Here is a 144,179-nt window from a genome sequence, read left to right on the forward strand (position 1 = left end):
TAAATTACTTATGTAAATGATGGATGGTGATTAAAAATAAAAATTCAGGTAGACTATGTTTGATATATGTATTAGGATATAAATGCAATTTGAAAGCACTTAAAGAGACGAAAAAATCTGTGGCTGTCAGTCAATCACATTGTCAGCACTTTTTTTATCTCCTCTTTATTTCCTTAACTAGTTTCTTGACCTGGTTTTTGCTTAGCAAACTTGGGAGCTTACTAGGTGAGATCTGAAATTGTCCCTTCTCTGAGGGCAAGAAAAGAGGAGGATCACCCCAGATCGTTCAGGGTTTTAAGAAGCCAGGGAACTTACATACAAGACTTGTCTCAGGCAGCATCGAGACTGGACCTCAGCTTCCACTGGCCAGAATCTAAAAAGCTTATACAGAGGCCTTAACTAGGTTCAATAATGGATCCGGTCCAGATGGTGTATAACTCCCCCAAAGCTGTGCGCTTGAAGTGGCTCATAGTATAGGAGTGAATGGTGGGCTGAATGTACAGTCAAAGGACAAGTGAGGGGGTGAGGAGCTTCCAATTGCCCAGATCCACTCCTGGGTTACATTCTCTTGATGACCTCTTTCAACATCTAGAATACAATTTTTCAAATTGATGTTATTAAAGGGATGCAGAACATACTCTAAATGACCAAAAAACCCACAGTTATTTCGTAAATACTCCACAAAACTTTATCAGTCTGTTTGAGCCATGTAAATAATTTCAAAACTACTTCTTGAGAGCGGAAAAAAGAAATGATGAACTTAAACAGAAAGTACCCCAGAAGTCCAAAAACAGAAATGCAAAAAGGTAAAATGGTTGTCAGAGGAGACCCCACAAATAGCTGAGAAAAGAAGAGAAATGAAAGACAAAGAAGAAAAGGAAAGATATACCAATCTGAATGCAGAGTTTCAAAGAACAGCAGGGAGAGATAAGAAAGCCTTCCTCGGTGATCAGTGCAAAGAAATAGAGGAAAACAATACAATGGGAAAAACTAATTAATGGGAAAAACTTTCTTCAAGAAAATTAGAGAAACCAAAGGAAAATTTCATACAAAGGTGGGCACAATAAAGGACAGGGAATGTATGGACCTAACAGAAGCAGGAGGTATTAAGAAGAGGTGGCAAGAAAAACATCTGCTTCTGCTTCACTGACTACACTAAAGCCTTTGACTGTGTGGATCACAAAAAACTGTGGAAAATTCTTCAACAGATGGGAACACCAGACCACCTTACCTGCCTCCTCAGAAATTTTTATGCAGGTCAAGAAGCAACAGTTAGAACCATACATGGAACAATGGACTGGTTCCAAATTGCGAAAGGAGTACATCAAGGCTGTATATCATCACCATGCTTATTTAACTTACATGCAGCGTACATCATGTGAAATGCCAGGCTGGATGAAGCACAAGCTGGAATCAAGATTGCCAGGAGAAATATCAATAACATCAGATATGCAGATGACACCACCCTGATGGTAGAAAGTGAAGAGGAACTAAAGAGCCTCTTGTTGAAAGTGAAAGAGGAGAGTGAAAAGCTGTATTAAAACTCATCATTCAAAAAACAAAGATCATGGCATCTGGTCCCACCACTTCATGGAAAATAGATGGGAAAACAATGGAAACAGTAACATACTTTATTTTCTTGGGCTCCAAAATCACTGCAGATGGTGACTGTAGCTATGAAATTAAAAGACACTTGTTCTTTGGAAGAAAAGCTATGACAAACCTAGACAGCATATTAAAAAGAAGAGACATTACTTTATTGACAAAGGTCCATCTAGTCAAAGCTATGGTTTTTCCAGTAATCATGTATGGAGTGAAAAGTTGGACTATAAAGAAAACTGAGCACTGAAGAACTATTGTGTTGGAGAAGACTCTTGAGAGTCCCTTGGACTGCAAGGAGATCGAACCAGTCAATCCTAAAGGAAATCAGTCTTGAATATCCTGAATATTCTTTGGAAGGACTGATGCTGAAGCTAAAGTTCCAATGCTTTGGCTACCTGATGTGAAGAACTGACTCATTGGAAAAGACCCTGATGCTGGGAAGGATTGAAGACGGGAGGAGAAGGTTATGACAGAGGATGAGATGGTTGGATGGCATCACCGACTCAATGGACATGAATTTGAGCAAGCTCTGGGAGTGGGTGATGGACAGGGAGGCCTGGCGTGCTGCAGTACATGGGGTCACAAAAAGTAGGACACAACTGAGCAACTGAACTGAACTGCGTCTCATCTTAGGGCAGCATGCTCGACATTGACTAAGCCCACAGCGTGACCTGGGTTGAGAGCTCTGTTCAATAGGATTAATCTGAGCTGGTTGTTGACTAATTGAGCTCAGCACATCTCTCTTGGAGAGGTGGAAGATGAGACGGTTAAAGGGAAATCCAAGCAAAATGATGAAGAGAAATACCATGAGAGACAGAAGATTGTTTAGGGAGGTTGTTGGTCAGATTTCCGTTTGTAAAATACAAGGCTTCCTGACAAGCACCAAAATTCCACCACTTGCATATTATTTCTTGTCACCTAGCTTGGGGAACTAATAAGGTTGTTTCAAAGATTACCCATTTTCATTAAGTAAACTTCCTAAAAATTACACATTTCAACACACAAAACTTACTTTCACACAATGCTTTCAAAGTTCACAAAGTATACCTCCTTACCAGCTTAGCCTTGTTGTCAGGAAAGAGAACAAATAACCATTTAATCAGCTCTCAATAATATATTATTAAAGCTGAATGTTACCAGTTATCATGTTTCCATATTACTAGTAACCATGGGATAAGAGTATTTCCTCTGTTTGAGGAAGTAACCAACTAGCTTGTGCCCACAGGGCCTGGATATACATTTTGAGCAAACTCCTTTGTCTCCATCCCCAAAGGTGGCGCTAGTGGTAAAGAACCCGCCTGCCAATGCAGGAGACATAAGAGATGCGGGTTTGATCCCTGGGTCGGGAAGATCCCCTGGAGAAGAGCGTGGCAAGGCACCCCAGGGTTCTTGCCTGGAGAATCCCATGGACAGAGGAGCCTGGTGGGCTACAGTCCACAGGGTTGGAAAGAGTCGGACATTACTGAAGCTATTTAACACGCACACCAAAAGCCAGTGAGATGGAGATTCAGTCCCAGTAAGTTTTCATTCCAATCCTATTATTAAGAAGCAGAAAACTGGTATTCACGATGTCTGTGTATCACATGGCACTGTTTGGGTAGTAAAGAATAGAGGAAACAGAAGACTACTCATTCAACCTCTCTCAATAACTTAGTGTCTTAAAAATCCCATCAAGGTAGGCATAAGCCATTCCTAATATTTACAAGGACCTTAACCTGGAGTATTAAGGAGTCCTGAGAGTGTAGCAAGAGCAGTTCAAACAATGACTGTGGACAGCTGACAACTGGCAGTACTTGGAGACATTCTTGGAGATGATCACACTCGAACTGTTTTTGAATGACCAGAACAGACAACTGGAGCCAAGTTGCACCCTAAATAATTTCTTAGTTTGTGTTCCCTCAGAGCAGACACTGAAACAAGGAATTGAGTAAAAACAGTTTATTTGAGAGGTGATCCCACGACACACACTTAACAGAAGTGAGAATTTAAGCTAGGGGAGGAAGGAAGCCAGGACATTATTGATCAGGTTACCTCTGCAGGAAAATCACTGGGGAAAAAATGAAACAAATTACATAAGAAATCTCAAAACTAATTAGATTTCCACAGTAGTGGTTTGGGATGTACAGTCCGACTCCCTGAGATAGTAACTAGAACTCCCAACAAGCTTTTACACTGACATTATATCCTGAATGCCAGACTCAATATGCTGTTTTTCATTCATTCATCCATTCATTCATTCATCCATTTATTAAACAACCACATTTCCACCACAGCCACACTTGTAGATGTAATTAAGGTTGCACAATGACTCAAGTGGACAATTTTTATTTATAAATCCTGGTTTATAAGTCCTGTAGCATGGCAACCCAATTTACTAGTATTCTTTTCTCTCTTTTGGATGTTTTTTAATAGTAACTAACCTTTAGGAGTTCTCAAAGGAGGAGAAAAAAAAATAATGTAAGATGTTCTGTGACAAGAGTACGTAGAACTGAAATTTAAAAGACTTCTCCTGGGAACTTCCCTGGCAGTCCAGTGGTTAGGACTTCACCTTCCAGTGCAGGGGTTACTAGTTCAATCCCTTCTCTGGGAGCTAAGATCTCACATTCTTTGCAAGGAAAATAACAAAACATAAAACAGAAGCATTGTAATAAATTCAGTAAAGACTTTAAAAATGGTCCATACAAAAAAGTCTTTTAAAAAATAAAAGACCTCTGTTTTATTTCCAATACTTCTTAATAATTAGTAAACTTGGACCAGTCAGTTAAGCTTCTTTAGGATTCAGTTTCCTCAAATGTACAATTACCTGCTCAGAGTATGACAGTTAAGTTAGCCTGTAATCCTATATGCATTAATAAAGGTGATACAGAGAGTTTTAAGATTATTTGAAGAGATATTCTTTGACATGTTTCAGCAGACAAGGGATAGATCATAGGAATGCATTGTAAAGATTAATCCAGGGTATCATTTGGACAGAGAGAAAATCAGAGGTTATTGGAATAATCTAAGGTGAAAAGAAGGCCTGACATGAAAAAGGTCAGTAGAAATTAAAAGATAGAGGGAAATGATGTATTTATTAAAGGAAAGATGTTTGTGATGACAAATGAGACCAAAGGAGCAGAAGTCACAATGTCATTGAGTTCAGGTGTCTGGGAGATGTTAATGCCACCGCTGAATGCCCAGACACTCACAGCACCAGCATCCCAATGCCCAGCCACCTATCCTTCTCGACCTGTCAGTATCCTCTAAGTCTTCACCATGTTAAAACAGAGGAGATGCAAGATGGATAGGCTTCAAATAGAGAATTAAATGTACTTGTCATATTAAAAGACATCATTTTGCTTCAACTTAATTACAATATTAAATGTACACTTAGAATGATGTCCATCTCCTAGTAGGCACTCAGTATTGCTGAGTGAACTCAGCCCATTTGTCTTCTCTGAAAAAGAAACAGGAATAACATGAGAAGCCCTGTAGAATATTCATGTAGAATAGAATAGTAACCTGCAATATACTCTCTCTATAAAATCTGCAAAATCTTCTTTGGCAACCTGCTTTTCTGAAATGTCATTGTCTTTTGTACCATCACAGCTTAAGAGAAAGAAAAAATATATATATATATATATTCCTATTACCTGAGTTTTAAAACTTTCTGACATGTACTAAAAGTGTAGATGAGTTATTCATAGCAAAACTGTAAAGACTAAACTTCTGCTTGAGAAAATGAAAACAGCAGAGTCTTTTAAGAATAAAAAATATTTCCTTTCAGAAAGAGTTGTAGCAGACTTGAACTATTTGGGACAAGTTTTCCTCTTTTTATCGGTGGAAGAAGAAAGTTTTTAATAAGAAAAAATAATAACTATGCAAAGTTATATTTTTATATCCCCCTTCCCAAAAAACAAAACAGTGGAAGAAAACATCCCTTTCCATAACCTGTGTCTTCAAAACCCAAGCTCCCGATTTTATCTTTGAGTACACATTTATGCTTTCTTTTCTTGCCTGGCTGTCTACTCAGACTGTAGTAGTGATTACAGCCAACTATCTACTGTACTTATTCCTAAAAGAAACACTGGGGGAAACAGAAGTGTTATTTTACTTTTTTTTTCCAAAAAAAAAATTCTATTTGCTTCTAAGTTATATTTTAAGGTGATCATTAAATATTTGGACAAAATATATAAATTTGTTCTCCCCTCTTTAATTATCCTTACTAGCACACATTTGTCATAGTTAAACAGAGTATATGAAGTTGGTAGCACATTACATCCAACGATAGATAAAAATCTGAACATTCTTCTAAATATTTGCATACTGAAAAAATCTAGTGACTTAAGAAAAGCACTTTTGTTGAACATTCATAATAAATGTTCAGAAGTCTTCTTGATGAAACTTCTTAGATTATATCATTCCTAAGAACATTAGAAAGGTCCTTGTTGATCCTACAGTTGGTCAAAGAACTTTTGCTTCCTGAAAGCTATGAGACCGAAGTATATGTTTTTTTCAAAATTTTTCACTTGCTTAAAAAACAGAAGCTGTCAAGATTTGATGGTATTTATAATGATGATACTAAAAAGCTAAGTGGAAGCATGTGGAAAATCTCAAAAATTTTAGGCTTCTCTTTAAACGCAGGTTTATTTTTTAATAAGCGTTTGTTTTCTCTTGTCTCCCTCATTGGCTGGTATTTGAGTGCTTTGTTTTTTTTTTCAATTATAGCCCAATTGATGATGTACACATTTATTTAAAAAATAAATAAAACCTTACCTGGGGGAGAAAGAGAGCATAAATTACCTTTGTGAAAAAGTGGACTCCTGATTAAATAAAAATAATTTTGTAAAAGAAGGTATAGAAGGCTGGAATTTTGAGAAGGAATCAGTGGAACTACTAAGAGGAATTTAAATATGGGACACAGATGAAGAAGCAAATAAGTTGCAGTGATAATTTGTCAAGATCTTTACCAGATGAATTTTCTCCAGTTACTCGTGGGAATATTTGGACCACCAGGTGAATTCCCTGAGTTAAATCACTTTTCTTTTTAACCACTTTTCTTTTTAACAATTCTAACAATGAACAGTCCAAGTTTTGACCATATGGGAATGCAAACGTGGAAGTGATTTCAAAATAATGTAGATCATGTCTGCATGTCTGGCTGGACTTATTTGCCCCATGTGCATTCCTTCAAGTCTAACTGACTGTGACTCCAATGGTGTTCTTTTGAAAGGTAAGCCAGACAACTATTTCAATATATTGTGAACTTCTATTAGATTGTACACCATTAAGAGTAAATTTGAACTCTTTAAGTTATAGGTTATTTTTCATATTCTTCTCATTTTATGCTTTATTATATAACTGAATTATACATAGCATTTTTTAAATAAAATGTGATTTTGTATAATTTATGAGTAAGGATCCAATGAATTATGCTCACTGGGCATATAGTAATTATTCTTCAACTCCTAGATTTGAACTTTCAGAGGGAAAAAATGCATCTCTTTGCTTTATTTTTAGTTTGTTTTAAAATGAAATATCTGTTAAGCACAAATTCAAAGTGAGGGAGACTAGAAGAAAATCAAACATATAGTCCAATGCCTACATTTTTAGCTATACAGTTTAAAACACATAAATAAATGGCCATTGGACCTAAGCTGAATGGAATTGTACTCACAAAGAGTACCATGAACAGAGTTTGGACTCAACTGTCTATTACGGAAAAAATATGAGAAGGTAATGCTTCAGAAAAACAAAAATCAGAAAATCAATGTACCAAATAGTGTGATGATATTTTTTTCTCTTTCACTCATCACAAAATTCTATGCAGAGGGTATGTCTAAAACCCAATATTATCTTAAAGTGAACATATCTGAAACGCAATATTGTTTTAAAGTGGGTTTGTTTATCTCAAAAACATCAGTAATTGAAGTGTATTTTGGGGACATTTTATCTATTTTAATGAAACTTTTCCAAGAGTAACCAGACCAGGCTAATTTTTAGTCATTTACCTGGAACCAATATGCCAACAGAGTAACATAAAATAAAATATGATTTAACCATCCCTATCATTATAAAAATTGGAACAATTTACACAGGGGAAATTGTAAGACTTAAATAGTAAATGTTTCCCAACTTAATGTATTATAATACCTCTAGCAAAGCATTTTTCACTGGAACAATAACTCCCCGTGACTCTTTCCCTCATTTTCTTCAAAACAAATGCACTTACTTAAAACTACACAGTGTAATAATAGACGTGTGCATGGATTTTAAATTCATGAAATTACCATTAAAACTCAACAAATTATCCCACTATTCTCTGATCAGTTTTCAACTGTTCTGAACTCTGTCTTAGGATTTTTCTTGAACCAATACTGATCCAAAATATATTCACTGACACAACTCTGATGTGGAAAATATAGACTATCTAAAATCTCTAGTTAAGTTCTATGGATGATGCCACCATATCTTTTGTATAAACTGAAAAACCTTCAAGGAAGTATTTCACCAATATAACTTCTGCTACGTGGTTCATTTATTTGCTATATCTTGTTTTAAGAGAACAAATAGTGGGCTCAGTTTAAGGAGTTTCTGGGTTCTCTTAGGGACTGTGGAATGCCTTAGGTTAATTTAGACAGTGTATGCAATCAACAAATGCCAATATTTTCTCACATAAGTATTTCTGAAACATTAATTACAATGCATGCACCTAATCAAAATTGGAACTTATTCCTGCAGATTTGAACTCAAAGTTGTTTTATGAAAATCAGTGCAAATATCAGGGTACGGAGGGCTTCCCAGGTGGCATGGTGGTGAAGAATCTGCCTGTCCATGCAGGAGACACAAGAGAGCAGGTTCGATCCTCGTCAGGAAGATCCCCTGGAGGAAGAAATGGGCAACCCAACCCAGTAATTCCTTTGCCTGGAAAATTCCATGGACAGAGGAGCCAGGGTGGGTACAGTCATGGGGTTGCAAAAAGCTGGACTCAACTGAGCGACTAAGTACACACACACAGATACCAGGCTATCAGCTTGGTGAGGACCTCTATTTCAAGTACATTATTCTCTGTCTGGCTTATTAGTGAAAGCGGAAGTCACTCAGTAATGTCTGACTCTTTGTGATCCCATGGACTATGTAGTCCATGGAATTCTCCAGGCCAGAATACTAGAGTGGGCAGCCTTTGCCTTCTCCAGGGGATCTTCCCAACCCAGGGATCCAACCCAGGTCTCCCGCATTGCAGGCGGATTGTTTACCAGCTGAGCGACAAGGGAAGCCCAAGAAGACCGGAGTGAGTGGGTTCCCTATCCCTTCTCCAGTGGATCCTCTGGACCCAGGAGTCAAACCAGGGTCTCTTGCATTGCAGGCAGATTCTTTACCAACTGAGCTATCAGGGAAGCTGGCTCATAATTAAGTAGACAGTAAATACCTACTGGAAATTAAATGAAAAAATATTTCATTGGTAAAAATACATTACTTTCCATAACAGATGACATATTTGAATTGTCAGCACTTTGAAAAGTCATTCAAAAAGGCTGCAAGGAGGCCTCAGCCCACCTCCAGATCAGCACACTTCTCCAGTCTATGATGCCTGACAATGATTGTTTAACTTGATATTTTAGACAACTATCTCATACTTTTCCATTTTTTTTCTTGAGTTTTTTCCCAATTTTATTCAACATATATTCTTTGAAAACCTACCATATATACAGTATTTGCTATAGAAATTTCTTGAATATTTTGATTTTTCAATCCCCATATACCAACACAAAGTATTCATGTTTAATGATTCCCCTGAGCCCCAGTTTAGGGGGAAAGGGCTCTTGGTCACACACTGATGGATTCACAGTTGCATCTGTAACTTTAAGTCAAAAATTGCTAGTCAATGGCCACTTTTGAAGTGTCAGACTGAATGCACTAAGCTTGCTTAAGTGCTTCACAGGGCTGCCAGATTGCATAAGGATGGCAGAGTGGACGGGGTGGGGGGTAGGGGACATTATAATTCTGCCACCAGTTTCCTGGTAGTGAAGTTTTAAGTACTGGAAAGAGTTACCATGAATGTGTATAAAACCATTTTAGGAAATATCTCTCACTAGAAAGATAACCCTTGGTGAGATGGTCTAGAGGGTAATCTTATCATTTGAGCCTAAAACACCACTAGTTCTGATTCTAAGATAAGAATGGAAAGACTTCTAAACAACAATGACGATTTTATCATTTTGAGCACTGAGTGTCTGTGTGGAATCTACGTGTCAGTGGAGCTATGACTGAATGCTTCTGTGTGTTCACCCCTCGGTGCTTCTGAGCACGCTGTTGCTGTTTACTCGCTCAGGCACGTCCAACTCTTTGTGACCCCATGGGCTGCAGCAAGCCAGGCTTCCCAGTCCTTCACCATCTCCAGGAGTTTGCCCAAACTCATGTCCATTGCGCTGCTGATGCCATCCAACCATCTCATTCTCTGCTGCCCCCTTCTCCTCCTGCCTTTGATCTTTCCCAGCATCAGGATCTTTTCCAATGGGTCAGCTCTTCACATCAGGTGGCCAGAGTTTTAGAGCTTTAGCTTCAGCATCAGTCCTTCCAATGAATATCCAGGGTTGATTTCCTTTAGAATTGACTGTTTCCATCTCCTTGCAGTCCAAGGGATTCTCAAGAGTCTTCTCCAACACCGCAGAGGTGTAAAACGAGCACTAGAGGTGGCAGTGAAGTATGTGAGGAGGCCTGTGCTTGTTCCCATCTGGGCAGAGGCCTGTGCTGAGGGAGCTCCATCTTTCCTGGAGGGAATGTGGATCCTGTCGGCTCCCTGCAAGCAAGGGCCAGTCAAGCTATTCATGGTGCCTCAGAAAGATGAGATATAACTTACGTAAAGGCGCTTATGATCTAGAGGGATGTCTGTTCCTTTGTTCTCTCCTGAATCCAATGCGGTCTCCAGATAAGTGTAACACAGATCTTTTTAGATCTGTGGGTTATAACCAGCTTACAGAAGTCTCTAAAGAAGGCTATTTTAAATTGCCTTTTAAATATCCATTACCAGTATGGAATGAAATTTGGAGCCTTTATTTTATTTCATTTTTATTTTACAGGCCATGTACAGAGGAGAATTTTTCTTTCTTTATAAATGTTTACTGGAGTATAGATGATTTACAATGCTTTGTTAGTTTCAGGCGTACAGCAAAGTGAATCAGTTATATGTGTACATATATCCACTCTTTTTTTCAGATTCTTTTCTCATATAGGTCATTATAGAATATTGAGTACAGTTCTCGGTGCTACACAGTAGGTTCTTATTAGTTCTCTATCTTACATATTGCAATGTGGATATGTCAATCACAGTCTCCCAACTTATTCCTCCCTCCCTTGTCCCCTCGTAATTATAAGCTTGTTTTCTGCATCTTTTTTAGCACTTACTATATGCTAGGCACAGTTCCAACATGTCTCATAAACACGGCTCCTTTAATGACCGTAATGACCCCAGGAGTTAGGTAATATTATTGTTTTTCCTACTTTACAAATAAAGAAACTGAGGCAAGGAGAGTGCATGTACAACTTGCCCAAGTCACGCTGCAAGGAAATGGCAAAATCCAGCTGATCCGCCCTCAGAGTAATGCTTTGCTCATTTACTTTATGAGCCCCAGGCTCATAAATGCTTTGCTACACCTATCCTAGCTGATTGCTTTTAAGATTAATGGCACTTGCATCTGAATTTGAATCCATACTCCACCACTGGTCAACTATTTGACAAATTATTTGCTTCCTCTCTCTGTAAAATGGGAATAACATGGCCTACTCAAATGAAAAGGACCGAAGTAAAGCTAAATTCAACCTACTCCCTGGCACCTAGAAGGCATAACCACAACTGAGTGTTGCTAGTTTTATCACATCATTGCCAAAGGTGTTGGCAGGATATTTTCACACAAATAGAAATAGTATCAACTACTATGTTTAGGACATCTAATATAGTTTCAACAATTCATTATTTCATTTAATCTTTGCAAAAAAATGTTACAAGGAAAAGATGCTTCCTGTTTCACCTAATTAAAAACATATGTCGCCAAAATTGAGTAATAAACTTGAGAAGTCATATCTATATACTGGAAGAATTTGTATGATTTTTTGAAAAGGAGAAGAAAATGAATTGGAGGCCAGTGAAGTGACTGCTTCTGTATGTGTGAGCAAATGGATTTTAAAATAAACAAAAAAATGAATTTATAAGTTGTAAAGACTTAATTGTCCTCATTTGACCTGATCTTTTCCATTTAATTCAGATGATCTTATGTTTGATTACCTAAAAGCCACTGGTATATATTTCAGGTACATCAACAAACATAATATAACACCATTCTATTTTAATCTTCCCAAGAGTATTTCTGCTGTAACTGATTTTTTTCAAAATCCTTGAGGAAGATTTACTGTAGTAGAAGTAGAGTCTGCTAATACATATTGATTTAGACCTTTGACACCACTCAAACAGTTGAAGCTAAAACCTTCTTCTTTTAAAAGCCTATTTACATATCATTCTTGATTACAAGAGTATACTGTCTGTTCCAGTATCCATTAAACATGCTAAGTAATTAAAAATATAGTCAACCGTCTCCTTAAGCTAGCAAAACTATAAGGAAACAGAAGAAAATTTACTAACCTGTCTTTTCTCAGGACAATAATTCTTTGCTTAGGTTCAGCTATCAAAATTTTTTATTTATTAATTATTTTTCGAAGAAATAGGGAGACAGATTAAATATTTCTTTTAGCCAGTAAACTGTGTACTCTTCCATAAGACAAAGTTAAAGAAAATTTTCCTGTATTTTGAGTTATATACAGAATAACTGCCATCCATCCCTTCAATATACTATTGAGTGAACATGTGTGATTAAATGAAACAACATATGTAAAGTGCCTAACAGTCTTCTCATCATTTAGAAATCAATCAATATCGGCTTTCATTTTTAATACTGTGCTTTAGATGGCTAATATATTATTTTTCTGAAGTCTTTATGATGTACCAGTGTAAACAGTACAAAAAGTCTTTAATTTAGCTGAAAGAGATCTTTAATTTAGCTGAAAGAGATCTTTACTAAGAGGTTTGTCATTGCATGTTATCTGCAATTTGAAAAAACTTGGTATGCCAACATTAAGGCAGAAAAGAGAAATGCATCAGAAGCTAGATAAAGCTGATGAAGGTAAACACCCAGGGCTTTTGATTTTAACAGCACTCTGTCCCCTACCAAAGAGAGTGCATTGTACTGAAAGCAGCCTCCCCAAATTCACATGTTGAAAGCTTAACTCCCACTGTGATGGTATTAGGAGGTCATTAGGGCATGAGGGTGTTTCCCTCATGAATGAGATCGGTGCCCTTATAAAAGAGACTCCAGAGAGTTTAGTCTCCAGCCCTTTTTCTGCTATGTGAGAATACAATATGGAGATGGCTGGCTGTATTTTGGAAAAGGGCCTTACCAGAGTCTAACTATATGAATACCCTGATCTTGGACTTCCAGCTTCCAGAACAGTGAGAAATGAATTTATGCTGTTTATGTCAGCCACCAAGTCTATGGTACATTGTTAATAGCAGTTCAAAATAAGACTGAGTGTACATTGTGTCTTTGATCCCCAGAGTGTACATTGTGTCTTTGATCCCCAGAGTGTTGGAGTCAGGCCAAGAAGGAGGTTGCTTTCCTTGGGGGGTAAAGTATACATGATAAATTCTTGGAGAACCTAGTTTAAGACCATTTGCAGATCAGAACTTCATGTATTTCACATGTCTCAGAACAGCTATCTTACTATTCAAAGCCAGCATGTGAGGAAAAGGCTTAAAAACTAAAAGTAAAAATTTTTAAAATTAAGAAAGAAATAAGTATAAAATTTATAACAAAGTTAAAAAGAAAATGGGCTTCCAAGGTGGCGCTGGTAGTAAAGAACACTTCTGCCAATGCAGGAGACATAAGAGACTCAGGTTTGACCCGTGGGCCAGAAGAACCCCTGGAGGAGGGCATAGCAACCCTCTCCGGTATTCTTACCTAGAGAATCCCATGGTCAGAGGAGTTTGGCTGGCTATAGTCCATAGGGTCACAAAGAGTCAGGCACGACTGAAGAGGCTGAGCACTAAGAAAAAACTGACAGAAATTAGAACTAAGTTCTTCTTGACATCTTTAAGTCTGGGATTTCATCTGGGATTTCTATCTTTGCTTTAGCAGTAGCATGAAAAAATAATCTTTAAGGAAGAATAAAGAGCTAAGGTCAATATTAACTTTAAATCATTTAATTAATATAACTTGACAAGTCTAAAAAACAATTAGGCAGAATCATAAATTGATGTACTATTATGTTGTTATTTAGTCACTAACTTGTGTCTGAATCTTTGCAACCCCATGGACTGCAGCACACCAGGCTCCTCTGTCCTCCACCATCTTCTGGAGTTTGCTCAGATTCATGCCCATTGAGTCAGTGATGCTATCTAACCATCTCATCCTCTGAGGCCACCTTCTCCTTTTGTTTTCAATCTTTCTCAGCATCAGGATCTTCTCCAATGAGTCAGTGCTTCACATCAGGTGGTCAAAGTGTTGGAGCTTCAGCTTTAGCAACATTCCTTCCAATGAATATTCACAGTTGCCTTCCTTTAGGATTGATTGGTTTGATCTCCTTGCTGTCCAAGAGACTCTCAAGAGTCTTCTCCAGCACCACAATTCTAAAGCATTAATTGTTTGGTGTTCAGCCTTCTTTGTGGGCCATCTCTTACATCTGTACATGACTACTGTAAAACCATAGCTTTGACTATATGGACCTTTGTTGGCAAAGTGGTATCTTACTATTTAATATTCTGTCTAGGTTTGTCATAGCTTTCTTCCAAGGAGCAAGCATCTTTTAATTTCTTGGCTGCAATCACTATTTGCAGTGATTTTGGAGTACAAGAAAAGAAAATCTGTCACTGCTTCCACTTTTTCCCCTTCTATTTGCCATGAAGTGATGGGAACAGATGCCATGGTCCTTGTTTTCTAACGTGTTATTATACTTATGGCAAATAGACTATATTCAGATATTTTCTGTAAAAGTGACCTATTTTTAAATTATTAAATTTGCTTTTACTTTGCTTTTGCAAATAAATAACAATAGACTGAACCACTTTGTTGTATACTAGAAACTAACAGAACATTGTAAATCAACTGTACTTCAATAAAAATTAAAATCTTAATGAGAGGATTGTGGAAAATAATCAATGGGAAGATGAGGCCAATTTCATGGCATAAATTTTCTCCCTTCTCTACCTAGGCTTTTCTAACAACTCATGAAGAACCAACATATCACAGTGTAATATATCCTCCACAGTTCCCAACAGGGGTACTAAATGTATTTGCTGGCAGTAGAAACATGTGTCTGTTCAAAAGCCCCCAAATAATCCTTAGCGTGATGGATCCGAATAAGCCATTATAGCTTTAACTGGTAAATGAGGCATGTCATTACACAGTACTTATAACAAAAAGAAAGACATCCTTATGGACCATTTGCCTAGAGCCTCACGGACTCTTTAAATACACCCCCAGGGAAGTTCGTCTTGTAGGCAGCAAGGCCAATAAAACTGAATCCTGGCACACTATCAGACTGGATCAAAATTCCCTGAAGTGGATGGCCCTTGTTCTCATATATTCTGCCTCCATTGACTGAAAATGCCCTCTTGGTTTCAACTTATAGTCAAATCATTTGACTGTTTACTTATACTCTGCCCTACCTTGCCTGCATTTGTTCCATGGTTGGTGGTAACAGGACTTGTACTTCAACCCCCTTTCCACGCTAGATGGTCGCCCATGCCCAGGGCTTCCAAATAGCCTCTTGCTTCCTGCCTGGGTTCTGACTCTAATTAATAATCAACTGAATTATTAATGTTTCAGTGCGTTTGGGTATTTCCTCTTTAAAAACCAAAGCAAAGAGACAGAGTATGCTAAACTAATCTTTAGGATCAGGTTGCAGTCTATTTTTCAGGAAGTTCAAACTTGAAAGCTGAAACCTACCTCAGGAAAGAAAAAGAAAAAGCTACTCTGAGAGCAAGGTTTGGATTTTGAACTTTCACCCTTGTTATTTTTGATAATTAATATGAGTATGTGTCACTGTGCAGTCAGCAGAACCACATTTCCCTTTCTTGCCCATGAGACCTCTTTCATAATTCATTACTGGTGTGGGGAAGCTAAGGAAGCCCTTTCTCTATAGAATGAGGAGAAAGACTTTATAGAAAATCAAGTGAACCTTTTTCTTATTCCCCAAGGAAGCTTTTAACATTCACAAGAGAGAAAGAACTAATGTGTTTTTCATATTTGAATGTACCATGACAAAGATATAGATAAAAAGGGGGAATTCCTGGAACAAGACACACAAATGGGAGCAGCAATAAGTAGCTAATGAGAAATCTGGCTCAGTTAAGTAGTTACCAAAGTTCATGTAGGACATAGCAAAACCAAAAAAGACAAGCAGAAGAGCACTCTGCACCCCAAAATATCTTAAGACTAAAACTCTATCAGAGTTTTATTATAGTCACATACTTTTTACAGGCCAAGGGTCAAGGCTATGAGATTCTTCCATACATTCAGCAAATGTCTAGTACATTTCAACTTGTTGGTGTGTTTAGGAAGATCCTAAGACAGAGAATGTTAAAAATAAGACTCAGTATCAGCTATGACTAAGCATGCATGGGTGCTAAGTCGCTTCGGTCATGTCTGACTCTTTGTGACCCTATGGACTGTAGCCTGGCAGGCTCCTTTGTCCATGGGATTATCCAGGCAAGAGTACTGGAGTGGGCTGCCTTGCCACTGGAAGATCCCCCTCCAGGGGATCTGCTTGACCCAGGAATCAAACCCACATCTCTTACATCTCCTGTGTTGGCAGGAGGGTTCTTCACCACTAGCGCCACCTGGGAAGTCTATGACTAAGGTCCTAAGTCAAAAATATAAATTAATTTAATATTACAAATCAACTACAGTTTAATAAAATACACACATACATATATAATTACCATAATATTCCAAATGGAGTTGCTAGTCCACCAAAATATAACAATATTTGAAAAGGACACAGTCAAAACTCAGTTTTTGCAACTTTTATTTTAGCACCCACTTTGTGTTTTAAGAACTTGAAACTAGGTATTTGAAACACATAATTTCTTTTGGAAAAAAGCTATTGGAGTGCTATGACTGCTTCTTTCTCCGCTGCTATGAAGAAGAGGCTGTGTTTCTCTCCTCCACCTGAGCATGATGAAAAAAATTCCAAAGGTCCATCTGGAGAAGCTAATAATACATGTCCCAGGTAGAAATCAACCATCCATGTCCAGAGACTTCAGAGGAGAGAACCCTGGCTGAGGAAAGGTCTACAAAATTTCTACAACCCGTCATTTTCCATCTGCCCAGCACAAAGAATGCTGATGGCAAGACAAACCAAGTAAAGCCTTCCCTGCTGCCTTCCTCTGCAAGATCCTGGTGGAGGCAGAAACACACACAGCAAAAAAAAGAAGGAGAGAGAGAGAGACTGTTGTGGGAGAAGGCGAGGAGGCTGGTCATGCTCTACCTCCTCATGCAGGTTCTGAGCTCAGCAGGTCTGGAGAAGGGAAGAAGCTTTGACTTAAAACACAACTATTTTATTACTACACACATCCAGACTTACCAATGACAGAAATGAAGTTATTTGGAAGATGAAAATGACCTGAGATTTTCTCCAGGGGGAGCAGAACAACTAGTCCCAGAGGGTGTACTTGCATTTTCTATGCAGGAAAGAAAGGACTACCAAAAATCTACATAACAGAATTGGTAGGAAAATATCTGCAGCTTTAAAGACAGAAAACTTACAATGATTCTCACTATGCCTCTTCCCAAGCATTACTAAGAGTGGACATACAGAGACAAAAACAGAGACGGAGAGACAAAGAGAGGCAGAGAAAGAGAAGAAAGGAGAAGAGGAGAGGGAAGAAATGGAATATTTCTTTTTATTTTATATATTTTATTTTTATATTAAATAAATGTTAATATTTTCAGCTTCAACATCAGTCCTCCCAGGGAGTACTCAGGGCTGATTTCCTTTAAGATTGACCAGTTTGTCCCATGCAATTGCACTCATCTGACACACTAGCAAAGTAATGCTCAAAATTCTCCAAGCAAGGTTTCAATAGTACCTGAATCGAGAACTTCCAGATGTTCAGGTTGGATTTAGAAAAGGCGGAGGAACCAGAGAATAAATTGCCAACATCCACTGGATCACAAAAACTTAAGAGAGGTCCAGAAAAATATCTACTTCTGCTTTATTGACTATACCAAAGCCTTTGATTGTGTGGATCACAACAAACTGCAGAAAATTCTTCAAGAGATGGGAATACTAGACCACCTTACCTGCCTCCTGAGAAACCTGTATGTAGGTCAAGAAGCAAGAGTTAGAACTCGACATGGAACAACAGACTTGTTCCAAATTGGGAAAGGAGTACATCAAGGCTGTATATTGTCACTCTGCTTATTTAACTTATATGCAGAATAAATCAGGTGAAATGCCAGGCTGGATGAAGCACAAGCTGGAATCAAGATTGCCGGGAGAAATATCAAAAACTTCAGAGATGCAGATGACACCACCCTTACGGCAGAAAGTGAAGAAAAGCCTCTTGATGAAAGTGGAAGACGAGAGTAAAAAAGCTGGCATAAAAGTCAACACTCAAAAAATGAAGATCATGGCATCTGGTCCCATCACTTCATGGCTTCATTCATGGCAAATATATGGAGAAACAATGGAAACAGTGACAGACTTTCTTTTCTTGGGCTCCAAAAACACTGCAGATGGTGACTGCAGCCATGAAATTAAAATATGCTTCCTCCTTGGAAGAAGTTATGACCAACCCAGACAGCATATTATAAAGCAGAGTCATAACTGTGCCAACAAAGGTCCATCTGGTCAAAGCCATGGTTTTTCCAGTAGTCATGTATGGATGTGAGAGTTGGATGATAAAGAAAGCTGAAGGCCAAAGGATTGATGCTTTTGGACTGTGGTGTTGGAGAAGACTCTTGAGAGTCCCTTGAACTGCAAGGAGGTCCAACCAGTCCATCCTAAAGGAAATCAGTCCTGAATATTCATTGGAAGGACTGATGCTGAGGCTGGAGCTCCAATACTTTGGCCACCTGATATGAAGAACTGACTCATTGGAAAAGACGCTGATGCTGGAAAAGACTGAAGGCAGGAGGAGAAGGGGATGACAGAGGATGAGATGGTTGGATGGCATCACTGACTCGATAGACATGAGTTTGAGCAAGCTCCAGGAGTTGGTGATGAACAGGGAAGCCTGTGCTGCAGTCCATGGGGTCACAAAGAGTCAGAAACAACTGAGCAACTGAACTGAACTGATACAACAGAATCATGTGCAGGGCTTCTTAAAATAGATGGCTACTGTCCATCCCCTGCTACTGCTGCTGCTGCTAGAACATCTAATTACCTTAAGGTAGGACCCAGGAATTTGCATTCCTGATAAGTTCCCAGAAAATGCCAATTTGCTGATCTAGGAGCACACTTTGAGTATCACTGCCCTAAAAGCCCTGTCACATGTACAGAAAAAAGCATGTAAAAGAATGTTTCAGCACTGCTTGTAGTTAAGAATCATAAAGACCTTAAAGGTACTTCATGGAAGAATGACTAAATACATTGTTTTCTTCCTACAATGGAATTCTCTATAGCTATTAAAAGGAACTAGCCATAAACATATCAAATGGATAAACCTCACAAAACATAATGTTGAGGACCCAAAATAACGGGGCCCATCCTTTGATCTTAGTGGTAGAGTAAATATAGAAATGCCACATACAACACAGACAGATGAGAAAGAAAAGACATAGTGCCCTCAGGAAAAACAATGCATTTCAGAAGAAATTTTACTATATGACATATTAAATATTAAAATATGAATAGATAATAATTTTTTAAAAGATTGACTGGTTTGATCTTCTTGTCATCCAAGGGACTCACAAGAGTCTTTGCCAACACCACAGTTCAAAGGTATCCATTTTTCTGATGCTGAAGATGAAGCACCAGTATTTTGGTCACCTGATGAGAACAGCAGACTCATTGGAAAAGATGCTGATGCTGGGAAAGATTGAATACAAAAGGAGAAGAGGACATCGGAGGATTAGATGGCTGGAGGGCATCATCGATGTAATGCACATGAACTTAGGCGAAATCCAGCAGATGGTGAGGGACAGGGAAGCCTGGCGGGCTTCAGTTCAAGGGGTTGCAAAGAGCTGGACACAACTGGCTGACTGAAGAACAGCAGCAACATACAGCATTTTATATTTTTATATGTGGGTTTCCCTGGTGGCTCAGGTGGTGAAGAATCTGCCTGCAATGCAGGAGACCCAGGTTCAATCCCTGGGTTGGGAAGATCCCCTGGAGAAGGGGAGGGCTACCCACTCCAGAATTGTTGCCTGGAGAATTCCATAGATAGAGGAGTCCATGGGGTTGCAAAGAGTCAGACATGACTGAGTGACTAACACTTTCATTTTCAAATTGTATTTCTGTGTTTATTAAAATACATTGTATACACACATATATAGTGGTTTGGCTACAGTTAAAATTAAAATCAACTATGGGTAACAATGGCATTTCATGAAGAGTTTTAGGAGGCCTGAAACTTCCCAAAGTCTTATGTACTGATTGTTATTCTCCCCGGCAAGGACCATAAGGCAGCTACAAAGACTCTATAGGAGACAAAGATCTTATTAAATTTTAATCTGCACTCTTTCTCCTGTTATGTTTACCAAGAAGAATCAAGAGGTTTCCAGAAATGTTTATATGTTTACCTGCTGCCCCCCCCCCCCGCCACATACACACACACGTTCTTCAATTCTTTCATGAATGGAGTCTTAATCAGTTTGCTTAAGTTCACTTATTTGTTTTTGCAAAATGGAATGAATTTACTACAGGTTGTAAATAACCTCAAAAGCCTTGAATTAATTGACACATCATGGGTCCCTGTTAGCTAATAAGAGTTTGGCTCTCAATGCAGGGTGGTACTAAATAAAATGAACTCAAGGAGATTCAAATCCAAACACATAGCACTGCTTGTTTTGTGTTTTGTTACATTAAATTATGACATAAAAATTATTCTATAGTCAAATGTTATTTTGAAATTCTAATATAAATCTTATAAGTATTAACTATCTGGTTATGTGTTCCTCAGAGTTTTAGAGCATTTGAAATAAACATAATCTGTGTATACATATGTGGGGGTAGGAAGAAACTCCTTGAGTGCTCCTAGTCTATTAGATAAAACCATAGCATTTTAGAGTTGGGAGAAACTTAATGTCCTCTTTATCAATACTTCATTTGACAGATGAGGCCCAAACAGAAATGAGTGATTTCATCAAATTCCCACCAAAGGGACCTAGGAGAGCCAGGAAAGATTTTCAGGTTAGTGATTTTCCTATAAGAGCATGCTATGTCTAATCTTTGCTTCTATTTTACTCTTGGATATAAAACCAATGAGCTTTAGTTTCCAAGTTCTTTAAAATAGCCAAACAAAAATAATATTTGTAACATAGAAAGTCAAAGACTGATAATCTCATCCATAATGTTTTATTTTCAGATTCTTCCTTTTCTTAATTTCAGTAAGGTTCAGCAAATGTTACTCTTCTTCTGTATATTTACATGTAGGTTCTCCAATGCGTATTTGGTGTTGAACCTTTACATAGCATGGGTTAAAACTTTCCATAGGAAACAACAGCCAGCATGCCAACCAGCTATCTCCAGGTAGATGGCACAGGCTTAGCAGAACTGTAAGTCTGAGAAGTCGGTGGGATTTGAATGTCACGTTGTATCAACAAACTTAGCAAGATCCATGACTTCCTGCATGTGAGTTATTCCTAAAACACCAAATGTTCCACTTTTCTCATGACTTCACACACCAAGAGAATTCAGGTAAGGCAAAACTTAATGCTTTTTGCAACTGCTAGAAATTTTCATCCTCTGCATTGCGCCAATAATACTGTTTTATAATTATATTTTACATAATGCTTTTTTAGGGATTTGGAGGCAGATAAATGACTTCCTTTGAGGCCAGATGCCTTGTATTCACATCAAAGGGTTTGCCCCAATACATTCCTCCCTCTGCAAGTTATGTCTTTCTCAGAGTCAAGAAGCAGGGGACGAGTTATAAGTATAATGTCAGATGGCTTATGATTTGTTTTAATAACTAGCAGTGGGATGCTTGTTGTTCACATGAAATACATAATAGACAAAGCAGGTGGTGCAGTTTGTGTTCCTAATAGATCATGAGACTAAAAAACAATGGTGTTGTATTCTATAGTATGTTCCCTTCAAGCTCTCTCTCCAGAATCAAAGAAAATTTGTGTTACTGTGATTTAAAATACTGCATGGGTAGCTCTTTGCGTTTTTATTAAGTCAGTGTTAGAAGAAAACCGATTATGAATACATATTACTTTTTAAATGTTCTCCCTTGGCAAGGGTCTGGATGGATGCTCTGGTTACCTAGGAGATGAAGACAAAATGAAAATTGATTGATTTATCAAATTGATTGTGAGCTGAGCTTCCTGTGGCAGCTGTGTGCACTGCACACGAAATGTGGCTGCTTGGAAGTGATTTTTTCTTTTAATTTGGCACATGGGTAATAACGCCACATAGATTACTAGGTAGAATAAAGTGGCTATATTTTATTAGAAAATGCACTATTGAATGATTATCCTAATGATTACAGTTGGAAAAGGTATTTTTTCAAAGTAATTATAGCCTGGATGTTTGTTTTAATGTGTCACTAAAAATGACTGCATTGGTGACAGTAGAATTCTGTATGTGGCGGGAGCCCTGCTGCTGGCTTCCTTTTCAATAGTAATAAACATGCCTTCTGTTGGCTGAGATTAGGCTAGTGGGAAAGAAATTTAATGGATCTTACTGTAAAAGCAGCTATAACCTCCACCCCTTCTATTCCTCTATTCCTCTTGCAATTTTTCTACACAATTAGGCAGAACAAGCTACAGATATAAAGAAGTTTCATTTTCGGACCTCCCCTAACTTCTCATAGAGATCTGCTCTCTCTCTTTAAAAGAGCACTTCTCTCCTCCAACTTGGCCATTCTGTGATGTCCTCTTATTACCTATGTCCTCTACCAACCACCCCACTATTAAAATTGCTGTGTCCAGTGTCTAAGAATGGTCAGAGTCTTGCTCTTATGCAATAATCCAGATGGGAATAACATGCAAATTAAAACATTACTAGGCTATAATAGTTTAAAGAGTTGTTCCTCTAAGAGTTATTTTCCTTGTGTGGGAGACAGAGCCTTAAACCAAAAGAAATGACCTCAGAGTGAAAGGTGTCCTCTCTTCGAAGATAAATGATCATAGGAACCTTCCTTTTGCTCCTCAATTCACACCCTACAGTCCCCATAAAATTGCAATATGTGAGCCAGAACAATTTATCTCAGGAACTAATTGACTACTGGACCAAAAAGAAGGACAAACAACTGGAATTTTCCCTCTCTCACTGTAGAAATGCCATTCTCCCATGACCGTGTGATTCTGTGAGAACTTCCAGTAAATACAGACCATTGCCAGGTTTGCTACTAATTGGTGAAAATGAACAGGTAAACAGCAAATCCCAGATGATATGAGTGGTGGAGTTGAGGAGCAGATAACTCAACGTTGGAAAAGGCAACTGTCCATAAAGTAATGCTCCTAGTATAATGAAGAAAGAGTGTCCTAAAAGGGCAATAAAATAAAACACTGGGTTTAAGGAAAGATAAATAAAAATTACTGATGGAAATAAAAGAAGAGTCAAAAATGTAGTACTACCCACCTTTCCAGATAGGAAGCATTTATATTGTAAATATATCAGCTTTCTCCAAATTAATCAATAAATACATAGATTATTTATATATAATTTAATGCAATCCTGATCGAAATCTAAATGAGGGTTTATCTTTGGAACTAAATTATAGGACTCAATTTCATCTCAAAATTTGTGAAAACAAGGAATAATAATAAACTTTCTCTACTAGATATTATATTATAAAGTTATAATAAATAGTACAATATTGCTGCCAAACTTGACAACTTGGTAATAGAAACCACAGACTCCATATATGTACAGATCTAATTAAGGATGTAGTAAATGATAGTTGAAGTATTTCATTTTAGTGAAGAATCAACATGAAAGCAGATCAATTAGATATCTTGAGCAGAAATATTTATATTCATACTTCCACCATGATATCAAAGTAAATTAGAATCAAGTACAAATGGAAAAATAAAAGCTATAAACTAGAAGAAAATCTAAGGGTATATTGATATAAACTTAGGGTGAGGAAACCTTTCTATAAATGCTACCAAAAAGCAAAACCCATGAAGAAAAAGAATAGTATCAACAAAACTATGTAAAAAATTCAATTTTTAAAATTAAAAACAAATCACACATGACAAAACCAAAAATAAAAAGTGTCACTACATCAAAGCCTAACAGAGTTTTGCCAAAAGAATGCACTGGTCATAGCAAACACCTTCTTCCAACAACGAAAGAGACGACTCTACAGATGAACATCACTGGATGATCAATACCGAAATCAAATTGATTATATTCTTTTGCAGCCAAAGATGGAGAAGTTCTATACAGTCAGCAAAAACAAGACTAGACTGACTGTGGCTCAGATTATGAACACCTTATTGCCAAATTCAGACTTAAATTGAAGAAAGTAAGGAAAACTACTAGACCATCCAGGTATGACCTAAATTAAATCCCTTACAGTTATACAGTAGAAGTGATAAATAAATTCAAGGGTTTAGATCCAATAGACAGAACCTCTGAAGAACTATAGATGGAGGTTCATGACATTGTACAGGAAGGAGTGATCAAGATCATCACCAAGAAAAAAGAAATGCAAAAAGGCAAAGTGGTTGTCTGAGGAAACCCTACAAATAGCTGAGAAAAGAAGAGACACTAAAGGCAAAGGAGAAAAGGAAAGATATAAGCATCTGAATGCAGAGTTCCAAAGAAGAGCAAGGAAAGAAAAGAAAGCCTTCCTCGGTGATCAGTGCAATGAAATAGAAGAAAACAATAGAATGGGAAAATCTATAGATCTCTTCAAGAAAATTAGAGATACCAAGGGAACATTTCATGCAAAGATGGGCACAATAAAGGACAGAAATGGTATGAACCTACAGAGGCAGAAGATATTAAGAAGACATGGCAAGGATACACAGAAGAACTGTACAAAAAAGATCTTCACGACCCAGATGATCAGGATGGAGTGATCACTCACCTAGAACCAGACATCCTGGAATGCGAAGTCAATTGGGCCTTAGGAAGCATCACTACAAACAAAGCTAGTGGATGTGATGGAATTCCAGTTGAGCTATTTCAAATCCTAAAAGATGGTGTTGTGAAAGTGCTGCACTCAATATGTCAGCAAATTTGGAAAACTCAGCAGTGGCCACAGAACTGGAAAAGGTCAGTTTTCATTCCAATCCCAAAGAAAGGCAATGTCAAAGAATGCTCAAACTACCGCACGATTGCACTCATCTCACACTCTAGCAAAGTAATGTTCAAAATTCTCCAAGTCAGGCTTCAACAGTACATGAACTGTGAACTTCCAGCTGTTCAAGCTGGATTTAGAAAAGGCAGAGGAACCAGTGATCAAATTGCCAACATCCATTGGATCAATGAGAAAGCAAGAGAGTCCCAGAAAGGCATCTACTTCTGCTTCACTGATTACACCAAAGCCTTTGACTGTATGGATCACAACAAACTGTGGAAAATTCTCCAAGAGTTGGGAACACCAGACCACCTTACCTGCCTCCTGAGAAATCTGTATGCAGGTCAAGAAGCAACAGTTAGAAATGGACATGGAACAAGAGACTTGTTTCAAATTGGGAAAGGAACACATCAAGGCTGTGTATTGTCACCCTACTTATTTAACTTATATGCAGAGCACATCATGTGAAATGCCACACTGAATGAAGCACAAGCTGGACTCAAGATTGCCGGGAGAAATATCAATAACCTCAGATATACAGATGACACCACCCTTGTGGCAGAAAGTGAAGAACTAAAGAGCTTCTTGTTGAACGTGAAAGAGGAGAGTGAAAAAGTTGGCTTAAAACTCAACATTCAGAAAACTAAGATCATGGTATCTGGTCCCATTACTTCATGGCAAATAGATGGGGAAACAATGGAAACAGTGAGAGATTTTATTTTGGGGGGCTCCAAAATCACTGCAGATGGTGACTGCAGCCATGAAATTAAAAGATGCCTGCTCCTTGAAAGAAAAGCTATGACCAACCTAGACAACATATTAAAAAGCAGAGACATTACTTTGCCTACAAAGGTCCATCTAGTCAAAGCTTCGGCTTTTCCAGTGGTCATGTATGGATGTGAGAGTTGGACCATAAAGAAAGCTGAGTGCCTAAGAATTGATGCTTTTGGACTGTGGTGTTGGAGAAGACTCCTGAGAGTCCCTTGGACTGCAAGGAACCAGTTCATCCTAAAGGAAATCAGTCCTGACTATTCGTTGGAAGGACTGATGCTGAAGCTGAACCTCCAATACTTTGACCACCTGATGTGAAGAATTGACTTCCTTGGAAAAGACCCCGATGCTGGGAAAGATTGAAGGCAGGAGGAGAAGGGGATGACAGAGGATGAGATGGTTGGATGGCATCACCGACTGGATAGACATGAGTTTGAGCAGGCTCCAGGAGTTGATGACGGACAGAGAAGACTGGCTTCTGCAGTCCATGAGGTCACAGTGAGTCAGACATGATTGAGCAACTAAACTGAACTGATATCAAACGAAAAACTTTCTGCATAGTCTAGGAAACCAAATAAAAATGCAACAATAGAATGGGAAAAAATTATATATCCTGAGCAGAAATATTTATATTCATCCTTCTACCATGATATTAAAATAAATCAGAATCAAGTACAAATGATATTGATATTTGCAAATCACGTAACCACTTTTTCAAAATATATATGGAACCCATGCAACTTAATACAAAAAATAATAATAACCTGATTAAAAAGTGGGCTGAGGAACTCCATAGTCATTTCTCCAAGGAAGACATATGAATAGTCAATAGGTATCTAATAACATCACTAATCACCAGGGAAATACAAACCAAAACTATCACCTCACAGTAGTTAGGACATCTACTATCAAAAAAAAAAAAAAAAAAGATCACAAATATTCACGAAGATATGGAGGAGAGAGAACCCTTGTGCACAGGTGATAGAAATGCAAACTGGTACAGCCACTATGGAAACGGTATGGAAGGTCCTCAAAAAATTAATATGAAAACTACCTTATGATCCAACAATCCCACTTCTGGGACTATATCTCAAGGAGACAAAATCATTTCTCAAAGAAGTATCTGTATTCCCATGTTCATTGCAGCATTATTTACAATGAATCAGGATACGGAAACAGCCTCAGTGTGCCTCACTGCATGAACGGATAAAGAATATGTGATGTGTAGATAGATGCAGATATAAACACAGACATGAGGGTATTTAGCAACTGTCCATAAAGCAATACTCTGACACAATGAGAAGAGATCGCTAAAGAGGCAATAAAACAAAATGCTGGGTTTAAAGAAAGAAAAATATAAGATTCTTGTAAATACACATACATACATATAATTCAGCTGTAAAAAAGAAAAAAGTATTGCCATTTGTGACATCATGGATAAAACTCAACAGCATCATTCTAAGTACAATAAGTCAGACAGAGAAAGACTGTTGTATGATATCATTTACATGTGAAAACAAAATAAAGGCAGGAAAGTTAGACAAAGGGTCCAAATATTCAATTATATAAGATGAATAAGTTCTGAAAATCTAATTGACATCATGGTGACCACATACTATACACTCTGAATTTGCTAAGAGAGTAGATCTTAAGCATTTGGCCAAGAAAAGGTAATCATGAGTTGATGTCTTAATCAAATTGCTTTGGTTGTGGGAATCACTTCACAAAGTATATACATGTGTATAAAACTATGACACTGTACATGTTGACCACATTACAATTTTATTCATCAATTATACATTGATAAAGCTAGAAAAGAAAGAGAAAACACACACAAAATGAGCAAAGACAACTAACCAAAAATATTCATATGCAAAAGGCAAACAATAAACTGGAAGTATTTTATATTTTTGAAAAAGGGGTAATATCATTTGTATATAGAGATCTTATATTTTTTAAAATTCCAATAAAAAGTGAGCAAATAAACCAGGATTTCATAAAATATGAAATACAAATTAGCGTTTAATATGTGAAATGTCAATCAGTAGTAAGGAAATGCAAATTAAGCAACAATTAAGATATTATGTTTTGTCTACTCAATTAACTGAGATGAAAAACCAATGACAAAATGCAGTCTGGGTGAAGATAGGGAAATGAGTTATCTCAGGCACTGCAAAAGTGGTACAAACAAGTACAATAAATCTGGAGGAAACTTTATAATATTAACCTAAAACTTCAAACATGTTTACCCCCTTAAATGGGCTTCCCATGTGACTCAGATGGTAAAGAATCCACCAGCAGTGTGGCAGATCTGGATTCAATCCCTGGGTCAAGAAGATCCCCTGGAGAAGGAAATGGCAGCCAACTCCAGTGTTCTTGCCTGAAGAATTCCAGGGACAGAGGAATCTGGAGGGTTTCATGGGGTTTCAAAGACTTGGACATGACCGTGCAACTAACACACACACACACACACACACACACACCTTAAATAGAAAACATCATTTTTAGAAATTCATCTCAATAACCAGACAAATTTATAAGATGTATGTATGATTTCCTAAAGTAATCATAAACAACGTAGAAGAAAAATTATGTATGTCATAAAGATGAAGATTTTATTAAATAATGCATAGTACATGGGCTTCCCAGGTGGCACTAGTGGCAAATAACCACTAGCAGTCTCATAATGAAGAAGACATAAAAAACAAGGGTTCGATCCCTGGGTGGGGAAGATCCCCTGGAAAAGCACATGGCAACCTACTCCAGCATTCTTGCCTGGAGAATCCCACAGACAGAGGAGTCTGGCGGGCTATAGTCTGTGGGATCGCAAAGAGTCAAACACCACTGAAACCATTTAGCATGCACACATAGTACGTCCAATAATGCAGTATTATAAAGTCACTATAAAAGTTAATACTGATTTTATGGTTATAACCACAGAAAAATATTTATTAACATATTTGAGTTTAAAAAATAAAGCAAGTGGCACTTTTTTACAGACATAGAAAAAACAATTCAAAAATTCATAAGGAGCCATGAAGGATAGCAAATAGTCAAATCAATCTTAAGAATAAAGAACAAAGAAAGACATGTGTTGATTTCAAAATATATTATAAAGCTATGGTAATCAGAAAAGTATGATACAGGCATAATGGCAGACATATAGTCAATGAAACAGAATAGAGAACCCCAAAATAAACCTGTGCATATAAGATCAACTGTCAGTAAAGATGCAAAAAAATACACAATGGGGAAAGGATAGTGCCTTCAACAAATGGGGTTGGAAAGGGTGGGAAGAACTGAGAGAGTAGCATTGACGTATATACATTACCAAGTGTAAAACAAATAGAAGGAGCTTGTGTAGGTGCACTGGGGTGATGTACAGGGTTAGGATGCAGAGCAGAGAAAGACTCAAGAGGGAGGAGACATATGTATACATATAACTGAATCACGACACTGTACAAGAGAAACTAACACATATTATAAAGCAATTATACTCCAATTAAAAACAAATTTTAAAAAAAGAATATCCATAAGCAAAAGAATGAAATTAGATCCTTCTTTTGCACCACACAAAAATAACCTCAAAATAGATTAAAGGTTTAAACATAAAACCTGAAACTGTAAAATTCCTAGAATAAAAACACGGGTGAAAAGCTTCATGATGTTGGTCTTGGCAATGACTTCTTAGGTGTGATATCAAAAAGCACAGGAAAACAGAAGCAAAAACAGACAAACAGGATTACATCAAACTAAAAAGTTTCTGTTTGGCAAAGAAAACAGTCAACACAATGAAAGACAATCTATGAAAAGGGAGAAATACCTGCAAACCCTATATCTGATAAGAGGTTACTATCGAAATACATAGATGGAACTCCTACATTTCAATAGTAAAAACACAAGTAACCCAATTTAAAAATGGACAAAGGCATTCAATAGACATTTTCCCAAATAAGACATACATATGGCAAGTAAGTATTTGAAAAAATGCCCAACATCACTAACCATCAGGGAAATGCAAACCAAAACCACCATGAAATATTACTTCACACTTATTAGAATGGTTATTGTCAAAAAAAAAAAAAAAGGCAGAAAATGTTAATAAGGATGTGGAGAAACTGGAACCTTGTTAATGGGAGTGCAAAATGGTATAGCCACTATGGAAAACAGTATGGAAGTTTCTCCAAAAATTGAAAATGGAACTACCACATAATCCAGCATTCTCACTTCTGGGTATTTATATAAAAGAACTGAAGTCATGATCTCAAGAGCTATTAACACTCCCATGTTCACTGCAGTGTTGCAATAGCCATAGATCTGGAAATAATCTAAATGTCTATCAGTGGATGAACAGATAAAGAAACTGTGGTATATACCTACAATGGAATACTTGTTGCTGTTTAGTTACTAAGTCATGTCCAAATCTTTTGTGTCCACCAGATTCCTCTGCCCGTGGGATTTCCCAGGCAAGAACACTGGCATGGGTTGCCAATTCCTTCTCCAGGAGATCTTCCCGATCCAGGGATTGAACACCTCTTGCATGGAGGCAGATTCTTTACTGCTGAGCCACCAGGGAAGCCCAATGGAATATTCAGTTCAGTTCAGTCACTCAGTCGTGTCCGACTCTTTGCGACCCCATGAATTGCAGCACGCCAGGCCTCCCTGTCCATCACCAACTCCCAGAGTCCACTCAAACTCATGCCCATCGAGTCGGTGATGCCATCCAGCCATCTCATCCTCTGTCGTTCCCTTCTCCTCCTGCCCCCAATCCCTCCCAGCATCAGGGTCTTTTCCAATGAGTCAACTTTTCACATGAGGTGGCCACAGTATTGGAGTTTCAGCTTCAGCATCTGTCCTTCCAATGAACACCCAGGGCTGATCTCCTTCAGGATGGACTGGTTGGATCTCCTTGCAGTCCAAAGGACTCTCAAGAGTCTTCTCCAAAACCACAGTTCAAAAGCATCAATTTTTCGGCACTCAGCTTTCTTCACAGTCCAACTCTCACATCCATACATGACCATTGGAAAAACTACAGCTTTTGACTAGACGGACCTTTGTTGGCAAAGTAATGTCTCTGCTTTTTAATATGCTGTCTAGGTTGGTCATAACTTTCCTTCCAAGGAGTAAGCGTCTTTTAATTTCATGGCTGCAGTCACCATCTGCAGTGATTTTGGAGCCCCAAAAAATAAAGTCTGACACTGTTTCCGCTGTCTCCCCATCTATTTCCCATGAGGTGATGGGACCAGATGCCATGATCTTAGTTTTCTGAATGTTAAGCTTTAAGCCACCTTTTTCACTCTCCTCTTTCACTTTCATCAAGAGGCTTTTTAGTTCCTCTTCACTTTCTGCCATAAGGGTGGTGTCATCTGCATATCTGAGGTTATTGATATTTCTCCCGGCAATCTTGATTCCACCTTGTGCTTCTTCCAGACCAGCGTTTCTCATGATGTCCTCTGCATACAAGTTAAATAAGCAGGGTGACAATATACAGCCTTGACGTACTCCTTTTGCTATTTGGAACCAGTCTGTTGTTCCATGTCCAGTTCTAACTGTTGCTTCCTGACCTGCATATAGGTTTCTCAAGAGGCAGGTCAGGTGGTCTGGTATTCCCATCTCTTTCATAATTTTCCACAGTTTATTGTGATCCACACAGTCAAAGGCTTCGGCGTAGTCAATAAAGCAGAAATAGATGTTTTTCTGGAACTCTCTTGCTTTTTCGATGATCCAGCAGATATTGGCAATTTGATCTCTGGTTCCTCTGCCTTTTCTAAAACCAACTTGAACATCTATTCACCCTTAAAAAGGAAGGAAATCCTGCAATACACAACAGTGATGAAGCTTGTAGACATAATGCTAAGGGAGATAAGCCAGTACATAAGAACAAATACCACATGATTCTACTTCAATGACACATCTAAAGTATTCAGACTCATAGAATCAGAGAGTGATATGGTGGGTTCCAGGTGCAGAGGGTAGAAGGAAATGGGAAATGCCAATCAATGGGCATAAACCTCCAGAGATCTGCTGTAAACACTGCTTAAAGTTAACACACTGTATTGTACACTTAAATGTTTGTTAAGAGAATTGATCTCATGTTAAGTGTCCTTATAATTTTTTAAATGATAAAATTAATTTTAAAAATTTAAATAAAAAGAAAATACTTGTTGAAAAATACATGTTATAAATTTATACAAGTATATATATACTTAAAGGTACATGGGTGAAAGGATATTATTATTACATGTAAGTCAAAATTGGTATAAAAATATATGCAGTGGTGTATGCTTTACATGTAAACGCTAAGTGGTTAGATCATGGATGGCTTTCATCTTGTTTTTAATCCTTTAGCTTTGTTTTAAAATATTTTTAAAACCATGTATATTTTTTATAATCAGAAAAGTAGTTAATAAAATTTTCCTATAAATAATATCATTCCTTAATGGGGATAAAAAATGGGGTTATATTTTAGACTAAATATTACATTCCATTTGCTGTGTATCTATCTAGGCTTAAAAGTTCAGAAACTTTATATTGCTCATGCCACAAACTTAGTCCTTCTCAACCAAATCTTTTGCTTTCTTCAAAAAAAATCTTCATTTATGGAAAACCCTTTTAATACTTTTAAAGAAAAATTTATAAATACCTGTATGTCTCAAATAAGATTTTCATTAGAGGATCAGGGCAGCCTAGACTGTTTGATTCCTTCTGTCACAAAGCAATTCAGAGATAACAGCTCTTCTTGTGGGGAGTAAAACAGTGCCAGCAAACACCCACATACTTACAAAAAACTTGTGTTGAAAAAAAGAAACTGTCTGTTTAGAGTATGTTAGATACTCTAGAAGTGAATTCTCATTTGATTCTCCCTCCAATGTGATGTGGTACTACTACCAAGTCTTTCTAAAGACGGTAAAAAGTTCCTTCATATCACCCAGCCTGGGAAGTATGCCCTTGTCAAATATGCAGAGTTAGAAACATCTCCACAAAGACTAATAATAAAAAGACCCTTAAGAAATACTTGAGCTTTTGTCACATGTTTTTATAATTTGACTTTTACATTTTCCTTTAATTTTCTTTCTTCATAGTTATTTCTTATGCTAGTAAATAATAGAACCATTATAGGTCCTATTTTATTAATCTGCCATTCTTTTAGCCTTCCCTAATATTCCTCTACCTGGTATTTAAATATACATTGTAAATAGGTAAGTTGCTTAGCCATTCATAAAAAAGGTGTTTAGTATGAGGTAAAGCCACACGTAAAACCTGTAGCTCTGAATTACATCCATGAGTCTCTCTCTACTTACGCATCACATCTGCTTTTCTCAGACTCACGGCACTGTGCAGATACAATTTGCACATGTTTGATTTATTGTTTTTCCTTCCTTTTCCCCAAAGCTCAGTTGACTGTTATTTCTGTTGGCTCCTCAAGGTGCCTTGGGACAATTGATATTTGCCAGACTTAACCTGAACCCCACAAGTTACAAGAGCTGAGACCTCAGCTGTCACTTCTGTTTCCATGGAAACTCAAATCAGATTGCCAAAAATGAGGTTAGTCACTTAAAAATCATATTATTTTTAAAGAAACAAATACTGCCCACCACCACCATATAGTTTGAAACAGTGTTTTGTTTAAAGCCATTTTCTTGTTTTTAAGGATTAAATACCTGTTGCCATGGTAGCAGATTAATAAACTACAAAGATAGAGCTGAGCTCTAAAAGCTCCTACTGACAACACCTACACCCTCTGAGCCCATTGTGCTCAGGAAGCCACCTGCAGTGTGGGGCTCTAAACATGGCTTCTTAAATAATAATGAAGAACGACTTTGTTTCTATACATATATGTTTCCCACAAATGAAATACATTGATTAAATAGTGATAGGAGGATTTTTGCAATAATGGCAATAATAATAAGTACTTTTTAATTAACTCTCTACAATGGGACCAAAAATGTTCAGGGTGGTTGTTGTTGTTTGGTCTCATAGTCGTGTCCGATTCTTTGTGACTGTAGGCCCCCAGGCTCCTCTGTCCATGGAATTTCCCAGGCAAGAATGCTGGAGTGGGTTGCCATTTCCTTCTCCAAGGGATCTTCCCAACCAAATGATCCCTGGTCCTCACTATCATTAACTCCATTTTCTCATGGAAGGTTTCACAGGTATAGACAAGGGAGCCATGATTTTAACTCAGTTCTGTCCTGCTTTGGGGCCAGGGTTTGCCTCTTACTCTTTTCAAAGTGCAGCATGGAACAGGAACAGATTATTTCATTTCTGCCTTCACTGCCAACACAGGTGTATGCCCACAGAGTCATACCACATAATGCATGTGGGTGATTCAATCCAGGTAGAGTGAATGAGGTAAGAGGAAATTGGACTTCATCTTTTAATGCTTAATATTTTTAGTGCTTAACAGTGTTTAAGCACTGTGAGCTCCTTCTCCAATCAGGTCATAAAAAGAATTTCTAGGTGCCCCTGAAGCCCAAACATGGATCCTAATCTCACAAGCCTACAACCTTTAGTTGGAGTTAAATGCAATATTGCTTCACGCTTTACACCTCACCTTCTCACTACCAACTATAACCTAGCATATAAACTAAACAATGTCTAGAGTATAGGCTTTATATATAACATAGGTGTGCTGATTTAAACAAACTAATAACTTCTTTGAAATTCTTAGTCAAATAATGAAAGTATTGGTCAATTGTTGATTGTAGCAAGAACTGAACAGACACATTATTTTACCCTGAAATAATATTTTTCTGGTTTACTTGAGAGTGTATACTTCTACTGTGTCATCAAAGGCATAGGTGACCACACACTGTTCAGAAAATTAGATAGGGACAGCCATGCTCATTATGTCTTACCTGAAATTAATTCTGTCAGAGTTAAAAATAAACCTCCAAAAGCTCTGCAGACATACTTAGTAGAAATTGGATCCATCTCAACATAAAACAGCTGTCTTCCACATTTTTTCTCAGGCAAAATGTAGATGGAAACCTGATATAGCAGATTTTGTCTCCAGGCAAAATGAAATGGACGATTTTAATGTCAGTACAGGAAAAAAAGATGGGGCAGTTCCCAAAAGAGCAACTCGGTGCTCACTTTTAATTTATGTCAATATTTTTCTATTGAAGTAGGAAAGGAAATCATGGAAGAGGACATTTTTTGGAGGAGCAGAGTTGAGGCATTGCTGACATCACAATCACACACTATTTAACCTTGAACTATTTGGATTCTTTGCAGTACTGTTAAGGTTATTTCTAAATTAAAGAGCTTAGAAAGCATGGCATCAAAGGTCTAAGTGACATTTAATTTCAAGATACAATTACAGTGTTTCCTGAAATCATAGGGACCTCTCCAAGGACCAAACACTCAGAAAACCAATTCAAAACCTTATTCCTCAAGGAAAAAGTGATTTTTGCCATTTGTAAAAGTTGCCATTTGTAACTTATTACTGCCAAACAAGCTGCTCCATCAATTTTCAGATCTTTAGAAGCAATACTTAGAAATTTCCAAGCCTCTGTGCTCATCCATGATGTTAATCACCACAGTAATCCAAATGAAACTACAATAAACCAAAAATCTGTAGCAATCAAGGAAAATGTATTCCAAATGGGTAAGCAAAAATCCAAACTTTAATTACACTTGCCAAGGTATAAATTAGAACTAAGAAAGTAAGACCAGCCTACACCAGAAATGGAAGATAAACCCTAAACAACAGTTCTGTATATTTCTTTACCCACAAATTCCAGTTAAGCAGGAAAACAATCATTAAACAGAGTTCCCTGTATTTACAATAAATATTATCTTAAAAAATGTCAAGAATTCCCTCAAATACACTTCCAAAATGAGAAGTTTTCTTCCTCTTCTACTCCTCTTCTGTCTACAGTAGGTAATAGTCACCCAAAATGTCCATGACCTAACCCTTGGAACCTATGGATATGTTACGTTACATGGCAAAAGGTATTCAGCAGATGTAATTTTAATCTTTAAATTAAAAAGATTACCCTGAATTTTCTCAGCCATCTCAATCTAATCTCACAAGCTCTACAAAGTAGAGAAGTCCTCCAGCTGGAAGGAGATGAAGAAGGCAAATGAGAATCCAAGCATGAGGATTCAATAGACTGTTGGTGTTTCTGAGATCCATCTCTTGCTATTTCTGGCAGATGAAAGATAGCAGAGGGTAAAGAATAAAGGGGAAGAAAAGGTGAGCCAAGTTCTTTAACCTCCTCAAGCTTTAGTTTCCTCAGCTATAAATTGGAGAGAAAGTCAGTTTCCTGACAGGTTGAGGAATGAATAAAGGGTTTAATAAATGTAAAAACATGTAGAAAATGCTTAATCCATCTCAATCTGCTCTTCCACAGTCTCTTTTAACTCTTTCTGGAGGTTGCAATCCCAAGTTCAAGAAACACTATTTCAACCACTCCATCCCTAGATAGCTGCACAAAGCAATGAAAGTTTATAGGACAAACTTGATCAAAGTGATTTAAATCTTCTTGGAAAGCATTTCCAAGGACTATCCCATGGAAGTCAGGCCTGAGGTCACATAAGAACTGATAATGATTCCCAGAAACTCAGATAAAAGAAGAGGATATTCTTATAATTTCAAGTTTATATTGATCTTCTTACAGTCTGAATAACAAAAATAATTTTTGAAATAATTTTAATAAATTATAAAAACAGAATTTCTCAAAAAAAAGAGCATAAAAAGCAAAAGGAGTAACTAAGGACAAGAGTAGTAGGAACTGAACAAACATAGATAATTTACCTAATTCTAGTGCAGAAAATTGCAGTGTAGAATGTATGCTGACAATATTATAGCTGAAGAGATGGTAGGAAACAATTACCAATAACTTTTGTAAGTTAAAAAAACTTAAAACTTAAACACTTAAAAACTTAAACTTAAAAAAACAACACTAAGTTGAACTGGTTGAACTGGGTGAATTGATTATTAGATGAATTGATTAATGGGGGAACTGATTCTCAGAGATCAGCCAGATTCTCAGATTCTCAGTCAGCATCTCACTGGTACATGAAAGATGCTCAATACATATTTGTTGAATAAATGGTGAATACTGGTATCATATATGGCCTTAAATTTATCTTTAAAATTTCTGTAATCATATGTTATTATGCTAAAAATAAAAAGAATCAATTATCTACCCACCTCTTTTCCAAACTTCTAACCAAAAGTATTTGTTGCAGTTGTTGTTTAGCTGCTAAGTTGTGTCCAACTCTTTTTCGTGACCCCATGAACTATACCCTGCAAGTCTCCTCTGACCATGAGATTTCCCAGGCCAGAATACTAGAGTGGGTAGCCATTTCTTCTCCAGGGAATCTTCCTGACCCAGGAATTGAACTTGCCTTTCCTATATTGGTGGGCAGATTCCTTACCACTTAACCACCAGAAAATAGAAACTTAAAAAAAACACAGTAAAGTAAAATTTTACTTTGAATCTATCAATTTTACAGTTTTGGCAAGTTAACAAAGTCCATCTATCATAGAAACTGATAAAATATAACATAGTATCTCTGAAAATATAACTCATTACATTAAGTTTGAGAATCATTCATGACTTAAAATTATTTTAAAATTTGTACTGTGCGTGTGTGTGTGCAATTGCTCAGTCATGTCAGACTCTTTGTGACGCCACAGACTGTAGCCCACCAAGCTCCTCTTTTCATGGGATTTTTTTAGCCAAGAATACTGGAGTGTGTTGCCATTTTCTCCTCCAGAAAATGTGTACTAGACTTTCATGTGACAGTCGTTCAGTCGTGTCTGACTCTTTGCAGCCCCATGGACTATACGGTCCATGGAATTCTGCAGGCCAGAATACTGGAGTGAGTAGCCTTTCCCTTCTCCAGGGGATCTTCCCAACCCAGGGATCCAACCCAGGCCTCCCGCATTGCAGGCAGATTCTTTACCAGCTGAGCCACAAGGGAAACCCAAGAAGACTGGAGGGGGTAGCCTATCCCTTCTCCAGGGGATGTTCTCGACCCAAGAATCGAACCGGAGTCTCCTTCATTGCAGGCAAATTGTTTACCAACTGAGCTATCAGGGAAGCACAGATCAAATAGCCAAAATACTTGTTGACTTGATCACTTAGGGTTCTAATAAATAGTGTAAATATTGAGGACCCTTTGCATCCCTTGAATTTATTAGTGACTGACTATGCCTACATGCTAAGTCATTTTTGTCGTGCCCTACTCTTTGTGACCTCATAGACTGTAGCCCACCAGGCCCCTCTGTCCATGGACTTCTCCAGGCAAGAATATTGGAGTGGGTTTCCAAGCTCTCCTCCAGGGGATCTTCCCAACCCAGGGATTGAACGCATGTCTCCTATGCTTCCGGTATTAGCAGGTGGGTTCTTTACCACTAGTGCCACCTGGGAAGACCATACTTCAACATAAGAATCACAGATATTTAGCTGTTCTAGCAAGGGAGTCCTGTGAGTGTGGGAAGAGATGACCTTACTGAGGAAATGACACTTAAGATGACACTAGTCCTCAAAAGTTGGGAGTTTCCCAGTAAACAATGAAGGAGGAGCACTCTTCGCAGAATATTTCGTAAGGATCATTGGATTCAAGTCCTCGAGGTCAGGAAAACTAGAGTGGGTTTGAGGAACTGAAAAGTGTTCAGTATGCCAAGAATGTGATGTACAAAAGGGAAAAAAAATTACAGTGTAGGAATGAAAATCTGTAGGAGTCAGCCACTGCAAGCCTTTGTCAGAGATTTAAAAACAATTAGATATCCTTTCTTGAAGTATAGAAGAAAAACCTACATTTGAATATGCGTATTTCGTCTAAATTTTTCTTTTAGTTTATATTTATATTTTAATGACCTTATTGTTTCTTTATTTTTAAGAATGGGTTTACATTTTTAAGAATAATAACATATCTACCACCTATCAACATACATTCCATGTTAAGTAATGTGAAGAGAATGTCTCTGGCCTTTCTAAATGCAAGTTCAAATGACCATCTTGAACAATAGAATAGATCTCTCTATATTAAAAGGATAGTTTAGCTGCCTCAGCAGTAATGTATCTTCTCTATAAAATCGTTTGATATTTGGCAATACCTATTCTCCTGATGTAATTATTCCTCTACATTTATTGACTCATTAATGAGCCTTTCAATAGTGATTAAAGATGTTTTGTTTTGCAAGGAATTATCTCTTTTGATGTATCTTTTACCAAAATAATCTTCAAACATCTAACATACAATATAAGATAACCCCAATTTCAAGACTTTATAACCAATGCTCATAAAGACAATTTTATCAAAAAGCACTTTTTAGAATATTTTCTTCTCCAGTGAATGGCCCAAGTGGAAGAATTTGGTACTACTTCAATAAATTGTATTTATACTAAAAAGTCTATAGACCAAAGAGGCATTCAACCTGCTTGAATCTCTACTAATCAGATTATTAATTACAAATTTCATTTTGGTTCATCATATCTGTTTGTTGTTATTGTTGTTGTTTTATAACATTATTTTTCAAAACATTAGGAAAATACAAAATAGTATGAGATGGGTAGGAAAGTATAAGCAGTCATAATAAGAAATAAAAATGAGAACTAGGTACAAACATTGCTGGGAGGAGCTCACTGTGGGACGGAGGAACAGACAGGCCATTGCTATTTCTCAATACATTTATTAAAAGTGGATTTTATATGAACCTACCGTATGTATATTTTCCCAATCCATCCCTTAACTTATATCTCCAGGACTAGATATTGTTGTGGAGAAGGTAATGGCAACCCACTCCAGTACTGTTGCCTGGAAAATCCCATGGACAGAGGAACCTGGTAGGCTGCAGTCCATGAGGTCGCTAGGAGTCGGACATGACTGAGCAACTTCATTTTCACTTTTCACTTTCATGCATTGGAGAAGGAAATGGCAACCCACTCCAGTGTTCTTGCCTGGAGAATCCCAGGGATGGGGAGCCTGGTGGGCTGCCGTCTATGGGGTCGCACAGAGCCGGACATGACTGAAGCGACTTAGCAGCAGTAGCAGCAGATATTGTTGAGAAGAAAAGAGGAAGGAGGAGAAGAGGCTGGGAATAAAAAGAAGAGTTTCACTAATTCCTTTGTCCAGGATATATTTTAGTAACTTAGTAAGAAGTTTGTGTATTTCCTGGCACAGAATCCTTAGAAGATGCCTAATAATGAGATCTGGGGCTTGTGGATAAGTACCAATAATGCCACTGGGCAGGCATGTCTTGGTCTGAATTAACATTCCAGAAAAAGCCTTATTCTCTTTAAGTAAGACATTATTCACTACATCACTTATGAAATGGATGGTAGCATCCACACACCTACTGTATTATTACAGGAAATGTGAAGGTTTGGCAGAATTCCTATCTTCTGCTGCTTTTAGGAAAAAACTGAGGAATAAGACAGAGAAGAAAGATAGATAGATAGATGGAAATTAAAATTTGGCTTTATTTTTATAAGCTTTTTGGAAAATATGGATTTAGTTCTATAATCAAAAGACTTACTATCTTCCCTCCCCCCACACTACCACCTGCCATAAGACACATAGATACTTTATACTTGAGGAAGTCCAGCAGAGAAAATTTTGAACCTGAAGAACAGATGCACTTATCCAAAACTGGTCACTCACCCTGGTCTAGAGCAATGTGAGAAGGAAAATCAAATTAAGCCCAGGGTACAATAAAGATAACAGACCCAGATGCCACCTATCAATTAAGAAACTAACTTTATCTCATGTACTGAAATGAACAGCGGATGGGGCAAGAGGACAAAGTGTTTTTGGTCTTCCTTTTTTCTTTTTGCCTGCATGCTCAGTGGTGTCTGACTCTTTGCGACCCCATGGACTATAGCCCGCTAGGCTCCCCTGTCCATGGGATTTTCCAGGCAAAGAATACAGGAGCGGGTTGCCATTTCATCCTCCAGGGAATCTTCACAAGAATTGAACCTGTGTCTACTGCATCTCCTCCATTGGTAGGCAGTATTCTAGCAAAAATCTCTCCACATAAAAACATGCAGCAAATGGAAAGAAGGTTAAACTCATCTGAGGCCTAAACAGTATATCCCAAGAATTCTCCAGATGTTAAAAATTAAGGAACCATAAGATTGTGTCCACTTTCAGTTCAGGTCAGTTGCTCAGTCATGTCTGACTCTTTGCGACCCCACGGACTGCAGCACTCCAGGCTTCCCTGCCCATCACCAACTCCCAGACCTTGCTCAAACTCATGTCCACTGAACCAGTGATGCCACCCAACCATCTCATCCTCTGTCATCCCCTTCTCCTCCTGCCTTCAATCTTTCCCAGCATCAGGGTCTTTTCCAAGGAATCAGTTCTTGGCATCAGGTGGCCAAAGTATTGGAGTTTCAGCTTCAGCATCAATCCCTTCAGTGAATAATCAGGACTGATATCCTTTAGGATGGACTGGTTTGATCTCCTTGTGTCCACTGTAGGACATCAAAATTCATAATCAAGATTTGATTTATATTAATTCCCCAAAGAACTCTCCTACGTATTGTATACCATTATTTAAAACACTGTACTGTATCTCCAGGATTCAGGAAAAGGAAGGAAAAGCCTCTTCTGCACTTTTTCTAACTTGCTCACAAAACAATGATGTATTTAAATAGTTAATATTAATTTTCTCATCATAAAATTTATATTCATTAAGAGGAAAAAAACTAGAATTTCATCAAAAAGTAAAATGTAACATAAGCCAAAATTTATTTCCTAATGAAAACATAACTCAGTATTAAGCTGATGAGTCACTAGTTCTGTAGCTGCTTGTGGATTTATTTCATATAACATTTTCATATAAATAGTTGGCATTTTGAATGGTATTCATAATGCAATCTTAGCATACTTTCTCCTCTTTACTTCACATTTTCCAGTATGAGTGAAAGTCACTCAGTTGTGTCTGACTCTTTGCAACCCTATGGACTATATAGTCCAGGGAATTCTCCAGGCCAGAATATTGGAGTGAGTAAGTTGTTCCCTTCTCCAGGGGATCTTCCCAACCCAGGGGTCAAACCCAGGTCTCCCGCATTGCAGGCGGATTCTTTACCATCTGAGCCACCAAGGATGCCCTTCCATCTATTCACTATTCTCTCCTTGAATGTGAAAAATATAAATTTGTAAAATTTAAGATGTCAAATAAGTGTTGACTATTTAATTTCAAGAGCTTCTGGTTCAATCCCTGGGTCAGGAAGATCCCCTGGAGGAAGGCATGGCAACCCACTCTAGTATTCTTGCCTGGGAAATCCCATGGACAGAGGAGCCTGGTGGGCTACAGTCCATAGTGTTGCAAAGAGTTGGACACAACTGAAGCAACTTGGCACACACACACATTTAATTTCTAAATTACCATAAAGTGTTCCACAACTATAATTTATGCAATGGAATTATCTATTTTTTTCTTTTGATAACTTAAGAAACAAATGAATGTTTAAGATATAATGAATATGAGGAGAAAATTATTCAAGATCTTGACTTTTAAAACAACTATTTACCCTTCAGGGCTCCCCCGGTGGTTCAGTGGTAAAGAATCCGCCTATCAATGGAGGAGATGCAAGAGACATGGATTCAATCTCTGGATCAGAAAGATTCCCTGAAATAGGAAATGGCGACCCACTCCAGATTTCTTGCTGATAAATGCCATGGACAGAGGAGCCTGGTAGGCTACAGTCTGTGGGGTCACAAACAGTCAGACACAAATGAGTAACTGAGTACATTTACCATTTTCAACCTATGAATTGGAAGGTTTCAGGGGAGCAACAGCTTAATTTAATCATGGTGGGCAAATGAATCAATTGACACTTTTAAAAGAGGCAGCTTAAACAGATGCCCTAGGTGTCCACATTCCTGGACTTTATCATTTTCTGGACAGTTACAAAAACACCGCTGATGGCTCTTGACAAGCTATGCACTCTGGAGCATAAAGAACCTTTATTTTTAAAGGTCTTTTGATTTCTAAAGTTGAAAGACATTCAGTAACAATCACTGAATTCTGAAATGACACAAGCAGCAGGTGCATGGGAATCATCAGTGAGAATAAGAAAAAGATTTCTTCTGCCACCTAAGACAAAAGCCCTAAGTGATGAGAAATTCTAAATGAACTCTGCTCTGATCTCATTAGCTACCATTTGGTAAATGTTTATTGGGTAACACAAGAGGAAGGAGTAAGGGAATTCAAAGCTGACAATGCATAGGTCTTCCTTCATTAAAAAAAAAAAAAATAGTGGCTCAGTCATGTCTGACTCTTTATGACCCCATGGACTGTAGCACTCCAGGCTCCTCTGTCTATGTAATTCTCCAGGTAAGAATACTGGAGTGGGTAGCCATTCCCATTAGGTTTACCCCAATTTTGTTGGAGGTAAATATGATAAACAACAGTATCATAGAAATGCTACTCCACAACAGACACCAATAATGTGTTTTGTGTTGTATCTGTGATTGTTTTTAAACAAGGCTTGTAAGGGTACTTAGAAAACTAGTTATCTAGAGAAAGGGCTGGCTCCTAAATGTGAGCCATCCTCTAGAATGAGAGGATGGTGAGGGGATTGGGGGTTGATCAGGCTTACCGTATTAGTTGGCTGACAACAGATTTCAACAAATAAGAACACAAGATTAATTATAATGGTTGAGATAGGCATGATACCATAAAACTCCTAGAAGAGAACATAGGCAAATCGTTATCTGATATAAATTGTATCAATGTTTTCTTAGGTCAGTGTACCACAGCAAGACAAACAAAAGCAAAAATAGGGTGTTCCCTGGTTGCCTAATGGTGAGGATTCCAGACTTTCACTGCCACAGCCCAGGTTCAGTCCAGGATGGGGAACTGAGATTATGCAAGCCACACAGTGTGGCCTAAATATATAAATAAAGTAAAAATAAACAAATGGGACCTTATCAAACTTACAAGCTTTTGTATAACAATGTTAGTCACTCAGTCATGTCCAACTCTTTGTGACCCAATGGACTGTAGCCCACCAGGCTCCTAAGTCCATGGAATTCTCTAGGTAAGAGTACTGGAGTGGGTTGCCATTTCCTTCTCCAGGGGATCTTCCCAACCCAGGAATTGAACCCGGGTCTCCTGCATTGCAGGCAGATTGTTTACTGTCTGAGCCCCCAGGGAAGCCCTTTGTACAGCAAAGGAAACCATAAACAAAACAAAAAGACAATCTGTAGACTGGGAGAAACTATTTGCAAATAATATGACCAACAAAGGCTTAATTTCTAAAGCATAAAACAGTTCAAACAACTCAATAGCAACAACAACAAAAAAAACACCCAATAAGAAAGAAATGGGCAGAATATTTAAATAGACATTTCTCCAAAGAAGACACACAGGTGGCTAATAGGCATATGGAAGGATGCTCAACATCACTAATTATATGAAAAATGCAAATCAAAACTACAGTGACGTACCACCTCACACCAGTCAGAATGGCCATCATTTAAAAGTCTACAAATAAAAAGTGCTAGAGAGGATGTGGAGAAAAGGAAACCCTCCTACAGTGTTGGGAATATAAGAGCAGCAACTATATAAAACAATAAGGAGGTTCCTTTAAAAACCAAAATTATTAGTATAGTCCCCATATGATCCTGAAATCCCACTTGTGAGCGTATACCCAGACAAAACTGTAATTTGAAAAGACAGATATATCCCAATATTCACAGAAGCACTGCTTACAATAGGCAAGACATAGAGAGAGCCTAAATTTCCATCAACAAATGAATGGATTAAAGATGATGTGTGTGTGTGTATATATATATATATGTATATATTACTCAGTCATAAAAAAGAATGAAATAATGCCATTTGCAGCAACATGGAGGGACCTAGAGATGATCATAGTAAGCAAAGTACACCAGGAAGAGAAAGAAATATACCATATTCTATCATCTGTGGAATCTAAAATATGACACTAAAAAACTTATCTGTGAAACAGAAACACTCATAGACACAGAGAACAGACCTGTAGCTGCCAAGGGTGAGCGGGGTGGGGAAGGGCTGGATTGGAAGTTTGGGATTAGCAGATGCAAACTATTCTATATATGTATAACTGAATAACTTTGCTATACACCAGAAACTAACACAACATGATAAATCAACTGTACTTCAGTATAATAAATTTAAAAAGAAAACAAATATAATCATTGAGGCAGAGAGCCAACACAAATGATCTAATCTTAGAAGCAGAAGCATATACAGGTAAATGTACAAGGAAAGCCAGACAGCAACAAGTAATACAGGAGAGGTGATGCTAAACAGTGCAAGGAGACAGGCAGACAGAATGTGGGGCACCGCACACCATGTGTGGGATTCAGAGCACCTGATCTTCCTTGAGAAACAGGCAATAGAAGACAGGTCTCAGACCTTGAACAACTGCCCTGTCGGTGCCCCTGAAGGCCGATTCCTGGAAATGGCACTGGAAGCTAGAACCAGATCTATCAATCCAAGTTTTCAATAGACTGAAGTACACCGTTCCTATTGGCAGGAAGGTTCTGGAACATAGGGCTTCTAAGTCTAAAAGAAGAAACAGTTAGGACAAGCTAATTTTTAGTAAAAGGAAACTATAGGTAAAATGATTATCTGCCTCTCAGTTTGGAGCCAGGACCAAATGCAAACAAAAGCACATCAATTCCAGCCACCTTTCACGCAAAGGAGGAAGAAATCAGGTACCAAATATGATGTATAACATTTGAGTTTTATACAAAGCTGTTCTACGTACACAGAGGAGATAGAGGATCATGGAAAAAGAAATTATTAACACCAAACTATTAACACCAAAAAAATATGAATGGCCAGGAACATAGATAAACCCCTGGCTTTAACTAGCAGAGGAGACTGAAAGGGAAAAGCTATGGGCAACTGTCGATGCTGGAAAGAAAACACAAGCTCCCAAGGGATCTGAACAAAAGACAGGATGGCCTCTAAAGCGTCTGGGACAAAGTCCAATGTGGGGGAAAGGGCTCCACGCAATTTCACACCAAGCGATTTTCCAGCACCAGTTGGGTGTCTGACATGCTAAGTTGCTTCAGTCATGTCTGACTCTGTGACTCTGTGGACTATAGCCCACCAGGCTCCTCTGTCCATAGGATTCTCCAGGCAAGAATACTGGAGTGGGTAGCCATTTTACTCTCCAGGGGATCTTCCAGACCGAGGGATCTAACCCAGGTCTCCTGCATTGCAGGCGGCTTCTTTACCATCTGAACCACCAAGGAAGCCCCAGTTCTGACACAACCCACCCAGAGAGAGAAAGCATCAGATTCCACAGCTATTGGCATCAGTCCCACAAGACCACTCACTGCCTACTTTCAGATGCCAGGCATCATTCCAGGTTACCGCCTGTGCTTTTGGCCAACTATAGCTTAGAGGTTCCCACCACACCTTGCTGAAGTGTGTACCAGATGACTAGTTCATTACAAAGTGTATACTAAAGGATATAAACACAAACAGCCAAAGAGGCACATAGGGCAAAGTATGTAGGAAGGGGCACATGACTTCTATACTCTCTGATTACACCGCACTCCCCTAATCACATATTCTCCAACCTGGAAGCCTTCCAAACCCCATCCTCTGGGGTTTCTATGAAATTCCAAATATTTCAGGAAGTGTGCCAGAAATTGGGCCAAGGACCAAATGTACATTTCTTATAATCACAAGGTCGCTCATACCTCATGACGGAGAAATTTAGCCATGAATGCTGCCTGATGTTGATATTAGAGCATAGGCAGATTTTTAGGAAAATTCCAGCAACTGTTCAAGATAAACATCATTTTCACATAGACATTGGTCCATTCATGGGTTCTGAGTGGACCTAGAGTGAACTATGGAGTTAAATGACCATCTAATTTGTGTCAAGCAACAAGGTAAGCATTGGTCCTTGCAGAGTCCTTGAGTATTTGAATATTGATTGATTAACTGACTGATTGACCCTGGACCACTAGAAATATGTTTAAGAAAGACTCCAGTTTCAGGAAGAATGAAGACTATCTTTGTACTTCTTTAATTCCAACCATACATCTCCTATTGAAAGAAGTATGTGCACAAGTAGTAATAATATTGTTCATGGGTAGAACACATTTTGAAGAACACAGTGGAGCCTACTAGGCTCATTCAGTTCAGCAAATTTTAGAGCTTGAAATTAATCCAAGAGTCTCTAGTTGTGTAAGAAATCCCAGGCTCCAAGGAAGAAACTGAAGAGAAATTTAGGTCAAAAATGTAAACATACCCTAAGGCTAGAATGAAGATACTCCACAAAAAAGAGGATATTATAGAGTGTGCCAAGAAGAAAAAGACCTTTTTTTTCTTTTTTAATACAGAAAAGTAAAAGGATAAGATTCACTTCTGGAACTTAGGTTTGTAGTCCTTAAAAATATACTCCCTTATATTGTTAACAAGTGCACTTATATTGTTAACAAGTCCTACTTCAACTCTTTGGCACAAGTACCTCAATAACTGGAGAAATGAAACTTCCATGATCAAAAGAAGCTATAATTATTTGCCAGCCACATGAAGAAACATCTTTTCACTGCTGAGGGCAAACAGACTTCTTTGGGACTTTTCTGCATCATCAGACACTAGAGCAAATGGAAATCATGGATATCAGCAGCAACAGAAACCCAGGCAGGAGTCACTCCAAGGAATTACTAAAATGAACGGACTGCCTAAGGACTCACCCTACCTCAGGCCCTTTTCTCCTCTCACTGAAGTGCATTACCCTGACTCTACCAAAGATGATGGGAAAAGTCTGTGAGAAAATCCCGCAGTTGTGGATAAAATAATGAACAAGCAAAGCAACCAATTCAGATGCTAACATCCAGCCCTGTACTTCTGGATTACAATCCACATCTTCAGTACTTTACCTGTAGTTGAGGTGACCTGAGAAATAAAAGCTCAACAAGTGAGGACTCAACCAACCTTCCATCAGAGTACATCAGTCAAAAAGCCTTTTTAAACTCTAAGAAATATTAAGAGGTAAATAATGTTTCTTTCTTCCTGCCTCTGTTAACCAGCTCTTGTGTACTCCTTCAAATTCCTCCTCTTAGTGATATCCACTGTGGCCCTAATTTGCAGCTGTATTTCTACAATCACTGCCAAGATGAAACAACACTTTCTTCAGGGGACCTAAAGAAAGTTTAATTCAGATGAGTCATGAGCCTAAGTATATTGTCTGAAACCAGGAGTGCTAACTCTCCATCATTTCTTATCAAATCAGAGCCTGATAGATAATGACAGACATGCAGATATGAATCCCATAAAACACACGAAATATTAAAATGTGTAAGAAATCATATTTTAATAATGATGTATATAAGAGCTAGGAATTTCAATATTTCCCAGTTCTATGTTGCCAAAATCAGCCATTTATGTGTGTGCCCAGTGTTTAACTGTCTGTTAATAAAATAATTAAGTATTTTTAAATTTGAGATGTCTTGGTCATATAATAATTCATTTTCCTTTTTGTAACAAGGTGACCCTGGGTCTTTCATGTATCCATGCTTTTTTCTTCCCCTTTACTAATTTTCAGTTTGTACCTTTTCAATGTGATGTTCCTTTCTCGACACAATGCTAGGCATTGAGATACAGTGGTGAATAAGATGTGGACCCCGTACTCAAGAAGCTCGAAATCTAGCAGAAGAAAGTGATGTGGAACCATCTACAAGTTAAGAATTAAAACAATTACATCATAAGGGTATAAACAATTTACAACAGAAGCCCAAAGGAAATAGCAGTTTGCTGTAATGGAGGAGAGAATGACAGAGGTGAATTTGAAGACTGAATAATCTGTCAATAAATATTAAAATAATCATAATGATGATGATAGAAGAAGAAAGAGTGGGGAAGAAGAGGAGGGGGGAAAGGAAGAGGGAGAAGAAGAAGAAGAAGAGAAGGAGGAAGAAGAGAGGAATCAAAGTAAAAGCACATACAGCAAAATAGAACGATGTGGCTGGACCACATCTTGTGTGAAGAGATGAGATTGAGGTGAGACCAGATGGACCCCAGCACATGGTGAATGCTGAATTTGAAACTAGTGAGTGTGAAGAAAGTGAAAGTGAAAGTCTCTCAGTTGTGTCCAGCTGTTTGCAACCCCATGTACTGTATAGTCCATGGAATTCTCCAGGCCAGAGTACTGGAGTGGGTAGCCCTTCCCTTCTCCAGGGAATCTTCCCAACCCAGGGATTGAACCCAGGTCTCCCACATTGCAGCCGGATTCTTTACCAGCTTAGCCATCAGGGAAGCCCAAGAATACTGGAGTGGGTAGCCTATCCCTTCTCCAGCAGATCTTCTGGGCCCACAAATCGAACCGGGGTCTCCTGCTTTACAGGCACATTCTCTACCAGCCGAGCTACCAGGGAAGCCCAAGTGAGCTTGATGTTTGTCAGCAAACTGTTGGAAGACTTTGGAGGTTTGTAAGGTAGAGAATTACAGGATGCCCCATCTTATGTTTTAGGAAGAAACTTTATGACTGGAGACTGGGTGTCCATGTTTTGAGGAGGAAAGGGGTCTACACAAAAGTATTGCTAAGTTAGGACAGTGTAAATGGGGAATTTATAGTTTTAGAGATGTCATGTAGATAAATTTTACTGATGAAATTAAAATGTAAATTTAATTATTCTATGAATATTCTTTTCTGAAGTATGAGTCTAAATGAAGCAGAAATTTTCAAACTGTTGTTTACTGATTGTTTCCAGATGTTCCTGGCTTTTATTTTATTTGCCTACATGTAACAAAGGAAAGTGCTAAGTAAGACCAGGGGAAAATCAGCAGTTGTGGACCTAACACATCTGTGGCACCATGTTTCATGTTTCAGCGTAGATCCAGGAAATCAGAAATAGATCACACAACACAAAAGTTCTTTAAGATATCCAGACAGACACTGATTATGTTAAACATATCACAAACGAAGCAGCAATGTTTATAGATGTTCAAAATTGGTTAAACCAGGAATTCTTTGTCTGGAAAATAATCCTTAACCTGGTAGAAACAAAGAATTCAAAACAAACCTTTTTAAACAAACACTGAAACAGACCAGAACTAATTCTTACATAAAAGAAAATATTACCCACAAATAAGTATACCCACTTACTCTGATAAAGAAAAATATTCCCCTCTAGAATATAGCTACCAAGTCACTTCCCTTGAACTCCCTAACAAATCAAACTATTAACTTTTATTTTTTTAAACTAAAATAAATTTTCTTTGGGCATTTTCATGTACACATTTTAAGTATGTATTTGCACATACTTGTGTCTGTATGCATATTCCTTTTACAGCTAGTCTTTCTGCACTTTTAATCTCCTTTTATTCTGCTTGGATAAATGCCATGGCTTTTTTCAGGTCATTCACATGTAAAATATGAAACACATGTACCTATCATTCTCTAAATATAATGGATTTGATACATAAAAGACAATCTTTTAATTTTATTCTAACTTCAAAGGTAGCTTTTCTCTCTTAAAGAAATTTCAAAACATGAATGTTATGTTAATTTGTACAATCTCTGATTTAACAAGTCTCTTGATTAAATACTTTCACAGGCAAAGATGAATAACAGGGTGTGATTATGCACTCTGAATGCATTTTCCCATAACTGTGTGTGTTTGTGATTTTTTAGCAAGTTGTTTCTATGGATGGGAGAATAAAAGCTATTAAAAGATTAAATATAAAGTGATTTCACTTTAACCAACTGCTCTTTATTTTTCTGGTGTTTTTCTCTAAGTATTAATGCAAAAGGTCAAGAAGGAGTGAAATGAAAGTAGTGACATAACAGAGATGGTGCAGCATGGGTGCGCATATTCAGCTGTATTTAAGAGAGAAAGCCATGCAAACATCAGGCTTCCCTGGTGGCTCAGATGGTAAAGAATCTGCCTGCAATGCAGGAGACCTGGGTTAGATCCCTGGCTTGGGAAGATCCCCTGGAGGAGGGCATGGTGACCCACTCTAGTATTCTAGCCTGGAGAATCCTATGGACAGCAAAGCCTGGCAGGCTACATACAGTCCATGGGGTCGCAAAGAGTCGGACACAATTGAGTAGCTTTCACTTTCATACAAGATGCAGAAGCCAAAGGCAGAAAAGAAAGAGGAGAAAGAGGTCTTTTCCTGGTCAGAAAGGTGATGACTATGATGGTACCAACTTCTGGAATTTTCCCAGTCTGACATTTTTCTATGTAAATACTAGTAAACTCTATCTGACAAATAGATTAGCAACTTAGAATTGGTTTTTATCCAACTCAATGTTGGGACATAATCTCTGAAGTAAACAGCCATGGATGCCTGCAGTGGCACCCCTGGCACATAAGACAGAATAAAAGGATGAATGAAGGGAACACTTTTGTTAACACTGTTGAAAAGAGTAAGTTAAGCATGAGTTGACTACCTTTCCAGGAAGGAAGTGTTACTTCTTAACAATTCTCACTAGATTTATTAACTTCAAGCTATGCTTGTGACAATGTAGTTTATTTTCTCAAAGGCATTTTTGTATTTCAAGGAAAGAAAATACTATTTTATAAACTGGGCAACTCTCCAATTTTTCTGCAAGTTTCCTTTTAATGGTCACATCTGGCAATAACATAGGTCCTGTGCCCAGGTATTAATATTATGCATAATTACTCACAGATGGCCAATAAGCCACCCCACCCCAGACAACACAGACAAATATTCTGGGTCAACTTGCCCATCTGCAACAAACTTCTATAACACAACTCTAGAGAATCCATGTTTCAGGATCTCTGCCCAAATCCACCTTCAGTTCCTGAGAAAACTGCTTTCAGATAAAAAATGGGAATAAATTAAAATTCTGACTTCTTATCCAGAATAATGAAATAGAATTGATAATATTCTCAATTCTTCATATTGGAGTACAAAAGTTCAATTTATAAGGAAAAATTTTGCTATTTAGCTACTTATGTGCCTCAAAGGACAAAATAAATAAATAAACCCAAAGATTTTAGGATAAGCTTAGGTTACAACTTTGAGAAAGAATAAACATTCTTGATTCTCATTTTTGAGACAAGTATAGAGAAATTGCAAGCTACTTCTGCTTTCCCACGCCCTTAAAAATAGAACCATATACACTTACTTACCCATTGATCTCTGAAGTAATCCAGCCCCACGTTGGGAACACCCTGAATTTACTGGTGTGATTTGATCTACCCAGGACCCGGAAACTTCCTAGAAACTTCTATTCATGGAATTGAATTTGTCTTAATTCCAATTCTCTTTAACATCTCCAGCTCTTTTGATGTGGTCACATTAAAGACTGAAGAAGAAACAATGAAAACCTTGGGGGAAGCAAACACTAGGCCCTTTTCTCTTCTTCAAATAAGTCCATTCACTGTTGTCTATTCTTTTCATAAGCTCTCATACACTGAGAATTTATTACTCAAAGCTTGTTTATATTTGAGAAGCACTGTTACCATCCATTTGTCTTCCTTTAACAAAAAACCATAGTAGGAACATAATCCTGTCCCTAAGACATATTTTAAAGGTTTTGTTAATAGGTGCGTTTGTAGTCTCTTCACTGGAGATGGCTCTCAGGAATTAAAAATCACAGTTTAAGGACTGTGATGAGTTAGTAAATCAGACTTCTCTTTGCTCAGAAGCAAGCATAAGGATCAGCTGGGGATAGGTAAGTTAAATGATACTCTCTCCCTAGTCACTACTTCATTTACTGATCTTGTTTGAATACTTGCCCACATTTTCCCTGGACACCTCTGAAAGGATTTTAAATAAGGATGCTTTTCCTCGAGCCATCTGGCAGCTTCCTGGAAAGCAACAGTGCAAGATGTCCTGATTCAGAGATTGATTAGATTCGCAGAGGAACCTTTCAAAGCTGGTCATTTACAACAAGATGCTCACTGCGGCCAAACTTGCTTTTAGGTAGCTCTAGCTGAACTGATGGGAGAAGGCAATGGCACCCCACTCCAGTACTCTTGCCTGGAAAAATCCCATGGACGGAGGAGCCTGGTAGGCTGCAGTCCATGGGGTCCCAAAGAATGGGACATGGCTGAGCGACTTCACTTTCACTTTTCACTTTTATGCATTGGAGAAGGAAATGGCAACCCACTCCAGAGTTCTTGCCTGGAGAATCCCAGGGATGGGGTCGCACAGAGTCGGACACAACTGAAGTGACTTAGCAGTAGCAGTAGCAGCTGAACTGATACCAACACAGGCAATCGGCATTTCAAAGTTAATGAGCTCAATTCACAGACATAAAGAAGCAGCAAAAGTACAGGCCATAATAACACTGAAGTCTTAGGCAAAAGAACTTCCCCAAAAGGTGAACATTCAGATACAGGGTCCTGTTCACTCAATGAGCATTTATGGAGTACCAACTGTGTAGCAGACATTCCTAGGTACTGAGATTCCAGGGATGACAGAAACACAGACCTTGCACCCCAGAAACTTATGATCTTGTAACGGAGAGAGCCATATAAACAAATATATTGCAGCTTAGTTTGAAGGTTATTGAAATAATACATAAGTAAAACATGAAATATGAAGTTCTGAAGTAATCCCAGTGGAAAACCCAGCGAAAAGGACTGTTACAAACAAGAGACATACACAAATACTATTTTTTGCAGACTGACTAGATGCGGGAGGTGTGGAGAGAAAAGCATCAGGTTTGGGAAACAGTGCAGGAAGCAGGAAGAATACAGCAGAAGAGAAGCCTGGAGGAGAGATACAGACTGAGGAGTCATTTGGGACATCAGAAAGGGCTGAAGTCATGCAAAGAGGAACTGGTGTGTCACCCTATAAGGAAAAGAAAAGACAGAGCACAGATTCTGAGCCACACCAAGTTTTAGGGGATAACAGAATAAGAGCACCTGGTGAAGGAGAGTGAAAAGCAACAGTTGGTGAGAAAGGCGACCAAAATACAGTGGCCATGGGGATGCCAAAAACAAAGTTCCAAAACAGGGAGCAGTCAATTGTATCAAATGTCTCAGAAAAGTTAAGATGGAGACTGAAAAATATTTCTGGGATTCGAATATTAAGAGAATGTTACTGGACTTGGCCACAGCAGTCAAGAGAACCTTGAAATCAGTATCATAGGCTGGGCATTTCAATGTTTGAGGAGCCATTAATCATCTAACATAACCCTAACTGGAGAACTTAACAGATCACATTGGCTGAGAAACTGGAATATCTGTTTATATAGTGATTAGTTTCAGCTTTTACACAGAAAAATTCAGGCAAGCTATGAGAGACACTGTCTTGTCAACTTGCCCATAATATTCTAAATCCAATAACTTAGATACCAGCAGTGCTGGTGTGTGGGGTCTTGGGAAGACTCTGTGGCCAGTATTAACCCTTTGTTTGCTGTATCATAGTCTAGGGTATTCCCTGAGGGGAAGGACTAGGGCTCTGGGTTGGAGAGAATGAAGTAGAGAGGATGTAGTAGCTTTTTTCAACCAACGATGTAGAAACATATTGATATTTTACCAACCTATAAGGTTATATCATTTAAAGTTTGTGTTTCCTTGTTAGTTTTCTGTTTAGTTGATCTATCCATAGGTGTGAGGTTGGATGCATGATACAAGTGCTCAGGGCTGGTGCACTGGGAAGACCCAGAGGGATGGGATGGAGAGGGAGGCAGGAGGGGTGATCGGGATGGGGAACACATGTAAATCCATGGCTGATTCATGTCAATGTATGGCAAAAACCACTACAATATTGTAAAGTAATTAGCCTCCAACTAATAAAAAAAAAAAGGTTATATCAGTATGTATATAGTGATTATCACACCTCAGATAACTAATAAACAAAGCTGATCACACAGATAATTTCAACTTGAAATTGTTAGCTTTTTAACCCAAAGTAGTAAGTGGTAACATATTTTTTTTTCAATTTACTTGTGTATCCTATATGCAATTTATACATACAGAAGATGTTTTGCATTCTTTCAGAACACAACATGGTTTAGACAATGAACGATCTAAAACAGGTAGAAGATCAGCCTTTGTGACCCTACATTCCATTCAGGGAAATAAATTGGGTATAGCTAAAACAACTGGCAATAATTACTAACATCTAAGCAATAGTGTGACAATGCCGGACTCTCTTGGTGGTGCAGTGGATAAGAAACTACCTGCCAATGTAGGGGATACAGGTTTGATCCCTGGTCCAGGAAGATTCCGCACAGAATGAGGCAACAAACCCATGAGCCACAACTACTGAAGCCGTCGGGTCGAGAGCCCATGCTCTGCAACAAGAGAGTCCTCCCACCCTGCCACAACTAGAGAAAGCCGGCACATAGCCAAAACTAAATTTTAAAAAAATAGTGTGGTGATGAGAAAAATAAATTAATATAAATTCCAGTAGGGCCAAGCTCAAGGGAGTGATTAGCATGGCACAATGTTGTTTAAAGAACTTTCAGAGGTGAGGCTTGTACTGAAAAATAGGGTATTTGTAAATACAGTTGAAATATAGTTGTAAATATAGTTGAAACTCTATTTCCTCTATAGTCACATTTATCACAAAGTAAACAGAAGTGAAACTTTGGAGTCAGTTGGTAGAGTCAAACAAGCCCTTGACTGAATAGACCAGAATCCCAGGGCTTTCTCTGGGCTACTTTACGATTAGACCCTGGAGAAGGCATCTACCTTTCTTCTTTTTTGTTCTCAACTGGCTGTTTATGTAAAAGGACTCTTCAGATTATCTGTTTCCCAATATCTCCTCCAGTTGCCAGGAATCTGATCTATCAGTTCTCAGATTCTAGGTCCCCTCTGGTTGAAGATCAAGGCCAGCATTAGCACCAAGTGATTTGTGTGTCTGAACCACCAAAGAGTAGATTAAAATGAAGAATTACCTGCAGGGATCTGAGAAGAGCATCATGAAGAGTAGAGATGCCCGATACACACATTCAACCCTGCTACATCATCCAACACAGGACGGGCTTCTCTGCCAACTCTTCACCCCATAATTATCTGTTCCCTTATTGTCTCCTCACTGTTCACCAATCATGATGTCAGTGCTCATATCACTGAAGTTTTTGATAATACTGTAGAACACAGCCACTATTATCTTTTAAAGGGCAGTAATTCTATTTTAATTTCCTGAAAATTCTAACTATGATGATACCAAACATACTGGTTATAACACTGGATCACCTTTTTTAAATTGAAACTACCATGTTAAAATAACATCTGAGGCTGTCCGAAATGTAGGAGAATAATTTTCTCTCTTTCCTGATAAGGCCTACTTACTTTCTCTAAATGATAAATATAAATGCCAACTGACTCAGACCATGGACTGGTAACTTTTGGAAAGCAAAAGAGGAAAATATGGTAATTTCCTATGAGTGAGTTAAACATATTCTTTACAATAACAGACTTTTTTCTTGATTGTAATAAATACTGTAGTCTATGACTTTTCACTTTTTTCTTTTTTATTTAACTCATCTTTATATGGTAAAAGAGAATTCTCTCAAATTAATAGTCATGATCAAAATTCATGACTTTCATCAAAACTCAAGAGTATAGAATCTCCTGAGGATCTTTTCTGAATTTCAAATGGCTCGTTAAAACAAGGAAAAGGGATTTCCTTAAACTATGTTCTCACATTGTCAAACATATATGTAGACATTGAGGAAGGCTGAGGAAAGGATAAGTCCAAAAACTTAGTGAACCAAGTAAAGCTGATTGAGAAATCTCAAAGATACATGCATTTTCCACTTGAACCAAAGGTTCATCATTGTTTTATTTTTTTTCCATAAATTGGCCCTGATTACTTCTGAAGGTACCGTCAGAAAGGTACAGGAGGTTTGGGATACCAATGCCCTGGGCTAAAAGCTGACAGCAGAAATATTTTATAGCAATAACTGTCATCTCAAAGGCCACTTCTTGTAAATTATGTATCTTCCCCTTGCTTTTTAAAAAATCTTCCTGATTCTTTATTATCCTCTTAGTGAGGGTGATTGCATCCTTAACATAGAAGGAGCAGTGTTTTTGTCTTTGTGGGTAAGAAAGAAAGAGGAAGTTGAAAGGACTCAAGGGGAGAAAAACCATCCATGGAACAGAGTAGTGTCAGCCAAAAATGACAAGGAATTCAGGCTAAATGCCCCAATCTTGCACCAAAACAGAAGGAACACACTGAATCACTCTGGGCCACGAAAGGACCTTCAGTGTTGGCACTGAAAGATCCATATGTAGTTCCCCTATATTCAGAGAGTGGACTGAATTTCTCAGCTTATAATCAGAGGCTCAGTGCTAAGTAAACCTGCCTTTATTGTACTGCTGGTCCTTTGTATTTATTTCCAGCAGTGTAGACAGAAATAGCGCCCTAGACACTTATTTTCTCACTAACTTCCACTGAGAAAATCTGAATTTTGGCTTGACAATCGTCCGTATCTGTATCCCTTTGGCTCTTGACACTGGGTGTTTATTCCTACCAACAGTCTGACGGAAACAGATGAGCATCTGAATTTTGATACTTTTGCAAACTGGCTCTGCACATAGACACTGAACAAATGCTTTTGAAGATAATATTATTGGAAGACTAAAATTTTAAAAAGTAGAAGGACACCAGGATGTATTAACAGGGGTGCAACTTGCCAGGAGTCAGGAAGCAACTTTCCACTTCTTGGCAAGGGCCACAACCTAATAGAATACTATGTCGTGTTTGTCTCTGCAGTTTAAAATGAATATGAAGAAATCTGAGATAGAGGACAGCAAAAAAAGTAAAATACACTGAAGGAAAAAAAATGAAAAGCAGTTATTTGGAGAAAAGATTAAAGACACCAAGTTTGTTTAACCTGGAAAAGAAAAGCCTAGGGAGAGATTTAAATGAGAAATGTCATAGTAAGTAAAAAATCAGCAAAATTATTCTACATCTTGATCGAGGAAATAAGAGGAAACGTGCTAAAATCAGAGTGAGGGCAACAGAACTTGGCTGGACATGAGAAAGAAACTCTTGGCCTTGACGTTGGAAGTCTGGATTATACTGTCAAAAAAGTTGTGAAATTTCTTAGAAACATCTATAACAATCTGTACTAATTGATGAAGGCATTTTTCTGCCTCAAGAAAAATATTTAAATTGGATAACTTAAAAGTCTCTTGACTTTTAACTTAAAAGTATTCTTGAAGCATACTTAAATAAATTTATCTACTAAAAAGCAAGGTCAGATCAAAATTCCCAGGCCCAAAACATTTGCTCATAAACTATTTATATTTCTGACACCTCGAAGTTTTATCTGATTAGACTTAAGAAGCCTGGCGTTTGTGTTCAATTTTTTTTAATCATTTCTAAAATGTATTTTTGTCTCTTTTCTAGCATCAGAGTCTCTTTATAGCAATTAGGATCCTTTAGGGCTCTAAGGTTATTGAAAAGAAGATAAAGACATTCTGATCTATAGCACATGAGACATCCAAATTGACTTTCTGGTCGAGGCTTATATTAAAAAGGTGAAAAATAAAACCATCTTCCATTTCTATAACTCATGATCTCTTTCCAGATGAGTTTCCTTCACCACATTAATAACAGCTTATCCCAGGCAGTTTCCTAAGGACTGAATGAACAAAATGTGGAGGAGAAAAGAGAGATAAAGTTAAGAAAGAAGTAAGAATAAAATCTGGCATCCGGCGTGTGTGCTCAGGCATGTCCGACTCTTTGCAACCCCATGGACTGTAGCCTGCCAGCCTCCTCTCTCCATGGAATTTTCTAGGCAAGAATACTGGAGGGGGCTGCCATTTCCTTCTCCAGGGGAGAGAGTATAAAAGAAGAAGAGTAAGAAGTTTGAACTTTATTTTGATAAGGTGAAGGGAACACTGAAAAGATTTTAGGTAGAAAATCTATCTAATCCAATGTTTATTTTATTGAAATCATTCTGAAAGTGCAGAGAAAGGAATAGAGTGAGATGAGACCAGCGGTGAGACATAATGATGACTTAAACAGGGTGGTGGCAATCAAGGTGGATTATGTCAAGTAGTTCCAAAGATATTTACAGGGCCCAGTGGTTAATTAGATGAAATACAGGACTGGCAAATGACAAAAAAAAATCAAGGACAATTCTCAGGTATCTGATTTAAATAAAAGTTGGAAGGACAGAAGTGCTTCTTTTTCAGCTCAGACACCCCAAGCCTGAAAGCTCCAACAGTACATACGAGAAGATTTCCTGGCAGTTATATGAACTTCTTCCTGGATCAAAGGCATTTGCATTCAGTTGAACAGATAGTTGTATTGCCTTTAACATATTTCTGACGCTTTGCTGAGATATCCTTGTTTAATTCTCAAAAGTCACTTGACAAATGTCATGCCTGACAAATGCCCCATAAATCATTTGACAAATGAAGTGCTGGAAACACCAAACCATCCAAGTCTAGAATCCAAATACCCTGACTTGCTTCACAGCACTTTGAATTTTGTAAAAATTCTATTCCCAAACTCAAGTGATTTTTCCCTCTAAAGTGCATCATTTCCAAGAGCAAATCAAAACTTCAGCTACTCTAAATCTTATGTGCAATAGCAAATCCACTCAGTATATGATTTTCAGGTTTATTTGAAAACTCTAAGATAAGCGGCTCTGGTGGTTTCTGCCTTAGTACTCCCCTGATGACTGTGTAAGAGTCGTCATGCAGAGTTTTAATTGAGTCTGCCTAACGCTCTCCTGGAGATTAAAGGTAAGTGTTTCCAAGAGGAAAGAAAAGTAATAGATCAGAAGAGCTTAAAGTCAGGTTTTAAGATTTCAAAAGAAGGGAACAGAACAATTGTATAGCACTTACATCTATGACAATAATAGCACAAACTCTACTAAAGAAATACTTGAATGTTTCCAGGGTTTGTTTTCAGGGAAACTATCTCAGAGATGGACAACAGGAGGTCAAGAGTAGCCATTTATTCATCCAATGAATGTCATCTACAATCATAAAATGAATCCAGGAATATTATTATTTAATCCCATGACTTGAGGCAGGTGAGTTTATTTAAGGGAAAGAAAAGAAAGCATAAATTTATTTTTAAACTGGTCATTTTGATTCAACTGGTCAAGGTGATAGACTGAAAATTACTTAGAAGAGAATTGCTCTTTTGTATCAAATTTCTTAATGACATATTTTATTTATGGCCATTTTGGAGTAAATTAAATGGAGACAAACATCTTTTATTCATAATTCTTAACAAAAAGTTTTTCTTCAAACATATATAAAATATTTAACTTGCAACTGAAAAGCCAAGGATGTGACACAATTAGGCTGCACTTCCAGAATATACATGCTTTTACACTTCTTACCCAGACAATTTAATCTGGAAGACTTATTGAGCCAATGTATTATCCAGCATGACTCTGCAGCTTTCTAGAAATTGGGTCCTAAAGTCAGTTAAATTACATCTGGGAACTAGGAATCCATTTCCCTCCAGAAATTATTCAAAAAAAAAAGAAGCCAAGTGTAGATTGTTGTAAGAAGCTTCATGTCTCTCAAATGTCAATGTTGTAACCACCATTAACACTGTACTTGGGGTTTATAAGACTGGTGAAATCAGTACCCAGTCAGAAAAAGAAAGCTGAAAGTTATTCAAGTTATTACGTAATGAGACAGTCTAAGTCCATATTCAAATTTAGCATTTCATAGAGTTATATATATCCCATGAAGCAGTTTTCACTCACACAACAGTAATCTAATAATCTATGAGTTATTTGTCTATATTCACACCAAGTAATACATTCCCAAACTGAGAAATGCTTTCCACAGTCCTTACTAAACACATACTAAGCACCTCCCACGTGAGGGGAGGGGACCACAGGGTGAAGGCAATAGAGAGCTAGAATCCATATTTCCAATTTAGCATTAGGTTGATTCCTATGCTATGCCCCTAATTTAGCAGACAAAAGAGAACTCTAAAAGTTCCCAGCCAGCAGTGAAGCAACTGCATGGAGGGTTATTATTATTGGATAAAAACAGAAGTTTCTATAACAGTCTAAAAATCTGATTTCATATCCATCTTTGGCCAGTAGAAGTCAAGTTAACACACAATTAGTTCTCCACACACAGAATAAGGTTTATAAAAAATAAATCATTAAATCTCTATTTCTAAGAAGTTGGTCAACATGCCTACCACTTACACCCCACTAGCCAATGTCAGATGGATGTCAATAAAGAAAATGAAACATGTTTCTCAGCAAAAATGAATTTGGGGGCAGGGAGGGGAGGTAACAAACAACTACATATGGTTATATATAAACATGTAACTCTAAACTTCTGTTCTTTCTAACCTTGGAAAAATGGAGTATACTTGTGTCTCAAAAGGAAACCACAGGAACAATATGACCCTTGGTGATGGTGTCTTAGTGGCTTAGTCGCTCAGTCGTGTCCAACTCTGCAAGTCTGTAAAGGGCAGCCCACCAGGCTCCTCTGGCCATGGGATTTCCCAGGCAAGAATACTGGAGTGGCTTGCCATTCCTTCTCCAGGGGATCTTCTCAACCCAGGGATTGAACTCAGGTCTCCTGCATTGCAGGTACATTCTTTACCAACTGACCAACTATGGAAGCCAATATGATCCTTAAGAGCATGCTATTCTGCATTAACATCCATTCAAGATTAATTTCCACACCAGGACAAATAAACACTCATGTAAAAAAGAAAATTCCACAGTTCTCATATCAAGGACCGATGATCTCAACTGGACAATACAACTGGCCTAAGAAAGGGTGCTTTTAAAAGAATCACTTTAAAAAGTCACTTTGAAAAGTTTGAAAATTGATTTAACTAACTACTCAGTTTCTCTACCTCATATCAAATAATGTCAGGTCCTTACACACAAATATGTCTACAGGTTAAAAGAAAAAAATTTTTCACAAGCTCATTTTTCATTTCATTCTGCAGCCTCCTTATACTAAAAAGGAAGAAATAAAAATCTGTCCTCTGAAGACATACCTTCTTTATGCTTTACATTATTATTCTTTGTAGATTTTATAGATATTGTGTTTTTTACAAATTAAAGGTTTGTGACAACTCTGCTTCAAGCAAGTATATTGGCACAATTTTTCCAACTTGCTCACTTTGTGTCTCTGAATCACATTTTGGTGATTCTTGCAATATTTCAAATGCTCCAGCAGCAAAATATTAAACTAATTGAAGATTCAGATGATGGTTAGCATTTTTTTAGCAATAAGCAGTCTTTTAATTAAGACAGGCACTTTTTTTAGACATAATGCTACTGTATACTTAATAGACTACAGTATAGTATATACAGAACTTTAACGTACACCAAAAATTTGCATGATCTGCTTTATCACAATATTCACTTTATTGTGGTAATCTAGAACCATTTCTTAGAGAAGGAAATGGCAACCCACTCTGGTATTCTTGCCTTGAAAATCCCATGAGCAGAGGAGCCTTGCAGGCTTACAGTCCATGGGGTTGCAAAAGAGTTGGACACAACTTAGCGACTAAACAACAGCAACAAGAACCATTTTTACCTGTTATAGTCATCAGTAAGTCTGACATCCAGATCTCACAATCCAACCAAAAAATTGAAGTTCAGAAGCTAAGGCTCCAATGATGAGGTTATGATAACATAGACTTCTATTGTCAGTGATCACCAAACACCACAATAGTGTCTTTGTTTAAGCCTGATGTACAGTTTTAGCAGAACGGGGATCCTAACACCAAACCACCCTTGAATATTTCCTCCTCTATCATACTAAGCATCTCATGCAATTATTCTTCCAGTTGGAAACTTGGACAGAGACTGGGGATGTCTATTACTGGCATAATGCTGCTGCTGATGCTGCTGCTGCTAAGTCGCTTCAGTCGTGTCCAACTCTGTGAGACCCCATAGATGGCAGCCCACCAGGCTCCTCCATCCATGGGATTCTTCAGGCAAGAACACTGGAGTGGGTTGCCATTTCCTTCTCCAATGCATGAAAGTAAAAAGTGAAAGTGAAGTCGCTCAGTTGTGTCCGACTCTTAGTGACCCCATGGACTGCAGCCCACCAGGCTCCTCCATCCATGGGATTTTCCAGGCAAGAGTACTGGAGTGGGCTGCCATTGCCTTCTCTGACTGGCATAATGCTAGGTAACAAAAAATATAGGTCAGCTGTAACCTTTAGTTAACTTTAGTTGAGTTGATAAAGAGTCAGTACAGCTGCTATAACTGACACAATAGACTGAGTGGCTTATACACAACAGAAATTTAGTTCTCACTTTTCTGAAAACTGGGAAGTCCAGGATCAAGGTGCCAACAGATTCAATGTCTTGTGAGAGCTCACTTCATGGTTCACAGACAGCTGTTATCTCGTGTTGTCCTCACGTGGAAGAAGAGATGAGGGAACTCTCTGGGGTCTATTTTAGAAAGACATCAATCCCATTTATAAAGGCTCCCTCCTCATGACCTGATCAGATCCCAAAGGTCCCACTTTCACAATACCATCAGAGATTAGGTTTCAATCCACAAATTTCAGTCAGGGGTACAACATTGTCTATAACATATTCATATATCATTTTAATTACACAGGTAAATCATGACTTAACATTATAACATTTAAATATTTCAGATAAGATAAAAAATTCTCCTCTGAGTAACACTCTCCTATCACTGAACAGGGGTAACCCCTATTCTTGCAGCTCCCGCACTCACCCTATTCTAATCCTTCCACCTCAGTGTTATGAAGAAGCGCAGACCAACTAACCAGAAAATGAGAAATCATCTGGAAAACTGAGGAGTCTCAGCCGACATCCAGGAACAACTGCTACACATCTGAGTGAAGACAACTTGGACCCTCCAGCCACAACCGAGCCTTCAGGTAACTACAGCTTAAATGATCCCAGGAGATGATAAGAACTTCCCAGATTTCCAGCCTACAGATAACAAGAATTAATAATACACTGCTTTAAGTAATCAGGTTTCAGGCTTCTTTATTACACAGCAGCAGATAACTAAAATGTATCCTTTTTCTATTAGGCTAGTTCTTACTCCTTTTTAGAATGTTGTTTTAACTTTATCTTCTGAAATACTCCTTTCTAGATGTCACAAATATTTTTTCCTAGCCTGTCAGTTGTATCAGTGTTCATCAAGAAAAATACAACCAGTAGGAAATATCTATTAATAGGGTTAATGCAAGGAGTTGGCATATGCAATTGTAGAGGTGGCCTAGGTAAGTTCAAAGCCATAGGGCAGGCCACTTCAAATGAACAGAAGCTGCAATCCATGGGACACGATTTCCTCTCCTTCAAGGAAACCTTAATTCTACTCTTAAGGGCTTCCAACAGATTAAATCAGGCCCATCTGCATAATCTAAAATAATCTCTTTATGGTAGAGTCAACTAATTATGGATTTTAATAGCATCTTGAAAATTCCTTCACAGCAACACCTAGATTAATGTTAGAATAAATAATGGAAACTGTAGCTAACCCAAGTGGACATATAAAATTGACCATCACATTTGCTTTAAACTTACTTGATGCCTTTAGTCAAAATTAAGGTTTTTATTCTAATGTAATCAAATGTGTCAACCTTCTAACTTATGTTTTCTGTGATCATGTTTAAAAACAACTTTTGGGGTCTGGGTCAAGATAATGGGTTAGGAGACCCTGAGCTCACCTCCTTCCATGGGTATACAAAAATTACAGCTACTTAAAGAGCAACTGTGGGGTTCCCTCATGGCTCAGATAGTAAAGAATCTACCTGCAATGCAGGAGACCCAGGTTCAATCCTTGTTTTAGGAAGATCCCCTAGAGAAGGGAATGGCAACCCACTCCAGTATCCTTACCTGGAGAATTCCACAGACAGAGGAACCCAGTGAGCTACAGTCCATGGGGTCGCAAAGAGTCAGACACGACTGACCGACTAACACACATACAACACAACAAAGAGCAACTGTGTCTGAGAGCAACCTGAAAACTAGCAGAAAAGATTTTCTACAGCTAGAAACATAAAGAAAGAGCCACAGTGAAATGGGTAGGAAGAATGGAGATATGGTTTAGTTAGGATCCACAACCTCAGCACAGTAATGCACAGATGGGAGGAAAAATTGCAACCAGGGAGTTCCTCCAGAAACAGGGAGTCCGATCCTCATATCAGGCTTCCCAGCCGACGGGGAAGACAAGCCCTCAAAATGTCTGTCTTTGAAAACCAGCAGGGCTTACATTCAGGACACCCAAAGAGCTGTAGGAAATCTAAGCTCTATTCCTAAAGGGTGCATTAAAAAACTCACTCACTCTGAATCACTACTTGCAGATGACATATTTTAACCAGAAAACCTTAAGTGAAAAAAAAAAAAGTGTTAGTCACTCAGTTATGTCTGACTCTTTGCGACCCCATGGACTGTAGCCCACCGGGCTCCTCTGTCCTTGAAATTCTCCAGGCAAGAATATTGGAGTGTGGTGCCATTCCCTTCTCCAGGGGAATCTTTCCTTAAATTCTTCACCAAAAAAAAAAAAAAAAAAAAATTAAACTAATAAATGAATTCACAAAGTTGCAAGAGACAAAATTTATATAGAGAAATCTGTTGTTTTTCTGTACACTAATAATAAACTGTGAAATAGAAAGTAAAAAAAAAAAAATCCTATTTAAAATTGCATCAAGAAGAACAAAATACCTAGGAATAAATTTAAGCATGGAAGTGAAAGACCTATACTCTGAAAACTATAAAACACTGATGAAGAAAATTGAAGATGATATAAAGAAATGGAAAGATGCCCCATGCTCTTGGATTGAAAGAATTAATACTGTAAAAATGGCCATACTCCCCAAAGCAACTTACAGATTTAATGTGATCCCTATCCAAATACCCATGACATTTTTCTCATAATTAGAACAAATAATCCTAATATCCATATAGAACTACAAAAGACCCCAAACTGCCAAAGCAATCTTGAGAAAAAAGAACAAAGCTGGGATATCATGCTCCTTGACTTCAAACTAAACTACAAAGTTACTGACAAGAGGTTAAATTCCAAAATATATAAGCAGTACATACAACTCAGTACAAAAAAAATCCAACAAAAAAAATGGGCAGAAGATCTGAATAGACATTTTTCCAAATAAAACATACAGATGGCCAACAGACACATGAAAAGATGCTCAACATTTCTAATAATCAGAGAAATTCAAACAAAAACAAATATATCACCTCACACCTGTCAGAATGGCTCTCATCAAACAAATAAATGTTGGCAAGAATGTAGAGGAAAGGGAGTATAAGCTGATGTATCCACCATGGAAGACAATATGGAGGTTCCTCAAAAAACTAAAAATAGAACTACCACATGATCCAGCAATTCTACCCCTGCATATATATCTAAAGAAAATGAAAACACTAATTAAAAAGGTACAGGTACCCCCAATGTTCATGGCAGCAGCATTATTTACAATTGCCAAGATACAGAAGCAATGTAAGTGTCCATCAATGAATGAGCAAAGAAGATGTGGTGTGGTATGGTGCATGTGCATGTATATGAAATGGAATACTCTTCAGCCATAAAAAGTATGAAATATTGCCATCTGCAAAAATGGATAGGCTATATGCTATAAGGATATATATTGTACAGGACAGGGAATGTAGTCAATATTTTATAATAACTATAAATGGAGAATGGGGCTTCCTAGATCGCTCAGTGCTAAAGAATCCGCCTGCCAATACAGGAGACATAAAAGACACGAGTTTAACCCCTGAGTCTGGGAAGATGCCCTGGAGGAGGAAATGGCAACCCACTCCAGTATTCTTGCCTGAGAAATTCCATAGACAGAGGAACCTGCAGGGCTATATAGTCCATAGGGTTGCAGAGAGCGGGCACAATTGAGGGACTGAGCAGTGGGGACATGTAAATGGAGAATAACTTTTAAAAATTGTAAATCACTGCATTGTACTCCTGTGCCTTATTTAATATGTGCATCAATATACTTAAAAAAAATTCAAATGGATAATGACGTGATACACACACACACACATACACAATGGAATTGTAACTCAGCAATAAGACAGAATGACATTTATCTATTTGCAACATGATATACCTGAAGGATACTGTGCTTAGTGAAATAACTCAGACAAAGAAAGGCAAATACTATGGGTTGGCCAAAACATCCATTCATTTTTTTTTCTACAAGAGGGTTCTAGTATAGCACTTTGCTGTCTTTAACTTCATTCAAAACAGTTTTGTAAGATCGTGACATAAAATTAGCATGCATTTTAAAAAAATCAAAATTTTTGAATTTTTGTGTAGCCATTTTAGTATTGAAGATAAATGAAAGAAGCAACATTTTGGCATATTATGCTTTATTATTTCAAGAAAGGTAAAAATACAACCGAACAGCAAAAAATAAAAAGATCTGTGCAATGAATGGAGAAGGTGCTGAGACTGGTCAAACATGTCAATAGTTTCATGCTAGAGACTTTTCCTTGGACAATGTTTCATGGTCAAGTAGACCAGCTGAAACTGATAGTGATCAAATCAAGACATTAATTGAGAGCAATCACATGACACCACACAGGAAATAGCTGACATACTCAAAGTACCCAAATCAAGCACTGAAAAATCATTAATGATTTGCACCAGCTTGGTTATGTTAATCGCTTTGATGTTTGGGTACCACAGGAGTTAAGGTGAAAAAAACTTTCTTGACCATATTTCCACATGCAACTCTCTACTTAGACATGATGAAAGCATTCTGTTTTTAAAACACATTGTGACAAGCAGTGAAAAGTGGATATTGTACAATAACGTGGAACTTAAGAGATCATGCAAGTGAAATGAACCACCATCAACCACACCAAAGGCCAGTCTTCAACCAAAGAAGGTGATGTTGTGTATATGGTGGGATTGGAAGGGAGTCCTCTATTTTGTGTTTCTTCCAGAAAACCAAATGATTAATTCCAACAAGTACTGCTCCCAATTAGACCAACTGAAAGCAACACTCGATGAAAAGATCCAGAATTAGTCAACGGAAAATGCATAATCTTCCATCAGGACAAGGCAAAACTGATTTTTTTTTTCTATGACCAGGCAAAAACTGTTACAGCTTGGCTAGGAAGTTTTAAATCATCCACCATATTCACCAGACACTGTACCTCTGCATTTCCATTTATTTCAGTCTTTACAAAAATCTCTTAATGGAAAAATTTTCCATTCCCTGGAAGACTGTAAAAGATACCTGGAACAGTTCTTTGCTCAAAATGATAAAAAGTTTTGGCAAGATGGAATTATGAAATTGTCTGAAAAATGGCAGAAGGTAATGAAATAAAACAGTGAACACATTTGTTGCTCAATAAAATTCTTGATGAAAATGAAAAATGTGTCTTAAAAACTGAAGCAACATTTTGGCCAACCCAATATGGCTCAAAACTCTCCAAATGAGGCTTCAATAGTATGTGAACTGAGAACTTCCAGATGTTCAAGCTGGATTTACAAAATGCAGAGGGACCAGAGATTAAACTGCCAACATCCCCTGGATCACAGAAAAAGCAAGAGAGTCCAGAAAAACACCTACATCTGCTTTATTGACTATGCCAAAGCCTTTGACTGTGTGGATCACAACAAACTGTAGAAAATTCTGAAAGAGATGGGAATGCCAGACCACCTTACCTGCCTCCTGAGAAACCTGTATGCAGGTCAGGAAGCAACAGTTAGAACTGGACATGAAACAATGGACTGGTTCCAAATTGGGAAAGAAGTACGTCAAGGCTGTATATTGTCACCCTGCTGATTTAACTTATATGCAGAGTACATCAGGTGAAATGCCAGGCTAGATGAAGCACAAGCTAGAATCAAGATCTCCAGAAGTATCAATTACCTCAGATATGCAAATGACACCACACTTATGGCAGAAAGCAAAGAGGAACAAAAAGCCTCTTGATGAAAATGAAAGAGGAGAGTGAAAAAGCTGGCTTAAAAACTCAGCATTCAGAAAACTAAGATCATGGCACCCGGTCCCATCACTTCATGGCAAATAGATGGGGAAACAGTGGAAACAATGACACACTTTCTTTTCTAGGGCTCCAAAATCACTGCAGATGGTGACTGCAGCCACGAAATTAAAAGACGCTTGCTCCTTGGAAGAAAAGCTATGACCAACCTAGACAGCATATTAAAAAGCAGAGACATTATTTTTATTACTTTGCCAACAAAGGTCCATCTAGTCAAACTATGGTTTTTCCAGTAGTCATGTATGGATGTGAGAATTGGACCATAAAGAAGGCTGAGCGCTGAAGAATTGATGCTTTCGAACTGTGGTATTGGAGAAGACTCTTGAGAATCTCTTGGACTGCAAGGAGATCCAACAAGTCCATCCTAAAGGAAATCAGTCCTGAATATTCACTGGAAGGACTGATGCTGAAGCTGAAGCTCCAATACTTTGGCCACCTGATGCAAAGAGCTGACTCATTGGAAAAGACCCTGATGTTAGGAAAGATTGAAGGCAGGCGGAGAAGGGGATGACAGAGGATGAGATGGTTGGATGGCATCACCAACTCAATGTACATGAGTTTATGCAAGCTCCGAGAGTTGGTGATGGACCTGGAGGCCTGGTGTGTTGCAGTCCATGGGGGTCACAAAGAGTTGGACATGATTGAGCAACTGAACTGAACTGAATATATTAACATGATTCCACTTATATGTGGAATCTATAATACAAAATAAATGAACAAACAAAACAAAACCTAAACTAACACATAGATACAGAGAAGAAACTGATGATAGCCAGAGGGGAAGGGGTAGGGGAATGGATGAAACAAATAAAGGACATTAGAGGCACAAACTTCCAGTCATATAATAAATGTCATGGGGATTAATATAAAGCATAAGAAATATATTCAACAATATTATAATAATTTTGGTGATGGTTACTTGATTCATTATGGAGATCATTCCATAATGAATATAAATATCGAACCACTATGTTGTACACCTGACATCAATATCGCATGCCAACTATGCTTCAATAAAAAGTAATAATGAAAAATTTAAAACAATTTATTTTCCCCATGTTTCTAAACAATTCTATTTTTATGACCCCTGTGGTTTTGTTTGCTCTTAGAATTACTATTAGATATGCTATCTACCTGGGCTTCCCTGATGGTACAGTGGTAAAGAGTCTGCCTGCCAATGCAGGAGATGCTAGAGATGTGGGTTCTATCCCTGGGTCAGGAAGATCCCCTGGAGTAGGAAATGGCAACCCACTCCAGTATTCTTGTCTGGAAAATTCCATGGACAGAGGAGCCTGGCAGGCTACGGTCCATGGGGTTGCAAAGAATTGGACATGACTGAGCAACTGAGCGCACACACACACACACTCTACCCATCTGCATTCTTTAATGACTCGTGTACGGTAGGAAAACTCACCTTTCCCCTAAAATGGATAGTCAGTTGTTCTAACACGATTTTTTGAGACATTAACTTTTGATATGTTCATTTGAAATACCTTGCTGCTTGTAAGTAAGGGTTTCATAGGAACATTATATTTCTGTTTTTTATGTTTTACTAAGGCACTTTCCTTCACATTGTGAACCAAAGTTTATTCATTGATTAGAAAGACAGGATAGCTGTACCATCCTGAGGATTTAGAGGACTTGATGTCCTGCTCCTTAATTTATGTGTGCATGTGTGTTAAACATTATAAACTAGCTTTTTGGATTCTAGAGAATAGTTTGCTGTAAAGCTGTTATTGCTATGTGATGCTATTCTGGGCATTAAAATAGGCCCTGAGAAGGAAACCTGAGCAAATTGACCCACTGGAGTTTTTCCTTTTAAAATCTGCAGTTAGGTCTGAGAATATATGAGTCTGCCTTGTTTTCAAAACTAAAGGGAATAAGGTCTTGAAAGTTATGGCATGGCCATATTTTACCAAGTTGACTGAATGTAAGAAAAATAAGACTAACAACTGAGATGAATGAAGCAAGATACATAAAGATTCAGAGGTCAGTGATTCAGAGGTCAGGGATGGCAAGCAATTTATGTTGGCTCTATATTTCCCTATTTTAGACCCTACAAAGACCTATCTTTATTCTAGACTTGGAATCCCATGAAAAATCTCTTAAATCCTTATTAAGTTTTTTTATATAAGTAGCATGAATACATTTCTAATACTATAGATGCCCTTATCCAAATGGAAGCTTGTTGGTTTATTAAAAGGGCACACAAAAGAGAAGCTTATGAAATACAAACATTTAGCAAGTCTTGTAACCTGATAGTGTGTCTTACAGCAAGAATGAAGAGTTTCTATTAATACAATAAATTGCTTAATCAGAGATTATTTAAGAGTTCTACTCTACTCACAACAGATAATTCAATTTTTCTTGGTAACAACAACATGCTGCATATTATTTTTTAAATTTTTGTGTATACAAGGCATATCCCCCAAGAAAATGTACAAAACAATTCTAACAGCTTCATAAAGGGCACATATGCAACCTGTACTCAGATCAAAAAAATGAAACATTAGCAGAAACACAGGAGCCTCCATAATGTTTCTTCCCAACAACTATGACCCTCTGCTCCCCCAAATCAAACACTGTACTCTCTAGTAGCATTATAACTGGGCCAGTTGACACACTTTATGTAAATAGAATCTCAAACTATTATTTTGTCTTATTTATTTTCCCCAGTACAATGTGTGATTAATCCACTGTAACTTGTCAGAGTAGGCCATTCATTTTCTTTGCTGTATCTTACTTGTTTGCATGAATATAACTGACTTTACATGCCCATTCATTGTTGATGGAAATGAGGTTGTTTCTAGGTTTTTGGCTACTACAAATAAAAAGCTGAAGTATATATTTCTGTAACATCTTTTGATGAAAATAGAGATGAGATGCAGTTGGATTTTTACCCAGGAGTGAAATCCTTGAGTCATTACTGGATAAGATCAGCTTTCATAAGTAATGTCAAGCTGCAAGATCACCTACATAACTTTCTGGGCTCAGTGATATGTGAAAATTCAGAGTACCTTGTTCAAAAATGATTAAGAATCTCAAGACAGAAGCAACAGAACGTTAAAACAAGTGCAGGGCCCTCTGTGACAACACACATCATTCATTCACAAGACTGGTCCTGCCAAACTCTTTCCCAAAATGGTTACACCAATTTTATACTCCAGAGTTTTTCATGTCATTGCTAAAGTTGCTTTGGTCATGTCCAGCTCTTTGCGACTCCATGGACCATAGCCCTCCAAGCTTCTCTGTTGATGGGATTCTCCAGGCAAGAATACTGGACTGGGTTGCCATTTCTTACTCCAGGGAATCTTCTCAACCCAGGAATGGAACACACATCTCTTGAGTCTCCTGCATTGGCAGGCGGGTTCTTTACCACTAGCACCACCTGGGAAGCCTCTTCATGTCGTTGGATTCATGAAATTGTGAGCCTTGTAACTGGGCTGAACATTTTATGGTTATAAGAGTGAGCCCCAGAGTTATAGCTCAGGGGGGAAAAATGTGGGAAAACATTTTGCTTAATAAAGCTCACATGGAAAAGGGAGAGATTCTGAAGGAAAAACCAAGGCAATCAAAATGAACACTAGACTTTATTTATGAGATAATATAAGAAATGTGTTTCCCTCTGAACTGAGTAGGAGAGGTGCGAGGTAAGATGCAGAGAAGGGAAAGAAGAAAGAAAAGGTAGTGAAAAAAATTAGTTTGGATGGTAAAAAATGCCCATTGTCAGACTTTTGTTAATAAGAACTTTTAATTTTCAATGTTAATTTGTTTGCATTTCCAGATTACAAGCATTTCTCCCTGTTTCCCACCAATAAATTTTCCTGATGGTGTGAGGATAGTTTCTTTGTAGATATTGATAAGGAATAATGTGCCTCACTTAAACAATGCCTCCGTGGAAACAAAAAGAGATACCACAGTAACAAAAATCTAGCAGAAGCAGTAACTGGAATCATGAATGCCCACAAGTCCACATGCCCTTGGGAAATTCTTGAAGCCCTTAGACCTTCACAAAGCATAAAATGTGGATTTCCGCTGATTTTATTTAAAAGCAGGATCCACAAGCACTGCATACATGAAGTCATTATTTCCATATCAATTGATGGCAATCACACATACTGCATTGGTTTGTCTCTGAATCAATGTAATATGATAGGAAAACACTGTCTTCTTGTCAAAATAGAACAGCAATCATCTTTAATACTCAAGGGTTCCAGTATACCAGTAGACACTGGAACAGCCCGTAGAAGTAACAGCACTTCGGCACAGACACGGCAAAACCCACTGGAGAGAATATGGTAACTAGTAGGATAAGATGGTGTCAATAATAAGCATCATTTTGATCAAGGGGACTGAGGCAGGGTGTGGCAGGGTTGGCGGGGTTCATTCCATGTAGCGAGTAACCAAATTTGATGAAAAGCAGTCCAGTAAGAGGTGTGGATTGAGGGTAGGAGTGACGGAAAGTAGGGAGATAGGAACTTTTTCAGAGGCAGGTTCCTCAATAGCAAGTTAGAGCAAAGGTCACTAGAAAACAATTCATACAAATTCTAAGAGCTTAAGAATCTGCAAGTGACACTTTTTCTGGTGGTGTAAGTTATTTCTGTTTATACTTCCCAGCCAGAGTTTTTACCTCTATAAGCACATCAAGGACGTGCCTTATTTCATTTATCTTGATATGGTATGTGTGTGGCATGTGCTAGTTGCTCAGTCGTGTCCAACTCTTTGCAACCCCATGTACTGTAGCCCACCAGGCTCCTCAATCCATGGAATTTTCCAGACAAGAATACTGGAGTGGGTAGCCATTCCCTTCTCCAGGGGATCTTCCCAGCCCAGAGATCAAACCAGGTCTCCTGTACCGCAGGTAGAATTCTTTACCATCTGAGCCATCAGGGAAGCCCGATCTTGGTATCCTTGGGCTTTAGCATAGCATTTGGCATGTATCTGGTACTTAATAATGATTAATTATCTGACATATGAATTAAACAAGGTGACAAGCTTTTATTTAAAAAAACACAGAAATTTTTTCCACCAATGCAAGTTATCTGAAAAGCTTACCAAAGTGAAAAAGTTATCCAAAAACCAAAATCATAATTTATAAAGAACCAAGGATATATTAAAAAAAAGAAATCTTAAGTTCCACTGGTTAAAGAGATGAATGTCCAGCCAATGTGAAAATTATCAGAACCACAGGAATATAAAATGTATCCCTGAGGAGACATTGTATTTTTCTGAGAAAATGAGAAGGGATTAGACAGAACTCTAAGTAAGACCTTGGGCAAATAATTGAATCCGTAAAAATCACAAATCTGGATCACGCTTATGTGAACTTTTGCTGCCTGTGCCCAGGACACTAAGCACTCCTGAGAGAAGACAGGTATCTATTCAGACTCAGCTCATCGCGAATTCTTGGGTCTAACATCAAACAAGCCCACAGTGTTCAGCGATCCCCTGATCACGATCAGGTTTCCTCCTCGCAGTGGCTAGTTCAAACCCTCTTTTCTCTGCTCTCTCCCTCCTTCTCAGAGATTGTTGCTATGAGCCATGAACGACACCATTCTTGGCCTCTGGAGGAGGGGAATTCGATCCGGGCCCAGTGACAAGGCTTGACTGCTCAGAGCTTTTGTGTAATAAAGTTTTATTAAAGTATAAAAGAGATAGATAAAGCTTCTGTCCATGGAATTCTCCAGGCAAGAATACTGGAGTGGGTAAGCCGTTCCCTTCTCCAGGGGATCTTCCCAATCTAGGGATCGAACTCAGGTCTCCTGCACTGCAGCCAGATTCTTCACCATCTGAGCCACCAGGGAAGCCCTGGTGTATATGCAAATGTATAGCCGAACTTTAAAACAAAACATAGTAAAACAAAGACTTTCTTTTGACTTCTACTGAAGAAGTTCACCTTCTCAGCACTATGAAATTTCCCTGAACTACCAAATTTTTCAGTGAGCTCATCCCAGTAGCTTTTTCTCTTTACCCACCTTACAGTATCTTTTTAACTCCTTGAAAAGGATTTAAACAGTTTCTCTCTAAACGCTTTAAATCTTTCAAACACACCTTCCATACTTCATCATTTTTGATAAATGATTTATTCTGCCAAACCAAAACCATTAAGGTCATCTTGCTAGTTTCTTTTAAATCTTTGCAGCTTACAACCCATCAGTCACCAAGTCCCGTCAACTCTTCCCTGACACTGACTTTTAGATGTGTCCCTGTTCTCATTGTCCAAATCCCTAACCATTTATGTTTGGGATACTGATATTGCCTACTAGCCAGTAATATGAGCTAGGAAATGCTGCATCAATAGATGACCCCAAATCTTAATGGCTAACAGGAAGAGAGTTTATGCCAAGTTTAAGTGGTAGGTTGCTGGAGGACTCTGCTTCGTGCTTCTTCACCCTAAGATTCTAGGTGATGAAGCTGCCCTCTTCGAAAAACTTGCCAGTCTCACAGTAAAAAGAGATCATGAAAGCAGCTCTTGAAGCTTCTGCTTGGAAGTGGGACTCACCACTTTTTATTGCTTCCATGCCACACATTTCCTCTGTCTCCATGCTCTGCTCACCATCTGCCACCTCACCCAACCAGCAATCCCACTGAAGAGCTTACATACTCTTCAGCATTCTCAGAAGATATTTCCTTGTGTACATTGAGACACTACAGATCCCCTCCAATAATTCCTCCCTAATATTGTCCATACTACACTCCTTAGACATTTAATAAATCAGCATATAGTGCTCCTATAGGTGGCTAGTTTGCACATTTAATTGCACCTAATTTCTCCAACTATATTGTATACATTTTGTGATCAAGACTAAGTCTTAATAATTGTCATTTAAATGCTTGATTTTTGCCTATTTCCAAATAATTGGGAAAGTATCTGATATAAAATAATTTGTAATTTAAGGCACACCATGAGATAGTCATGCTCCTAATTAGAGTGAGCTTGGTGAGAAATGTAGAGGAAACACAGAGTAATAAAAGGTAAATGTAGTTATGAGTGTTGGTTCTGAAGACAGACTACCCAGGTGTGAATCTGTGGCTCCATCACTTACAAACAGGGTAACCATTAGCAAGTTACTTCATGTTTTTTGCTACATTATCTCCTATTGGAGTAGTATATTAATATGATTATGCCATATGACTGTTTCAATGAAAAAATAAGTAAATACATAAAAAGTGATTATAAAATTGACTGGTACATATTAAGCCCTCAGTAAAGATTAGATGTTGTTGCTGCTACTGTTGGTGGGCGGTCTATAGTCTCAAAAGAGATTTATTGTTAATTTTTCTGCTCTCATGACTATTAAGAATAAAGTATACAAGAAAACATATTTTCTGGTAGTACTTGCAAATCTGGTGTCAGGAAATACTACTAAAATATTCCAAATATTTAATATGTTTCTTTTGTCCCTCACAGCACTGAAGACTGCCCAAGACTTGTTCAGAGATGTTAACAATATTTATTGGTTGGCATAACTTCTCATCTCTCAGATTCCAAATCTTAAAACAGTACTTAAATCACAAAGCTATTTTAAACATAGAAGTTATTTGTTTTAGAAAACAAAATAAAAAAAATATGTGTATAAACTTTTTTATACTACATGAAAGTGGAAAAACAGGATATCTAGAATGATAAGAGAAAACTAAAAGATCACATAAATTTTGCAATTCAATATTATAGAAGATAGAGGTAATACAGTGATATTTATCAAGAAAATATTATAACAATAAAAATTAAAGGTGGTCAAATAATATCTTCTCTTTTAATTTATTTATTTTTAATTAAAGGATAATTGCTTTACAATGTTGTGTTGGTTTCTGCCATATATCCACATGAATCGCCATAGGTACATATATGTTCCCTCCCTCTTGAGCCTCCCCCCCACCCCATCCCACCTCTCTACGTTGTCACAGAGCACCAGGTTTGAGCTCTCTGCATCACATAGTAAATGCCTACTAGTTATCCATTTTACACATGATAACATATATGTTTCAGCGCTACTCTCTCAATTCATTCCACCCTCTCCTCCTCCACTGTGTTGACAAATCTGTTCTCTATGTCTGTGTCTCCCCTGTTGCTCTGCAAATACGTTCATCATAACCATCTTTCTAGATTCCATATATATGTGCTAATATATGACATTTGTTTTTCTCTTTCTGACTTACTTCACTCTGTATAATAGGCTCTAGGTTCATCCACTTCATTAGAACTAATGCAAGTGTGTTCCTTTTTATGGCTGAGAAATATTCCATTGTATATATGTACCACAACTTCTTTATCCATTCATCTGTCGATGGGCATCTAGGTTGCTTCTATGTCCTAACTATCATAAATATGCTGTAATGAACATTGGGATACATGTGTCTTTTTCAGCTATGGTTTTCTCAGGGTAGTGGGATTGCCCAGTAGTGGGATTTTGGGGTCATAGTAGTTTTATTCCTAGTTCGTTAAGGAATCATACACTGTTCTCCATAGTGGCTATCTAATTTAAATTCCTACCAATAGCTCAAAAGGGTTCCCTTTTCTCCACACCCTCTCCAGCATTTATTGTTTGTAGATCTTTGTTGATGGCCATTTTGAAAAAGTGGTCAAATAATATATTCCTGTTTGAAGTCATAAAAGCAAAAGGTAACACACTTTGAGACACTCTAAGGGAAAAAAAGAGTCAAATTTTCTTCAACTAGTCATGCTGGGAAAATTGAACAGCTACATGTAGAATAATGAAATTAGAACATTTTCTAACACCATACACAAAAATAAACCTGAAATGGATCAAAGACCTATATGTAATGCCAGACATTATAAAACTCTTAGAGGAAAACATAAGCAGAACACACTTTTTGACACAGATCACAGTTTTGATCCACCTCCCAGAGTAATGAAAGTAAAAACAAAAATAAACAAATAGGACCTAATTAAACTTAAAAGCTTCTGCACAACAAAGGAAACCATAAACAAAATGAAAAGATAACCTACAGAATGGGAGAAAATATTTGCAAACAAAGCAACTGACAAGGGATTCATCTCTAAAATATACAAAAAACTCATGCAGCTCTATGTCAAAAAAACAAACAATGTAATCAAAAAGTGGGCCATGCCAGGGTAGCATATCTAAACACATTTTTCCAAAGAATACATACAGATGGTCAAAAAGTACACAAAAGGATGCTCAACATTACTAATTATTAGTGAAATGCAAAGCAAAACTACACCTCACACCAACCAGAATGGCCATCATCAAAAAGTCTGCAAACAACAAGTGCTGGAGAGGGAGAGAAAAGGGAACTCTCCTACACTGTTGGTGAAAGTGAAAGTTGCTCAGTCGTGTCCAACTCTTCGAGACCCCATGGACTTTACAGTCCATGGAATTCTCCAGACCAGAATACTGGAGTGGGTAGCCTTTCCCTTCTCCAGGGCATCTTCCCAACCCAGGGATCGAACCCAGGTCTCCTGCAGTGTAGGCAGATTCTTTATCAGATGAGCCATCAGGTGGGAATGTAAATTAGTACAACCAATATGGAGAACAGTATGGAAGTTCCTTAAAAAACTAAAAATAAAACTACCATATGATCTAGCAATCCTACTACTAGGCATATATTCAGAGAAAACTAATTGGAAAAGATACATGAACCCCAATGTTCATAGCAGCACTATTTACAATAGACAAGATACAGAAGCAAACTAAATAAATGTCCATCAACATATGAATGGATAAAGAAGATGTAGTACTTAAATACAGTGAGATATTATTCAGCCATAAAAAAAACACAAAATAATGCTATTTTCAGCAACATGAATGGACCTAGAGATTAGCATAACTAACTGAAGTAGATCACACAGAGGAAAAAAAATATCATATGATATCACTTACATGTAGAATCTAAAAAATGATCCAATGAACTCATTTACAAAACAGAAATAGAGTCACAAATGTAGTGAACAAGCTTATAATTACTAAGAGGGGGAAAGAGGGGCATAATTTGGGAACTTGGGATTGACAAATAAGTACTACTATATATAAAACAGACAACTAATAAGGACCTATTGTATAGCATAGGGAACTGTACTCAATACTCTGTAATGACCTATATGGGAAAAGAATCTTAAAAAGAGTGCTGTACTTAATCACTCAGTCGTGTCCGACTCTGCGACCCCATGGACTGTAGCCTACCGGGCTCCTCTGTCCATGGGGATTCTCCAGGCAAAAATACTGGAGTGGGTTGCCACTGCCCCATCCTCATCCTCTTCCAGGGGATCTTCCAACCCAAGAATTGAACCAAGGTCTCCCACATTGCAGGCCAATTCTTTACTGACCAAGCCACCAGGGAAGTCCTAAAAAGAGTAGATATATGTATACATTTCTTGAAAACACATAAAAAAGAAAAGCAAAAAAATGACACTTTGATATACTCTAAGGAAAAAAAAAATCAAATTCTTGCAATAACTTGAATATAAAGTGAAAAAGAATACAAGAATTATGGTTGAGAATAAAAGTTTAAAATATGTACCACCTCTACTGAAAATCTGAAAGAGTCAGAGAACAAGGCCTGGAAGTGGAGGCAAAGGGGTAGGGAGAGAGAAAGAGAGAAGAATGAATGAACTGGATATTAACAAAATAGTTCCCCACTGTCATTTACCAAATTCTGTTTGGTGTGTATATATCTCTAACTACATAAGTTTATAGTACATTTCCACCCATGTATTCTATTTTATTTTACTTATTTGTACTTTTCTATAAGAAAATAACTTTTCAAATACATGAATAAAATGGTAAATTGTAAGTTCAAGTGAACTCTAGTTTAGAAATGATGAATTCTTAGTGATAGTATTTGTATCATGAAAGTACACAATCGCAACCTGGCAAAGACATTAGTTTGATACACAAAAATATCCTGTGCCTATTTCTGCAATATATTAACACATCCATTTAAAAAAACAAAAACAAAAAAACAATGTGGCTTCTGTAGTGGATTTCCATTTGGAAGAAATAAGATATTCCTGACTAAATCTGTTGGCTTTCTATGAGGGTGTTTCCTTCCAGCAAACCATTAGTTTCCCAGTGTTTGATGTTAGAAACAGTTCCTTAGTGAAAAACTGTACCATTATTGGCTTTCATCTTTTAAGTGGATTCCAATGGCAACCCACTCCAGTACTCTTGCCTGGAAAATCCCATGGACGGAGGAGCCTGGTGGGCTGCAGTCCATGGGGTCTCAAAGAGTCCGACAGGACTGAGCGACTTCACTTTCACTTTTCGCTTGCATGCATCGGAGAAGGAAGTGGCAACCCACTCCAGTGTTCTTGCCTGGAGAATCCCAGGGACGGGGGAGCCTGGTGGGCTGCCGTCTATGGGGCCGCACAGAGTCGGACATGACTGAAGTGACTTAGCAGCAGCAGCAGTGACTATGATACATATATGGGATCCAGGTTGGAATCTATCATTAATGCAATCTTAGTATGGAAATTGAGACAGATGTATTCTCTCTAAGCCTCCTTTCTTAAAATATATCATAATATAGGTTTGAAAATATAACTCAGCACAGTATCTGTAACATCTACAGTTCAGAAAACTAAACAGGCCCCTCTGTCCTTTACCCGCCCCACCCTCAAACACTCGTCCTCTCACTGTTATTCCACAGGCTTTTGGTGTCTTCCACAGCCGTGGGAGTGGAGAGGAGTACATTTCTGGAAACATGACTATCCTCTCTTCATCCTCCTATTCAACAGTGCTATACAGTTCATCTTTTTTTATAACTTGAATTGCAAAATCCTTTCTGTTGGTAAAGCTAAAACTGACTGGCTAGGTCTCCATCACATTACTCTTCATCTGCAGGTTCTCTTTCCCTGTTTTTTTTTTTTGTTTGTTAATGATTTCTTTGCACTCTGACTGCTTAAAGTAACTCACTTGTTAGTAAAGGTCCTATCAGGCACCTGGCTTTTTCCCTCTTTGAAACACCCCCTAACACTCCTCTTCTTTGTAAGAATTCTTCATTCCAGAAGAGGAGGTCCCAGTATAGCAACCCCAAGGACCACCAGAGCCCATCTCCAGGACTCCTGACACCAGCCTTGATGGTTTTGAAATGTTCCATAAGAAGAGAAGACTTCAGACCCAACAACTGCCCCATCCTCATCAAGAATCTTACTTTGAGGACTTCTCTGGTGGTCCAGTGGTTAAGACTACACACTCTCACTGCAGAGATGCAGCCAAAATAAAGAAATCAAAACAAACAAACAACAAAAAGAGCCATATTTTGAGCTAACACTGTAAGTTTTACTTATTGAACCCTTTCAGGAAGGACACAGTCTTGATGACACTAGCCTGCTGTGGACTCCTTTGCCTGGCAAAGAAATAAAGCTACTCTTTTCTTTCTTACCCAAAGCTGTCTCCATGATTTTGATTCAGGGCTGGTATACAGAAATGGAGATTTCAGTAGCAGTATTAAAGGCCCCAAATCACAGCTCCAACTTGAGCTCTCCTATCCAATTTGCAATTCTTCTCTAGTCTATCTGCTGAATGTGCCGTGCTCATCACTTCTTCAGGTCTATACAAGCTGTTCTTCCTAGCACACCCTCCCTTTCCCTCTGTATCTGAATCTTACCTGCACTCTAGGAAGTCCGCCCAAGGCCCCTTTCAGTGGATAGCCTTCCCCAGGGTCTTAAACTGTGTTGACCTCTCTTCTTCAGAACCCTTTTAATCCCGGAGTGTGCTCTCACTCATCTGCATTAGTAATCTATACCTTTTGTGGTTAACAATGTTGTCATGTGTATTAGTTTTGGGACTCCAGGGAGATTATAAATACATTGTTAGATGTTTTATATGTTGTGGTTTATTCTTTCATAATGTGCAGCAAACTACAATACAGGACTAGCACAAGTATTTGCAAAGAATACACGTTTGATAAACATGAATTCTAATTCGGCTTCTCTGGTGGCCCAGTGGTAAAGAATCTGCCTGTCAGTGCAGGGGATGCAGGAGATGTGGGTTTGATCCCTGGGTCGGGGAGATTCCCCTGGAGAAGGAAATGGCAACCCACTCCAGTATTCTTGCCTGGGAAATTCCATGGACAAGAGGAGCCTGGGGGACTGCAGTCCATGTGGTCTGTACAACTTAGCAACTAAACAACAATTATTGCAAAATCTTTAAAGAGTTGAAAGATGAGAATCCTAAATTCCCTACATTCCCGGTGGCCACCATGCTGTTAAACCATTTTGACTCCTTTTCAATCTATTCAATATATGTAATGAAGAATTTCAAATACTTTTGCTTGAATCATCTACCTAAATTACTTCTACTAATAATTAGCTAAATTTTACCCCATCAAAAGAGACTCACAAAAAAAGAGAATTTCTATTCTGTACTTTGGGCAGATGGAAGAGCAGCTACATATTTCATTTATCCTTTTAGGTGTTTATTCATTCATTTGATAACTATTTAGTAGAAGCCTTCTATATACAAAGGATAAACTTGCCGAGGAATGCTACCATTCTAAAATCTATTTCTTTATGCCTTGAAAATTTTATAATCTTCACAAATCCTCTATTCAATGCAAATACACTACAGGGAAGAAACATTTTGAACCACTGTTAGGTAACACCTTTAACCAGTATCACTTGATCACCTTCTGGGTGCAAGAATGGTGCGTGGAAAAACAGAGCAAGTACTAAAAGATATGATACCTGGTAATGCCAACCCGCACCTATAAATGGTCTAGAAAAGGACCAAATCTCCTTCTGTAGAACTGGGCAGGGATGCGTCCAACTCTCTCCCATTTCTCTACTTTCTTGGCACCAATCTTCATATTTTATTCTCTCTGGGACACAGAAATTTTTCTACCTGGGACAGATCATAGAAAGAAAGGCAATTTCCAAAATAGCCCCAGGCAAACACCATCATTATCTTGTCCTTCACAAATGAGGTCCTTCTATTGGGGGTGGGGGGGGTGGCGGGGAGGGAGACCTCTAACTTCTTTGCTATTCACAGTAACTTATTTAAACATTTGGTCATTTAAAGTAAACAATGCATTTTGAGACCCCAAGCAAGTATAGTTTCCTTTGTCTAACCTAAAATGAAAACGATTTTTTTTTCATTCCACAAAGGAAAGGCTAAATGTCCACAAAATGCCAATACAAATACCAGAGCCTGTTATGCTTAATTAGTTGGCCTAATATGAATGATCGGGTCAGGGAACGTCTGTGTACTTGCTCTTTTTTTTTTTTTTGCGAACTTGCTTTTTAAGATTTTCATCAGTATCTTTCAGAACTGAGCTATGCAGTTTTGCTGCCCTCTTGAGGAGAGTCGAGTCATCACGTCTACTAATTGGATTCATCAGTATTCCCAATGCATTGTTTATTGAAACTGATTAACTGACTATATTAATCAAGTCACAAATTAAAATAATAATTATTGCAATACAAAATGTCTTCTAAAAATCTCAAAGAACTATTGATAAATAATCACTGTAATATTAAACTTCCAAATTAAAAATGCAAGTTATTGTGTCTATTATTTGCCCTTTATGGACAATTAATATGGAAAAATCATCTACTCAAAAGCATTCAGAAAGATGTTACATAACTATAGTCCTGGATTCCCTATATAAAATGCACTAAATAAAATAAACTCCATGGACTGTAGCCTACCAGGCTCCTCCATCCGTGGGATTCTCCAGGCAAGAATACTGGAGTGGGTCGCCATTTCCTTCTCCAGGAGATCTTCCCAACCCAGGGATTGAACCCGGGTCTCCCACACTGCAGGCAGACGCTTTACCATCTGAGCCACCAGGGAAGTCCTCCCTATATAAAATGCACTAAATAAAATAACTCCAAGTAAGAAATCTTTCAAATTCATTATAGATAAATTTATTCCTTTATTTGCAGGTGAATTTGAAATTTGTGGATATTCTGCAGGAATCATCGCTGTTTCCACAATTTAAATCTTTCTCCCGGTTCACAACAACAGAAGCAAATCACATAATCAGTAGTTCCCAGTTTATTTATTCAAACAAGATTTATTCAGAGCCTTCTATGAGCTCCTTCTGAATTATGCTAAAGGTCGGTTGAGAAACTGATGAATTATTTAACTCTCTTCTTCCATCCTATGATTCTCCCTCTGATGCTTCAAGTGTGTGACCAAATTTACACATGGCACAAAAGTCAGCTATCAGAATACTGGTCTCGGTGCATTCATCCTCTCTCCTTTTCCACCTGAACAATCAAGCCATTAATATGTATTAAGAACTCCCGTCCTGCAGTGTGAAAGTTCTAAAATTTTAAACTGAGGAACTGGGAGTCAACTTGGATTTTCTGCCACAGTCACTGCTCTGGACACACGTGCTGAACTGTGCCAAGTAATCACAGAAGGTCACACGAGATGGGCTTCACCGAGGTTGTCCCTTTGGCGGGATGGGCAAAACAGAGCACATGGACTCTCCTCAGCCCTTTCCTCTTATTTTCACCCCGGTAAAAGTGGGAGAGATACCCTGGTACCTAGCGCCACCTCCCTTCAGCTTGGTTGCCAAATATCCCAACAATACACTCTTTATTTCAGCATCCCAGTGTTTTAGGGTTCACACTATTCTTTTCATAATTCCTGCCCCTAAAATTTCTTAACCCTGAGTCCCTATAGCCAGAAGTTGCTTGCTAAAATGGTATCAAATGGTATTAACTAATTCAGACTATGGGCATCATGAAGTGAAAATGGAAAATGTCTCTGTCTTCTTATGTAGCATTTCAACAAAGCCAGATAAGAAAGACCTTCATGGCAATATAGTTGATTTTACAGAATGGATATGATGGTGTATAACTGGACACCCGAAAGAGCATCATATTCCGTAAGTTTTCCTTTACTGTGGAATGAATCCAAATAATCAACTTTGATTTTACCTAGAAAAAAGAAAATTTTGAATTCACACTGAGATAATCTCGTAAGGCACTGAAGGTTTATTACTAACCCCAGTTTGATTAATTCAGACAGCTTCTGCACACCCACTGCTCCAACCTAGTCCAGATCAACATCACCTCTTGCCTAGATTTGAACCACAAATTCCTACTGGTCTCCCTGACTCTGCGCATTTACCTGTTTCAACACATTCTTCTTACTGCTGCTAGAATGACTGCATCATTCATTCATCCAGAATGCCCTTGGAACTTCTGTTAAAGACACATCTCTTACCTTTAGACTCCTCAGGCATGAATCAAAATATGACTTCCTCTGTCTCTCAAAATCCACAATATGCAAGCATCCCTGGACACCCTGCTCCTCTTCCAAAGAAAAGGGAAGGAGGGACAGCATACCAATAACACTCTCCAAAGAATTCCTGGCTCTCAGCTTAATAAACAAGCCCTGAAATCCCAAAGCCTAACACAGCATATGCTTTTCTTTCACACATGTCACCGCTCAATAAGAGATAAAGTGGGATAAAGGCTCTGTTCCATTTAGTCTTTCAGGGACCCAGCTTCCATCCATTTAGTGACTCCTTCATTCCCCCTGCATCAGCAGCTGGATTCTTCACCACTAGTACCACCTGGGAAGCCCTTTTGGCTCAGACAATAAAGAATCTGCTTGTAATGCAGGAGACTCAGATTCAACCCCTGGGTCTGGACGATCCCCTGGAGGAGGAAATGGCAACCCACTCCAGTATTCTTGCTTGGGAAATCCCATGGACAGAGGAGCCTGGCGGGCTACAGTCCATGGGGATGCAAAGAGTCGGACATGACTGAGCAACTAACGCTATCACTTCAGTTTCATTCCCCCAAGATTCACAATCCCATTCCAGATCCTCTGCCTCCCACCTTCCAAGAAGCAAAGAAAGCAAGCGTGGAGGACTATGTCTAAGGCCCAGTCTGTAAGGGGCACATATCACTTCTGCTGAACACACCCTTCCTGTGACATCTAATTTTATATGAAACTTTCAGGGTACTTTTAGATGAGATTGACATTTAAATCAATGAACTTTGAGAAAAGCAGTCTCTCCTCCATAATGTGGGTGGTCCAAATCCAATCAGTTGAAGATATGAATAGAATAAAAGGAGCAGTCTCTCTAAGCCAGAGAGAATTTTGCAGCCTACTGCCTTCAGACTTCATCCGTGCCATCACTTCTCCTGCGTCTCCAGCCTGCCAACCCTCACTGCAGATTTTGGACTCAGCAGCCTCCATAAACATGAGCCAAGTCCTCATAATAAATCTCTTTATATGCATAAACATATACAGACACCCACCACACACACACACATATCCTGGTAGTTCTGCTTCTCTGGAGAACCCTAACTAACACATCCTCTTGGCCAGAATGCAGGCCCCTAACTGCAAAGGAGCTTGGAAGTGTAGCTTGGTAGTGTGCCCAGGAGGAAGAGAAGAGACACAAATTGTGAGCGTCAGCACTTTCTAAAACAAACATCTGATCATATAACTTCCCTGTAATAAGGGACACTTCCTATTGCCTTGGAACAACATCCAAACTCATTGGCAAGTCAGAGATCTCCAAATTCTCATCTTTTTCTACATTTCCAGCTGAGCCTCTGACCGGCTGCCACAACACACCCTGATGAGTTTCATCTGATGGGTCTCACTCTCTGTTGATTCTTTCTCATAAGTTATTAATGACAATGGCTAACACTTATTGAGCACTCACCATCTGCCAGGTACTGTACCCCTCTTATTTAATTCTCACAACAACCCTGTCAGGTATTATTACAAATACTTTACAGATGGAAAAAGCATGACACAGAGAACTTGGTAATTCAACCAAGGTCAGACAGCAAGTAAACAGAGAAAAAGGACTCAAATTCCTCATCCAACTTGAAAACCTCCTTCATCTCCAGTTTCTCTTTACCCTAATCTACCACCATTGCCTCTTCATCTGAGTAACACCTTATCATCCTTAGACTATGAACTGAATTCTCTTCCTTCAGGAGATTTTTATAACTCCATAGCCTTTATCAGGTCTACCTGCTAAAGCTTTTAAGGGACCTTTTATAACCCCTATGATTGTACATGCATTGCAATTACTTGTATAGATGTCCATCAACTCCTTTAGAGTTTAGGTTCAAGATGGCAGAACTATACATACACACACACACCAGGAAAAGATGACAAAATATTTCATTTACAATATTAACAAAAAGATATGTAGTGTACTAAATATCTCTTATTTGCCCCTTTCGATCCACCCTTTACCTTTTGTCTTTGTCAGTTCAAGCTGTTATAACAGCACCATAAACTGGGTGGCTTATTGATAACAGGAATCTATTTCTCACAGTTCTGGAGGCTGGAAGGCAGGTGGTCAGATTTTAGAGAGAGCTCTCTTCTGGCCTGCAGACTGATGATTCTTGTTATCCTCACATGGCAGAAGCTGGGCTAAAGGACTCTCTAGGATCCCTTTAATTAATATATGACCACTAATCTCTTACAAAATCTACCCCCATGATTACATTTTTAAAGGCTCCACATCCTAATACCATCACGCTGGGAGTTAGGATTTCAACATAGGAATCTGGGGAAGACACGAACATTCAGTTCACTGCATTCTAGCCGTGGCCCCTCAAATTTATGTCCTTCTCGCATTCCATCCCAATAACCCAAAAGTCTTATTAATAACTCATTCCAGCATCAACTTTGAAGTCCAAAAGTCCAAAGTCTTATCTAAAAATCATCTAAATCAGATAGGAGCAAAATTCCTCATACTGAAGCATACTGAAGCTCATACTGAGCTCAAACTGAAGCAAAATTCCTCTCCAGCTGTGAAACAATGAAATCCTGTGCTTCTAAAATACAATGGTAGGAAAGGCACAGGACAGACATTCCCATTTCAAGTGGAAGAAAAGGGAAAGAAGGAAGGGGTGATGCAAGTTAAAAACCTAGCAAGGCAAACTGCCTGAGACCTTAAGACGCCAGAATAATCCTTTTTGGCTCCATACTCTGCCTCTCACTCCCTCTAAGTGATTCCACTCTCTGGACCCGCTGGGATGTCACTATCACCCCACAGTTTGGCAGGGCATTGCCCATGCTAAATTTCTCTCTGCAGTGGGTGCCACTCTGTCAGGATGAGGGTTGCACCTCCAGGACTCCACTGAGTTTGAAATCAAGGTTGATACAATCCTGTCCCCAGGGCCCAAGTATTCAGTGGTAACCCTGATGATCTTCTGAATTGCCTTCAGGGGTCTTCTTCCCTTGTATAGAAGAATAGCATGTGTTTACATTCAAATAGTTTTATGGGCCAGTCCTGTAGGATCTAAGAAGTCTGACAGACTTCCCTCATTTTGTTTCATTTTCTCTGCTTCTTTTAGTCCCAGCTGGCAGTTTTTCTCCTGGTATAATCCTAATCTCTATTCTTACTTTTTGTTGAGATGGTAGATTAACTCAATGGTTCATATCCCTTAAGTGTTTTCTTCCAAACACACGCTCCTATCTTTTGTAACATGGGTAGGCTAAGCATATCCTAAATTTGCAAGCTCTGGTTCCTGTATGCGCAATGATTTTATCTTCAGAGCATTTCTATCTCCTCACATTCTACTGTAAGCAGTCAGGAGGAGCCAGGCTTCTCCTTCAACATTTTCTTAGAAATCTCTCCAGTTAAATATCCAGTTTCATCACTGGCACATTCTACCTTCCACAATGTAGAAATTCCACAAAATTTTGCCACTTTGTAACAAGGATCACCTTTCCTCTATTGTCCAATAACATATTCCTCATCTCTATCTGAGATCTCATTAAAATGGCCTATGCTTTGCATTTTACACCAACATTCTCTTCATGAGTAATTAGGTATTCTCTAAGAAGAAGGAAGCTTTCTCTATAGCTCTCTTTCTTCTGAGTTCTTATCAGAACCACCTTTAAATGTCTATTTACAACTATCCCCATTTCTTCTAGCACCCATCTCAAAACTCTTCCAGCCTATACCCATTATCCAGTTTCAACCACACTTTTAGGTATCTATTACGGCAGCATTCCCACTTTCTGCTACCAATTTCTGTCTTAATCCAGGCTTTCATAGCAAAGTACCATAGACTGGGGTGGTTTATAAAAGCACAAATTTATTTCTTATAGTTCTAGAGGCTAGAAGTCTACTAAGATCAGAGCACCAGTATGGTTGGGTTCCGGTGAGGAACCTTTCCTAGGATACATACTGCCAACTTTTCGTTGTATCATGTCCTGGTGGAAAGAGGGTGAAAGAGAGCTCAGAGTTCATTTTGTAAAGGCACTAACCCTATTGTGAGGGCTTCATCCTCATGAACTAATTATCTCCAAAAGTATCTACTTCCTAATACAGTCACATTCAGGATTAGGATTTCAACACATCAGTGGGGGCACAAACATTCAGTTCATTGCACCCTTTTCTACTCTTCTCTGCATCTAAGGAGGCTAACATCTGTGGGCCTTGGTCTCCCTTGCCCTCTGCTTCTGTTGGGTTTGTCCAACAGGAGGGCATGGAAGGTAACCACAAGGTAAGCAAAGAGCAAGGCTGAGGTGTTTCCTCCTTCATTTGTCTCTGTCCTTCCATGGATGTCCACAGTTCTTGAACACCAGTCTTCTCCTATAAGTGTTCCCTCCAATATCTGGTAACCCTTCCTTCCCACTCTTGTCTATTCTCTTTTATCAATAATTCGGGGATGTTTCATTGTCCATTACTGAGTTTTCTTATCCCTTTCCCACACCTTTAAAAAAAATAGCCCATTCATTAAACTCTCCTTCATTACTTCATTTGAGTATTTGCTGTCTCTTTCTTGCCAGGACCCCGATTAATACACACAGCAGAAAATTGAGTAAGAAACGTGCAAAATTTGCATTAAGAAGCTTTAAAACACTAGCAATGGACACAAAATAGGCATAAAATATAAGTGTAAAAGCATAAAATGTTTTCCTTGAACAGGAAAACTCAGTCTAATACAGGTGTAAATCTCCATTAAATTATCCATAATTTTAAGTTGATTCTCGTAAAAATACTAGCAATACTTATAACAAAAGAAGTCAATCTTAAAGTTTATATTAAAATTAAATAAGCAAAAATACAAAGGAAAATTCTGAAAACAAGAGTAACATCAAAGAACCAGCCCTATTGGTTACATGAAAGTGTTAGTCGCTCAGTCACGGCCAACTCTTTTGCAACCCCATGGACTATAGCCCGCTAGCTCCTCAGTCCATGGAATTCTCCAGGCAAAATACTGGAATGGGTTGCCATTTCCTTCTCCAGGGGATCTTCTTGACCCAAGCATCGAACTCAGGTCTCCTGCATTGCAGGCAGATTCTTTACCATCTGATCCACCTATAAAATAAGTTATAAAGCTACAGTATCAATAATAACACAGTTCCTATTCAAGAATTGATTTAAAAATTCATTGAAATAAAAAAGAAAGTCCAAACATATGTCAGAACTTTAGTATGTCATAAAATGTTTCAAATCAGTTGAAAAAGATAAATTGGAATTTATTTGGGTGACTTCTACTCAGACTTATGTTTCCACTTAGACAGACTAAAATATTTCACTAAATCTACCACAAAAACCATTCTCAACAAACACCCTCCCTTTTATTCACCATCCCTTTATTTGCCCCTAGGAAGAAGCTCTCCTTCTCATCTATGTTTTCATTCCTAAAAGCCACCACTGGGATCTTGATTCATTCAAAGACCCTCCCAGAATTTCTTCTATTTTTTTTTTACTTTTTTTTTTTTTTTTCCTGGCTGCACTGCACAGCTTACAGAATCCTTGTCTGCCAACCAGGGATTGAACCCTTGGCTTTGGCAGTAAAAGTACAGAGTCATAACCAGTGGACCACCAGAGAATTCCCTTTCTCTCAGCATTTCTAATAGTTCCTATCTCTTCTCATACCAACATGCTCAGGCCTCTGGTCTTGTATGTACCTTCAACCCATCCCACAGGTGTATTCCAGATTCATTTTCCTGCCTTTATCAAAACTTCATTGTTCTTTTTTGACTATGAAATGTAATAGGTACTTCTTGCTTTAACATTCAAGCACTTCAAAATATGGCACTTAAAAAAAATGGTCAAGCTAAGGGTTCTTAACGGTCCTCTATAGGTATGTCACTAGCGATCAAAGTATTACTGAGTTCTAGGTTTACGAAGGTCAAAGACCAGCAGCACGGTGTATAAGTCAAGGTTCAACCAGGAATTAGAAACCACTCTACACATTTAAACCAGAGGGAACTGTGTGTAGGAAATTGATAGTGCAAGTGAGGCAAAAGCTGAGAAGGCAAATAGGGCTGGTAAAGCAATCTAATGACACCAGCAAGCTAGAGGAACCAAAGGAAGAGGTAGTGTTATAGGAGCCCCAGCACTGGGTCACCCAGAAAAACTTGGAACCAGGGCAAGCATCGTCACAGAAAGCAGGAACCACAGAGGAGATGCAGGTGATGCCGGAAATCCCACCCAGGGCAAAGAGATAGAGGGGACATGTCCCATTTCCCACGGTATATCCATCCTCTCATACTCTGGTCTTATCTTGCCTTATTCCTGTAGCCTAACTTTTGTCCTGCAGCCTTGACCTTCAGACTGCTCCCCTGGTCTGGACTTGGCTCAGGTGACCCTCACATCCCAACATATTCAGTGCTTTCTGCCACTCCACATTCCGGCCCACCTTCACAGCACCAGCAGTTCAGCTCTCTGGACTTTGCCTGAGTGGGGTTTCTGACACTTGCAAATGAGACAGTCCTGATCCAATATATTAATATTGATGCAGTCTGTCATCTGTTCATAAATCTTACATTTCATGCCTAAAAATAATGATTTTCTTTTCTTTTACTTTCTCATTTTCTATTCATTTTCATCACCGGTAATGTCAGTTGACATTCTTTTCAGAGTTACTGTTCACAAAGAAATGCTGTTTTAATATTTCGTCAGGCATTATGTTCATAAGGACAAGAAGAAATAACACAACTCCTGTGAATTAGAAATGCCACACCATCTTCTGTTGTTGTCTAGGCGCTCAGTCATGTCTGACTCTTTGTGACCCTATGGACTGTAGCCCGCCAGGCTCCTCTGTCCATGGAATTTCCCAGGCTAGAATTCCTTTTCCAGGGGATCTTTCTGACCCAAGGATCAAACCTGCAACTCCTACATTGCAGGAGGATTCTTTACCACTGAGCCACGTGGGTTATAAAGCAGCAGAGATGACTCACAACATAGCAACACATTTGGCCCAGGACTGCTGGTGAACGTCCAGCACAGCGGTGGCTCAAGAGGTTTTAAAAAGGAAATGAGAGACTTGAAAATGGGGAGCGTGGTGGCTGGCCATCGGGAGTCGACACCAAACAACTGAAAGACACCATCAGAGCTGATCCTCTTGCAACTACACAGGAAGCTGCCAACGAACACAGCATTGACCATCCCACAGTTCTTCAGCATTTGAAGCGAACCGGAAAGGTGGCAAGCCTTCATAAGTGGGTGCCTCCTGAGATAACTGAAAATACAAACATCATTGATCTGTAGTGTCGTCTTCTCTTATTCTATGCAACAACAGCAAACCATCTCTGGATTGGATTATGACATGCCATGAAAAGTGATTTTACTTCACTACTAGTGACAACCAGCTGAGTGGTTGGGCTGAGGAGAAGCTCCAAAGCCCTTCCCAACGCCAAACGTGCACCAAAAACAAGTCATGGTCACTGTTTGGTGCTCTGCTACCTGTCTGATCCACTACAGCTTTCTGAATCCTGGCGAAACCATTACATCTGAGAAGCATGCTCAGCAAATCAATGAGATGCACCGAAAACTGCAACGCCTGCAGCCAGTATTGGTCAACAGAAATGGCTCAGTTCTTCTCCGCGACAACACCCAACCTCAAGTCGCACAACAAACACTTCAAAAGTTAAATGAATGGGCTACGAAGTTTTGCCTCATCCGCCATATTCATTTGATCTCTCGCCTACCAACTACCACTTCTTCAACCATCTTGACAATTTCATGCAGGAAAAATGCTTCCACAACCAGAAAATGTTTTCCAAGAATTTCTCAAATCCTGAAGCACAGACTTTTATGCTACAGGAATAAACAAACTTATTTCCTGTTGGCAAAAATGTGTTGATTGTAACAGTTCCTATTTTGATTAATAAAGATGTCTTTGAGCTTAGTTATAATGATTTAAAATTCACAGTCAGAAACCACTATTATATTTTTATCAAACTTAATAGTTAGACCGAAAAATGTCAGCTTGTTTTTTTTTTTTTTCAAATTCTTACTAGAACTGGCAGAGGCAGGTAGTAGATGGAAGTTGACATTACCTAAGACAGAAAATGAGTGAAGCATGAATTTATGCAAATGGTCAAAATATATGTCGCTTGTTTTTGACAAAACGCTGAAGGGATAAGTGCTATATATAAGCATTATACACCAGTAAATATAACTTTATAGTTATAGTACTATATATAAGAACTATACACCAGTAACTCTAACTTTGGTGCCAGAAAAGCTAGCAGACTGTAATAAACTACTGAATATACAGAGAGAGATGTGTACACATACACACAGGTAAAGGCATACCTCAGATCAGATTTGGTACCAGACCACCACAATAAAGAGAATATCCCAATAAAGTGTGTCATGCAAGCAGTACGGTTTTTTGGTTTCCCAATGTACAGTAAAGTTACATTTACACTATATGGTAGTCTATTAAGTGTCCAATAGCATTATGTCTAAAACACAACATACATACTTTAGTTAAAAAATACTTCATGGCTCAGAAATGCCAACCATCATCTGAGCCTTTGATAAGTTGTAATCTTTTTGCTGGAAGAGGGTCTTGCCTCAATGCTGATGGCTGCAGACTGACCAGGATGGTGGTGGCTGAGGACTGGGGTAACTGGCAATTTCTTAAAATAAGACAATGATGAAGTTTGCCACATTGATTGACTTTTCCTTTCACAAATGATTTCTCTGTAGGCATGCAGTGCTATTTGATAGCATTTTATCCACAGTAGAATTTCTTTCAAAATTAGAGTCGTCTCAAACCCTACATCTGCTTTATCAACTAAGTTCATGTAAATCCTAAATTCTTTGTTGTCATTTCAACATCATCTTCACCAGGACTAGATTCCATCTCAAAAAACTACTGTCGTTACTCATCCATAAGAAGCAACTCTTCATGCATTAAAGTGTTGTCCCAAGATTGGAGAAATTCAGTCACATCTTCAGGCTCTGCTTCTTATTCTAGTTCTCTTGCTATTTCTACCACATATGCAGTTGTTTCTTCCACTGAAATAGTGAACTCCTCAAAGTCATCCAGGAGGGCTGGAATCAACTTCTTCCTGATTCCTGTCAGTGTTGATACTGTGACCTCTCCCTCGAATCATGAGTGTTCTTTTTTTTTTTTTTTTTCCAGTGGGTTTTGTCATACATTGATATGAATCAGCCATGGATTTACATGTATTCCCAATCCCTATCCCCCCTCCCACCTCCCTCTCCACCCGATTCCTCTGGGTCTTCCCAGTGCACCAGGCCCGAGCACTTGTCTCATGCATCCCACCTGGGCTGGTGATCTGTTTCACCATAGATAGTATACATGCTGTTCTTTTGAAATATCCCACCCTCACATTCTCCCACAAGTTCAAAAGTCTGTTCTGTATTTCTATGTCTCTTTTTCTGTTTGCATATAGGGTTATCGTTACCATCTTTCTAAATTCCATATATATGTGTTAGTATACTGTATGGTCTTTATCTTTCTGGCTTACTTCACTCTGTATAATGGGCTCCAGTTTCATCCATCTCATTAGACTGGTTCAAATGAATTCTTTTTAACTGAGTAATATTCCATGGTGTATATGTACCACAGCTTCCTTATCCATTCATCTGCTGATGGGCATCTAGGTTGCTTCCATGTCCTGGCTATTATAAACAGTGCTGCGATGAACACTGGGGTGCACGTGTCTCTTTCAGATCTGGTTTCCTCAGTGTGTATGCCCAGAAGTGGGATTGCTGGGTCATATGGCAGTTCTATTTCCAGTTTTTTAAGAAATCTCCACACTGTTTTCCATAGTGGCTGTACTAGTTTGCATTCCCACCAACAGTGTAAGAGGGTTCCCTTTTCTCCACACCCTCTCCAGCATTTATTGCTTGTAGACTTTTGGATAGCAGCCATTCTGACTGGCGTGTAATGGTACCTCATTGTGGTTTTGATTTGCATTTCTCTAATAATGAGTGATGTTGAGCATCTTTTCATGTGTTTGTTAGCCATCTGTATGTCTTCTTTGGAGAAATGTCTGTTTAGTTCTTTGGCCCATTTTTTGATTGGGTCATTTATTTTTCTGGAATTGAGCTGCAGGAGTTGCTTGTATATTTTTGAGATTAATCCTTTGTCTGTTTCTTCATTTGCTATTATTTTCTCCCAATCTGAGGGCTATCTTTTCACCTTACTTATAGTTTCCTTTGTAGTGCAAAAGCTTTTAAGTTTCATTAGGTCCCATTTGTTTAGTTTTGCTTTTATTTCCAATATTCTGGGAGGTGGGTCATAGAGGATCTTGCTGTGATTTATGTCGGAGAGTGTTTTGCCTATGTTCTCCTCTAGGAGTTTTATAGTTTCTGGTCTTACATTTAGATCTTTAATCCATTTTGAGTTTATTTTTGTTTATGGTGTTAGAAAGTGTTCTAGTTTCATTCTTTTACAAGTGGTTGACCAGTTTTCCCAGCACCACTTGTTAAAGAGGTTGTCTTTTTTCCATTGTATATCCTTGCCTCCTTTGTCAAAGATAAGGTGTCCATAGGTTCGTGGATTTATCTCTGGGCTTTCTATTCTGTTCCATTGATCTATATTTCTGTCTTTGTGCCAGTACCATGATATCTAGAATGGTGAATTCTTTCCAGAAGGTTGATTTACTTTGCCCACATCCATCAGAGTGATCACTATATGGCAGCTATAGAACTACAAAATGTATTTCTTGTATAATAAGACTTGAAAGTCAAAATTACTCCTCAGTTCATGGGCTGCAGAATGGATGTTGTGTTAGTAGGCATGAAAACAACATTAATCTCATTATATATGTCTATCAGAGCTCCTGGATAACAAGGTGGATTGTCAATGAGCAGCAATATTTTGAAAGAAATCTCTTTTTCTGAGCAATAGGTCTCGACTGTGGGCTTGAAATATATCAGTAATCCATGTTATAAGCAGATATACTGTCACCTAGAATAAATGAAACACCTATTGTTTCATTTATAGATCACAGCAGAGTAGTTTTAGCATAATTCTTAAGGGTCTAGAATTTGCAGAATAGTAAATGAGCACTAGCTTCAATTTAGAGTCACCAGCTGCATTATCCCCTAACAAGAGAGTCAACCTGTCCTTTTAAGCTTCGAAGCCAGGCATAGACTTTTTCTCTCAAGCTATGAATGTCCTAGACAGCATCTTCTTCCAATATATGGCTGTTTCATCTATAACAATCTATTGTGGGCAAATCTGAGCCCACAAGTCACATGTGCAAGAGATAGCATTTTATTTTTTGGAATTCAGCTCATTATCTGTTTAAAGCTTTCATTCAAAAACTAAATCTCACGCAATACAAGGCTCTGCAGCCACCCCCAACCACCTCCCCTCCACTGGAGTGAGGAGGAAACTAAGGCAGGATTAGTAACAGTTCCCCAAGTAGCCACAGCAGAGCCAGAAATGAAAGGAAAATTAGGTAATGTTGATCTTGTGTTCACTTAAAATTTTGACATTTTGTTCACTGTGCATGTTTACATTAATTTTGAGCTTTCACACATTGCATTAAAATATTATTTATTAATATCTTGACTACTGAGTTCTTTGGTACCCCGTTAAATTTTGTACCAAGGTGGATGACTCATGTTTCACCCTTGTCTCAACCTTATTCTTTCACCCTGAGATCAAGTCTCATCTCCAGAAGCTTATATAGTTGTGAAGGGTAGAGAGAGTGGGCTGGAGACGTGAAGTTGTCATCCATCAACACAAACTTTCTTTGAGATGCATATTTTTACCTGGTTCAAGGTTATTAAACTACGTAAGTTTCTGGCAGGTCATCTGGCCTCAGTTTCAAGACCCTTCAAAACTGGCCCTTATTCCATCACTCTCATGCCCAGGCCAAGTTTCCCAGAAAATACCCATCTGCAATCCCATAGCACTCTGGGGTTTCAGATCAATTATTAGTGTTGTCTGAGATACTTAAACCACTTCTGCCTTGCTCTGACATTCAGAGAAGTAGTTCAACTCTTCTGCATGACACAAAAAGATAGGCAAGAGCCCTGGAAGGTTGACCAAGGACCATTTTCTTGGACATATCACACTACAAATTTTACACTTGATGTGTAATTGCAGAAGATGTCCAGTCCTTGACAGTCCATCTTACTTTCCCAGGTTCCACCTGGAAATGGAGGCACAGGTCCTAAGGGTGCTGATTTTAACAACCAACTCTCCAGGGTAGGATGAAAGAGCATTTGTCAATTTCCAGAAAGGAAAACTCTCACTGGGTCTGATATCAAGTTATCTGTGTGATACCAACAAGCTCACACCACTCCTAAAAATGTGACAACTGGCTCTCAGAAGTGGAGACAAGGGAGACCCAGCACACTACAGCACAGGTCTCCTCGATTTCAGAGCCCTCAATACTATCCGTCTAGTGAAAGCCATGGTTTTTCCAGTAGTCATGGATGGATGTGAAAGTTGGACCATAAAGAAGGCTGAGCACCAAAGAACTCATACTTTCGAACAGTGGTGCTAGAGAAGAGTATTGAGAGTCCCTTGGACAGTAAGGAGATCAAACCAGTCAATCCCAAAGGAAGTCAGCCCTGAATATTCATTGGAAGGACTGATGCTGAAGCTCCAATACATTGGTCACTTGATGCAAAGAGCCAACTCATTGGAAAAGACCCTATGAAAGATTGAGGGCAGGAGGAGAAGGGGACAACAGAGGATGAGATGGTTGGATGGCATCACTGACTCAATGGACATGAGTTTAAGCAAACTCCAGGAGATGGTGAAGGACAGGGAAGCCTGAGGTGCTGCCGGCCATGGGGTCACACAGAGATGGGCACAACTTAGTGACTAAACAATAATCCTATCTGAGATCTTTGTCATTTGGAGGTGGAGGGCAAGGAAGGCAAAAAAGCAAGTGCTAGCCTCCAGTTTTCAGTGACAGCCTCATATCTAATCCCTTGTTTGCCTTCTCACTCTCTTTCTTCTCTGGCCAAGAAAATGAGGAGCAGAAAACAACCCTTTATCTAGTTTTCCAAATCCATTGACTACTGGAAACAGAAATAGATTAGCCAAGAACGTACCTCTTTTGTAATCTGATTTATCTGTTTGTCCCTTCCCTACAGCAATGTAGTCAGAATGTCTAACTGTTGAAATGGAGGAAACTGGATTTAGGAAATCTTAAAAAAAAAAAAAAAAAGGTATCAATTTAAATCTCAATATATATTATTCCACCATGCAGTCAAAATAATCTCCAAAAGATAAGTGAAATAATAATCTCTTACTTAATAACTTATCATTTACTTGATCATGTTGACCTTAAACAGACTGCCAGATATTTCTCCAACAAAGGTGGCTTTTATCAAGATCAGCAGAGAATTGCACTTTGGGACGTAGGGCCAAGGTGAGCCACAGGCAAGAATCCATGTGGCAAGGGAACTTTTAAAGAGGGGAAAAGAAAGCTGGGAGGGCTATGTGTGTGTGTGTGTGTGTGTGCTCAGCTGTGTCCGACCCATCGAGAACCCATGGACTGCAGCTTGCCAGGCTCCTCTGTCTATGGAATTTTCCAGACAAGAACACTGGAGTGGGTTGCCATTTTCTACTCCAGGGGATCTTCCTGACCAAGGGATCAAACCTGTGTCTCTTGTGTCTCCTGTATTGGCAGGCAGATTCTTTACCACTGGCGCCATGTGGGAAGCCTGGGAGGGCTATGATATACAAATAATCCATGGTTTTTCACTGGCTAAGTCCTTGTCAGGGAAGAAGAGAAGTCTTTTTTCATTCTATTGGGCTCTGCTATCATCACAGGCAGGAGAACTCCCTCTTCTGCTCTCTCAACTCTGTTTAATCAAGGTTTCTGTTTAGCAATCTTCTTCATGTGACACAGATTTATAGCATGCTATTACAAGCTCATTAAGTGTCAGAGTCTGTGAGGTACTAAATATATAAAGTTGGGTATTCCTGGTTAATCTTGAGTTCACAAATCTCACAGTCTGTACAGTATTTAATTTTAAATATACAAGATATACATATTACAATAAATTATATATATAAATATATAAACAACATGCATACCTACATAATAAATACATATACATACTATTTTATCACACATATCTGTAGTGTACATAAACTTAGGTGTTAAAACAAAATCAAACAAATAAAAGAAAATGATTTATTGTAAAAATCACCTTTACAGAGGGGTAGGGGAGAGTTTTGTGCTCAGGAAGAGCCTTTTAGATGTTGGCAATATTCTATTTCTTGACCTGAGTGGTACTTACATTGAGGTTCCTTGATTGGTACCATATATTTATAGTTTCATGTTCTTTTTATTACCTTATTTTCCTATTTTAAATGCCCCCTAGTGGTTTTGGTAGTTGACTATGTCAAGAATTTTTCTTTTTATAGCTCGTATTTTTAGTCCTAAGCATAGTCATTTTCTAGGTTTCCCAGCAAGTTGAGTTTTTAATATTCCTGAGGGTGGTTGTTTAGAGACAGTTATCTTTGAGTTTTTTTCTCCTCAGAACTATATACATTTAGCCCTTATTTTCTTTTCTTAACAGAATGGATATGTTCTATCCTTCTCACCAATAGGATGCTAAATTAATTTATGCTGGGATCAGTTTTCAAGATGGCCCAGGCTTGAACAAAAAGGTACTTTCTAGTGCATGAATTTTCAAAAACTCTAGGGTATGTGAAGTGACCAGTACACTGAAGACAGGCAATGGTCCTGCCTTTTGGGAGGCTGAGGCCTGAGGCTGGAACGTCAACTCAGATCTGTGAATAGAGGAAGCTTGGACCAGCAAGAACCATCAGTGATGCCAAGAATTAGGCGCCACCTGGGAAGCTGAGGATATTCCATAAATTAAAAGGGAGCAACAGAAGGAAAAATCTGTCCAAATTTCTCAAGGTTTCTGACCAGAGAGCACCGCCTACATGTTCAAAAGGCTCACAGCAGTTTAGAATTACTATTAGCTCATACTCAGCTACTTACTAGTAATGTGCAACTCACTCCACCTCTGAGCTTGCTGCCTCACCAGTAAAAAAGGGAATAATAACAGTAACTACTTCAGAGAACTTTTACATAGAACTGATCACGTATGTTGAGCACTTGGTACATATAAGGGTACCGGATTATAGCAATATATTCATTTTAACAAAATTACACAGTAAAACAATTTGGATGTTAGATTTATTTTGTTGGCATTTTACTGTGGAAACTCCCTAGAAGACAATACTGTATTTATTACCCAGGGGGAGATGTTTCGTGTATACCTTAAGGTTGTCTAATACTAAAAGAAAGAAGGAATTATAACTGATTGGCAGATTCCATCTAGAACATACCATCTGCAATATTTATGTCAAGAAAAATAATTAAGCATAAAAAATGTTATCTTTAAATTGCTCTGAGCGCACATTCCAACATATATTTCTAAAAATCCACAGAAATTCTCAAGCCCCATGTGCAGAAGACATAGGGAACTTTCATCTTTTATTATTCTGCCTGTGCTTTCAGGTCTCATGCCTTCAGCAAAGCTTTTAAAATAACCTCTCATAAAAAGCTTCACAACTCACAAGGACAGTAGAGAGGTCATAGGGCCATCAATTAAGTGACAAGAACTAAGTCTCAGAAACCTTCTTTCAGTCCTTGAGCTAGACTAACTTCACTCTAACTCTCAACAATTGGTGTATCCAGGCTCCATGGATTTTGCTACCTAATTTTCCAAAATAACAGTTGAGGTGAATTGTAAAACTACTGATACTTCATCCCTGACTCGTATGCTCTCACCTAGAAAGCCGCCCAGGGCATGCCCCAGTCCTCACTATCACCAAATGGGAATTCAATTCCCTTCACTATAGCTCCTTTTCTGTCCTCCTTGGTCTCTTCAAACTATACTCACACTCCTCCCATCCAGACCCTGAGCATTAGTTCCAGGGATTCCATATCTTCACACAATATTTCAAATTTTATGTGATTCCAGTGAGCGACTTCACTTTCACTTTTCACTTTCATGCATTGGAGAAGGAAATGGCAATTTTCTTGCCTGGAGAATCCCAGGGATGGGCGAGCCTGGTGGGCTGCCATCTATGGGGTCACATAGAGTCGGACACGACTGAAGCGACTTAGCAGCAGCAGCAGCAGTGTAAGAAAATGCTGGAAGGACTTCACTCGTGGTCCAGTGGCTAAGACTCCAGGCTCCCAATGCAGGGGGTCCAGTTTGATTCTTGGTTGGGGAACTAGATCCCACATGAGTCTGCATGCTATAACTAAAGATCCTGCATGCCACAAATAAGACCCAGCTCAGTCAAATTAATAAATGAATATAAATATTAAAAAAAGAAAACAGTAGCACTCTCCTCCAATTACTGCCACTGTCTTATGACCCCCTTCCCCATTTATTTACCTTATTAATAAACTAAATAATCCCCCCAATTTAAAAATAATTCCTTTCATCAATCAATCAACCAATGTTATTTCATTACCCCAATCAATCAACCACTGACCCAATCAACAACTGCTGCTTCATTACCTCACTATGGTTCTTAGGTCCTTACTGTTTTACTTACTGCCCCTCTTCACCCCTCAGTCCTAACTCGTTTCTCCTCACTCAGTTGCCACCAGAAGGAACCTAGACTGCCTCAGTGCTCATATCACACCACCCTTTGTTTCTTTATCCTTATCCCAATACATCTGTTGAATGTTTCCTGTTCAGTGTTAATGCTCTTTAGGGCTACTAATCCTGTAAGATATTTTGAGGCCCGTGGGGCAGGATCTCGTCTGCCTGGTCCACTGCTTTGTACCAGCACCTAACCCAGTGCCTGACACGCAGTGAGTCAGAAACAGGGAAGCGTCTAAAATGTTATCCTACTTGAAAGCCACTAAGTCGGTCAGCACAATTTCATTCATGCTGATAGAAGACATGAGCCTCTGGGTCAGAAATGAAGGACAGCTTACTAATCACAACAGAAGCAGTGGCCAGAACACTGGCACTTCTGCCCCAGTTCCCTGAGCCGACCCCAGTCCTGTAGGGTGACAGCAGAGGCCTCAGATGATAGCTGCACTCACAGCTGGGTTGTGGTACAAGACATGAACCCTGAGTGCAGAGAACCCAAAGGGTGGTACAATGACAGTAAGAGCGTCTGTCCTTCACTCCAGAGGGAGACTCGATGTCTGCTTTCCAAGGCCATTCCCTATATGAACATCCATGGAAGCATATTCTGGGACAAAGGGCAGACAGTGCCTCTCTTGTAAGACGTGCAGGAACACAAGAGACCCATGAAAAACTGACTGCCAACAAGCACAGGATCAGAAAATATTTGTTGACTGAATTAATAAATAAACTAGAGCATCAGTTGAGCATCCATGGTGGAATTAAAAATATAAAATAAAAAATAAATAAGTAAAATAAATTTTTAAAAAATAATAAAATAAGAAGTCTCCTTTTTTCATTCCCAAAGCCCCTTCCTTACCCAGTGGTTGGCAAAGATTAACAACCAACCCTTGGTTTTGTAGCATTTCTCAATTCTATTGGGAAAAACATTCCCACCATGACCAATTACAAGCTGATGTCACTGAATGCAGAGTTGTTAGAGATACCTAGCAACACACCATTATCTGGTATTTCCACCATATAAATACAGAAAACATAAACACCTCAACAGGTGATTTTACTATTATTAGTAATGAAATAAAATTGTAATAAAATAATTATGGAGTGATGAGTTTTGAGCATAATATTACCATTGTTGTTGTTTAGTTGCTAAGCTGGGTCTGACTCCTTGTGACCCCATGGACTGCAGCACACCAGGCTTCCCTGTCCTTCACTATCTCCCGGAATTCACTCAAATTCATATCCATTGAGTCAGTATGCTATCCAACTATCTCATCCTCTGCCACCCACTTCTCCTTTTGCCTTCAATTGTTCCAGCATCAGGGTCCTTTCCAATGAGTTGGCTCTTCACATCAGGTGGCCAAAGGATTGGAGCTTCAGTTTCAGCATCAGTCCTTCCAATGAATATTCAGGACTGATTTCCTTTAGGATTGACTGGTTTGATCTCTTGCTGTCCAAGGGACCCTCAAGAGTCTTCTCCAGCACTACAATTCAAAAGCATCAGTTCTTGGGTGCTCAGCCTTCTTTACGTCCAACTCTCACACCCATACATGACTACTGGAAAAACCATAGCTTTGACTATACAGACCTTTGCTGGCAAAGTGATATCTCTGGTTTTCAGTTTGCTGTCTAAGTTTGTCATAGCTTTCCTTCCAAGGAGCAAGTGTCTTTTAATTTCATGGCTGCAATCAAATTCTTGAAAATGCAACACTTGGCTCTTGTGAGTGGGCATGACTGAGCTCCAGTATACCATAGCCTGTACCGTTGTTCTCTCCTATCTGTCCACGTCTTTGGTATCACTCTGGCTCCTCCAGGCCTTTTATGGACCTTATTTCCAGATCTGCTGTTTCTCTCAATCCAGGCTCCTCACCCTGCTCCTCAAGGCTGAGCTCAGCCACACATCCTTTACCACCCCCACCTGGCCCCATTCCCAAAAACATTCCTCACCACGCCCAGCCTCTCTCCCACCAACACACACCATGCCAGCCCATGGAAGCCTCCCCCACTGCCTCTGGGGAGGGGTCCAGAGATTCCAGACAGCTTCCCTCAGCAATCAAGACCATAGCTGAGGAGGTCGGCCCTGAACTCCCAAGTCATAATTTCCAAGGCATTTTCTCACGGAATCATTGTCACAATATTTAGTTAGGCTCTTTTGGTGTTATTTTTTAAGTACCTCATGTATTCTAACAGGGATTTATAAGCAAATCAGATGTGCTGATCTCCTTACAAGAAAGATGCATTTAGACTTCCAAACTTAGAAGGGAACTTTGGAAACATATTCAAATAGAAGACTACTTGACACGTATTTATATACTTTTGATTTATAGAACTATGTCCACCAGAGGGCAGCAAACATTTTTATATGTGAATAACATTTACTCAATGAAGAAATTGAAAGCAAACCTGTATTGCTACTGCTACTGCTAAGTCACTTCAGTCGTGTCCGACTCTGTGTGACCCCATAGACGGCAGACCATCAGGCTCCCCCGTCCCTGGGATTCTCCAGGCAAGAACACTGGAGTGGGTTACCATTTCCTTCTCCAATGCATGAAAGTGAAAAGTGAAAGTGAAGTCGCTCAGTCGTGTCCGACTCTTAGTGACCCTGTGGACCGCAGCCTACCAGGCTCCTCCGTCCATGGGATTTTCCAGGCAAGAGTACTGGAGTGGGTTGCCAGTGCCTTCTCCGTGAAACCTGTATTATTCCTTGCTAAATAGAAAACCATTAGGTCCTAGACAATTTAATGTGGCAATAAATAACTAGGAGACTTTATTTCTTAAGACAAAAAAAAAAAACTCATGAATACATGAATATTCCTATTGACTTTTGAGAATTTCAACATTATAAAGAAATATCTTAAGGCTCAAATTTTATTTTTTACTTCAAAGTCTCAAACCAGTAGTCCACTTTATTCTCCTATTTTTGCTCTCCATGATATCAGTTACCTTCAGTCAACTGCAGTCTGAAAATATTAAATGGAAAGTTACAGAAAAAAAATTCATAAGTGTTAAATGGCGGTCATTCTGAGCAGCACAATGAAATCTCTCACCATCCTGCACAGGATGGGAGTCATCCCTGTGTCCAGGTATCCACACTGTATACACTACCTGACCATTGCCGTTTGCTGTCTAGTCACTCCCTCAAGTCCAACTCTTCTGCAATCCCATGGACTGGAGCCCACCAGGCTGTGGAATTCTCCAGGCGAGAACAGTGGAGCAGCTTGTCATTTCCTCCTCCAGGAGATCTTCCCAATGCAGGGAGTGAACCTGCATTTCTGTGTCTCCTGCAATGGCAGGCTGGTTCTTTGCCACTGAGCCATGGAGAAGCCCCACTGGCCCATTAGAAGAGGAAAAACCATAGTGTACATATACATGATTTGGTACCATCCACGGTTTCAGGCTGGACTATCCACTGGAGGTCTCGGATATCCCATGGAGAAGGTGGGACTACAGTATTAACTTTCTTAGTAGTTGAATCTCGAGCTGGTTACTCACGGATCCATTCAACATTTATTTTTTTGCACACTTCTCACATTGAAAACACTGTTAGCAGTCACCACTTCTGAGGCATAACTTGAGGAATACAAAAATGATTGCCGGTCTGTATTAGTCAGAGCTCTCCAAAGAAACAGAAACAGCAGAAGTCACATATGTGTGTAAAGAGATTTTTTGTAAAGAACTGGCTCATGCAATTACGGAGACTGGAAGTCTGAAACCTGTAGGGCAGGCTGGCAGGCTGGAAATTCAGGCAGGAAGTGATGCTGCGGTCTCGAGGCAGAATTTCTACTCTAGGAAACCTCAGGTTTTGCTCTTAAGCCCTTCAACTGACTGGGTGAGGCCCATCTACATTATCAGACCTAATGTCTCTTACATAAAAGAAGCTATTCACCACATCTACAAAATGCCTTCACTACAACACCTAGTTTCGAGTTTAATTAAGTAACTGGTTAGAATAGACTTGCAAAGTTGACCAATAAAACTAACCATCATATTGCTCCAAAACATTTCCCCTATCCAAGTGCCATGTTCTAAAATGTCATCCTTGGAAAATCATGCTTTGAGTCATAGATTTCTCCTCTCAGATATCATCTTCTAAAATGCATAAATCCTTGGTAGGTTAATACACCTACTTAGACATTAATGGGCCTCTGCCAGATTGTCACATATGTTTCTCCAGACAGAAGAAAGTCTGTGGCATTCTGAAAGCACTGTGCGGCAGGAGGTTCTGCTATGCTAAAAGGGAAGCTGCGATGTACCATCAACAACCACCAGTATCCTAATTTTACACACAATTTTCCCTCCCCAAAAGAGCTGGTATTTTTGGTATGTTGTAAGAAACTACATTTTGTTGTTTTTAGAAATTGCACCCACCTTGTAACCCAGCAACTAAACAACTATATCATGATGTTTCACTCTCTCTTGTTCACGGTGCTATGCAAGTTTCAGTTCAAAATGCTTTGCTTATTGTACTTCAATAAAAAGATTCACAAAAAGAATGGATAAGCTGACTCCAGTGATGAAGAAACAAGAGACAAACCCAAAATGGGAAACATTCCACTAAAAAGGGAAGAGTGTGTTCTTAGTGTGTTCTATAGAACTGTCAATATCATAAAGCACAGAAATTTAAAGGCAAAGATTGAAGGACACAAAAGAGATATTACAAGTAAAGTCCATACATCCCCCTAAACTGGACACTGTACCAGAGAGGAAAAAAAAAAAAAACTGCTGTGAAGGACAGTGGTCAATTCACATACTGGAACATAGCCAGTGAATTTATGAATAGAGGTTAGCGTTATTTTGCTTTCGTCTTTAGTTTGATGACTATGCTATGATTATTTGGGAGAACATCATTCTTAAGAGGAGACTGGGTTCAGAAAAAAAATCAACAATCCACATATATGTAAAGAAAGAGCAAGAGACAAAGGAAATGGAACAAACTGTAGGTGAACCAGCGTTAGGGGCATACAGCTGTTCTTTGTGCTGTTCTTACAATCGTTATTTCTTGCTGTTAGTTCCAAATTAAAACATTTGTTCAAAGTTTATCAGAATTAGCTATGCTCCTTTGTAAGAAATTTACTCACATGCCTTAAAGTGATAGTAACATGCTTTGAGAAATCAACTCATCAGGACTCTTTCTAGCTCACATCTCATCACAGTTCAGAATGAATGGTGATGGATGAGGGGCTTCTTCCTATGCCCAAGAATCGGGACCAGGACCCTTTCCATCAGAGACCCGGACCCTTTCCATCAGAGACCCTATCCTCTTTTGGTCCCTAAGAGTCTTTTCCAATCAGCCAGGGAATAAAAGAGGAATACACATGGAAGTTTCTCTGTAGTCTTGAAATGGCCCCATCATTCCTGCTCACTTGTCACTGCCCAGAACACTCACCTGGCAACAAATACCTAAAGGGAGTCTAGAAATGTGGGTCACCTGTGGGGTCAGGAAGAAGATAATACAGGAGTTGGGGGATACTAGCATCTGCCAAAATTAGTATCTTACTTGGGGGATTTGGGGGCACAAGTGAAAAAAAAAAAGCAGAGAGAAGAAATGACCCCTTCTGAGAAAAGCAAGCACATAAAATTACCTTGCAATCAGAAAACAAATCTTGAAATCAAAACCATGTCTCTCTCTCAGACCTTTTCTCCTCATAGAGGACAAACAGTCAAGGTGGTGTAGAGTTGAAACTGGAGGGAACTTAATACCGTAAACTGAGTTTTAAGTTTTAAGAACTAAGTTTTAAGAAACAGCCACGAACGTTATTCTATATGTGCACCACAGTATTAACAGTAGAAATACAGGGCCATGATACCTGTGAAAGCTAAGAGGAAGCTCAGGGATGATGCACAAGCCTGGGATGGGTTTCTCGGTGTGGAGAATTTACTCCTCCCATCTGCCTGTCCATTCCCCTCTCCCACATCCTTCTCCTTCCAGGAAATTTCCAATTGTGTCTCTTTCATGAAATCTCTGCTCCAGCTCACATTCATTTCTTTCAATTGCCTCTCTAGCTAATACGAAGTGTTTTAGACTGTGACAATTCTTTCTCTGTGTTTAGAATTCAAGATTCAGGAAAATATAGGTGGTCTTTATTTTGTATACCTTACACCTAGTCCAGTGTTGGGCCCATATAAAGGGATGAATAAATATGTCACTTGATTTGCTTCCATTTCTGGTATTGGGTAAAAGGGGTATCTCCTTAGCATGCACAGATCTTAGTTGGGAATAGGGAACGTATGAGTTCTCCTCCAGCATATTCTTAAACAAGGACTGAGTGTGTGCTTAGTCATTCGGTTGTGTCTGACTCTTTCTGATCCTACGGACTCTAGCCCGCCAGGCTCCTCTGTCCATGGAATTTATTAGGCAAGAATACTGGAGTGGGTTGCCATTTCCTTCTGCAGGGGATCTTCCCAACCCAGGGATCAAACCTCATCTCTTAGGTCTCCTGCATTGGCAGGTGGGTCCTTCACCACTAACACCACCTGAGAAGCCCCGAAACAAGGAACAGTCACACTTAATAAGTGATTGAGACAAGTCACACTTAATAAGTGATTGAGACAAGTCACACTTAATAAATGATCAAGTCACACTTAATAAGTGATCTCTTTGAATAAAGTGCAAAAGAAATTCTTTTTAATCACGTTCACTTCCCCCCCGCTCCCTTAAATGCCTCAGGAAGACCTTGGTGATCTAGAGAAAAGATGGGTATGGTCTAGGATCCCAGGCTAGAAATGAGCATGGGAAAGCCAGCAGTCTGTACAAAGGACTGATTTCTAGGATTTCCTCTTCTGGGCCCCCAGTGCAGACAACTGTTTCGGCAGTGTCTTCCTAGTCCAGTCATCTACAACATGTGAAGCAAGCTTTAACTAAAGAACTTTGTGACAATAAAAATGTTAATTTAGATGGAAAGGATCCACATTGTAAAAATTTTTAAATGACATTTTACTACATAGTTTACTACTAATAATACTAATATAACCATAATGATATAATGAATACAGATAACAAATGGCATACAAAGAATTCTAAAATTAATTTCCAATATTTTTCTCAACATGTCTTGGAAGAAAATCCACAGTCAAGGATGATCAAAAGAATCACTGCTAACGGGGTTCAATCCAGGTCCAAGCCCTCTTGTCTCCTGCTTATCCAATTTCTACATCCCTTTGGTTGAGAGCCACACACTATTGGTGGTTGTACAGGTGTGCACCACAAGTAACTTCCTTCTAGCAGAATTGTTGCTCTTACTGTCTGCTCATGGGCTTGCTCAACATTCCATTTAGTATCTGCTCTTAATAGTTATGCTGTTAATGTGGGTATTTTCACTGCTCTCCCCTAAACGTACACAAGGCCTTCCTTCTGCCACTTGTTTCTCTTTTAAGCAGTCCACGTCCCATGGGGAGCACCCACTTCGGGTATACTCCATGTTCAGGTGATGGAGAGAGCTCTATTTTCTTCACATTTGAAGAGGAAGAAAAGCTACTTAATGAGAGCAGAATTGAAGACATTCCCTCCAGGGAAATAACAGGGATGCCATGCCTACTGCCCCTGAAATAGGATCAACTTTCAACCCAGAAGTTTCAGCTCAAGGGGATTTAACTCTATCATGCTCTGTATCAGATGGGCAACATTCAGTTCAGTTCAGTCGCTCAGTCGTGTCCGACTCTTTGCGACCCCATGAATCGCAGCATGCCAGGCCTCCCTGTCCATCACCAACTCCCGGAGTTTACTCAAACTCATGTCCATCGAGTTGGTGATGCCATCCAGCCATCTCATCCTCTGTCTTCCCCTTCTCCTCCTGCCCCCAATCCCTCCCAGCATCAGGGTCTTTTCCAATGAGTCAACTCTTTGCATGAGGTGGCCAAAGTATTGGAATTTCAGCTTCAGCATCAGTCCTTCCAATGAACACCCAGGACTGATCTCCTTTAGGATGGACTGGTTGGATCTCCTTGAAGTCCAAGAGACTCTCAAGAGTCTTCTCCAACACCACAGTTCAAAAGCATCAATTTTTCAGCACTCAGCTTTCTTCACAGTCCAACTCTCACATCCATACATGACCACTGGAAAAACCATAGCCTTGACCAGATGGACCTTTGTTGGCAAAGTAATGTCTCTGCTTTTTAATATGCTGTCTAGGTTGGTCATAACTTTCCTTCCAAGGGGTAAGCGTCTTTCAATTTCATAGCTGCAATCACCATCTGCAGTGATTTTGGAGCCCCCAAAAATAAAGTCTGACACTGTTTCCACACTCTCCTCATCTATTTCCCATGAGGTGATGGGACCAGATGCCATGATCTTAGTTTTCTGAATGTTGAGCTTTAAGCCAAATTTTTCACTCTCCTCTTTCACTTTCTCGGCAACATTAGTATGTGTTATAATTTTCAATATTTCTATGGGCAATCTAGTAAAGTATCATTGAAAAAAATTACTTTCTGAGTGTGTCGTATGTGTGTTTGCTCAGTCATGTCTGACCCTCTGCAACTCCATGAATTGTAGCCCACCAGGCTCCTCTGTCCATGGAATTTTCCAGGCAAGAATACTGGAGTGGGTTGCCATTTTCTACTTCAGGGAATCTTCCTGACCCAGGGGTTGACATGTCTTCTACATTGGCAGGAGGATTCTTAAATAACCCATAGATTTTCATTGGCGAAGTTCTCGTCAGGAAAAAGAAGTCTTTCTTCTTCCTGTTGAGCTCTGCTATCATCACAGTACTTGAGCGCTCCCCCTTCTGGTCTCCCAAACCTATTCAATTGAGGTTTCTATTTATTAATTGTTTAAATTTACAATATCATGAATTTTTGAAAAGATATACACAGGTATTGACTATGGTGCATGCTAAGTCGCTTCAGTCATTCTGACTCTTTGCAACCCTATGGATTGTAGCCTGCCAGGTTCCTCTACCCATGGGATTTTCCAGGCAAGCATACTGGAGTAGGTTGCCATTTCCTACTCCAGGAGATCTTCTGACCCATGGATCAATCGTGTCTCTTAAGTCTCCTGCATTGGCAGGCAGGTTCTTTACCACTAGTGCCACCTGGGAAGCCCCTTGACTATGGCAAATGAGTTTAAATTACCTTTTAAATAATATATTTCATGATGAGAATCACACTGTATAATGAGCTATAATTACAATTCATCATTCAAATAAAGAAATTTAGCTCCTTTGATACCACCTAATCAAGATCAATAGTGAATTTCTCACTGGCTTTATTTTCACTGTTGTCAAAACTGACAAATGCAATAGTACATGCATTAAAGAATTTAGCAAACGTGCAGTCAGAATTTTGTCTCAGAGTTAAGTTTTATGAGTCATTTTGATCAAGGGTTCCTCTGCTTTTAAGAGCCTAAGTTTCTAACACAATCATGGTGTGCTACTATCAGATGTGATCCACTGTGATGGTCAGAGTTGTCCAAAGAAATAGAATCAATCAGTTCAGTTCAGTTCAGACACCCAGTCGTGTCCGACTCTTTGCTACCCCATGGACTGCAGCATGCCAGGCTTCCCTGTCCATCACCAACTCCTGGAGTTTACTCAAACTCAAGCCCATTGAGTCAGTGATGCCATCCAACCAACTCATCCTCTGTCGTCCCCTTCTCCTCCTGCCTTCAATCTTTCCCAGCATCAGGGTCTTGTCAAATGAGTCAGCTCTTCACATCAGGTGGCCAAAGTACTGGCGCTTCAGCTTCAGCATCAGTCCTTCCAATGAATATTCAGGACTGATTTCCTTAGCATGGACTGGTTGGATCTCCTTTTGGTCCAAGGGATTCTCAAGAGTCTCTTCCAACACCATAGTTCAAAAGCATCAATTCGTTGGTGCACAGCTTTCTTTATAGTCCAACTCTCACATCCATACATGACTACTGGAAAAACCATAGCTTTGACTAGATGGACCTTTGTTGGCAAAGTAATGTCTCTGCTTTTTAATATGCTGTCTAGGTTAGTCATAACTTTCCTTCCAAGGAGCAAGCATCTTTTAATTTCATGGCTGCTGTCACCATCTGCAGTGATTTTGGAGCCCAGTAAAATAAAGTCTGTCACTCCACTGTTTCCCCATCTATTTGCCATAAAGTGATGGGACCAGATGCGGTGATCTTAGTTTTCTGAATGTTCCATTTTAAGTCAACTTTTTCACTCTTTTCTTTCACTTTCATCAAGAGGTTGTTTAGTTCTTCTTTGCTTTCTGTCATAAGGGTGGTGTCATCTGCATAGCTGAGGTTATTTATATTTTTCCCAGAAATTTTGATTCCAGTTTGTGCTGCATCCAGCCCAGCATTTCTCATGATGTACTCTGCATATAAGTTAAATAAGCAGGGTGACAATATACAGCCTTGATATACTCCTTTCCCGATTTGGAACCAGTCTGTTGTTCCATGTCCAGTTCTAACTGTTGCTTCTTGACCTGCATACAGATTTCTCAGGAGGCAGGTCAGGTGGTCTGGTATTTCCATCTCTTTAAGAATTTTGCACAGTTTGCTGTGATCCACACAGTCGAAGGCTTTGGCATAGTCAATAAAGCAGAAGTAGATGTTTTTCAGAACTCTCTTGCTTTTTGATGACCCAACGGATGTTGGCAATTTGATACATGTACATATTAAGAGGGGCTTTTCAGACGGTACTAGTGGTAAAGAATCTGCCTATCAATGCTGGAGACGTCAAAGATGAGGGTTCGATCCCTGGGTTAGGAAGATCTCCTGGAGGAGGGCACAGCAACCCACTAAAATATTCTTGTTTGTAGAATTGCATGGACAGAGGAACCTGGTGGGCTACAGTCCACAGGGTTACAAAAAGTCAGACACCACTGGAGTGATTTAGCACACATGCATGCATATATAAGGAGACCTATCTAAGAAACTGGCTCAGATGACTATGCAGGTTAAAACTCCCAAGATTTGCGGTCAGCAGATGGTGTAATTTCCAACCTGAAACGAGGCAGCATTCAGAACCAGGAAAAGTCAATATTTCAATTTGTTTCTGAAAGCAGGAAAGGACCAGTGTCCCAGTCCAAAGCTGTGAGGCAGGAGCTCCCTCTTACTCCACCGTGTTATTCTAGTTCTGTCTTACTTGGCGGAGGCCCAGCCACCTTAGGAAGTCTTCTCATTCAAATGTAATCTCATCCAGACAACCCAGAGTAATGACTGGCCAAGTGTCTGGGCACCCTACTGACCAAACCAAGTTAACACAAAGAAGTAACCATCACATCCAAATATACAAAACATTTGTGAAAGATATAAGACAGATATAAGATAAACACAATAGTGGTAAACAATGACAAAGTGATATATGATTAAGTACTAATTTGAATGATAATGCCTATAATTCCTATGGAATTTTAGAAAGGAAGCAATTCCTGATTTATTTTATAACAAGTGTGTTTTCATTTGTTTACAGGTGATTAAGGGGCTTCCTCCTTGGTGGCTCAGATGATAAAGAATCTGCCTGCAATGTAGGAGATCTGGGTTTGATCCCTGGGTTGGGAAGAGACTCTGGAGAAGGGAATGGCTACCCACTCCAGCATTCTTGCTTGGAAAATCCCATGGACAGAGGAGTCTGGCAGGCTACAGTCCATGGAGTTCCAAAGAGTTGGACATGACTGAGTAACTGAGCAACCAAGCTGACACACAGATTAAGTCCAAAGAACTAAAAGGTAAATAAGGGCTGATTGTTCGAAAAATAAAAAAAAGTTTAAAATGACTTTAAAAATGAGGGAAAAAACAAAACTCAAGCACAGTCATGAGGGAGAAAAATAACAGACTGCTTCAGCATTTTCCTGTATCAATCTTGATTCCATTTTATACTTCCATGTGAAAGATTGCTTCAGCTGAGAGAAAATGGCTTTTGATGCCACATTTTCCCAAAACACCTGCTGGTTTTAAGGTTTCAGCAAATAATTTGACCTGCTGAGAATTCTTAGGTTATAATTTTTATATTCATAGCTTCTCAGAAAATTGTAGAGGTTTTTCTGCAGAAGAGGGGAAAGCAAGTGAGCCAAGCAAAATGATCTCTGAAAGTAACGGATATTATTCACTGCTTTCATGTGCTACCCACTATCCACCAGATACTATTCTGTCACAGGGAGTACAATATTTTAGTGGAAGAGATACAAAGAATTATGTCACATCCAGTTACTTCTCCAAGGATTGGGCAATGAGAGGTAAGCGATTCTATTTGCCAAGCTTAACAGTTTTTACTGGAAACTAATAATATAAACTATTCTGCAAAAGTTAATGATATCTCTTTAATCAAGATATCAATCCCAAACAGTGTCAGAGTCACTGAAGTGTCTATAGCTGAAAACCTATCACCTTTTTTCAACTTATGCTTTAGTAAATCAACTTTCCAATCTGACATAGCCAGCTTTCTAGCAAAACTCAATAGCTAAAAGAAGGCCCCTTTGCATCAGCAAGAATGACAAAAATCTATTCCATGTTTCTTGACTCTTCTAGCTGTATTATGACAATAATTTTCTAAGTGGTCACTCTTTGCTGGGATCAGAGAGGTTGAAGCAGTGATGTCTCTTGAAATTTTCCTATCATTCTAGAACAGCCTTTCTCAACTACTGAAGATGAGACATGAGCAGATAGAAGTGAGCATTCCTATCTCCCATGACCAAAACTTGTTATATGGAGATTGTGGGGTTCCAGTGGCCCAGGATGAAGAGTTGGGAGCTCTGATGTTGAGAGAGCTGAAGGATCTGGTACTGGGAGAATGAGCCATAGAACACAGAACTCTGAAACACCATACAAATGGAAGGAACTACAGACTTTAAGAGAGGTCCCAGCAGGAAACACAAGTAGACTAGGTAGGATACTCATACCTCAGTGGCCACCATCCAAACAAAACCAGGCATTGAACTGGATTATTACTCCTCATAGAGACCAGCAAGAACAAATAAGGAAGCCAAACACTAGAAGGCTCTCTCCACAGTGCATTAAATAATTCCATTTTCTCTCAGAACAAACATGCTATCCTGGGGAAAAGGAGGAAAAGAGAAGATCTTAGGAGAGGCGGGGAGAAAGAATCGTGATTGGGAGTTTAAATTTTGAACTGAAGGAATGTTTCATTCTACCATTTGCCTTAAAGACGAATCACGAAGACTAAAGTAATCAGAAAGAAACTTTTGTTAAACCAGCAGAGGCTGAGTTACCTCTAATAGGCAACATAACTGTTTTCTTCCACACTCATGCTACCACTAGCAGCAGAATTGGGATATCCAGAGCGAGATAAGATCAACTACAGCAAATTTTTTAAAAGCAAGTTATTTAGTGCGGATTTCTATGGCAGTGCAAACTTTCACCCCAAAAGGCAGAAATGAGTAAGATGTAGCTCACATCTCTTTATGAGGAAAAACTTTGTAAGAACATGGTATGATAAATGGGAAAATGGAGATAAATATAAGCGAAAAGTTAGCACAAAGAAGAGAATGATAAAATACATATGGAAGCTAGGAGGAGGAGAAGAAAAGTCTTCCTAGAGAAGAAAACTATTTCGGGTTCTAGAGGATGAATATGAGTTCATTGTGCATTGGGGAGAGTCCCCTACATGTAAAAAGAACAATAAGCCAAACACAGAAGAGTGGAAGGGTTTAGTGCTCAGTTTAGTCTTAAACAGAGCATAATAGAGAAAAGAAATCTTCAGACAGAATTCCATTCTCTGGCTATTAATGTTATAGCCTAGAAGATAGAAACTACCTTTGTTTCAAGTTGTTAAGACTCTATTTTTAAAGAGAAAATATTTAATAGTGTATTCAGTGTAATGGAGGGGAAAAAACTGTAGTATTGTTCAGCCACCAAAAATATAAAGTGACATTTCAAAGATAAATTTGTGATGTTATTATTCTTGTCCTCAATTCAGAAAATAGACTCCAGATGGTCACAGATTAGAACTGGACATAGAACAAAAGACTGGTTCCAAATAGGAAAAGGAGTACGTCAAGGCTGTATATTGTCATCCCGCTTATTTAACTTATATGCAGAGTACATCATGAGAAACGTTGGGCTGGAAGAAGCACAAGCTGGAATCAAGATTGCTGGGAGAAATATCAATAACCTCAGATATGCAGATGACACCACCCTTATGGCAGAAAGTGAAGAAGAAGTAAAGAACCTCTTGATGAAAGTGAAAGAGGAGAGTGAAAAAGTAGGCTTAAAGCTCAACATTCAGAAAACTAAGATCATGGCATCTGGTCCCATCACTCCATGGCAAATAGGTGGGGAAACAGTGGAAACAGTGGCTGACTTTATTTTTCTGGGCTCCAAAATCACTGCAGATGGTGACAGCAGCCATGAAATTCAAAGACACTTGCTCCTAGGAAGAAAATTTATGACCAACCTAGACAGCATATTAAAAAGCAGAGACATTACTTTGCCAACAAAGGTCCGTCTAGTCAAGGCTATGGTTTCTCCAGTGGTCATGTATGGATGTGAGAGTTGGACTATAAAGAAAGCTGAGCGCTGAAGAACTGATGCTTTTGAACTGTGGTGTTGGAGAAGACTCTTGAGAGTCCCCTGGACTGCAAGGAGATCCAACCAGTCCACCCTAAAGGAGGTCAGTCCTGGGTGTTCATTGGAAGGACTGACATTGAAGCTGAAACTCCAATACTTTGGCCACCTGATGGGAAGAGCTGAAAAGACCCTGATGCTGGGAAAGATTGAGGGCAGGAGGAGAAGGGGACGACAGAGGATGAGATGGTTGGATGGCATCACTGACTCGATGGACATGGATTTAGGTAATTTCCAGGAGTTGGTGATGGACAGGGAGGTCTGGCGTGCTGCTGTTCATGGGGTCACAAAAAGTCAGACACGACTGAGCAACTGAACTGAACTCAACTGTAAAAAGTGAGATTTGTTTTCATTCTATCCAGTTTCAAGATCTTTAGGGATTTCCAGTTTTGAAAACTATGGTTCTCCAGCAGGAGGTGCTAGATGTCACTAATTCACTGTTGTCTTCTGAAGAGTATTTGTAACAACTATTAAAAATTTTTGTCATAATAATTTTGTGTCATTATTGACAGTAATGGCATCACCAACTCAATGGACATGGGTTTGAGCAAGCTCCGGGAGTTGGTGATGGACAGGGAAGCCTGGCATACTGCAGTCCATATGGTCACAAAGAGTCGGACAGGACTGAGGGACTGAACTGAACTGAATGGGTATTTTAGAGCCAACAGAATATTTTTCAATATCCTTTTTGAAACAGACTTTTTAAGAGATGTTTTCAGTGCAGAGCAGAACTAAGCAGAAAATGCAGTTTCCATATCCCCCATCCCCACCACGCAACATGCACAGCCTCCCCCACTATCAACATGCCCCACCAGAGTGGTACATTTGTTATAACTGATGAATCTACACTGACACAAGAAGTCCATAGTTTATGTTAGGATTCACTCTTGCTCTATACATTCTACGGGTTTGGACAAATGTATAATGACATGCATCCACCCTTATAGTATCACAGAGTATTCACTGACCTAAAACTCTTCTGTGTTCTGCCTATTCATCCCTCCTCATTTCTTTTTATTCCTGAATAATAGTCCACAGTTTATCCTCTCAGCTACAAAGGACATCTTGGTTGCTTCAAAGTTTTATCAATTATTAATAAAACTGTCATAAACATCTGAGTACAGGAGGGTTCTGTGTGGACATAAATATTCCCTATTTGGTTTTAATGATTTTTATTATGGAAGTATAGTTTATTAGTTTCAGGTTTACAACATACTGATTCAATACTTTTATATATTACACTTCATTTAAACTTATAATAAAATATTTGCTACATTCCCTGGGCTGAACAATAATATATCCTTTATGCTGCTGCTGCTGCTGCTAAATCGTTTCAGTCGTGTCCAACTCTGTGTGATCCCATAGACGGCAGCCCACCAGGCTCCCCCGTCCCTGGGATTCTCCAGGCAAGAACACTGGAGTGGGTTGCCATTTCCTTCTCCAATGCATGAAAGGTAAAAGTGAAAGTGAGGTTGCTCAGTCGTGTCCAACTCTTAGCGACCTCATGGACCGCAGCCTACCAGGCTCCTCCATCCATTGGATTTTCCAGGCAATAGTACTGGAGTGGGATGCCATTGCCTTCTCCATATATCCTTATAGCTTATTTAATTTATACACAGTAGTTTGTATCTCTTAATCCCTTACCTCATCTTGCCCCTCCCTCCTTCCTTCTCCTCTACTGGTAACTAGTTTGGTCTCAATCTATGTGAATCTGCCTCTGTTCTGTTCTATTTATTTCTTTATTCTTCAGATACCACACACAAGTGATAACATACAGTATTTGTCTTTCTCTGTATGACTTACTTTACTAAGCATAATACTTTCCAGGCCCATCTACATTGGTGCGAATGGCAAAATTTCATTCTTTCTTATGGCTGAGAATTCCAATGTGTGCATCTCTACATACACATAGGCTTCCCAGGTGGCACAGTGATAAAGAATCCACCTACCAATTCAGAAGAAGCAAGAGACATGGATTTGATCCCTGAGTCGAGAAGATCCCCTGAAGTAGGAAATGACAATCCACGCTAGTATTCTTGCTTGGAAAACCCCATGGACAAAAAAGCCTGGCAGGCTGCAGTCCACAGGGTCGCAAAGAATTGGACATGACTGAGCAACTGAGCATTCATGCACATACATACACATACGACACATATTCTTCATTCATCTGTTGATAAGAACTTAGGATGATCCCATATCTTGGCTGTAAATAATGCTGTTATGAACATTAGAGTACACATTTTTTTTTAAGTGATTTCATTTTCTTTGGATATATACTTAGGCATGGAATTGCTGGATCATATAGTCTTGAGAGTCCCTTGGAGTGCAAGGAGATCCAACCAGTCCATCCTAAAGGAAATAAGTCCTGAAATATTCATTTGAAGGACTGATGCTGAAGCTGAGACTCCAATACTTTGGCCACCTGATGCAACTGACTCATTTGACAAGACCCTGATGCTGGGAAAGATTGAAGGGGGGAGGAGAAGGGGATGACAGAGGATGAGATGGTTGGATGGCATCACTGACTTGATGGACATGAGTTTGAATAAACTTCAGGAGTTGGTGACGGACAGGGAGGCCTGGTGTGCTGCAGTCCATGGGATTGCAAAGAGTCAGACATGACTGAGCGACTGAACTGAACTGATAGTAGTTCTATTTTTAGTTCTTTAAGGAATCTCCATACTGTTTTCCATAGTTGCTACACCAATATACATTCCCACCAACAGAGTATGAGCATTCTCGTCTTCATATCATTTCCAAAATTTGTTATTAATATTTGCAGATTTTTGATGATAGCCATTTTGACAGGTGTGAGGTCATACCTCATTGTAGCTTTGATTTGCATTTCTCTAATAATTAGTGATATTGAACATCCTTTCATGTGCCTGTTAGCCATCTGTATGTCTTCATTGGAAAAATGTCTACTCAACTCTTCTGCCTTTTTTTCAATTGGATTGTTTGGGCTTCATTTTTTTTTTAATTGAGTGTGAGCTGTCTGTATACTTTGGATATTAAATCCTCATTGGCCACATCATTTCAAATATTTTCTGCTATTCCAGAGGTTATCCTTTCATCTTATCTATTACTTCCTTTTCAGTGTAAAAACTTTTAAGCTTAACTAGGTCCTGTTTGTTTATATTTACTTTTATTTCTTTCACCTTTGAAGACAAATCCAACAAAATATTGCTCCAATCTGTCAGAGAGTGTTTCACCTATGTTCTCTTTTAGTTTTATGGTTTTAGGTCTTGTATTTAGGTCTTTAGTCAGTAAACCACTTTGAGGACTTCCCAATGGTCCAGTGGTTAGAATTAACCTGCCAATGCAGGAAACAGGAGTTTGCTCCCTGGTCCTGGAAGACTCCACATGCTTCAGGGCAGCTAAGACTATGCGTCACAACTATTGAGTGTGCTCTAGGGCCTGCACGTCACAGCTATTGAAACCCACTCGCTCTGGGGTCCATGCTCCACAATAAGAGAAGCCACAGCCATAAGAAGCCCGTGCACGACAAATAGAGAGTAGCCCCCGCTCTCCGAACTGGAGAAAACCAGCATGCAACAACAAAGACCCAGCACAGCCACGAATTAATTAATATTTAAAAGATGTTTCGAGTTTATCTTTGTGCACGGTGTGAGAAAACGTTCTTATCTCATTGTTTTATATGTAACTATCCAGCTTTCCCAGCACTAATTGTTGAAGAGACAGCTTTTTTCCATCACATATTCTTGCCTCCTTTGTCATAGATTAAATGACTGTAGGTGCATGAGCTTATTTGAGGGCTATTTTGATAGCAATTTCATTAAATCTGTAGATTATTTTGGGTAGTATGGCCATTTTAACAATGTTATTTCTCCCAAGCCAAGAGCATGGGGTAATCTTTCCACTGTTTTGGGTCATCTTCAATTTCCTTTATCTATGTTTTATTGCTTTCAGTGTATTGGTCTCTCATTCCCTTGGTTAAGTTTATTCCTAGGTATTTTTTTATGTTTTGTTTTTTGTTGTTGTTTTCTTGTTGTTTTTTTTTTACTTTTTCTTCATGATATTTAATTATCAGTGTATAGAAACACAATAGATTTCTGTATACTAATTTTATATCCTGCAGGCTGGATGAATTTATTTATTAGTTCTAATAGCTTTTGGGTGGAGACTATAAAGTTCTCTATATAGAGAGGATCATGTCATCTGAAAATAGTGACAGTTTTACCTCTTCCCATCCAAGTTGGATACCTTTTACTTCCTTTTCTTGTCTGCTGTAGCTAGGACTTCTTGTTCTAATTTAAAAAGAAGTGGTGAAAGTGAATAACTTTGTCTTTATTTTGGAGGAAAACCTTGCAGTTACACTATAGAGTGTAATGTTAGCTGTGGGTTTGTCATAAATGGCCTTTATTATATTAAGATATGTTCTCTCTAAACCAACTTCAGTGAGAGTTTTTATCATGAATGGATGTTGAATTCTGTCAAATGCTTTTTTCCCCATCTATTGACATTATCAGGTGATTTTTATCCATATTTTTGTCAATGTGGTATATTACATTAATTGATTTGTGGATATTGAACCATCCTTGTATCCCCAGAATAAGTCCCACTTGATCACGGTGTATGACTTTTTTGTATAATGTTGAATTCAATTTGCTAATACTAATACTTTGTTGAAAAATTTTGCCTTTATACTCATTGGAGATATTGGCTTGTAGTTTGCCTTTTTTGTGGTATCTTTGTCTCGTTTTGGTATCAGGATAATAGTGGCCTTGTAGAATAAATTTGAGAATACTCCTCCTCTTCAATTTTTGGGATATTTGAGGAGGATAGCTCTTCTCTTTATATGTTTGGTAGAATTCCCCTGGGAAGCACGCCAATCCTGGACTTCCAATTGCTGAGAATTGTTTTTCAATAAATTAAATTTCAGTATTAGTGATTAGCCTGTTCATTTTGTCTTTTTCTTCCCAATTCAGTCTTGGAAGATTTATGTTTCTAGGAATTTATTCATCTTCGAGGTTGTCCAATTTTTTGGCATATAACTGTTTGTAGTATTCCCTTCTGTTTTTTGTATCTCTGTGATATTGGTTATTTCTTCTCTTTCATTTCTTATTTTATTTGGGTCCTCTCTTCTTGATGAGACCTGGCTAAAGGCTTATCAATTTTGTTTCTTAAAAAAAAAAACAAAAAAAACAGCTTTTGCTTTCATTGATCTTTCCTATTTTTCTTTGGGTCTCTAAATTATTTATTTCCTCCCTGATCTTAATTATTTCCTTCTTCCTGCTGAATTTGGTTCTTGATTGTTTTTTTTTTTTCCTAATTTCTTTACTTGATAGGTTAGGCTGTTTATCTGAGTATTTTTCTTGTTGCTTGAGGTAGGCCTGTTTTGTTGTTGTTGTTGATTGAATGTTTATTTTAGACTTTGAAGAGAGGAAAAGAAACAAATAAAAATACCGTTTCATTTACCACTTAGAAATAACCATTATTTGAACGTTTACATAATTCCTTTGTCTTTTTTTTTCTATGATTCTATTTGTTTGGTGTTTTTTTTTTTTTTTCATTTATTTTTATTAGTTAGAGGCTAATTACTTTACAATATTGTAGTGGTTTTTGCCATACATTGACATGAATCAGCCATGGATTTACATGTGTTCCTCATCCTGAACCTCCCTCCCAACTCCGCCCCCCTCCCCCCAACATCCCATCCCTCTGGGTCATCCCAGTGCACCAGAACTGAGCACTTGTCTCCTGCATCCAACCTGGACTAGCGATCTGTTTCACACTTGATAATACACATATTTAGATGCTGTTCTCTCAGATCATCCCACCCTCGCCTTCTCCCATAGAGTCCAAAAGTCTGTTCTATACATCTGTGTCTCTTTTTCTGTCTTGCATATAGGGCTATCGTTACCATCTTTCTAAATTCCATATATATGTGTTAGTACACTGTATTGGTGTTTATCTTGTTGGCTTACTTCACTTTGTATAATGGGCTCCAGTTTCATCCATCTCATTAGAACTGGTTCAAATGTATTCTTTTTAATGGCTGAGTAATATCCCATTGTGTATATGTACCACAGCTTTCTTATCCATTCGTCTGCTGATGGGCATCTAGGTTAATTCCATGTCCTGGCTATTATAAACAGTGCTGCGATGAACATTGGGGTACACGTGTCTCTTTCAGATCTGGTTTCCTCAGTGTCTATGCCCAGGAGTGGGATTGCTGGGTCATATGGCAGTTCTATTTCCAGTTTTTTAAGGAATCTCCACACTGTTCTCCATAGTGGCTGTACTAGTTTGCATTCCCACCAACAGTGTAAGAGGGTTCCCTTTTCTCCACACCCTCTCCAGCATTTATTGCTTGTAGACTTTTGGATAGCAGCCATCCTGACTGGCGTGTAATGGTACCTCATTGTGGTTTTGATTTGCATTTCTCTGATAATGAGTGATGTGGAGCATCTTTTCATGTGTTTGTTAGCCATCTGTATGTCTTCTTTGGAGAAATGTCTGTTTAGTTCTTTGGCCCATTTTTTGATTGGGTCATTTATTTTTCTGGAATTGAGCTGCAGGAGTTGCTTGTATATTTTTGAGATTAATCCTTTGTCTGTTTCTTCATTTGTTATTATTTTCTCCCATTCTGAAGGCTGTCTTCTCACCTTGCATATAGTTTCCTTTACTGTGCAAAAGCTTTTAAGTTTCATTAGGTCCCATTTGTTTATTTTTGCTTTTATTTCCATTAATCTGGGAGGTGGGTCATAGAGGATCTTGCTGTGATTTATGTCAGAAAGTGTTTTGCCTATGTCCTCCTCTAGGAGTTTTATAGTTTCTGGTATTACATTTAGATCTTTAATCCATTTTGAGTTTATTTTTGTGTATGGTGTTAGAAAGTGTTCTAGTTTTTACAAGTGGTTGACCAGTTTTTCCAGCACCACTTGTTAAAGAGGTTGTCTTTTTTCCATTGAATATTCTTGCCTCCTTTTCGAAGATGAGGTATCCATACGTGGATTCACCTCTGGGCTTTCTATTTTGCTCCACTGATCTATATTTCTGTCTTTGTGCCAGTACCATACTGTCTTGATGACTGTGGTTTTGTAGTAGAGCCTGAAGTCAGGCAGGTTGATTCCTCCAGTTCCATTCTTCTTAAGATTGCTTTGGCTATTTGAGGTTTCTTGTATTTCCATGCAAATTGTGAAATTATTTGTTCTAGTTCTGTGAAGAATACCGTTGGTAGCGTGATAGGGATTGCATTGAATCTATAGATTGCTTTGGGTAGAATAGCCATTTTGACAATATTGATTCTTCCAATCCATGAACACGGTATGTTTCTCCATCTGTTTGTGTCCTCTTTGATTTCTTTCATCAGTGTTTTATAGTTTTCTATATACAGGTCTTTTGTTTCTTTATGTAGATATACTCCTAAGTATTTTATTCTTTTTGTTGCAATGGTGAATGGTATTGTTTCCTTAATTTCTCTGTTTTTTCATTGTTAGTATATAGGAATGCAAGGGATTTCTGTGTGTTAGTTTTATATCCTGCAACTTTACTATATTCATTGATTAGCTCTAGTAATTTTCTGGTAGAGTCTTTAGGGTTTTTTATGTAGAGGACCATGTCATCTGCAAACAGTGCGAGTTTTACCTCTTCTTTTCCTATCTGGATTCCTTCTTTTTCTTTTTCTGCTCTGATTGCTGTGGTAGGCCTGTTTTTTATAAACTTCCCTTTTACATCTGCTTTTGCTGTGTCCCATAAATTTTGGAAAGTTATGTTTTTATTTTCATTTGTCTCAAGGTATTTTCTGATTTCCACTTTGACCCACTGGTTCTTAAGCAGCATGTGGCTTAGCCCCCATGTATTTGTTTTTCCCATTTTTCTTCCTGTAATTGATTTCTAGCTTTATACTGGTCATGGGAAACAAGTCAGAGTTTTGTGCAGCTTCAATCTCCTTCTGTTACTGAGTTCAAGCTTGTAATGCTTACCACACAACAAGCCAATAAATCAACAGATATGCTGTTGGAGCAAGGAATAGCAACTTTATTTGGAAATTCAGCAAACTGAAAAGAGGTGGGCTTGTGCCTCAAAGAAATATCTTGCCTGAGTTAGAATTCGGGTTTCTTTTATATTAAAAGAGGAGACAGTAAAGTCAAGCATTTCCTGTTTCCAATCAGGCTCTGGAGAGAATGTGTTCATTTTTCCTCCCTCAGTCATTCACAGGAGGGCCTGGCCAGGATGTTTCTTGTGAACTAAACAAAGGTATTTTAGCATAATGCTCATTACCTGGGAGGCAGGTTTCCCAGAAATGAGCCATTATGTATAAATTAAGCTTTATAGGCAACATCCCTTTAGTGATTATCTTGTAATAGAATATAAAAGGTTCTTCCCTATAATACTTCTTCTGCCGTGTTTGAAATGTTAGCATGCATGTGCATGCTCTTCATGAGCAGAGTCTAGTTTTCTTACAGCATCACTGTCATTCCCACTGGTTTTCAAACTAGCAAAGAGGACTCATCCTCCAGGAACTGGACCCCAGGGCTGGGGCAATCAATATGTGGTTCAAACCACTCACTCTTCAGGGAGGATCTCCAAGCCTGTGTTATCCCCCCTCCTCCCAGGGGCACAGATGCATTTCTTCCCTTCCTACATAATTTCGTGTGGATGTATCTTCAGACCTGGTTGTATAAGACTCTTTCCGACAGTCTTCAGTTTGTTTGCAGTGAGGATTGCTCCACACGCAGATGTATTTCTGATGTGTTCAGTGGGGGGGAGGTGAACTCCACATCCTCCTACTCTGCCATCCTGATCTTCTCCACTCAACTGTGTATTTATTGTTACATCTTTCAGATGAATTCAAAGGTAAGGCTGAAGGTAGAGAATGAAAGCAAATGGGAGGAAGGGGGAAAAAATTTAAGTAGACAATAGGGCAAAGTGGGAAAAGGAAAATTTTTAAAGAAAAAAGTTTAAAAATAAAAATCTTGATTTCTTAGGAAAAGATGCACTTTTAAACCATGGCCAAGATTGTGGGCACAAGTTTCATAGATACATGGTAAGGATCTGAGGGATTCTAGGAAGGCCCACTTGCCCAGATATGCTTCATCTACTTGCCAGAGCATCCAGGATGATCTACTGAAAATTCACAGCCTTTAATTTCAAAGATTTATTGACCATGATTTAACCTTTGTCAACGTGCCAGTAAGTCTCAACTAATGTTGAGACACTATCAAAGAATAGCTTTCAGCAGCATTTCACAACAGGTGTTTGATGCGTGAGAAAGGAATTCCATGCTCAAATAAGGTTGAAAAGCACTAAATATTATTTTTCTTTCATAGTGAGTCACAATATATATTAGCATATGAAAAGCTGTAGAAAGAGCTACAAATAGGAAAAAAAATCTTAAACTTTTTAAAATTCAGCAATTCCAAAACTCAACTGACATTGCGATTCTTCTGGCAGCTATGAGGGTTAATAAAAACAGCTGGCTGAATACAAGACACCAAAAATGAAACAAAAAAAGATTGGGGCCAAAAAGCAGTGCTCAGATGATGAAGAGAGTGCTGACAGTGAGTATGGACTCTTCCCAAGGACAGACTGAGTGGATTCAACCCTTTCCCTTGGATGCAAGCATCTGCTGGATACAATTCATTTGGTATAGCAGTTTTCATTTTGTTGGCGATGGGTGGTCATTCCTTGCAGAATCATTTCCCTTAGAGTGTATTTTAAGATACATCACTATTATCTAAAGATAAGAGACAGTCATATCAAGTCAAGGCATTGCCTACTGCCTCATTTGATGTCCTTTATATAAAGCACCACAGTGAAAAAGTTTTTCAGAACTTAGTGCTAAAAACAATTTTGCCTTTCCTAAGGAATTGAGATACTTCCTCCTTCCCAAAAAAGGCTCTTGGGTCTTTCTATTTGGTTTGATTATCAGAAAACCCAAAGCCAAATGTCAGAGCAAATCTAACAGCCACGTGGCCTGGATGTTTGGGAACTTCTTCCTGGTTTTATTGATGTCTCCTCTAGTCATGACTCTCTCTTTCTCATTTCCTATTAGTTTTGCCTCTGCTTGTTATAAACCACCACAGGCCAATTTGGGAATACAAGAAGGGACAGGAGAGAAGATGGAAACATAAAGAGAAACAAACAGAAATGACCAGCTCCTGTAAGATCTATATAGAACACAACACCAGTACCTTACATGGAGTCTGAAATATTGTTAATGCCTAATTCTTTTCAGTATTTTTAAGTGAAAAAGTATTCCCAGGTAATATTTGCCCCATCAAGATATTCAGAAAAATGTGTTTCTTGTTGAAAGATATGTCAAGGATACTGAGCATGGGTTAGGCTGCCAACTCCCACCAGTGCTTGGGTTGAAGGAATTCTACTAAGGGTGGGCCGAGATGTAACTCTGGAGTGGCAGTGAGAATATGCCAGGAATAAGCCAGAGACCCTGGAAGGTAACATCCATGGCAGACTCCCCTATGTATCTGCAGAGGGCTTAGAGTGAGTTCACTTCTTCTGCTGAAAATAGGGGGATCTGCAAATAAGAGAAAGTTAGCATAAAGCATGATTAGCAGAGGAGTAGACACACATACAGAGACACAAACATAGAGCTAGTATGTCTGAGTGAAGGCATGAACTTGGAGGAAAAACCCAATATTGTCTATTTAGAATGCATTTTGTAATAAAAAGAAATTGTAGGACAAGCATTTGTGTTCCAAAGGACTCAAAAACATGTCAACATATAGTTGACTGGTCATATTATAGGAACCACATTTGAACACAGCTCCTAAAAAATAATGCCAACTTTATTATCCAATACTAAGCTGAACCAAAGGTATTTTAATGTATAACTTGAGGTTAAAACACCTCCCCCCTCACTCCTGAGAGATTAGAGGGCAGAGAGTAAGAATCTATAGAGTTGGGGAAGCTTTGACAAGGAGTGCTGATTTTGAATATGGTTTCACAAAGGCACAATTACAGCCTGGTCTGAAGGGCTCCCATCTGTGTACCTTGTAGGGTAACCATTCTGAGGAACCTATTGGAGGGGAGGTAGTGGTAGCACTAGTTCTTGTATAATTTTCCCAGGGGAAAGTATACTGATTATTCATTCCAACAACACAGAGAGACTTCCACATCCTGCCACTGTACCTAGGGGTGTGTGTGTATGTTTGCTCAGTCGTATCTGACTCTTTGAGACCCCATGGACTGTAGCCCTCCAGGCTCTTCTGTCCATGGGATTTCCCAAGAAAGAATACTTGAGTGGATTGCCAGTTCCTTCTGCACTGGTTCAACCCAGGGATTGAACCCATGTCTCCTGCCTTGCAGGAGGATTCTTTACCACTGAGCCACCTGAGAAGTCCTCAACTGGGGGTATATGAAGTCAAATAAAACACCCTGCCCTGAAGAGGTGAGTTAAGTGTCCCAAAGTTCTGACTCTTTTTCTTATAAATTGACCTTTGGTCTCCTTCAAAATCTTTGCCCTTCAGAGGCAGGGAGAAGGTGATGTATGCAGCTGAAAGGAGTGCTGTTCTTGTAATGAGTATGCTTGCTCTGGGCTCTTTATTTCTCTTGCACTTGCTCTGAAAGCTGAACTGAAGAGCCCAGCAGCCCATCATGATATACAAGCATATACCACTGACTATGTGTGAAAGTCACTCAGTTGTGCCACTGCCAATAATTCTGTGCTATTTGGAGCTAATCAGAGAATAGGGGTAAGAACAAGAAGAGAATGCTTACCATTCCAAACAGGAGTTTTTCAAAGGAACTTCTGGCTCTCTAGGGCATTGGGCCTCATCTGCCTCTCATGTCGCCCTATTTCTCTCCTCCTATTGAAAACCAAATTTCATTTAGTTCTACCCTCGCCATCTTTGTTTTTTTATCTCCCATCAACTCCTCTGCTCACTGCCCTCCTCACTCCACCAAAACCATCTCACTAACATCCAGATCGCCTCCATGTCAAGAAATCTGAAGAACAATTTCCAGTCCTGTCACCTGAGCTCTCAGATGACATCTGGGAGCGTCATCCTCTTAAAACCCTAGTGTTCCTTGACCTATAGTAGTGCTGGGCTGGATGAGTTACAAACTGGAATCAAGACTGCCAGGAGAAATATCAACAACCTCAGATATTCGGATGAAAGCACTCTAACGGCAGAAAGTGAAGAGGAACTAAAGAGCCTCTTGATGAGGGTAAAGGAGAAGAGTGAAAAAGCCAGCTTAAAACTCAGCATTCAAAAAACTAAGATCATGGCATCTGGTCCCATCACCTTATGGCAAATAGAAGTGGAAAAGGTAGAAGCAGTGACAGATTTTCTCTTCTTGGGTTCTAAAATCACTACAGATGGTGATGGCAGCCATGAAATTAGAAAGACAATTAGATGCATGAGACAAGTGCTGGGGGGGGGGGGGGGGGCTGGTGCACTGGGATGACCCAGAGGGATGGGATGGGGAGGGAGGTGGGAGGGGGCTTCAGGATGGGGAACACATGTAAATCCATGGCTGATTTATATCAATGTATGGCAAAAACCACTACAATATTGTAAAGTAATTAGCCTCCAACTAATAAAAATAAATGGAAAAAATAAAATAAAATAAATTAAAAAAAAAAAGAAAGACAATTGCTTCTTGGCAGGAAAGTTGTGACAAATCTAGACAGTGAGTTAAAATGCAGAGACATCACTTTGCCAACAAAGGTCCATATAGTCAAGGCTATGGTCTTTCCAGTTGTCATGTATGGGCATAAAAGCTGGACCATAAAGAAGGTAGAGCGCCAAAGAATTGATGCTTTCCAGCTGTGGTGCTGGAGAAAATTCTTGAGAGTCCCTTGGGCTACAAGGAGATCAACCAGTCGATCTTAAAGGAAATCAACCCTGAATACTCTTTGGAAGGACTGATGCTAAAGCTCCAATACTTTGGCCACCTGATGCTAACAGCTGACTCATTGGAAAAGACCCTGATGCTGGGAAAGATTGAAGGCTTCAGAAGGAGAAGAGGGCATTAGAGGATGAGATGGTTGGACAGCATCACTGATTAAATGAACATGAACTTGGGCAAACGCCAGGAGATGGTGAGGAACAGGGAAGCCTGGAGTGCTGCAGTCCATGGGGTCTCAGAGAGTCAGACATGACTTGGAGACTGAACAACAGCCACTCCTGGAACATTCTTCTCATTCTCTTCTCTTGGTACTTTTTCCATCTTTACCTGACAATTCTACATGGGATTTCCTCAGGAAAATATTCCAGGCACTCTTTCAATTCCACCCTCCATTCTCATACCGGACCAGGAGCTGAAGGGTAATGACACCCACTGGAGCTTTGCATCCTGCATGGATTTACATGAGAATGAGTTCATGCGCCCTCACAGCTTCAACTAGCACCTCTTTGCCAATAACTCCAACTTTGTATTTCTAGCTGAGAGCTCCTTTTTTTTAATACAGATCCACATGCCTACAGCTTATGCACCATCGCTATATGTTTATTTTATAGATAACTCATTACTTAATGGGTTTCCCTAGTGGATCAGTGGTAAAGAATCTGCCTGACAATGCTGGAGATGCAGGTTTGATCCCTGGGTCAAAAAGATCCCCTGGAGAAGGAAATGGCAACCCACCCCAGTATTCTTGCCTGGGAAATCCCATGGACAGAGGAGCCTGGTGGGCTACAGTCCATGAGGTCGCAGAAGAATCGGACATGACTAAGCATCTAAACAACAAAATTACTTAATATATTCAAAACTGAACTTGAGACCCACTATTCCCACAGTGGCTGTCTCACAGACAGAAACCTAGGAGCTTTCTTTGATACCTTGATCTGCACTACTTCTCATATCCAATCACTAACTAGGGCTTCCAATTCCATCTTCAAAACACATCTTGAATCACATCCACTTCTCTTCACCCCAAAGCCATCATCAAAGGCCAAGTCTCCAAATGAACCCTCACTTGGACTAGGATGACATCTTTTTAAATTATCTTCCTGAATTACTTCCTGCCTTCCACTAGCCCATTCTTCACATGACAGCCAGAGTATGTTTTTGTAAGTGTGAGAACAAGCATGAGTTCCATACAGTCAAGATTTCAAATGTACAGAGATGTAACATCTTTTAGGGCTCTGAAAATGAACTTAGTTCTAAAGTCGCAAATGTACTTAGAAGTAGAAAACTGAATCTTGGAAAAGCAAGATGCATGACATCATTTGAACTCAATACTCCAATTCAACCAGCCAACCACTACAAGATTCTCCTCAGGATTCTCCAAACTGTCTTCCTTCCACTTGAGGATGATCCATGATCCTGTGATGACTACATACTATCCTAGCCTTGGGAGAATGAGGCATAACATAACTTTTCCATAATCATCCTTTATCCTTAGGGACCTCTGTTGAAACTGACCTCATCTTGACTGACCCCACCAATGCTGTCCTCTGTGCTTCCACAGCTTCTAAAAACAAAGTCTTCTATATATATCAACTCATTCAATTCACAATGCCTTGGGTCTCTCATCTCTTGCACTTTGTGCTCCCTTATCTGCCTCAGAAAACCAAGGGCCTTTGTGGCTTTTTCCACATCATACGGTATGTGCTTTCTGAACTCTTTCAGTCTACCCTTAAGCCAGTTCAGCCCAACATCTCACTAATCACTGCCCTTCTGTCACACCAGTGCTGTGGTGGGCATGAGACTTCTCTCTGACCATTGTAGCAACCCCACACTACTCCCAGGAGAGCAAGATATGGGCTCCCTCTGCTCTCAGATTCACGGGTAGGTTTGACATTCCTATAATTCCCCCAACACTACTCCCATCAACATCTAAGACTTGAGAGAAGGGTGTCTCAACCCTTTCTTAGAAATCCACACCAACTGTTAACTCTCTTGCTCCCTCATCTCACTTCTAAAGCTCCACTCAGCTGCCAAAAGTGTTCAAAGAATTTCTCTGTATTCAGAGGAATTGGGCCTGAATCTTCTCTCTTATTTGTGAATAAATTTTATATATTATTTCTTCAGGCTCGGACAAAGAGTATATAGAATTTACTGATGATGATGATCCTGCTTTGGAGAGATTCATAAAAACTTTTCTGATTCAAGAATTAGGCTTTTCATTGAAAACTTAGGCTTTCAACTATACCTCAATAAAGATGAAAAGAATAAATAGGCCTTTTAAGAGTCTTATCTGCTTTGGGTTTCAAATAATCAACTGACTTCTTTTTCTAGACTGAATCTGTTCCTCCTCTTAGCTAATGGATGCCACTGCCTGAAATGGTAAAGACTGTGGAATACTGAGGGGGGAAAAAATGTGAGAAAGGAGAAAAAAAAAACCTGTTTTTAAAAACCTCCAAATTTTATCCTGAAATAAATGCATTCAAGCCCCCTTGAAACTCTGTGTCTCTTTTCTTAATTGAGAGGTAATTAAGTTTAGGATATACAATGTGTTGATTTGATACCTTTATACATTGCATTATGATTACCATCATAGCATTAGCTAACAGCTCCACCACATCACATAACTATTTCGCTTTATGGTGAGAGTATTTAAGGTCTAGCCTCTTAGCAATTTTGTAAGTTTATAATACAGTATTGACTAAAATCACTGTGCTGTGCAATAGATCTCCAAGACTTATTTATCTACTAGTTTCTTTTTTTATTTTGGCTGTGCTGGGTGTTTGTTATGGGGCATGTCTTTATTTTTATTTTTTTGCAGTGCACAGGCTTCTCTTGTTGCAGCGCCTGTGGCATGTGGGATCTTAGTTCTCCAACTAGGGATAAAACCTGCGTCTCCTGCATTGGAAGATGGATCCTTAACCACTGAACCACCAAAGAAGTCCTATCTACTAGTTTCAAGTTTTTACCCTTAGACAACATCTCCCCAATTCCCCCACAACCCCAACCCCTGATAACCACCATTCTTCCTTGTTTTTATGAGTTCAGCTTTTTAAAGGAACTTTAACTGATGTGTAACTTACATACAGAAGAGCGAACAAAAGCAAACAAATCATGAAGGTACAGCTTAATGAATTTTCACCAAGAAAACATATACCCTTGGGACAGCAACGGATCAGGAAATAAAACATAACTAGAGCAGGTACTGTATATCCCACCTATACTCTCAGACAACCTACAGTTCATAGGATCGCTCAGTGTCAAACACAACTGAGCAACTAACTAAACTACCATCCTGACTTCCACCTCTAGCCACCAAAAACTTTCACAGTTTTTGAACTTTAATGGAATCACACGTTGTATTTGTGCTTGGCTTCCTTCCCTCAAAATTATATCCATGACATTCATTCTACAGTTTTGCATGTGGCAGTAGCTTATTCACTGGCATTGCCTTATAAATTTTCCTTGCATGACTACACCACAATTTATCCACCCACTCGAGGCTCATGAACATCTGGGCTGTGCCCAGTTTACAGGACTATTGTGAACAAGTAGATAAGAACATTCATATACATGCCTTTTGGTGCACATACTATATACATTTCTATTGCTACACACTAGCAATAGTATTACTAATTCATAGGCTTACACATTGAGCTGTATAATGAATGTTGCCAATTTTTTTAAATGGTTGCACCAATTTAATTCTCATTAACAACATCTGAGAATTCCAACTCTTCTGTATTTTCCCCACCCTTAGAATTGGCAGTCTTTTTAATTATAGCTGTTCTAATGAGTATACGGCAATATCGTGCTAAAATCTGCGTTTCCCTAAGGACTTAGGCAACTTTTCATGTGACTGCTTTCCATTTGTTTTGTCCACCCCGGTAACTGAAAATTCTACTAAAATTTCCCAGAGTAGAAATTTCATGAATGAGTGAGTGAGTGAAGTCGCTCAGTCATGTCCGACTCTTTGTGACCCCATGGACTGTATGTAGCCTACCAGGCTCCTCAGTCCATGGAATTTTCCAGGCAAGAGTACTGGAGTGGGTTGCCATTTCCTTCATAGGGACAGTTAAACAAAGAGAAAGGAAAAAAGGGAAGCCAGGCAGACAGGAGAAATTTTAGATTGGTCATTGCATTTGATCCCCATTTCTCTTGGAATACAGCATAAACATGAACTATTTAGTTCTGCATGAAGTAGCTTCTACCTGCCTTGCAGGTGTGTCATATACTTCTCTTCCCTCTTTCTCATGTTCTACATGTTGACATCTCAGCTCAGACGCACCAAGTTCTCTCCAGATCTAGGGCCTTTGCTCATACTTGACTGCTGTATCCTCTTGTTATACTTTTGTCTTGATTTCTAACCACCTCCCCTCACTTATCATCCCATTAGGTCTTAGCTAAAATATGACTTCTTCAAAGAAGCCTTTTCCAAACTAGCTGCAATCACCATCTTTTAAGATCCAATAGCCAATTCTTTTCATTTATATCATTCATAATGCAGGTAAATGCTATTTAACATACAGATCTCCTACACTATAAGCCCCATGAAGAAAGAGACTCTACCTGTCATGTTCATGGCAGGATTATTAGCCATAGTACAGTATTCAGTTCATGAGAAGCCCTTAGTAATCCTGTCTTATTTTGTTTTGCTTAATTCAGTAACCTCCCAGTCTAAATTTCTTCCTTGTCTTTAACAGGGTTTCTTCCTTAGAAGTTGATGTCAGCAGAGTCTCTACCTTAACTTGATGGTTCTCTCTGCCTACCCTCTATTCAAAGGCAAACCCATCTACTTACATGGATTTAACTAGCTATATGCTATGACTTAAAAATATATTTCTTTCATGCTACGACTTAAAAATATATTTCTGACACGCTTATCACAGGCTTCAGATTTGTATATCTAATTGCCTCCTAAGTATTTCCAACTAGATGTTATACAGATACTTCAAACTCAGCATGTTCCAACCAAGCTCATCTTTTTTCTACTCCCCCACTCCCACCCCCACCTGTTCCTCCTACTTTTAACTTTTATAGTCTCAGTTAATGGTGCCATCATCCACCTAGTTTCCTAAAGCAGAAATCTAGTAGTCATTCTAAACTCCTGCCTACCCACACCTTTTCATTCACTATCTAATTATTCCTCCCACATCATTCTATAATCTTCTTTCCATTTCTACTACTACTGCCTAATCAGGTTCCATTCTTTCTTACCTTGACTACTGACATAGCCTCCTAATAACTCTTTTTATCTCAATTTTGCCTTCCTTTGAAGCTTCCCCCACACAGAAGCCAGAATGACATTCAATTTGACTACAGAGTTTCTGTGCTTAAAGCTCTTAAAGGCTTTCCCCAGCCTTGTTATTCAGTTAACAGACTAGGCCATCTGTAAGTTAACTCTTTTATTTACTTCCTCACGTCTACCTTCTATAATCACCAACTTTCAATTACTATCAAACAGAGATGCACCTTCATCTTTAGCTTCCCTCATGCTGTCCTCAATCCTGAAATGTCACTCAGTTCTTACCCGTCCTTCAAGATTAGGTTCTGGGAACACGTCTTCCAGGAAGCCCAAAGCTCTGGTTTGAATTGAGTTCACTCTGCTCTCCCACATCCCCCCGCCACCCTCGGCAAACCTCTCATTACCACATAACTTCTCATTACCACATAACTGCCTATTCATAGACAGTCTCTCCCACTAAACCACCAAATCCTTGAGAACTGGCCCAATATAATATTTGTTTTTGTGCCCCAGGATGTAGTGGACAGCTTGGCACACATTAGGTACCTAAAAATTGCTATGGCACTGTAATGTTTGTGATCACTTTGAATCTCTGTGGCAGAACCCTTCATCTATTTTTATCCTTTCTTTTAGTCTGCTGAATTCCAATTTTATTCCTGGTGACTATGTGCCCAGCTCAGTGATGACTTTTCTTAACTTCCCTTGCTAAGACAGAAGACCAATGCAATATAAGAACTCAATGCTGGCCCCTGGAAACTGCTTTAAAAGAGGTTTACTCAGTTGGGGAAAAGATGCTTTTGTCTTTTATTCATCCCCTCCTTTTGCCTGAAACGTGTTCACAATGTCTAGAGTTCCAGGAGACATCATGTGTCCTTGAAGACGCAAAGCCATGCTGTAAAGATAGGAGTCTGGTAACCGAACCACCACGGAGCTTTCATACAAGCCTGGGACAGCATTCTTTTAGACTTCTGCTACAGGACAGACTATGGCCCATACTTTGTTTAACCTATCTGTGTCTTTGTTACTACAAGCTGAATGTAATAGTGGCAACTAGTTCTGAATAAAAGTTTCTTCTTAGAGTAATATCATACGGCATCCCTTGTATGTGGAATCTAAAAAAAAATGATGCAAATGAACTTACTTACAAAACAGGAACAAACACAGACTTCAAGAAGGAGCTCATGGTTGCCGGGGTAGAGGGAGAAAAGGGCATGGAGAATGGATAGTTAGGGAGTTGGGGATGGACGTATACAGACTGCTGTGTTAAAAACAGAGACCCAACAAGGACCTGCTCTATAGCATATGGAACTCTGCTCAATGTTATGTACAGACAGGATGGGAGGGGAGTGTGGGGGAGAACTGATACATGGATATGTATGACTGGGCTTCCCTGGTGGCTCAGACGGTAAAGCGTCTGCCTGGAATGCAGGAGACCTGGGATTCGACCCCTGGGTTGGGAAGATCCCCTGGAGAAGGAAATGGCAACCCGCTCCAGTACTCTTGCCTGGAAAACTCCATGGACTGAGGAGCCTGGTAGGCTACAGTCCATGGGGTTGCAAAGAATCGGACACGACTGAGCAACATTACTTACTTACTTATGTATGACTGAGTTCCTTCCCTGTTCACCTGAAACTAACATAACATCATTTGTTAATCGGCTATACTCCTATACAAAATAAAGTTTCTTTTTTTTTTATATTCTTAAGCGATACAACTGAAAACTAAAATTGATCATGAAAAAATGCATAATTGGGACCATCTAGGATGAACACATTTCTAGTTTTAAAGGTATTGCTCTATTCAGCTTCATCCAAAGACTCGTGGGCTGGGTGACTTTTAATAGTTACTAAGCTACTTTGTTTTTCCAACTGTTATTTAACTTGGTGACTTGACACTTTAGTAGAGTTGGAGTTTCTGAGGTAATTACATGAGTAGCTTTTATAGTATTCTTATTCACAGCTAGTAACTATTATGGGGGTTTCATAGTGCCTAATTAAGAAATAAGGACAGAGTAATTAGAGTTCTTTCAAGAATTTATAACCAAGAAAGTATTAATAAACTATCATGTATGTACAAGTATCTATGTGCATGCACAGATATAAATCTTTATGTAGATAGCAAATATAAATTATTACTTTTTTGCTTAGTCTCTCCATTTATCCAATATAAAACAAAACAACAACACATGTATATACACACACAAATTTCAAACAGACATTGGGTTCTGGGTCTCTGACTTCACAAGTATCATACCATGTGTTTCTAATGACTTACTCATTTGTTGATCTTGTTCCCACTCAGAGTGACTACAGGCCATTTTTACGTCACATTGGCTCAGTTTAAACTTGACTTAGTGGCTACCTAGACACTGGCAGCACATGGCCTCTCCTCCAGGCGTTTAATGCCAACTTTTCAACAATCATCAAGGCCCATTTTCTGAGAGGCTCTGACCTGCTTAGAGTCAGTATCACCAGCTGTTTCTATGCCACTGTTTAGAGCTCTCCCCAACCCAGGAGATGGTCATTCACTCTGTGCAATGATTTCTGCACACACTCACTCCCTCCTGAGCCATTTAAAGTCCATGTAAGATAAAGCCTCGATTCAGCCTTGCTTTGTTTTTAAGGATAAATGATAGGATTTCAGATCAGATATTTTTAGACTGTAAACATCATATCTTGACTCTGCTGTTTTGTACTTAATAGGTACACATATGACTTCAATAACAAGCAGGCTGTCCAAGGTTAATTCATTCACTGACTTACTAGTATTGAGAGTCTGCTACATGATTAGCACCGTGCTAGGTCACAAATACTACACTGAGCAAAAACAGGTATTGTATCTAATTCCATGTTGTGGGGAAGACAGGTATTATGCAAACTTCACAGAAATGAGTTAATAACTGCAAACTGAGATGAGTGCTAGAAGGAAAGGAATATGGTTCTATGAGTCTGCTAATCACAGATTAGCTTGTTTCAGACCAAGCACCCTAGCAAGTAAACTAGAAAAATGGAATTTTAAAAATCCACATGAATATGTCATAAAGCTACTGAGGCTATGACAGCTCATGGGGCTAAAATCCAAGAGAGGAGGGAAGTTCATGGAGGCGAAGCTGACAGAATAACTCTTCTTCTTATGCAATTTGCTAATTCTCAGAGGAGGATCAGAAGGTGAGCAGAGCTTCCAATAGTCTCATGGGGCTGGGGAACAAAAGTTTAAGTTTAGGGCCCACAAAGAAAGGAAGGCCTTGATCAGCTCCACAGCTTTCCATTGAGAAAGGACAGCACTTATGAACTCCCTTCTCCATGACTCACTAGTGGTGCACCTCCAACCAGGACTCCAGTCATGGCCCTTCACTAGTGGATGGCTTAACATTTCAATCTGGCTGTATCTGAGCAGATGATACTTCTGCTTATAAAGGTTGCTTCAGTCTTTTGTTAAATTGTACTAATGAATATAGCAGTACTAGTAAGAAATTCTGCTTTCATTCTATCCATGCTGCTCTCTGGACACACTTTGTAATGAAACCTTTGGTAAGATTCATCAGTTACTTCCTTTTTCCCCATTTACCCAGTGGCATGAACAAACATAAATGGCCAAGAGGCAGTCTAAACTTCAGGTTAAATGAAATGATTGCTATATCTCAGGTGGAAACATCCCACCATTCAATACTATAATACACAAACAAACTAAGTCCGGAAGAATGGAGATGGGAGGTAAAATATTTTTAATTAGGGTAATAGGTACAGTAGGAAGAATACTTACTCTCACTTCTATCCTATTGTCTCCAAACAAATACATTCAATATATGGGAGAAATACTAATACTAGTAATAATAAAATTATCTAATAAAAGTATTTATTAAAATTAATATAATAATAAATGATAAATTAATCATTAGCTAAAAAGGATATTACTGTAAGACTGTCCACTACTCAAAAAGTATTGTGTCTCATCTATACCATATTCAAGACTCCAGCTAGACCATGAACGTTTCTGGGCCCTGATATACCTCAGACCACTTAACCACCATTTGCCCCACTTCTTTCACTATAAAATAAACTTCCTTGGTCAGAAGAAGGTTGGCTAGAGTACCATAGCAGTTCATAAAAAGTTAGTCCATGAACAGTGATACTAAAACAAAAAAGTTGAGAGGAAAGGCAAACTAAACTTTAAAGTGTTACAGTCCCCTCCATGATGGCAGGCAGCTAGCTTGCCTCCCCAGGGTATGGTACGACACTGCAAGCTAAAGGCTGGTAAGCATTGCTGGAAAGTACAGCCAGGGCAGAGTTTTGAGGAGTCCATGTCTTAATACCTGTCACCAAATGCACTTTGATCAATACTAAGTAGGCTTGGGAAAGAAACTGGGCAGTGTAAACAGAGTGAAATCATCTTGTTTCCCTGATAATTAAAAGCCTGTCCACAGTGACATTTTGGTGGTCATTCACACAGGACAAATTCAGTCACACTTTGGAACTTCACTGAAACAGATTCAGTCATACATGTCTGCTCTCAAACTCTTTGTGGCCAGTCTTACAATTCTATTTCTTTTAGGTCCCTGACAATATGATTATATCATTAGCACTGCCCCTTGATCAATATAGATACTTACCCTCAGGCTTTCTACTAACAAAGTGAAAAAGAAGATAAATTGTTTGACTTATGTCCACTAGGAGAATTTTCTGCGTCCACTGTCCTGCAGAGCCACTCCTAAGGGAGCAAGTTATAGTGATCTACTCCTTGTTGGTGCAAATGTGTGCAGTTCAGTTCAGTTCAGTCACTCAGTTGTGTCTGACTCTTTGCAACCCCATGGACTGCAGCACACCAGGCCTCCCTGTCCAAAACCAATTCCCGGAGTTTACTCAAACTCACATCCATTGAGTTGGTGATGCCATCCAACCATCTCATCCTCTGTCGTCCCCTTCTCCTACCACCTTTAATCTTTCCCAGCATCAGGGTCTTTTCCAATGAGTCAGTTCTTCGCATCATGTGCCCAGAGTATTGGAGTTTCAGCTTTAGCATCAGTCCTTCCAATGAATATTCAGGACTGATCTCCTTTGGGATGGACTGGTTGGATCTCCTTGCAGTCCAAGGGACTCTCAAGAGTCTCCTCCAACACCACAGTTCAAAAGCATCAATTTTTTGGCACTCAGCTTTCTTTATAGTCCAACTCTCACATCCATACATGACCACTGGAAAAATCATAGCTTTGACTAGATGGACCTTTGTTGGCAAAGTAATGTCTCTGCTTTTTAATATGCTGTCTAGGTTGGTCATAACTTTCCTTCCAAGGGGTAAGCGTCTTTCAATTTCATAGCTGCAATCACCATCTGCAGTGATTTTGGAGCCCCCAAAAATAAAGCCAGCCAGTTTCAACTGTTTCCCCATCTATTTGCCATGAAGTGATGGGACCAGATGCCATGATCTTAGTTTTCTGAATGTTGACTTTCAAGCTAACTTTTTCACTCTCCTCTTTCACTTTTATCAAGAGGCTCTTTAGTTCTTCACTTTCTGCCATAAGGGTGGTGTCATCTGCATACCTGAGGTGATTGATATTTCTCCCAGCAATCTTGATTCCAGCTTGTGCTTCATCCAGCATTTCTCATGATGTGCTCTGCATATAAGTTAAATAATCAGGGTGACAATATACAGCCTTGACATACTCCTTTCTCGATTTGGAACCAGCCTGTTGTTCCATGTCCAGTTCTAACTGTGGCTTCTTGACCTGCACACAGATTTCTCAGGAGGCAGCTCAGGTAATCTGGTATTCCCATGTCTTTAAGACCTATTTTTAACCAGATTCAAATGTTTTCTTCTTTAGTCAGTTGATCTGAAGCAATTTTCCCATGAGAGTGGAGTGTAGTACAGCAGGAGGAGGGAAGGTGAAAGTTAAAACTACTTATGCAACTTATTTCTTATCCTTTACACCTGGTCCAATCCAGGACCTCATCCTGAATGTATTAGTTAGTTTCACTTGCTGACAGAGGACTTCAGGCCATGTCTAACATCAGTGTTGGTTTCAAATCATTCACTGCTTACTGTGTAACTTCTGTTCTTCCTCTTATTGGTAAAGAAATAATCCAAACTGGCTCAACTTCATGCTTCTGATCTCCTCCTACCATTATCACCTTGGCTCACCAGACTCCAGCTGCTCTCTTCCTCCATCAAGCCAGCCCTGTTCATGACCTCTGCTCTTCTTATTATTTCCACCTAGAATATTTTTGCTCTGGAAACACACGAGCTACTTCAACACCTACTTCAGGCCATAGATCAAACAATACTTTCTTGGTGACACATACCCTGACAACACTTTTTAAAAGTTAAACCCTAGGACTTCCCTGGTGGTCCAGGGATTAAGACTCAGCTTCCAATGCAGGGGACTCAAATTTGATTCCTGGTCAGGGAACTAAGATTACATATGCTGTGCAGCTAAAAATAATTTTAATAAATAAAAATTTTTAAATGAATCAATAAAATAAATTTTTAATAAAAAATTAAAATTAAAAAAAAGTTCCCATCCTGGTAATCTTAATTTATCCTGATTTTACACAGATCACCTTCTAATATACTGTGTGTTTCAATGTATTTGCTTATCCTCTGTTTTCCTCTATCAGACTACCAGTTACATGAAGGAATTTTCATCTGCTTAGTTTATTGCTATGTCTCCAGTGCCTGGAAAACTGTGAACATATGGGATATTCAATAAATATTTTAATGAAAGAACAAGTGAATGAATCTTACCCCTCAAAGTCTTAACAAATTTTAAATTTTGTTTGAGAGTATTCCAATGAATTGAAAACAAACAGTATTGTAATAAATGAATATGTCTGATTTTATTCATTCGTATGTATTTATTATAAGAAACTCCCCCTGCCCCATTTATTTTCTCCTCTTTTTCCCCCTACAGTCTTCCAATCTACATATACTATAAAAATTCTGTGTGAGGAGAAATCAGTTCAGATTGTGCTATTTCCCCAACATCTGCTGGTTTTGAGAATAATAATGCCACTGGTTGTTTCTGATACAAACACAGTGTAAGGCTTTGTTTCTTACAAGTCAACCGAGCAAGCAAACAATGAGAATTACTCCCAGCTTGAAGAGGCACACTGAATCCAGAATCTCAATGAAGGTCCCCATCACGCTAGAATCAACAAGATCTAAAATCATCAGTTCCCCTTTGGCCTTACTCCCTCAGAATCCACACACAAACACACACACACACACACACGCATACAATTTTAATGTAAACTAACAAAGTTATTTTTATGTGGGAATTCTTTCATCTCGGAGTTTTGTTTTTAAACTGGTCCCCAGAGTATGCTGTGATGTGACAGCAGTTAAAGCTTTGGAACAGAGTGAGGGATAATGACAGGATAGAAGAAGATCTGGCTTCCCTCAGCCGGGTAAATCCTTTAGACAGGCCTCATGCTGCTGCTGCTGCTAAGTCGCTTCAGTCCTGTCCAACTCTGTGCAACCCCATAGACAGCAGCCTACCAGGCTCCCTGGTCCCTGGGATTCTCCAGGCAAGAACACTGGAGTGGGTTGCCATTTCCTTCTCCAGTGCATGAAAGTGAAAAGTGAGAGTCAAGTCACTCAGTCATGCCCAACTCTTAGCAACCCCATGGATGGTAGCCTACCAGGCTCCTCCGTCCATGGGATTTCCCAGGCAAGAGTACTGGACTGGGTTGCCATTTCCTTCTCCAAGACAGGCCTCATAAAGGACTCACTAAGGGTCTTGAAGCAAAAAGGAAAGTATATCATCAGAGAAAAAAGGAGGGCTGGTTCGCTGGCAGCCTCATAGGCCATGTTAAAGACAGAATTTTGCTCTGAATGAGATGGAAAGTCATCTGAGGGTCTTTGAAAAGTTCATCTGTGATATTCTGCTGGGAACAGACTGAAGCAGAACCAAAGCTGGAGCAGGGAGATCAGTTAGGAGGCTATGACAATAATGCAGAACCGACGGAATAGTGATCTGAACTGAGACCACAGCAAAGGACCGACTGTTCAGGAGTGGAGAAGAGTTTTTGAAAGCAGGGCCAACAAGATTTGTTGCCAGATCAGATGTGGGTTGGGACAGAGAGGAGTCAAGAGTGACTCTGAGGTTTTTGTCCTGAGCAACTAGAGGAATGGAATAATCACTAACTGAGAAAAAGTCAAGAAGAAAAGCAAGCTTGGAGTTAGCAGCATGAGGTGAAGGGGGAAATTAGGAGTTCAGAGATGGATGTGTTAACGGTTAATGATGGGTCATATGAATCTGGCACTCAAGGGTAAGCTCTAGGCTGCAGGTGGAAATTTCCAAGTCTTCAGCATAAATAATGATATTGAAAATCATGGACTGGATGAGATCAATGGAATGCGCACCAATAGAAAAGATTTCCAAGCTGCTCTGAAAGGCAATATGGCAACTCCTCAAAGGTTAAACATTAGAGTTACCTGCGTGCATGCTCAGTTGCTCAGTCATGTCCAACTCTTTGCGACACTATGGACTGTAGCCCACCAAGCTTCTCTGCCCATGGGGATTCTCCAGGCAAGAATGCTGCAGTGGGTTGCTATGCCCTCCTCCAGGGGATCTTCCTGACCTAGGGATGGAACCGGTGTCTTCCACATTGTAGGCGGACTCTTTACCCACTGAGCCACCTGGAAAGCGAGAGTTACCCTATAATCTAGCAAATCCACTGTTAGGTATATACCCAAGAGAAATGAAAATATGCATATGAAATATTGGACAACATGGGAGTAAAGGCACTGATCCTCCTGCAGTTGAAAAATTCAAGTATAACTTTATTATCAGTTCTCCATATCCATGGTTCCATATCCTCAGATTCAACCAAACAAGAATTAGGCATTACTGTAGTACCTGTTTATTGAAAAAAAAATTCACATATAAGTGGACATGTGCAGTTCAAACCTGTGATATTTAAAGGTCAACTATGTATCAATGATCACAGCAGAAGTATTTGTTAAGAGTCAAAAAGTGGACACAACTCAACTATCAACTGATAATGGGTAAAGTGTGGTATATCCACACAATGGAATGTAATTTGGAAATCAAAAGGAATGAAGTATGTGCTACAATGTGCATGAACCTTGAAAACATCATGCTAGTGAAAGAAGCCAGTCACAAAGGACCACATATTGTATGAGTCCATTTATATGAAAGTATAAATTTTCATACATCCACAGTAAGCAAATTTGTAGAGGCCATGGTTGCCTAGAGCTAGGAATGGGGGAATGAAAAGCTAAGTAGATGGTAAAAACTAAGGAACATGGGGTTTATTTTGAGGGCAAAGATAGTGTTCTAAAATTGATTATGGTAAGCATAGAACAATTTTGTAAATATACTGAAAGCCATTGAATTGTACACTTCAAACAGTTGAATTGTATGCTGTGTGAATTATAGCTGGGAGGGATTGGGAGCAGGAGCAGAAGGGGACGACAGAGGATGGGATGACTGGATGGCATCACCGACTCGATGGGCAGGAGTTTGAGTAAACTCCAGGAGTTGGTGATGGACAGGGAGGCCTGGCGTGCTGTGATTCATGGGGTCGCAAAGAGTCAGACATGACTGAGTGACTGAACTGAACTGAACTGAACTGAATACTGTCCAAAATATAAAATAAAGAAGCAAAGAAAAGGAAGAAACAGAGGAGAATTCCAAGGTTTGAATCCTGAGGTAATCAGAATTTTGGGGATTTATGAGCCTTTTTAGAGAGGCTTCCCTGGGGCCTCAGATGGTAAAGAACCTACCTGCCAAAGCAGGACACATTAATAGATGTGGGTTTGATCCCTGGGTTGGGAAGCTCCCCTGGAGGAGGGCTAGGCAACCTACTCCAGTATTCTTGCCTGGAGAGTCCCGTGGACAGAGGAGCTGGTGGGCTACAGCCCATGGGGTCACAAAGAGCTGGATGCAACTGAGCAAGTAAACATGAATACACAACATTCATTAGACATCTAGGAGGAAGTTTAGAGTAGGGAGTTAGAGGTGTGAATTTGGAGATGAGGAGAAAGGTCTGGGCTTGAAAAATAAATCTGAAAGCCTTAGTATATAGATAGTATTTTAAACCATTGTATTAGGTGAGGTCACCTAGAAAGTGAGTGTAGAAAATGAGATCTGAGGCTGAGTCCAGGGCATGCCAACATGAGAGGCTGAGGATATATACAGGAACCAGAGCAC

Source organism: Cervus canadensis, chromosome 27 (genome assembly GCF_019320065.1).
Source record: "Cervus canadensis isolate Bull #8, Minnesota chromosome 27, ASM1932006v1, whole genome shotgun sequence".
Lineage (NCBI taxonomy): Eukaryota > Metazoa > Chordata > Mammalia > Artiodactyla > Cervidae > Cervus > Cervus canadensis.